At 40.4% G+C, this 144,179-nt stretch overlaps 4 protein-coding genes and 1 long non-coding RNA gene across 11 annotated transcripts in view; 3 read left to right on the plus strand and 2 right to left on the minus strand.

Annotated features, from left to right (window-relative positions):
• Positions 1 to 7,103: 7,103 nt before the first annotated feature.
• LOC131239308 (ABC transporter I family member 1-like) lies at positions 7,104 to 88,615 on the plus strand. 2 transcript variants are annotated; one of them, XM_058236955.1, is made up of 4 exons: positions 79,762 to 79,861; positions 84,057 to 84,139; positions 84,222 to 84,324; positions 87,522 to 88,615. In XM_058236955.1, exon 4 carries the CDS (start codon positions 87,609 to 87,611, stop codon positions 88,281 to 88,283), a length of 675 nt encoding a protein of 224 aa, XP_058092938.1. In that variant the 5' UTR covers positions 79,762 to 79,861; positions 84,057 to 84,139; positions 84,222 to 84,324; positions 87,522 to 87,608; the 3' UTR covers positions 88,284 to 88,615. The 2 variants fall into 2 exon arrangements, with proteins under 2 accessions (XP_058092947.1, XP_058092938.1); XM_058236964.1 differs by lacking the exons at positions 79,762 to 79,861; positions 84,057 to 84,139; positions 84,222 to 84,324 and adding an exon at positions 7,104 to 7,245.
• LOC131239302 (ABC transporter I family member 1-like) lies at positions 7,118 to 9,058 on the plus strand. Its single transcript, XM_058236943.1, has 2 exons — positions 7,118 to 7,245; positions 8,105 to 9,058. Exon 2 carries the CDS (start codon positions 8,192 to 8,194, stop codon positions 8,864 to 8,866), a length of 675 nt encoding a protein of 224 aa, XP_058092926.1. The 5' UTR covers positions 7,118 to 7,245; positions 8,105 to 8,191; the 3' UTR covers positions 8,867 to 9,058.
• On the minus strand, positions 12,552 to 13,890 carry LOC131239323 (uncharacterized). Its single transcript, XR_009168123.1, has 2 exons — positions 13,821 to 13,890; positions 12,552 to 12,765 (listed from the first exon to the last, which is right to left on the minus strand). It is a non-coding gene; the product is annotated as an uncharacterized LOC131239323 (long non-coding RNA).
• Positions 24,802 to 50,672, minus strand: LOC131239298 (disease resistance protein At4g27190-like). Its single transcript, XM_058236930.1, has 3 exons — positions 50,613 to 50,672; positions 25,623 to 28,542; positions 24,802 to 24,947 (listed from the first exon to the last, which is right to left on the minus strand). The coding sequence occupies exons 2-3, from the start codon at positions 28,523 to 28,525 to the stop codon at positions 24,878 to 24,880; spliced, it is 2,973 nt and encodes a 990-aa protein (XP_058092913.1). The 5' UTR covers positions 28,526 to 28,542; positions 50,613 to 50,672; the 3' UTR covers positions 24,802 to 24,877.
• Positions 88,616 to 142,935: 54,320 nt separating the features above from the next.
• LOC131239325 (homeobox-leucine zipper protein ROC2-like) overlaps positions 142,936 to 144,179 on the plus strand; it is a 12,311-nt gene continuing 11,067 nt past the window's right edge. For 3 of the 6 annotated variants that reach the window (XM_058237011.1, XM_058237002.1, XM_058237019.1), the window contains exon 1: positions 143,374 to 143,625. Coding sequence is in view for 3 of the 6 variants with exons in the window: in XM_058236978.1 (XP_058092961.1) it covers positions 143,530 to 143,625 (96 nt within the window). In the remaining 3 variants the exon portion in view is untranslated. Of the gene's footprint in view, positions 143,208 to 143,373; positions 143,626 to 144,179 lie in introns of those variants that run through there. The other 3 variants (XM_058236978.1, XM_058236992.1, XM_058236984.1) reach the window with 2 other exon arrangements.

Here is a 144,179-nt window from a genome sequence, read left to right on the forward strand (position 1 = left end):
GCATTCTGCACATACAATTTCAGATGCAATAAATTTCAGATATGACTTCGGTGTTACTGAACCAATTTCGGTGCCACCGAAATCGCGTAGAGCCGACGCGAATTGCATAAGTTGAGGTGGTTTGCGAAAATTTCAAGTTAGTGCATAAGAGGGGGATGCACAACTATAAATAGGAGTCCTTAGAACGTTCCTAGCCATCTTATAGGGTTTAAGAAGTGAAGCAAAAGGGTGAAACCACCGTCCGGGAGTTTTTTTTCTTCCTTAGTTGATGTTTTGTTTAAGAGTCTTTAGTTCAATCATATCTATGGTTGGCTAAACCTCTTAGCTAGGGCTAAGAGGTGAAGCTTGTAGCATGATTGAGATGTTTGCTTTGTTTTGATTCATATTTTTTTGAACTCTCTTGGATTCTAGTTTGATTATAAGGAATATTTTTAATTTTTAATGGTTTGTTGTGACAAATTACAATAGATCTGCGATAGCTTTGAATATCTTCTTTTCTTGATTTGAAATTGTGAAATTAATAAGTCCTATTGTTCACCATCATCCCTTGGGCATGGTAGGATGATGGAATCCTTCCTGAGCTTCACAATTCTCTTATAATTGATTGTGGGATTGGTAAATCATGTTGTTTGCCTTGTCTTTTGGGCATGGTTAGGTGATGAAATCACTTCCAAATCCTCACAATTCTCATCCATTGATGATTAGATCCATAAGAAGTTCAGAGATATGACAAACCTCTTCTTACCAATTAGATAAGATAGGACTCTGATTCCAGTTGTGTCCTTGAATCAAGCAAAGTAGCATCCTGAGAACCTACAAGTGGATACTTGGCACCCTAGTTATACCACCTTTAAATTTATAAGTTTCAATTACCTTATTCAAAATCACTTTTTCAAATGTTTCAGATTTAGGTTTACATCTTCTTTTAGTTCTAGTTACTTTCAGAATACGCACGAGATTAGTCCCTGTGGATTCGACCTCGGTCTCACCGAGTTATTACTACATCGCGACCCTACACTTGGAGTTGTGAACAACTCCCATAATACCATGGACTGTCACAATCAACAATTGAGACCTAAAGCCCTAACATGCACAAACCCTAACATTAGGGTTTTTGAAAAATAGAGAAATATTAATGTTTTTCTAACCATACTCCCCAAGGCATTGTTAGAATTAGAGGAAGAATACACATGTGTTAAGGGAAGACTACATATTTTGTAAGCTGACAGATTTTACGGCCCAAGAGGGCACAAAAAAGCGAGCACATAGTGGAATTGGTGAAGAATGGCTTGGTGTTACGAACCACACCTGAATCCGAGCTCTCCCACAAGCTCACTCCATCTTTTACAATTCTCTCACTCAAGTCATCTCTACCCTCTTTAAAACCTAGGGCAAATTTGTATGAAGGAGATGGGCTACCCAAATCTAGATATTTATAGTGCTGGATCATGTTTATTTAGCCCTAAAGACTAGGAAATTGGTATTATACCATAGGTTAATTCTAGTTTTTGAGGTCCACTATAGGGTGTATAATTTGATCTAAGTTATAGGATGGTTTCCTTGAGTGGTGATTTATGTAAGACTTTAATCACCCCACAAATCGGAGACACACCGGTGAATGTTTATGATGAAAAGTCAGTTCGATGGTTACTGATCATTGATCGAGGTCGCGACTATACAAATATGTGTAGAAAAATAACCTAGGTTAGCACCCTTAATTTGATCATGATCTAATGGTCCGAAGGCCACAACTTCAGCAAAGTTCGAATGGAGACAATTAACTTAAGTTTCATGCAGTTTCCACGGGCATTCATACACTTCATGTACTCACCTCTCGAGGCACGATCTTGGTTGTTCATCCCACGATGGACATCAAGCTCACAAAGACAAACATAATTTTATAGTTTTGAGCTTAGTGGCCACCAACCGGTTGTCTAAAGATTGTTTAGTTAATTCGGTTATTTTTTGAAATAAACTGGGTTGTGAAATTTCTTGTGCGTGACAACTAGGGTTTGGATTAGCTAAGTTCATAGCATGATATTTTTGTGATTAGCGAAAGTAGCGATTCAGATCTAATCACCCTAATCAAGAGTCGTAATTCGAATAAATGATAAATTATCTAGAATACTAGTAAAATATACTTAAAAAAATAGAAAACATTAATTTAATCACACATGATAATTCTTGTAATAATTAAAAGAAATTCTTAAGAAGATACCGAATACTAAAACTCTAAGATAAGAAAAATACGTTTGGTCCATCGGCGATATGTAGTTGCATAAATTTTTAGTTTTGATATGTCCAATACTTGTAATATTTTTTTATATATTTTTAATTACTGAATCATTTTTATAATTTTTTTGATAATTTATCATCAACTCTTCTTTTTTCTTTTTCTTTTTTCAACCAAATTTCATTTTATTTTGAGTTTCGTAAAAATTATAAAAATTCCAGAAGTATCAGTTGTCCAACATTAATGATTTTTTGCACAGGTTATCCGATGGGGGAGTCTTCTGTGGCATCATGCATCTACTATCAGATGACGATCTGAATTATTGCAAGGCAGGCCCCTCTTAACTAGCTCAGACAAATCATATATTTCATCCAAGAAATGAAGTACGGTTCTTATTAGATTTCAAAGCTTTATGTCCCAAAAGCTTCATATGCTAATATATCGTGGCTCAAATTAATCAAGACCATCTAAATTGTGGTCTATATTATGAACTTATAATGTTTCAATAAATAAAAAAGAGAGATCACACTTGTATTTGAAGGCAAAGAGAGATTTTTCATGGAAATTAATATATGGTTGACAATCCAGATTTGCAGTAAAAAAGTTAAGAGGGATTATGCATTTTGTAAAATTTATTATATTTTCTAATATTTTAATTAAAAATATTAAATATCATGTAACTTATGCTATAAGCTATTTAGCTTATGCTACACGCCATAGTAAGCCAAACGCTGCACTATATATATGTTAGGCACTATTTAAAATACTGAGAACAATGGAGTCGAAACACAGGAAAAACTCCAGAATTCAAGCCACTCCACAAAAACAATAGGTATTGAATGCCAACAATTTGAGCCCAAACATAAGAGAATCTCCAGAATTCAAGTCGGCCACTCCACAAGAACAGTAGGAATTGAACGCCCACGTACAATTTGAAACCTCACTGGAGACCACATATACAAAAGTTTTGGATATGGCTGATACTCGTGTTTTCCATTCATCTATCCAGATTGGAATCACATTGTGAATGCCCCAACATATAAACATCACGGAGGGCCCTAAGAAGGTTTGAATAGTGGACGTAGTTTGGCCCAATTGAGATTTACATATCGCGTGTTTGGGCTCATGTCCTAAAATGAGCTGGTAAGACGGATGGACGGATTGGATATAACAAATAATAATAATAATAATTTAAAAAAAAATCCTAGTGGCCCCAAGTCGTGCCATCGGTTCAAGGGGCAGAGTATTTCTTTCAATGTATATGGCACTCTGCAATCTTATCATCAAACAGAACAATAAATGTTCCGTGCACACCGGACCATAGTTAGGTGATCCAAACCGTTGATCCTAGTGGAACCACTGAGGGTGAAGGACTTCATGAAAATCTTCAAGAGTAGAAAGTCCAAATCCTTCTCTGGTTGGCCCAAAAAAAGACGGTTAAGGAGAAAATACATAAAATGGCGTGCATTCTGGCCATCCCTTATCAGTTGTCACTCCTATCAGTAGAGGTGTACACAAGTTGAACCGAGTCGAGTTGGGCATAGCTCAACTCGGCTCAGCCACTTGTTGACTGTAGCTTGAACTCGGCTCAGCTCGGTTCGATCAACAGCTCGAGCCAAGTTCGCTTGTGCATCATTTTCACAAACATATGGACTGCACCTTCAAAATCTCATTGTATGTAAAACAACAGCAATGGTTTTATAGGTATTTCATCAAATACCTTCTAAGCAACATAAAAATCTAAGAAAAAAAAGGTATTTGTTTCATATACATACCTTCCTTGCCATCGGCCACACTTCGTTGAATCATTTCATCAAACACTTGGTGAGCAACATCATTATCAAAGTAAACGAGTCATCGAATTGGTTCGATCCGAGTCGACTTGAGCTTGGGCATGCTCGAACTCGGTTCGAAATTTTTTCGAGCTCAAAAAATCAGCTCGACTCAGCTCGAACTGAGTTTCTAACCGAGTCGAATTGAGCTTTTTTGAGTCGATTCAAGCGAGCTCACCTAGCTAACTTGGTTCGTGTACAGCCCTACCTATCAGTGGTTTGGACAAGCTCAATCAAGACAGCCCAAAGCCATGACCATTAGACGGACATGACCCTAGGTCTAGCCCACACAGGCATCTGGCCTAAACTAGATTTGCCCCGGTCCCAACCCAAAGCAGGATAGATGCGGGTAATCGATAGGCAGAAAAGGGACACTATCTTGACGGCTTTGGGCTGTCGTGATTTGGCATGTTTGTCCCTCTTTGAGTTTTCGGGCTTAGGCTGACATATAGGCCTGAGGCTTTAACTGGGCCTAAAGTTTATGGCCGTTTATTGAACTTGTGGGTGAGATTTTGACGGTGTCGTTTTGAGTAGGATATTTAATACTAATTTCCCAAAAATCATATTAAATGGAAGATGTTTTCCGGCTTACTTACTAGTCGTAGTTCGACTATGGACCCTGTTATTTTGAACCGTCCATTTGATGGTGACTAATATGATGATTGGGATCTTGTTTGATGAGTTTGATTTTATGGTCATTCTTCATCCACAATGGGCAACACAATTTGGATGATCATTGATGGTAAGCTCCTCACAACCTTTATTAGTGGTGTGGTGATGTGGCAAGATTTGATTGGTGGGTATGTTGTCTGAGATGAGCTCCGGTCCTTTTTTAAGTTTTTCAGCCGAGTAGTCCTTGGGCCTATCTACATCCTTCATCTGATTAGACTATTATCACCTGTCTAATGCGCATGGGCCATGTAAGAAAATGACCAACACTCCATATTCAGCAGCACGTGTCCGCTTGTTATATGTTTATCAACCTTTTAATGAGGACATTTTGGTCATTACAATTTCAAATGCACAGTATTAGGGCTATTAGTGGGCCCGATGGCCCGCAGGCTTTTGGATCTGGTCCACCTCGGCCTGACTTGGACTAGAGTATAATGCTCAGGGGCTGGGCTCGAGCTTAAAATTCACGGTTGCTTTTCAATTGAGTTAGATTTAAACTATGTACAAGATTATCTTATCCTTGTGGTGTTTGTTTTTTCAATATGTAATGCGAAGTAAATAAGCCACAATTTCATATGTAATGTGAAGTTTGCCAACACAAGAATTACAACGTAACAATTGAAAGTCTATGCATCCCTATTTTATAGTGATGCTTGAATAAAACAAACCTCTTAAATATTATCATTGCAAAATTTTTATTTAATTTCATTAGAAAAATAAAGTGAAAAATAATCATTACTAATTTTGGTCATTTATTGGTGTAATTGGAAAAAAAAACAAACAGGCTCTTCGGCTTTATAAGGCCAAGTCAATTAAAAAAAAAGTTAATTTATGTTTATACCCTTTTAAGATTTATTTTTATTTTTTTTCCAGAAAAAGAGAGGGAGAGAGAGAGAGAGAGTGGCAGCCAGCTCAAGTGGGCCCATCATAATGCTTATGCAAAATTCATAGCAACCATCGGGTGTATCATCCCATGTTAGACTCGGAGCTAAAAAATTAGCTCCCCGTCTTTATTCAGGTTGACCAAACCATTGGAAATACTGTATAGGCAATGCTCACCCTTTAAAATATTTTTCTTGATGTAGCCCATATAAATCATATATGCAATTGATAAATCATATATGCAATTGATTTTGGGCCATGCGTGAAACTTGGTGTGGCATCTAATATATAATCAATATGGTGGGCCTTACAAGAATCAAGGGTGAATAACTTTCCCTACTTTTTTTATTTGGTGTGACCCATATAAATCAAAGGTTAGCCTAATTTTTTTGGATGTGAGCGGACATAGGATTAAACATTTGATGGTTGAAGTGGGTTTAAAATACACATCATGGTGAGCCCCATAAAAAATCAATGGTGGTGTCTCCTTATCACCGTTTAAGAAACAAAAATTTCCACCCACGTGTCCCATCATGATGTATATGTAAAAAATAAACTCTAACTATTAGATATTTAACTTCACTGTATCAAAGAAAACATTGGGGAGAGAAACATCCACCCTTCATTCTAAAAAAGCCCACTATAATTACTATATGAAATCCACTCTAACCATTAAATGGCACACTAAAATTTAGACATGCTATTCAAAAATTAGGCACATGTGTGATTCATGTTGCCCACATAATAAAGAGTTTGGAGGGTTGGCGTTGCCCTGCATTTTATTTTCAATGATGTGGTTTACACCAATCACAGATGGGGTTGATATCTGGGCCTTGGGATTAAAACAGGACTATGCATCTGATGGTCGGAGCAAATTTCATGAGAACATTACAATGGGCCCACCTGAGCTGCTCGTTGTTCCTCTCTCTTTCTATCTTCAATATCTCTCTCTGTATTCCAAACTCCGCTATTTTCCAAACTTCCTCCAATCGATCCGCTAGAATCTGATGTCTTTCTCACCTTATAAATCCCGACGAAGCGAACCCACGCACGCGGCCTCTTGACACCAACCCAACACACGGTCTTGTGGCCATCGGATACAGCCGAGCAAGGTCAAATTGGGCTGGACCCAAGCTGGACTATTTGGCCGTCACGGGCGGGCCGGACCCGGCTTATGTTAGCTAATGGGGGCCCGCCCATGGATAGTGCTTTTCCGGGCCCTATCCGGCCCGTTGACACTCCTGGTCTTCTTGCTCTCGCTGCACGGTTAAAGCTCTAGCTGCTTCCCTTTCCAAAAGGAATAAATAAAATAAATTCCAGCAGGCATTTTCCAAGGCTTCTCTCAGCAATTTCAACAAAGATCGCAGCAGATATTTCCATTTTTGGGGTTTCAAAGATTCGCCAAAAATCGAACTTGCCATTGAATTTTGTTCCTCTCTCATCTTGAATGTTGAATCGGTAAACTTCTTTTATAAAAGAAAAAACTCATCCCAGGAGTCATTTTCGAAGGCTTTTGTCAGCAATTTCAACAAAAATCGCAGCAGACATTTTCATTTTCAGGGGTTTTGAAGATCCACATAAAATCGAGCTTGCCATTGAATTTTGTTCCTCTCTCATCTTGAATGGGTAAATTCCGTTTCCTCTTCCATGTGGTTTGCTTTTCGATACTCCATCTCTTATAATTTTGAATTCGAGAAAAATTGAATTCCTTTGTTGATTTGGAGGATTGTGCCGGATGAAGAGCTTAGGACATAATTATGGTTATGTTTTGTGTCTGAACCTAATTTGGATAATCTCCCACAATTTGGTCATAAGTACAACCCTTAAAGAAGTTACCCATGACTTGTTCGACGAAATGCCGCAACAAAACAAGCTTTTGTTTCTTTCTTTATCTAATATTTTATAATTCAATACAAACTTTTCCTTCAGCAAAATATATTAAAGTGAACTAAGGTTTTAGGTGACTAACCCTCCATCTTATTTCAACACATTTGGCATCTATAGACTTATCCAATGCAAGTGGGAATAGGCCGGGTCGAGGCCATCATGGCCATTTAAATTGTCATTTGGGCTGCGCCTGGGTAATGCTTGAGGATTTTGTTTGGACATATATTGTTGATATCCCAATGAGTTCGACACATCTTTGAATGTTATGTGGCTTTATTTTTGTATTTACGGCCTGTTTGGATTGGTGGAATCTTCTTTTCTACTATGGAAAGCAAACCAGTGTGGTGTTTTCTGCTGTTTGTGAACACAAAAGCAGAGAACTCTCACTGTGGAAATAATGAGTGCTAAAACAAACAGGTTATTTAGGATTGCTTTATGCAGATTTCTATTTTCTCAAATTTCCTCCAATGTGACATTTTTCTTTCAAAATCTACTTTTTTAGATTCCACCAATCCAAACAGGTCTTTAGATAACTAACAGTTTATTTGAAATCTTAATTCGATTCCATGTACTTACCATCCTGATTTTCAATTGACAGTTACGTTGCATATCTTCTATATGATTGTAGCACATTTTGGATTATAATCCAAAACCCAAATCCAAAATTTCCTCCAAAACCTCATCTATGCCCCTCCACAAACCCCCTCTCCCACGCATTCTTCTCAACAATGTCTCTTGCATGCATAATGCCCAGACTGTGCTCCGCAACATCAATGTAGCTGTCCGCGACTGTAGTGCACTGGTGCTGACGGGCGCCAACAGGTCTGGCAAGACCACATTCCTCCGCATGCTTGCCGGATTCTCCCGCCCATCTGCAGGCGAGATCCTATGGACTGGCCATGACATCACGTCGCCTGGTGTGTTCGACCAATACAAGCTCCAGCTCAACTGGCTATCATTGAAGGACGCCATAAAGGAGAAGCTCTCAGTTTTAGACAACATCCAATGGTTTGAAGTGCTTGAAGGGAAATGTGGGAAGGCGAGGGGGGCACTCGAGTTGATGGGCCTTGGGCGGCTTACAAATGAGAAGGCTAGGATGCTTTCGATGGGCCAGAGGAAAAGATTGCAGTTGGCAAGGCTGTTGGCGATCGATCGGCCGGTTTGGCTACTTGATGAGCCATCAGTGGCATTGGATGCAGAAGGGGTGAGGCTGTTGGAATATATAATCGCTGATCATTGGAAGAAGGGTGGGATTGTTTTTGTTGCGACCCACTTACCGATTGAGATCGAGGATGCAATGAGCTTGAGGCTGCCACCAAGATTTCCAAGGAGGAAGACATTGGTGGATTTGCTGGACTGAAGCAGGAGAATGTTTATTTATCAGGCCATTTAAGAAGTGTAAGAGTTCAACTAGTAATCCACATGAAGTTCAATGAATAATGCATGGGATAAAAGATTGGAGTCAAAATCATGTGATACATACACTTGAAACATTTCTTCAGTTTATAAAGAGATTGTTTCCCCTGTCAGTGGATAGAAAACCATTCTCCTTGCCGTGTTTCCATCATACATAGGGTCACCTTTATCGTGCTCGTAGACTGTACATTGGGTGGACCATGTCACTGTTTTGCCATGGTCCAAAATTGCACTAGTCTGTTGTTTGAAAGCGCGAAACTGGTCTGGGACTGTTGTTGGTTTGGACTGGAGCCGCAGCGTTCTGTCATCCTCTCCCTGAGGATATGCATGGTACGCTCTGTTTATCAGCTTCCACTGGTGGGGCCCCTGGTTCTTTGTTCTAGGCCATTGGTCTGTTGGGTCTCACTGTCTCCCCATGGATTGACCAAGCCCTGAAAATCTCCTAGGTGTGATCCTAATCTTTGACATTGTCGCTTGCAGATTCACCTGTAAGAAGAGATACAACCACGACCAATATTCAACACAGAGGCCCCGCATTGGTGCGTAATATTTTACAATTCGGAAAGTTGTTGGGCATGCTCCATCCATGGTGGGCTCCGCCTCATAAACGATATTTTGATATGTGCTAGATTCAGTCATTTGCACCACAACAGTCACCTTGTGTGGCCCCCCTGTTCTATATCCAAGGCTCTTAGGAGGTAGCTTTAACCACTTTTGTCATCATCATCATACTCATCATAGACCTGGCAAAGCTATTTTCTGTTATGCTTTACAAATCTAGTTTTGCCAATCAAAACAGGAGGTCCAGATGGCGGTCCCTACTCTGGAGACCGGCCTGGTTTTATACTCAGCGACTCAACTCGAAACTCGGCCCAACCAACTTGACCCACATTTCAACACCTTTATATTGACATTGAGGATATCTGGTTTATGGGACTTTTTCCGGTTCTCTAGATGTTCTGTTCAAATGCAGTGGATGTTCTCTACATGTTGCTGACCTGATGTGTGGATTGGCTTGATTGGATGTTGGGCCCACCTAATGAAAAGCTTGGATCTTCTACATGCATGCCCTGTTGACATGTGTGCATGTAAGTCTCCAGCTTCTGACAGCACTAATTTTAGCCTTTTCTTGATTGGTTGTGAACCCTTGTGTTCTCTTTCTTAGCTGTCGATTTCTTGGCCACTCATTTGACGGGTTAGGACTTCGAATTTTGGGAGCTTTTTAGGTGCTTGGACCATCCAAGGTGGATCCATCATATCAACGGTTTGAGTTACTGAACCATGGGCAAGGTGGATCCATCATATAAATGGTTTGAGCGACTGAACCACGGGCAACATCCCTTGCCCTGATTACCAACTTCTTTTCCCAGACAATGGACAACATGATGCTTCTGGCGACAAGACACTACTCCCAAATCCACTGTATCATGAGTTGAAATGCACAGATGGCCTCTTGTTGAGTTGGATTAACTCAGCCTTGTCTGAAGATGTATATGCCCAAACTGCAGGGCTGTCTTTCTCTGAAGAAGTTTGGGTGACTTTGGAGTCTATCTTTGCTCATCAATCTAAATAGCATGAACTTAACTGCAGCAGCAATTTCAACTGTGCAAGATAGCCCACGGTATGCTATCTATGACGGAATTATTATTATTATTTTTTTTGAAAAAAAAAAAAGAAAAAAAAGATGATTTGAGACTCATTGCCTGCAATAGCTACTCCAGTCAGTGATGAAAATAAGTTATTTATTTTTTATTTTTTTATGTGCCTTGAATGGATTAGGCACATTTATCACTTCTGATTGGGCAATTTGCCCAAATGACTGTCAATCTTCTCTGGTTTGTAGCTGAAGCTGAATATCAATGTTTGTAGAGTGCTAAGAAGCAACCAACTGTTGCCTGATCAAGCACTGAAGTTGAATATCAATGCATGACTTCTAGTGATGAATTAACTTGGTTCAGTTTCTTACTCTGTGATTTGTCGTGTGCCCCTAGAGAAGCCATTCACACTATGCTGTGATAATCTAAGTGCTATTTATATGGCTCTCAATGATGTCTTTCGTGCATGTATAAAACACAAAACTAGATTATCATTTCATACTTGAGAAAGTTGTAGCTGGTGATATCCACGCCCTACATGTCCCGTCTATTTACCAAGGCAATCCCACGTGAACACGTGCATTATCTCAGGTCCAAGTTGGTGTTCAGTTACCCTCCCAGCTCAACTTGTAGGAGGTTATAAGGAAAGTATTCATTTTGAACATTCAAATGTGGAAGAGCACACATAAGATGGACGTGGAAAACCCATTTCGTTACATCTTTCTTCTGATTTTCTTCAACACCACGGTGTGCATGTAGATTCATGTGATACCGTTATGATATTGTTTTTGCCTTTTATTTTCCATATGTATATCTGTGTTAACTAATTTTATGCAATGGAAACCATGTTTATGCATATTTTATGAAAATGACCCACCATTAAAACCTTCCTGGGGCTTGCTGTAATGTTTATATGCCCATTTGCAATCGATTCCAATTAAGATGAAGGAAAACGGAAGATGTCATCATGATAATTTATATATATATATATAGTGGGCACCAAGAAGGTTTCAATGGTGGGCGTTCAACCCACTGTTTGTTTTTGTGTGTGTGTGTGTGTGTGTGTGTGTGGTGTGGCCCACTTGAATTTTGAATTACCTGTTTTTTTAGCTCACCGTACCAACATGAGATGTCACAACCGATGGATGTAGTGGATATAACATACATTCATGGTAGGTTCTGGAGAGGTTTTGCTTACATGGGCTCCCTATAAGAGAGGTGGTAGGAAATTAGAGTGAAGTGGCTTGTATCTTACACCGTTGTGCCATGCCAGTTTGTACCACAGCTTGTTGTTTTGCTTTAGGTGTATTGGCCTAACAAGCGTCAATTTATAAACTATTGATCTCAAAATTTCCTCCGAGAGGAGCCAAAATACAAGAGAAACTTCAGTCACACATCTTCGAGGAGACTGAAGAGGGATTATATGATATATGTAGCCCGAATATTTTAACAATGCACATCGGTTTTTTTTTTTCCAAAAAGGTGGGACCCATAGTCCCATAATCTAGACAACTATCATGTTGTATCCCACTATTACCAGACTTCGGCTCAAAAATATCCCTTGAAAGACAATATTAACCCTTTGATATATGGCCGCCAAAATAGACAATTTAGAAAAACAAAAATAATAATAATAATAATAATAATAATAATAATAATAATCTTCATATTGATTTATAGAGTATTCCAATCTTAAAAGATTTTTGGGCATTCTCCATCCATGGTGTGACTCAATGGACAATTGGTTCGAGTCAACAAACCATGGCGACTGGTATGTTACAACATATATGCAAAGCAGTTATCCTTTCTAGTCATTTCCTCACTAAAAGGACTTTTGGGCGGGCCAAACAACACCATAAATTATAATGGAATAGAATTTGGGTTTCCTTATCATAGATTCTATTGATAATATTCCAATTACATACACGAATTTAATTGGTATTGGATGCAAATACTGTCTCAAAGGAATGTGACTATGTAACCCGCTTCGTAGTTGGTATACCTAGTCAATTTACCACATTACATCAACAAACAAAAGTAACACTCCTGCATTCATACATCATCTTCAATTTATTACCATCTGCTTGGTACAAAAGAAGGTAATTAAGCTTTTTATTCAAATGTCCATGATTTCAAACCCTAAGAAATGAGGCGTCGCAACCGGCTATTCATTTCTTGTCGTCGGACCATAGAGCATCTGATCATAAAGATCCTTCATCCTTCCATCGAAGTCAAATCCTTCATGATACTGTAAACATAGTTTTAGGTTTCATAATCATTTAGATACATGAGGTTGTGTATAGGTACACAAGTGAATAGAATATTGAAACAAAAACTAACGAAAACATGAAGTATTTATGGAGAAGGTCTCAAGTCTAACTGGTTAGAGTACTGTAATTTATGATCCACCCAGCTAATAACTTCCAACATATCGTGTGTGAGAGACATCCAACCCTTCCAGTTGGTTGGCCCGAGCATGAATATCACCATGTGAAAAGGTCAGCCTCATCCACTAATCAGATGGGCCACACTATAAAAAACAATGCCCAGTGCATGAGAAATAACAAAATACAAGTGTGGTCCAGTTGATGAATAAATCTGGCTGATTTTTGTTATAGGCAATCCTCATTATGCAGAAAATCTATTAGAAAAGTTGGACGTGGCTTGAACATTATAAAAGGTTGGAAGTTACCTATTGGGTGGATGGTAAGTTCTGGTCCAACCGTTCAGACTTAAGAGATTCACATATCTATAATAATCAAAAGTAGCATTCAAGTTGCAATTATGTTCCTCTCAAGCCCAGTTCAAATGTAATGTAGAAAGGCTGAGGGACTTTTTAGTTGCCACTTAAAAGAATGAGCTCATCTTAATTTAGTTAAGAGTCATTATGTATCAAAGATTTTGATAATTACTAAAAATAATTTAGATAGCCTATAATTTATATAAAGTATGATCTCTAATGCATAATTACTGTTAACTAAATTAGGATATAGCAGCCTGGGGCATGAACTAAGCACATGATTTGGCGGCCCCCATGCGGGGAAGCCCAACTCTTATATCTTCCTCGCTAGATTATCCAAACCAAATAAGAGATTCTTAGTTATACTTGGCATCTGCTGTGGTGCCCACCAAATGAACAACTTGGATCACCGAATGTGCCATATGTACAATTATTGAGCTGGCTGGCTACAATTTTGGTGTGCACAAGATGCCAGAATCCATTGCAACAGCTGTGTGTGTTGAGAGAGAGAGAGAGAGAGAGAGAGAGAGAGAGAGAGAGAGAGAGAGAGAGAGCTTGCTGACATATAAGTCGTCCTCTCAAAGACTTTCAGAGCCTCCATTTTCATCCTAGGATTTTCAAACCTGAAAGAAAACAAAAACTAACCATGTTACTGACCATTCAACCAGGGTCTCATTTCTAGTCCCATGTAACAGAAACAAAGCCTATTCAAACCCCTTATTTCACCCTTATTCAAATAGTGGTATCAAAACGTTGTTTGGGCCCAATGGGTACCCAAACTCTGTCCAACATGGGCCGTGAGTTTGCATGGTTAAACGGTTGTTACAGTGGGTTTAGGTATTTGGTGAGGCTGATTAATAATTGGGCTGGATATATGCATGTATAACCAGATGGACACCTTAGCCAGAGATGTCCATGTGTACATCTATTGAGTTCTCATCAAATAGTCCCAGCCATCCAATCTCCATGCAGATTCCATGCATTAAAATCACGGATGGTTTAAAATCAGGATTGGACATAGACTTTTGGTCCACTTGACTACAGTCATGGCCTGATCTTTGCACACCATGATCTTTGTGATGGGTTTACCTTACATGTTTCTTAAGAAGGATCTGTAGGTTTTTATTTTTACTTTTCATATAAAATTAAATATTTTTGGTTAATTTGTATGTATTTAAAAAATAAATAATAAGGAGTTTGCGCCGAAGGCCAAGGAAAAATAAATCTCCCTAGTCGATGTTCGAGCAGTTGTTTGGTATGCTCAGAGTACATGTGGCAGCTCCTCGGCCCATGCCCCTTTGGACTTTTCGAGCTTGGTCTTGAGATAATTTTTTATAATCTGGTTGACTACCTCTACTTGTCCATTGGCTTGGGGATGCTGAGGTGATAAGTAGGTGTTGCAAATGCCAAGACTTTCACACAGACCTCAGAATCATGTATTGTCGAACTGTTTGCCATTGTCCGAGACAATAGTGTGTGGGATTTCATATCTGCAGATGATGATCTTTCAGACGAAGTTAGTAATCTTTTGCTTGGTGATTTTCGCTAACGGCTTGGTGTCGACCCACTTAATGAATTAGTCGACTGCTATGACAACAAACTTGGTCTGACCCTTGCCTATTGCTAGTAGTCCTATGATGTCAATTTCCTATTGGGCATATGGGTAAGGGCCAATCATAAGGGTTAGCTGTTTGGATGGTTATCGAAGTACCACAGTAAATCGTTGGCATTTGTCGCACTTCCTTACATATTGCTTGGCATCATTGTGGATGGTTGGCGAGTAGTATCCTTGTCGGATTACTTTGTGGGCGAGTGCTCTTCCACCTGAATGGTTGTCACAGACCCCTTTATGGATATCCCTCGGAACATATTCGACTTCGTCAGGTCATAGGCATCTTAGGTAGGGTAAGGAGAATCTTTTTTTTTTTTTTTTTGTAGAAGACATCCCCTATCATGGTATACTGAGCTAATCTGCTCTGAATTCTCCGTACTTCGAGCTTGTCGTCGGGTAGCTTGTTCTTCCGAAGATAGTCCGTGATCGGGTGCATCCAACTCAGAGTCGAGATGACGGGAAGTGCTTCCTTTGGCTCAAGTTGGTCGATGTTGGGTTCGGGCAAGAACTCAATCATAATTGATTTGGCGATATCATCGTCGGCCATGACAGCCAATTTTTCCAGAGTATCTGCTCAAGAGTTTTCTGTTCAGGGGACTAAAGTGACTTCACATTTATTGAACCTGCTGATGAGTTCTTTTGCTTTCTGGAGGTAGGCGATCATCTTCTCTCCCTTCGCCTAGTATTCGTCGACGACTTGGTTGACGATGAGCTGGGAGTCGTTGTGGATCTTCAGGGCCCAGGCTCCCATAGCTTTCGCTAGCCTAAGCTCGGTGAGGAGTGCCTCGTATTCTGCCTCATTGTTGGATATCGGGAATCCAAATCTCAAGGCATATTGTATGCAGGTTTGGTTGGGTGACAAAAGGATTACCCCTGCCACACTACCTTTTCAATTGAAAGACCCGTCGACATGAAGGGTCCATGCTTGCAGGTCGATTTCCTCGGTTTCTTCCGGGAGCCTGGCATTGGTGCATGAACTCAACAATGAAATCGGCCGCTGCCTGACCCTTGATAGCAGTTCAAGATCGGTACTCGACATCGAATTTGTCGAGATCAATCACTCACTTCATTGGTCTCCTTGATACTTCGAGTTTTTGAAGTACTTGATGAAGGGGCTAATTGGTCGAGACCACAATAGTGTGGGCCTGGAAGTAGGGGTAGAGGCGACGTGATGACACAATCGGGGCTAGCACGAGCTTCTCAATATTGGGGTATCTAGTCTCGGCTTGGATCAATGCCTTGCTGATGTAGTAGACAGGAAGCTGCATGCCTTTGACATCTCGTACAGGGCCGAGCTGACCGCTGCGGCTAAGACCGCCAAGTAGAGTAGAAGTGGCTCTCCCTGCTCGAGCTTGAAAAGTAGTGGAGGCAACCCCATGTACTGCTTGAGCTTCTAAAAAGCTTGCTCATGGTCATCGGTCCATGTCGGCTTCGCTTTGCCCTTCAGCTATTGCAAAAACAGGAGACACTTGTTGGTAGCTCTAGAGACGAACCTATTAAGGGTCGCGACTCTGCCCATGAGACACTAAATTTCCTTTGTTTCTGTGTGAGCTCATGTTCAGCAATGCCTGGATCTTTCAGGATTTGCTTCAATACCCTTCTAGTTGACCAAGAAACTGAGAAACTTTCTCGAGTTTACTTCGAAGGTGCATCTGCTCGGGTTTAGCTACATCTAGTACTTCCTTAAAATGGTGAACATTTCTTCTAAGTCAGCCACATGGTCCACTGCCTTGATGCTCTTGACCAGCATGTTGTCGACATTTACCTCCATGAAGTATCCAATCTGCTTCGCAAACATCTTGTTGACGAGTCGTTGGTACGTTGCTCTAGTATTCTTCAACCTAAAAGGCATGACTTTATGGCAGTAAAGCCCTTTGCTGGTGACAAAGGTCATCTTTTGCTTAATGTGCTCATACATGGCAATCTGGTTATAACCTAAATAGGCGTCCATGAAGCTGAGGAGCTCATGCCTTGCCATGCTATCGACTAGCTGGTCGATCCTTGGAAGAGAAAAACTGTCTTTAGGGCACCCCTTATTCATATTTGTGTAGTCGAAGCATATCCATTATTTTTCATTCGATTTCTTCACCAGCACGACATTGGTAATCCAGTAAGGGTAGTAGATTTTTTCAATGAATCCAACTTCTAGGAGCTTGCTGACCTCCTCTCCAATGACGACGTATTATTCTGGTTCGAATGCTCGTCGTTTCTGCTTCACTGGTCAGTGGTCGGGACTGACATTCAGCCTATGAACCATTACCTCTGGTTTGATGCTCGACATGTCCTGGTGGGACTATGCAAAGACGCCGGCGTGTCGCTTTAGCAGCCGGCGATCTCCTTATGCTGACCTCGGACTAGCAACGAAGTTTGCTTGACACACTTTTACGATCTTAATAATGACATGATTAAGTAAATAGTGAATGCCTTGCAAGACTCTACCCCAATACCTGACACTGATTGAGAAAAAAATCTGTTTTAAAGTTCTTTATTCCCCCAATCTTGAATGCTATCATGAAAGTACAATGATGAACCTTTGGTTGTGTTAATTTTAGATTTCACAATGCACCTATAAAACACAATGTTTAAAAATTTTCTGACTATAGGATTAATTAATGCTTTGAACTTAATTACAATATTTATCGAGTGCTAGATTTATGCGAAAGTTATGCTCTCCATTAATATATTTTATATTTTTATAATCCAGATTGTTTTTAGAATTGCTTGAGTTTATGAAAAATTATTCATTTGATTTTGAAATATCTTTTTGCATGTTTTGCTTGGGACTAACAAAATTCTAGTTGGGGGTGTGATAATGTCTATTGCATATTTTTCATCTCAATTCTATTAGATTTCTTAGTATTTAAATGTTTAATTAAATAAGTAATATATGTTTTCTATATGCGAGGTAATTTAGAAACCTAATATGAATACATGCTTAAATGGAGGAATTAAATGTTAAACGAAGATACCAAAAATTAAAGATTTCAAGGTAATAAAGAAGAAATTGAAGTGCTAAGGAAATAAATGCATGTGTACGAATCATCCTATCATGTCAGAATATTGAATTTTCTCACTAATAAAAACTGATAAGTTGCTGACCTTCTAGCAATGGCTTGCATTTCGAACGCTTCATGGGTTTTCACCGACCGAATATGCACATCCATTATACTGAAAAAGACACAAAAACCAATCGATGTTACCCAATTGACACCTTAGCCATTAATGTCTGTGTGCGCATACTGCGAGTTCTCATGAAATAGTCACATCATTCAATCTCCGTGCTGATTCCATGTATTAAAATCATGGACGATCTAAATCAGGTTTTGACATAGATGTGGTCCACATGATGAGAGGAATGGCCTGATCTTGGCACTCTGTGATCTTTGTGGTGGGGTTTACTAAATGTTTCTTAAGAAACAATTGTAAGTTTTTACTTTTATTTTTGCTATAAAATTAAATAGTTTTAGCAATTTTTATGTATTTAAAAACAAATAACCAAATACCTTAATGGGCATTGGTATGGATGTCCATTTCAATATTGAACATAGATATATGTAAAGGTATAGGTTATAACGGAGGACTCCTCAAATCAAGGAAAAGATCACTCTTAACTGATTATTAGGCTGAACATCTGCTTGTAACAGCTACCTGATTATTAGGCTGAACATGGCAAATCACGAGTCAAAGTTTTTGTAACAGTTACGCTTATTTTTAGCTTTCCTTCCTTGTATATATTCTTAAAAGATAACAATAAGAAACGTAGGGTCAATATTTTCAAACTTCATCATGGTATCAAATGAGCCTTCCTCCCACGAGCACTCGATCCCAAACACTGAAAATGCCCATACGCCGATCACAACCCCACCATCTCCAACCGATATCTCTCTTATTGCTCTCAATATTATTGCCCAGATAAACGAAAAACTCACACCCTCAACCTTCCCTCAATGGCGTGCACAGTTCAAAGCCCTCCTCATTGGGTATAATCTACTTGATTATGTTACTGGTGATAAACCTTGTCCCAACCCCAATGATCCCTCTATTTCCATCTTTCAAAGAACCCACTGGATAAGACAAGATAAGCTTATCCTCAGTGCTATTTTGGCTTCAACGACCACCACCATAACACCATTCATTTCCATTGCCAAAACCTCCCAAGAAGCATAGCAAAAATTACACACCATGTATGCGAGCAAATCACACACTCATGCAATGCAGCTTAAAGAGGAACTCACCTTGATAAAGAAGGGCAATCAGACAGTTTAAGAATACCAACAAACTTCAGCCCAAAGCCATTCCCTGTCTGTTTGTGGGCTATTCTTCGGCCCAAAATGCATACAAATGCATTAATCCAAAAACCAAAAGAATATATCATTCTCGACATGTCCTCTTCAATGAAAACCAGAATGGTCCTCATGGCAACTCAGAGTCTTCATCGTCCTTGGCAGTTGTTCCACTCATCAACGCCTCGTCTCCACCACAACCTCCACCAGTGACTCTGGTAGGGAATATTACTTCTGCATCACCTCCAGGTAAATGCCTTTGTTTCCTCTTCTTCTACTTTCCGAAATCTAGTCTCCGTTCCCTGCGACTTATCTGCACCACAAATTACCCGCCCTCGCTCCATGACCACTCGGTTGATGAACAACATCTATAAACCCAAACATTTGCATTCTACAACCAAACATCCCATTCTAAATACCATTGAACCAAGTTGTGTGGGCCAAGTACTCCGTGAAACACACTGGAGAACAACAATGTCAGAAGAACTCACTGCGCTCATGCGCCATGGTACATGGGAACTAGTTCCCCCACCAAATAACTGTAAACCAGTGGGTTGCAAATGGGTATTCCCTGTAAAACGCAAAGCTGATGGGTCTGTTGATCGTTTTAAAGCAAGGCTTGTCGCTAAAGGTTATCATCAGCGTCTTGGATTGGACTACAAGGAAACCTTTAGCCCTGTTGTGAAGCCCGCTATTATTCGCACTGTTTTGACAGTTTCTGTTATGCAAGGATGGCCCTTGAGACAACTTGATGTCAACAATGTATTTCTGCATGGTGAGTTGACTGAAACCGTATACATGGTCCAACCCCCGGGATTCAAAGATGCCTTCAAACCTAACCATGTTTGTAGGTTAAATAAGGCCATCTATGGCCTCAAACAGGCTCCTCGAGCCTGGTACTCGGCACTAAGATTGGCAATTATGAATTTTGGTTTTCAAAATTCCAAAGCCGACTCCTCCTTGTTCATCTATCACTACAATTCTGTCTTGTGCTATTTATTGGTATATGTGGATGATCTAGTTATCACTGGCAATGACATGTGCTTTGTGTCTCATATCATTGACCAACTTGGAGTTCAATTCTCTTTAAAGGACATGGGCCAACTTCATTTTTTCTTGGGTATGGAAGTCATTTCTACTTCATCAGGTCTCTTCTTCTCACAACACAAATATATTCGGGACCTCCTATCTAAAACCAACATGACAGGTGCTAAAGAAGTTTCTACTCCGCTGCCCACAAGCACAACTCTAAAGTTGGTCAGGTGGGTCCACACGTGTGGCCCACCAGCCTTGGATAAAGCTGATATTTGTGTTTTCTCTCACCCATCCAGGAGCGCTAGACGTCCTACGAACGGACGACCTGTAGCCCCACAGTAACTCATTGGGCAGCTGCAAAGAGACTCCTCCGCTACTTGAAGCAAACTATCTTTCATGGCATCCACATCACCAAAAATTTCAGTTTTGCTCTCACAACATACTCTGATGCTGATTGGGTGGGCAATTTTGATGATCGTACATCCACATCCACATACATCTACTTTCTTAGATCAAACCCCATATCTTGGAGTTCAAAAAAACAAAGAGCTGTAGCAAGATCGTCGACCGAAGCTGAATATAGATCCCTTGCAAATGCAGCTTCAGAAACTGTGTGGCTGCTATCACTACTCACAGAACTTGGGTTACTAATGAAAGATTCACCGAAACTGTTGTGTGATAATTTGGGTACAACTCACCTCAGTTTTAATCCAGTGCAGCATTCTCGGATGAAACATATTCAGATTGATCTACATTTTGTTCGTGATATGGTTCAACGTGGCATTCTCAATGTTCATCACGTCAACACTCAAGATCAGCTCGCGGATTTACTGACAAAACCATTGTCACGACACCGCACAGATTCTCTCAAACACAAGATTGGCTTAGCCGATGGTAGCTCCATCTTGCGGGGGTGTATAACGGAGGACTCCTTAAATCAAGGAAAAGATCACTCTTAGCTGATTATTAGGTTGAACATCTACTTGTAACAGCTACTTGATTATTAGGCTGAACATGGCAAATCACGAGTCAAAGTTTTTGTAACAGTTACGCTTATTTTTAGCTTTATATTCTTAAAAGATAACAATAAGAAACGTAGGGTCAATATTTTCAAACTTCATCATAGGTTTGGTACGCATTATTGATGGGATTTTCAAAACACAAAAATGCAACTTTAAATTTTTTAGTCTTATGAATTTCCAGTTTAGATATTCTTGATTTTCTTGAAAAGAAAAAAAAAATGATTCCTATGATTAAGATTGACCAGGTTAGCACCTCTTAGAAGCTATGGATCAAGGTGTATGGTTGTAGCTTTTTATTAATGAACACTTGTTTTGTCGAATCCAGAACATGGATCATTGCATGTTGATCATGTGTCCACTAACCGGCTTGTGGCCCATCTAAAATATAGGTGTTTTGGGCATCTGAGTCACATGTACGCTACTTGTAAAGTATATAAATGCATGTGTATGAATCATTGTATCTCCCAGAGTATTGAAATTTTCTCACTAACAAAGACAGAAAAATTGCTGACCTAGCATGCTCGGCAGGAGGCAGCACATGTCGACCGGCTTCCAGACGCTCTTTGCTATCATCAGCTGCCCTGAAAAAAAGAGACAAAACTAATCATGTTATTGACCATTCCAGGGTCTCATTTCGAGGCCCAGGAACTGGGCCCGCCCAATCTTGTCCTAACTAATTGAAACCAAGCCCATTCAAAAACCTTATTTCGCCCTCCCAATAGGGGTGTCAACAGGCCCGTTGGGTCCAATGGGTACCCAAGCTCGGTCTATCATAGGCAGATCATTGATGTAGCTAACCAGTTGTTGCAATGGGTTTAAGCATTGGTTGAGCCTGATTAATAATTGGGCTGGGCCCAGTTGACACTTAAAACCATTTATTTCCACCCGTGCCTATATGGAGCTCTCATCCAATAGTCCAAGCCATCCGATCTCCATGCAGATTTCATGCATTAAAACAATGGACAGTCTAAATCAAGGTTTGACATAGACATGTGGTCTACTTTATGACAAGAATGGCCACAGTGATCATTGTGATGGGCTTTACCTTGCATGTTTATTGAGGAAGAACATTATGTTTTAGTATTATTTTTTTAATTTTTGCAATAAAATTAAATACTTTTAGTTAATTTGTGTGTATTTCAAAGAGTAAATAATAAATGTAGTAAGGGCCGGTTTGGAATCTGATGTAGAGCGGGTCGCAGACAGTTACATGGCCAAGATGGATCAGAAAAGGCCCGGTCGACGACAGAAGTTATCCAAACCATTGAACCTTAAATCGGGCATATCTTGCAATCTGTAATGAGTTATCTGACATAAAATATATGATTTTGGGGGCAGAACGAGCTAATTTAGCCAACCAACTTAGCTATGCAGGGTTGCGTAGCCCGGAATTGCGAAAAACCCCTGGATCGACGATCGTTTTCCTATTTTAATTTCGTTTTTACTATAAATAGTAAGTTTTAGTTTGATTATAACTCTTCATCCGTTAGGCTTTAGGAGTTGCGCCCAACGTGAAAAGAGCTTAGAATAATTAGGAAAGCTGTTTGGTGAAGCTAAATTGGACACTTATTATTTTTAGCCGAAAACCTTGCGCACTAGTAGACATCACGACCGTCTATAAATCGTAAGTTTACTATTTATAGTAAGTCGCGAATTCTAGGAGTTTTAGTTGTAGTTTGATTCTGATTTCTTTTCCATTGCTTGGTACCCCTATTTAAAGGGTTGTGAACTCATTTTTATGGATTTATTAATCAATTTTGAATTTATTAGAATTTATTTCTATTTTCTGCTTTTTTCCCTCGTGGATTTGAGAAGTCTCTGTGAGGAATCGAAAGAAGCTCTGTGGATTCAGAGTAGTTATCCTCATCACGTTCATCCCTGCGTTAGAATCTAAATCACAATTATATTGGAATCAAGTTGATTCCAAATCCTTTGTGTTTGGTTGAAATGCACTAGAATCCAAATCTTTCATTTGGTGGTTTATATTTGGAGGGCATTTGAATTCTTCAGTTTAGTCAAAAGATTTAGATTTGATTAACTAAATCAACTTTCATATTCCAAATTAGTGTGTGCTTGTCAAGTCACCTGATCTCTGGTTGTTTCAAATCAATGGGCTGGACTTGAGATGTCCTCATTAAACATAATCTTGATAGCCTATAATTTATACAAACTATGATGCCTAAAAATATAATTACTGTAAAGTAAATTAGGAGCTAGCAGTGTACACGAACCGAGTTAGCTCGGTCGACTTGGCTCGAAAAAGCTCGATTCGAAGCTGAGTTCGAGCCGAGTCAAGCTGATTTTTTAAGATAAAAAGTTCGAGCAGGCGCCCAGCTCAACTCGACTCGGATCGAATCCAGCTCGGAGACCTTCATTAGAGAGTGATAGGCGGTCAAATGCACCCAGTGCACCCAAACGCACACAGCAGGAAGAGTTGCAACATTGGCAGAAAAACAGGCGAATGTTGGTAAGTTTGCTCTCTGTTCTGTCCTTTCTTTGTGGTTTGCTACTTCTAACCCTTGGTCGTAGCAACTCGATGAGATGAAAGTTTTTTCAATTGTGTAAAGCCATGAATGTGCAGTATAGTTGGTAACTTCTAGAGATTGTAGGGTTTTTATGTTACTTAGAAGTGTTTGATAAAATACCTGTAAAACCATTCCCTCTGTTTATAAAACAGTGGGTTGTTCAAGTTGCAGTTCAGGTGTTTGTGGAAATGCCTCAATGGCGAAATCGGCTCGAACTCGGCCCGAGCTGGCCAGTCAGGCTCGAGTGGAGCCGAGTTCGAGCTGAGGCCAGCTCAACTCGGTACGACTCGATGTACACCCCTGCTAGCAGCACAGGGCCCACCTTTCTATAAACTAAGTACATTATCTGGTGGGCCCCATATGGGGAAGCCCAACCCTAATATCTTCCTCACTAGGTCACGCAAGCCAAATAGGAGGTTCTTGGGGATGCTTGGCAGCCGCTGTGGGGCCTGCCCAAATGAACAATCCATTGCAACACCTGGTTTACAAGATGCATAAAACATCCAAGCTTTGCCATGGCTCACTATGCTTTATGTATAACATCCACTCCATCCATCAAGTTCTATCATCTATTAAGTGCCCTGGAGCAAAAACTCAGCCAAATCACAATCCGGAAAGCTCACGCCATAGGGAATTAACGGTGATGGAATGCCAACTTAGAGATTGGTGTGTGGGCCAGCATGGTGTGTATCTTTCATCAAACCCATTAATCTAACTCACTAGGATTGAAGTGAAGATACAAAAATCAGGCTGGTTCGGAAGTCATCAAAGCCACACCAGGTTAAGGGTTCTAGGTTAAATTTACATTGTCCCTTTTGTGTGCCCCATATAATGTTTTATCAACCTGATTAATGGAGTAGATTTAGATAAACAATATGGAGGGCCCTGGCAAATGTCGATACTCCATTTGTAAACTGTACATGGATGGCCATAGCTTCTTGTTAATGGATGCTTATTAGTCGATTCCGGATCATAGAAGGGTGATTTCTTTCTAGTCAATCATGTGTCCATTAATTGGCTTGTGGTCCATCTAAAATGTAATCCTTTTGGACATCAAGGTTAACGCGTGCATATTCATGTGTATGAATTATTGTATCCTGCCAGATTATCAAAAATTTTCTCACTAATAAAAACAGAAGCTGCTTACCTTTTACAGTCGTCACGGATTCCAATGATGCACATAAACTGCATATTCAAACGCTGATTATCTGGCCTGAAACACAGACAAAACCAATCATGTCACCAGACATTCACCTAGGGTCTCATTTCTAGGCCCCAACTGGGCCTATTTCTATTCCTCTGTAATTGAAATTAAGCCCATTCAAAACCCCATTTCTTCTTGCTAAACAGGGGTTTCAACCAACCAGTTGAGCCCAATGGGTATCATAGACAGAAATGGGCCTGTTGTAATGTTTATTTGCCTAATCTGGATCCTTTGCTTGTCACAAACAGGTTTTTTATGTTTTCCTGCATTGTGATTGGTCCACATCATTACTTATGTTGCCAACGCTGCTGCATTAAATGCAGTCTGTGATGATTTGATCCAATCACATTACAATAAACAAGTTTTTTCTGTTTGTGGCAAGCATAGAATCGGTCTTCTTATTTGCCATACTACTGGTTTGATTAAGTCACGCAGACTTAGGTGAACCGAAAGCACAAATATCAGCTTAATCCAAAACTTCTATGGCCCGAAAAGTTTTTAATGTGGGTGTTCAATCATCACTGTTTCCTGTGGTGTGGTCCACCTGAGATTTGGATCTACCTTATTTTTAGGCTATGAAACCGTGGATGAAATACATGCATCATGTCGGGGCCCACTTTGTCGATATCGGTAGCAGAGGGGTCACTACTGAATTATGTCGAGAAGAGTGGTGAAATGCCGTACCTGTAAAAGAGGTCATGGAAGCGTGATTTTGCAATTTCATCTGCCCATTCCAGAGCCTCAAACCATTCAGATTCTCCTGTCATGTCGGCAATCGACAATCCGCTGTTCGCCCCCAAAGGAAGCTTCTTCAGACCAAAACACCGGGTTACCGAGATATGAAACAACGATGGCAACTCAAGCAAAGCTTCACCCTCACAAAAGCTCCTCAGCTTTGGCAATTCCGATAGATATAGGTCCTGTAGGCAAGGAAGTACTGTAGTATCCACCGCTCCCTCATTCGCTATGATCACCTCCATTTCATTGCAGCCATCAACCATCAGCCCTTTCAGTTGTTTGAGTGCTGGTGCTAGCCTCCATGATAAGAGATTCTTGAAGCCAATGCAATGCCGCACCACCAGAAACTGTAGATTTTCAAATATGAAAGGCTGTAGAGCTTTCACTGGGTGGAGCGAATCTCCATCTTTATCTGGGACTATCTTCTTCATTTTCTGGCAACCTTCAATCTCAAGCTCCTCTATTTTCTGACAATGTAGCAGGCAGGCCAGAAGAAACGATTCTCCCCAGTCGTTGTAAACCTTTAGTAATTTTAAATCCTTCAGCGCTGGTGGCAATCCATCATCGAACATTTCCTCCCATCTCTCCACTTCACAAAATTCAGAACGTACCAGCTCTAGCTGCTCGGATCTTTCCATCAGAACCTTGACCCAATGCGAAACGGGCTTCGATATATCAAGCCGCATGGTTCTTGTGGAAATGAACATGGATTCCTTGTTGGCAACGCTTATGCACAATCTTGAAATGTCTGTCCAAGAAATTGAGATTTCCTGTGACAAGCATTCTGTATTTCTTACATGGATGTACAGTGTCGTCAAGCGATTCAAGGACTCCAACTCTGCTAAGCGAGCATTACTTCCATCTCCCTTTCCTTCAATTTCCCACTCGCTGAAGCTGTTTTCCATATACAATTCTTCCAAACATCGCAATTTCGATATCACCTTTGGTGGTATTCTTTTCAGAGATGCTGTATCCGTTAGATCCAAGAGCTTTAGATGTGACAATCTGCCCATTTCTTCAGGTAATTCCTTGATATTTGTTTTGCTTAGGCAAAGTATTTCCAGCTTTTCCATTTCTCCTAGTTGAGATAGATCAGTTAAAAACAAGCATTTAGAGAGGAAAAGCGCCCGCAATGTAGTCACGCATGGGAACGATGAAATGCATGTGCAGCTTAGATCTAGAACTACAAGGCTTTTCATCCCTTGGAAGAAACTATCCGAGATTTTCTTCAGTAAATAGTCATTTTGGAGCAATAGGGTCAAGAGATTTGGGCAATCTGGCTCCACATCCAGCATGGTAATCTCATTTTTCATCAATGAAATCCTCTTGCATTCGTTTAGTTTCTCTTTCCTTGGCCAATCCTGAATTTTCACACCTGCTTTTATTAGAAATCCATTCCCAGGTTTTGATGCAATTGACTTAGCCACATCTCTGACACAATCATGCATTTTTACATACCCTTCTTGACTGCCATTCAACAACAAGCAACAAGCCTTAAGTTTGTCGATTGTGCTATACACTCTCTCCCTCCCTTCCTTTAAAGTCTCCGCATCATCAAACAACAACTCCTCACTGAATCCATATCTCAACAATGTTTCTATCTCAATGTCAGAGCCTTCAGGAAATAGACAACAGAACAAGAAACAGGACTTGATCTCATCGTTCTCCAAATGCTCGTAACTCAATTCCAGACACGAGAAAACCTTTTTATGTTCAGTTTCTATTAAAGTCCCTTTTCTAAGTTTCGTCAATGCATCTGACCACACTATCTTCTCCTTGTGCCGCAATGCAGTTCCAACTGCTGCAATTAATAGAGGGAGATTCCCACATTCATTAACAATGTCTTTCCCATAACCATCCAAAATAGAAGAATCAACAGCACCTCTTATCACCTTTCGGAAGAGATTCCACGACTCCGCTTCTGATAGGAACCCGACCTCGATCTCTACTTCGCTCACATTCCTATTGCAGACATCTAAGTTTCGCGTTGTCAGCATGATTTTGCAACTCTTGCGGTTATCTCCAAATGGGACCCCAATCTCAACTAAGTCCAATTCTTGCCACACATTGTCTAGTATTACCAGTGTCTTAGTGTCCTGCAACCTCTCTAACAAGGCACCTTTGTTCACCACATCGCTGTATGTTTTGAGCTCCATTCCTAGTTGGCCTGCAATCTCCTTTCGGATCCTTGTTAAGTCTGGATTATGAGTAACTTCTACCATTACAACGTCATTGTATAGCCCCGTGTTTTTCACTTGTTTGCCGATCTCTTTCATCAGGGTCGTCTTGCCAATTCCACCCATACCGAAGACCCCAATGGTCCTGATTGCCTCATCTTCCAGTGCCTTCATGATCTTTTCAATAGTCGCTTCTCTAGATGTGAAAGCTAAGTAATCCCCACTGGCAAGCATGGAGTTTATGCTTGGAGGAGGAACATCATACTGAAGATTCTGACAAAAAATTCTCCCTCTTTCTTGAAGCTGCTTGACGCTATTCATCGTTTCTTTTGCTTCTTTACCCAACTTGTAGTGAGAGCAACAATTAGGATGCCACCCATTGAAACATCCCACACTCCCTCGAACTCCATTTTCCAATCTTGTCGCATTAGCTTCGACTTGTTGTACACTTGTTAGCCATGCTTCCAAATCGCCATCGATCCTATCTCTTCTCCGACGAGCTCCATCCACCCGCACTTGCACATCATTCCTAATAATCGTCAAACTCTCAACTTCAGCTTTAAAGTTCACGACATTCCTCTCATAGTGAAAAAGATAATCAACGGGGTCCTTCACAAGTTTCAATACATCCTTTCCTATTTGCCAAACAATTCCAACGATCTCCACAGCCATGGCGTTTTGGAGGGGAGCTGAAAAGGTGTATAGCCATAAAAGATTAATACGACAGTTCCAAGGGTCCGTTTGCCAGGGCATTCCACGTAATTGGGATTTAAGTCCAATCTGATTTTGGCGGGCCCATGCTTTCCATGCAGGATTGATTGCGCCAAAATGCCACTTTCCTCGGCATAAATGTAATTAGCCATGTTTCAGGTTTTTTTTTTTCCCCTGAAACTTCATTAATTGCACCTGTGCGGAGGAAATCTCCACTTGAAGGTGGCAAATCAAATCTGACATGGAGGGCACAAGCATCTTAATTCAATTTTCTACCATCCCATGACCAATCTGACACTAGAAATCAAATCTGACATGGAGGGCACAAGCCTCTTAATCCAATTTTCTACTATCCCATGACCAATCTGACACTAAGTGCCTGTTTGGTAACGCTGAAAATTTTGACTTAATGCGGAATTGGAAAACAATCCCCGTTTAGTTTTGTTTGTTAACATGGAACGCGGAAAGTGCTCCGTATATTTTCATTGAATTTTTTCATCAATGAAGGTTTAGCTTAACGGTGAACGAAGAATGTGATCCGTGTTTTTTTGTTTTAAAAAAAAAATTTTAATTCAAAAATTGCGTGACACTTCTTATCCACACTACTCATCAACTTTTCTATGTAGTCTTAGATCATGATCTCAAAAAATGAGGCACATCCAAACCTCAAGTCAACCACACCATAGAAAGCAGTGGGAATGGAATGACTACCATTGAAACCTTCTTAGGGTCCACTGTGAAGTTTATATACCATCTAACCTCTTCATAAGGTCATACAAAACTAGATGAAGGAAAACACAAAAATCAGCTTGATAAGATGCTTATGTGGCCTCAATAAATTTTTTATAGTAGGCACCCAATCCCACTGTTTCTTGTAGTGTGGCCCACTCAAGCCTTAGATCTGGCTTGTTTTTGGTCCTTTTCACTAAAATGATATGGAAAAATGAATGTATGGTGTGGATAAAACTTATACATCACAGTAGGCCTCATATAGCCCTTTGATAAGATCGTCCATCTCTAGCTAGTCCGAGTGGGGATAGTACGCAATCCCACCCGGATTTGGGGAGCGGATATGGGCCCACTGTGATGTATTTGACTACATTCACACTGTCCATCCATATTGAAAGCTCATTTTAGGGCATGATCCAAAAAAATGAAGCAGCTCCAAATCCCATATGAACCATGGTACAGGAAACAGTGGTGATTGACCATTAAAAACTTCTTCTGGGCTACAAAAGTCTTGGATCAAGATGATATTTGTGTGGTCTCTTCATCTAGGTGTTTGTGTACTTATCAACAAGTTGGATGGCAAATAAACATTTTGGTGGAATCCATGAAGCTTTTAATGTTGAGGATTAAATCACAAATGTTTCTTATGGTGTGGTCCGCATAAATTTTGTGTCAGCTTCATTTTTGGGATAATGCCCTAAAATGAACTTTTAAAATGGCTGGATGGTGTGGATTTAAGTTAGCACATCATTGTGAGCCCCGCAATCAGGGATCCCACCCATGGTGGTGGATCAGAGATCTCACTTAATCCACTCCCGGATTATGAGGGTTTAGCGGATTGCGTAGTGTGCCACATGCCACCGGCCTTGGCCCTAACCGTGGGGCCAACCTTGATGTATGTATCCTATATCCGCTTTCTCCATCCGTTTTTTCAAATAACTATGGGGCATTATATAAAAAATGAAGCAAATTCAATTATCAAGTAGGCCATATCGTAGGAAATAGTGGTGAGTGACCATTAATGGGACAAGAAAGTTCTAGGCAACATGAGATTTCGATCATCCTCATTTTTGGTACCAATCCCTGAAATGATTTGGAAAAATGGATGGATGGCGTGGATGAAGCACATACACGATGATGGGGGCCACATAATATTGTCCAATAGCTAAGGGCTACTGACGTCGTTAGTATGCAATCTGGATCCACCGAGGTGGGTGGGACCCTAACTGTGAGGCCCATTGTGATGTATGTGACTACATTTATGCTATTCATCTATATTGAAAGCTCATTTTTTGGCATGATCCAAAAAATGAAGCAAATCCAAATCTCAAATGGACCATAGTACAAGAAAAAGTGGTAAATGAACATTAAAAATTTATCATGAGCTACGGAAGATTTGGATTGAGATGATATTTGTGTAGTCTCTTCATCTAGGCATTTTTTACCTTATTAACAGGTTGGTAAATAAACATTTTGATTGAATCCATGAAGATTTTAATGGTAGGGATTCAATCATGATTGTTCCATAAGGGTAAATGTGTCAAATTAACATATTCCAAACATTTTAGACGTTAGTTAACAAACAAGTTGTTCTAAATTTAACATTAGCTAGGTTTTCGACTTTAGATTCAGACTTCAGATTTAGATTTCAGATTCAGACTTTGAACTTCAGATTTAACAAACAGGCTGAAAATTCTGACTTAATGCGGAATTGGAAAGCAATCGGCGTTTAGTTTTGTTTGTTAACAGGGAACGTGGAAAGCGCTTCATGTATTTTTGCTGGAATTTTTCAGCAATCAAGGTCTATCTTAATGGTGAATGGAGAATGCGCTTTGTGTTTTTTTTTTTTTAAAAAAAAAAAAATTCCAAAATTGCCCTACACTTTCTCCTTTGCATAAAACATAACCCAACTTTTAACGTGTGACACTTCTCTGGGCCAACTACAATTTATGTGTTAGATCCACACCATGATCAATTTATGTGTTAGATTCACATCACCCATGAACTTTTCTATATTGTCCTAGATCATGATCCCAAATATTGAGGCACATCCAACCCTCAAGTCGACCACACCATAGAAAGCAGTGGGAATGGAATGACTACCGTTAAAACCTTCTTAGGGTTCATTGTGAAGTTTATTTGCCATCTAACCTTTTCATAAGGTCACACAAACTCAGATGAAGGGAAAACACAAAAAATGGCTTGATCAGAGGCTTATGTGGTCCCAAGAAATTTTTTATGGTAGGCACCCAATCCCACTGTTTCTTGTAGTGTGGCCCACACAAGCCTTAGATCTGGCTTGTTTTTGGTCCTTTTCACTAAAATGATATGGAAAATGAATGTATGGTGTGGATAAACCGTATACATCACGGTACGCCCCATATAGCCCTTTGATAAGATCGTCCATCTCTAGCTAGTCCGAGGGGGGATAGTACGCAATCCCACCCGGATTTGGGGAGTGGAGCATGTGAGACCCCAATCCACCGAGGTGATGGGACCCCTGAATATGGGCCCACTGTGATGTATTTGACTACATCCACACTATCCATCCATATTGAAAGCTCATTTTAGGGCATGATCCAAAAAAATGAAGCAGCTCCAAGTCCCATATGAACCATGGTACAGGAAACAGTGGTGATTGACCATTAAAAACTTCTTGTGGGCTACAAAAGTCTTGGATCAAGATGATATTTGTGTGGTCTCTTCATCTAGGTGTTTGTGTACTTATCGACAAGTTGGATGGCAAATAAACATTTTGGTGGAATCCGTGAAGCTTTTAATGTTGAGGATTAAATCACGAATGTTTCTTATGATGTGGTCCACATAAAATTTCTGTTAGCTTCATTTTTGGGATAATGCCCTAAAATGAACTTTTAAAATGGCTGGATGGTGTGGATTTAAGTTAAACACATCATTGTGAGCCCTGCAGTCAGGGATCCCACCCATGGTGGTGGATCGAATATCTCACTTAATCCACTCCCGGATTATGAGGGTTTAGCGGATTGCGTGGTGTGCCACATGCCACCGACCTTGGCCCTAACTGTGGGGCCAACCTTGATTTATGTATCCTATATCCACTTTCTCCATCTGTTTTTTCAAATAATTATGGGGCATTATATATAAAAAAAAAATGAAGCAAATTCAATTATCAAGTGGGCCATACCATAGGAAGTAGTGGTGAGTGACCATTAATGGGACAAGAAAGTTCTAAGCAACATGAGATTTGGATCATCCTCATTTTTGGTATCAATCCCTAAAATGATTTGGAAAAATGGATGGATGGCGTGGATAAAACACATACGTGATGATGGGGGCCACATAATATTGTCCAATAGCTAGGGGCTACTGACGTCGTTAGTATACAATCTGGATCCACCGAGGTGGGTGGGACCCTAACTATGAGGCCCATTGTGATGTATGTGACTACATTTATGCTATTCATCTATATTGAAAGCTCATTTTTGGGCATGATCCAAAAAATGAAGCAAATCCAAATCTCAAATGGACCATAATACAAGAAAAAGTGGTAAATGAACATTAAAAATTTATCATGAGCTACAGAAGATTTGGATTGAGATGATATTTGTGTGGTCTCTTCATCTAGGCATTTTTTTACCTTAATAACAGGTTGGTAAATAAACATTTTGATTGAATCCATGAAGATTTTAATGGTAGGGATTCAATCATGATTGTTTCATAAGGGTAAATGTGTCAAATTAACATATTCCAAACATTTTAGACGTTAGTTAACAAACTAGTTTTTCTAAATTCAACATTAGGTTTTCGACTTCAGATTCAGACTTTAGATTTAGATTTCAGATTCAGACTTTGAACTTCAGATTTAACAATCAGGCTGAAAACTTTGACTTAATGCGGAATTGGAAAGAAATCGACATTTAGTTTTGTTTGTTAATAGGGAACGTGGAAAGCGCTCTGTGTATTTTTGCTGAAATTTTTCAGCAATCAAGGTCTATCTTAATGGTGAATGGAGAATGCGCTCTGTGTTTTTTTATTATTTATTATTCCAAAATTGCCCTACACTTTCTCCTTGTAAAACATAACCCAACTTTTAACGTGTAACACTTCTCTGGGCCAACTATGATTTATGTGTTAGATCCACACCATGGTCAATTTATGTGTTAGATCCACATCGCCCATGAACTTTTCTATATTGTCCTAGATCATGATCCCAAATATCGAGGCACATCCAACCCTCAAGTCGACCACACCATAGAAAGCAGTGGGAATGGAATGACTACCTTTAAAACCTTCTTAGGGTTCATTGTGAAGATTATTTTCCATCTAACCTTTTCATAAGGTCACACAAACTCAGATGAAGGGAAAACACAAAAACCAGCTTGATCAGAGGCTTATGTGGTCCCAAGAATTTTTTTTATGGTAGGCACCCAACTCCCACTATTTCTTGTAGTCTGGCCTGCTTAAGCCTTAGATTTGGCTTTTTTTGTTTTTTTTTTGGTCAGCTTGTTAGTACACCCGACTGTCATTTGACACTTCACTGTTAGCCACCCCACTAGGGTTTGATACCAAGGCCTCAGTGTTGAAACGAGATATCTTTCACTCAGTCTACCACTTGAGCTATAGATCAGGATGTTGCCTTAGATTTGGCTTGTTTTTGTTACTTGTCACTAAAATGATATGGAAAATTGAATGGACAGTGTGGATAAAACATATACATCACAGTATTCCCCATAGAGCCATTTGATAGGACCATCTATCTCTAACTATACCGTTTGAGTGGGGTAGTACGCAATCCCACCCAGATTTGGAGGGAACAGATCATGTTGAGTAGCAAACTCGCTACTGAAGTGATGTCACCAAGTTCAGTGAGCCCACCATGATGTATGTGTTATATCCACACCGTCTATCCATTTGGAGAGATCATTTTAGGGTATTATCCAAAGAATGAGGCAGATACAAAGCTGGAGTGGACCTCACCATAGAAAAAAGTGGGGAGAGTGATGCCCACTATTGAAACCTACCTAAGGTATACCATGATATTTATTTGAGATCCAACCTAGTCATGTGTTAACGCAGACATGAAAGGAGGGAAAAAAAATATCAACTTGATAGAAAACTTTTATGACCCTTAGACCCTTAGAAGTTTTTAATGGGCATGATCCAAAAAATGAAGTAGATTCAAATCTCAGTTGGGTCATAGTACAAGGAAAAGTGGTAAATGACCATTAAAAATTTCTTGCGAGCTACAAAAGCTTTGGATTAAGATGATATTTGTGTGGTCTCTTCATCTAGGTGTTTTTTACCTTATAAACATGTTGGTAAAGTATTTTGAATGAATCCATGAAGATTTTAATGGTAGGGATTCAATCATGATTATTTCATAAGGGCAAATGTGTCAAATTAACATATTCCAAACATTTTAGACGTTAGTTAACAAACGAGTTGTTCTAAATCCAATACTAGGTTTTCGACTTCAGATTCAGACTTCAGATTCAGATTTCAGATTCAGACTTCCAACTTCAGATTTAACAAACGGGCCCTAATTCTACCTTATCAGCTATTCTCCTTAGCCTGTAAAACAAAGACAATATATGATAAGACGCATGAGAAAAAATGTATCTAGTCTCTTCCTAATAAAATATTATAATTTGACAAAGTGTCAACTACAAAAAAAGAAAAAGAAAAAGAAGCCAACACTTTCTTAGTCCCTACCATCAACTTGATAAGCAAGACACCATACATCTACGTTACTACTTCAACAAAAATTTTGACCGTGACTTTGGTCAGAATTAGGCTGGGAGAATATTCATAGTCATGCCATTATCTACAAGGATCCTGGTGACTGAATGTCCCTCCAAGTGAATAGAAATGCATATCGGCTTTAAATGTTGACTCATAGTATGAGCAAGTTTTTCTATGAGTACTTTTTCAGAAGGTATGCCTGACTCAACAATGATAGTCAATATATTGTTGACTTCCTCTTTAGAGTGGAAGGAACCATGCTGTATAACTATAGGAGGACTAAATTGCTTCACGTCTCCTTCCATCTTGTTGGGCTGAGATGGTTTAGCCTGAAAACTTAATGGTAAGGTGAGTACCATATTACAATCCATTACAATTGGTGGAAACGACCCAAACTATATTAAATGATTTAGACATTTCCCCCCACGCGTTTCTAAATTCAGACATTATTTAGTGTTTTCAATCGCTTGTATCATTCGTTGTCATAACAGGCCCCTTTTTATCAAAATTGGGTGAAGTTTCCTCTAACAATTTTGCTTTTACAACATGTTCCTTGATCAACAGATCGTCACCCGAAAAATATTCATCGCTAAGATATTTGATCGATCCTTCAACGTCAGCACCTTCTTTGTCAAGTTCTTAGTTATTTGCAGCTAACTTGTGCGAAACAAGCTCTACAATCAATTCCACCATGTTCATAGTTATATGTATCTCTAGTTGAGGCATCATTGGCATCGACCATGGTTGCATAGTAATGTAGAGTAGGTCGTGGACAGTTTCATGGCCAAGATGGATCAGAAAAGGGCCAGTCGACGACAGAAGTGATTCAAACCGTCAGACCTTAGATCGAATGTATCTTGCAATCCGGAACGAGTTATCGGGCGTAAAATATATGATTTTGGTGTAGAACGAGCTACTTTAGCCACCCAACCCACTATGCCAGGTTGCGCAAGCCAAATTTGCGAAATACCCCCGGATCAACAGTCGTTTCCCTATTTTAATTCCGTTTTTACTATAAATAGTAAGTTTTAGTTTGATTATAACTCTTCATCCACTGGGCTATGGAAGTTGCGCCCAACGCGAAAAGAGCTTATAATACTTAGGAGAACAACTTGGTGAAGCCAAATAGGACACTTACTATTTTTGGCCGAAAACCTTGCGCACTAGTAAACATCACGACTGTCTATAAATAACAAGTATACTAGTTATAGTAAGTTGCGAACTATAGGAGTTTTAGTTGTAGTTTTCTTCTGATTTCTCTCACATTGCTTAGTATCCCTATTTAAAGGGTTGTGAACTCGTTTATTTCATTCATCTATCAAATTACTAATTTATTAGAATTAATTTCTATTCTTCTTGCTTTTTTTCCTCGTGGATTTGAGAAGTCTTTGTGAGGAGTCTAGAGAAGCTTCGTGGATTCGGAGTAGTTATCCTTGAGGAAGACAGTGATCAACCTCATCACGTTCATCCTTGCGTCAATTGGTATTAGAGTGAGGATTCTCTTCGGGCCGATGGCAAACAACGAAGGTATGCGCTAAAATCCTATGGACGGTGATCCAGGGATTCGTTCTCTTGCGAGAAGAATGAAAGCTTTTTACTGGGAGAGTCAGTTGACCATGCAAGGGCTGTAGGCAACCCTCGACCGTCTGGCGGATGCGTTACTTCTGCCCTGGGCCCCTAAGCGATGCTCCACCGCCCATGGTTGCTGTACGGCATAACCTTGATTTTCGTAGAGCATTACCAATGACAAGCAATAGGGCTACACTAAATGATTAAAGTTCTAGCGACGAGGACCTTAATGAAGGCTTTGCCCGACAACCAATCCATGGATCCGATCATCCAGATTGTACTGAAAGAGACTATTGAGGTAAGCCTAAACTTCCTAGTTTTAATGATTTATTACGTATATAAGATTTTCTTAATTGCTAGCTAAAGTAGAGAAATATTTTGATTACATGGACGTGTCGGATCATAAAAAGGTAAAATTAGTAGCGTTTAAATTAAAATCTGGTGCTTCTGCATAGTGGGAGCAATTACAACTCTCATAAGCCCACCAGAACAAGGTGCCCATCTCATCATGGCCATGAATGAGACGTCTTCTTCGATCACGATTTCTCCCCGGTGATTATGATCAGATATTATTCCAGTAATACCAGAATTGCCACAAGGAAATTGAATCGTTATAGATTACACTGAAGAATTTCGGCAATTGGTAATATGAAACGATTTGTTAGAATCTGAGTCACAGAAGGTGGCACGATTTATAAGAGAATTACGATCGACAATTCAAGATCGAGTTCAGATGCACCTAGTCGGGACCATATATGAAATAATTTAGTTGGCAGGTAAGGCAAAAATGCAGCTTACAAGAGTTTCGAATCGACCTTATCCTTCAACTCAACCCCCCATAACGGGTCCCGCGCAAGATCCAATGTTGGCACGAGGAAAAGAGCTAGAAGGAGAACGTCCTCAACCTCCTGCAACCGCAAACCATAATACAAGGAACAACTGATCTAAGCCTCAATGTGTAGCACCCACAACAGTGGGCTTGAGTAGAATTTCAAATCCTTACATTCGGCCAAGGTCGAAGAATTGTTACCGTTGTGGTTAACCGGGCCACTTATCAAACACCTGTCCTCAACATCCCGCAGCACACTTGACCATAAACGAATGGGGCACTGAATGTGAGGCCGCAGAAAAGACCCTGACTTTGATGAACATGAACAAGCCAATGAGGAAATAATAAATGGGGATGCATTCACGGGTGAGGATCGTGGCGAATCTCTAGTTGTGAGGCGATTACTGTATACTCCACGGAAGGAATTATATCCACAGTGACACAATATATTCCGTACACGGGGCACTGTCAACGGAAAGGTCTGTAATGTGATCATAGACAATGGTAATAGTGAGAACATCATCTCAAGAGTGATGGTGGACAAGTTGCAGCTACCAACATTCCTCATACTCAATTGGCTAAATAAAAAAGATAAACGAAACCAAGATAACTGAACAATGCACTATCTCGTTTTCAGTTGGCAAAAATTACAAGGATAAAATACTTTGTGACGTAATCGACATGGAAGCATGTTATATGTTACTCGAATAATCTTGATAATTTGACCATGATGCGACCCATCGAGGACGAGATAATGTCTACATATTCGTCAAGGATAGTTGAAAAATAATCCTTACCCCTATATCACCAGAGAACTACCCTAAAGCCTCTAAAGTGGAGGAGAGTTCCCTCTTGACCATTCGAAATTTCATGGAGGAATCCAAGAAAATCGATGAAGTATATGCCATAGTGATAAAGGGCGAGGAATCAGAACCCTTAAACATTCCTCCAATTTAAGACTATTGCTAAACGAATTCAAAGAAATTTGGCCTGAATATTTACCTGATGGATTACCCCCCATGAGGGAAATCCAACATCATATAGACCTCGTCCCTAGGGCTAACTTGTCCAATCGCCCTCATTATCGGATGAGTCCGAATGAGTGTGAGATACTTTAGGGGCAAGTGGAAGAATTGAACCATAAGGGTCTCTTGAGAGAGAGAGAGAGCATGAGCCCATGTGTTGTACCGACATTATTAATGCCAAAAAAATGGAAGCCGGTGCATGTGTGTCGACAGCCAGACAATCAATAAAGTTACCATCAAATATCGGTTTCCAATACCACGGTTGAACGACATGCTCGATATGTTAGAAAGGACCAAGGTGTTCTTTAAACTAGACATACGGAGTGGGTACCATCAGATTCATATCTGACCCGGTGATAAGTGGAAAATGACATTCAAGACTAAGGAAGGGTTATATAAGTGGTTGGTTATGCCCTTTGGCCTATCGAACACACCAAGTACTTTTATGCATTTAATGAATCAAGTTATAAAACTATTCACTGACTAATTTGTAGTAGTGTATTTTGATGGCATACTGATATACAGCTAGGATGAAACATAACACATGAAACATCTTAAGCAGGTGCTGCAGGTCCTATAAATTAACAACTTGTACCTCAACTTGAAGAAGTATAGTTTTTTAACGGACATCTAATTGTTATTAGGATTTGTTGTAACGTCCACGAGTATCCGTGTGGACGATGAGAATGTGTGAGCCATTAGAGAATGACCGATCCCAAGAAACATTCATGAGGTAAGGAGTTTTCAAAGGCTGGCGACCTTCTATCATAAATTCATATAAAATTTTAGGACAATAGTCGCGCCTATTATAGATTACAAGAAAAATGAACCATTTTAGTCGACCAATGAAGCTGACAAGAGCTTTCATGAGATCAAGCATCGTTTGTCCACAACACCAGTCTTGGTGCTTCTTAATTTTGACATGCTGTTTGAAGTTAAGTGTGACGCTTCATATGTCGGAATTAGAGTATTATCACAGGAAGGCAGGCCGGTAGCCTTTTACAGCGAGAAGCTTAGTGAAACCCGAAAGAAGTGATCGACGTATGAGCTTGAGTTGTACGCAGTTGTTTACGCATTGTGACATTGGTGACAATATCTGATTCGAAGAGAGTTTGTGTAACATCCTGGATTTTCACTGTTTTGGATTTCCAAAATTCCTTTAATTTTTTTTCTTTAAATTTAATTAACTTATAATATTACTTATTAACCATTAGCACTCAATGTTAGTGTATAAGGGGTGGTACCAGTAAAGAACCGCACCAGTCCGATTAATCAACCGTAGGAAGCCAATGAATCCTCCCGATCACTTGAACATCAGGTATAGTGTAACGTCCCGCCCAACCAGAACAGTGTCCTGGGGCATCCACGTAGGATTTGCCATAAGACCTCTCATTTAAGCTACTCGTAGTGAGGTATCGCAAATAAATTAGACCAAGATTTATCCAATTGATTAGGCCAGACGGGTCCTGATAAAACCTGGTGTGGGCCTCTAAGCCAGATGGCCGTTTACACCTAGCGACAGCCCGTGCGGGCTGTACCGCGACGCGGGAAGGTCAGAAAAATCTAAAAATTTAGGAAACCATAGAGCTCACTGGGCTTGTGGACCATTGAGGACCACGGACCCAGTGGACACCCAGAAGTGGGATCTGGCACTGACTAAATGCACCCCACTTATGCCAGGACTAGAATCTGGCGCTCGTAAATGAAGCTGAGATACAAGGCTATCCAGCCGTCGGATCTCTTCTACATTTTCAGGGGAGGTCTAATGAATTTTTCTACACCCGTCCACGAACTCTGTGACCCGATCGTGGAACGGTGACTGTTGATCGCAAATCAGGCCCGTGCGACTAAACTCCAGATCCGATCGTCTTCAAATTTTGTGTGGCCCTTCATCGGGCCATGGAGCAACTATCCTATGAATTTCATAACTAGAGGGCCACCAGAACCACTCCAATCACCAAAATGGACCCCACAGGGCCATTTGAAGATCAGAACCGTTTACTCTAACCCCATTACCGTTCATCCATTTGATCCCAAATTTTATATGGCCCCTCATTGGGCCATAAGGCACCTATACACCAAATTTGGTAGCCAAGGAGGTGTTGGATCCGCCCTAAAGCTAATGAGGAATCCTAGAGGGCCATTGTGGGAATTCATTGAAACTTAAGGCCAGAGGGCCCAAATCTAACCGACCCTTCGCTAACTAATCAAGGTAAGCATGACTAAATTAAAGATCTAGCTGGGGCAGAGTCATATAAGGCCCGGATCTTGAATAATAGACTAAATCAACCACATTACTCTTTTAGTCTAAAACCGATGGTTTAGAGTAATCATGACCAAATATCCACTTCCACTAGTTATAAATAGGCCACCCTATAAATATAGTTAATCCAAACCCTGATCATTGCCCACGAGAAATCTCAATACTTAATTCATTCCAAAAACGCCTCGATTTTCCGAACAAGCTCTAGACCGCCCGTTGGTGAGCCATTAATTCCAAAATTATAGAGTAATGTTCGTCTTACTGGGCTCGACGTTCATCGCGGGAGTTAGACCTGGGTAGTGTCCAGAACTGCTCAACTTGAGCCGAAGGACGAGTGCATGAGAAGCGCAAATACCCTAAAGAAAGGAATTGAAACTTAAGTGAATTGAGTCATCCACTCTTATGCAAAGTTGAGGATTTCAGACCGTCGGTTTGCGACCAAACTTCACACGTGGAGTAAGGATATTTCCCTGCTCATATCCATATAGTCGTGGCCCCGATCGACCATCGGTGACCGTTGAACAGATTTCTAATCATATCTGTTGATCGGCGCATCCAAATGGTGGGCCGATCATGTTCATACGTAGATCATCATTAGGGCTAACTATCCTACAGTGTATATCAATATGTATACCCTATAGTAGGCCCTAGATCTTGAAAAGACCCTCCCATAGGTCTAGTATAGTAAAAACCCAACACTTGGGGCCATTTCCACCAAATCTGGCATTATAAAAGGGCCTCATTTGAGCTCTCTCTCCCCATACGATTTTGCCCTAGAGAAGGAAAGAGAGAAGAGAGAAAAAGGAGAAGAGAAAGAGGAGAAATGAGGAGAAAGAGAGAGGAAGAAAAGAGTGAAGGAGGGTGTTGTTGATGGTGGGGCCTAAGGAAGCTCAACCTTGCAACTCTCTACCCCTTCTCTAAGGAAATCCCTACACCACAACAACAAGAATCGTCCATTGGTCGTCTAGGTAAAACTCCTCACCCCTTTTTCTTGAAATCCATGTATTGAGAAGAGATTGGCATGGATTCTAACATACAAATGCTTGCTTTAGGGATTCCGGCCATTCAACCCCAAAAATTCATCTTCCTAGGTCGTCTTCCAAGCCTTCAACAATCTGGAGGTGCGGACTATTGTTCTTAGGTGGCCTAGCACCAATTTTAATATGAGATTAATGATTTTGATTGCTTGGATGTTATATTTGAAAGCCTAGGAAAATCCTAGGAATTGTATGTTGGTTGGAATGGTATGGATTTATATATTTGGCTCTCTCTCATGATGTCGTTTATGCTTCTCACATGATTTGATGTATGGATGATCATATGCTCATGCCGTGTTGATTTTTATACGTTGTTTGCTTCATATTATGTATGATTTCATTACTCTTGTGTACATGATTTCTCAACATGGAGGAAGTGTTAACTTCCTCACCAACCCACACCACACACATATACTTTATTCATAATGTTAATAGTTTGCTTGTTAGAGAAATTTGAATTGTATGTTGAGCAACATGAGAACATGGTGTTGAATATGCTTGATGTTACTTTGGTAGTTGGCATGCTATGAGTCCCTATTCCTATCCTTGGGTTGGTCAGGAAATTGAGAAGTGACGGTAGTCCCATCGGTTGGACTATACTATGGCTAGACCCATGCGTTTGGGCGGGTGTATGCGGGTGGCTGTAGTTCGACTACATGGGTCCTTTGTGCCGGATGTCACTCGCCTCATGCTCGCCCGACTCAGGTGGTCTAGCCTACTGTCTGACAAACCTTGATTGTTAACCCTGCTTGTTCACACTTGTATGGAACCTGGAACACCCTACAACCGTTGTAGCTCATTAATAACCCACTTGAAATTGGTCCACAGCCTCGTGAGTCGGGCATGGTGGAATGGGACACTATATCCGAGCTGTCGGCCTATGCTGGGGTATCGCGCCTCCCCGTAGTGACCGCGAGCCATCCCTTTCTCATGGCACTCCTCATGTGCTTGAAGTCGGGGATGAGGAACCCGACGGGATCACGGACCGCGGGGTCTCGGCCTCACGCTTGGGAGGTCTTGGCCTCGCAACCCGTTTAAGGCATTGATACATGGGGTGTACCAGATTCCCAAATCTGCTGGATGAATGGACCTAACTAATCACACGGCTAACACGATCATTGCATCGCACTAGTTAGGGTGGCGACTCGGCAGTCGAGGTCGCACTGAGGGAGTGTTAGCATTGGCGATCGTTAGATGGTGTCGCACGAGGGAGCGTTGTGGTGAGGGCATGCATCATGTCATGCTGCATACATGCGCATTAATAAGATTACTTAGACGTATGTGATTGTCTGCTTTTCATTAAGATCATATTATAATTGATGCCTATGATAACTTAAGACTAATAGCACCCACTGAGTTGATCACTCACTCCCACTCTGGGACGGTGTTTTAAAACACCAACCAGACCCATTCATAGATGCAGGTGACTCAGGACTGGAGGAGCCTGATGGGGCGAGCTTCGACGAGGAGGATGAGTTATCTTATTTCCAGTTGATGGACGGCTCTCCATCGGCTTGATGGGCAGGATCGGGATTGCTGAGTAGTAGGCTCAGCCTTATTATTTTTGGGATATAGAATTCTTTTGTTGTTTTGGTTGGGCTACGCTTTGTGTGACCCATTTATATTTTGGACCTGTATATTTGATAGATCTCTTTCATTTCAGTAGACTTGTGTGGATGTACTTCATGTTCCAGGAGATTCCAGGCTGCGTATTTAGATTGGATCGCATATTAATGAAAATTGGCTATAAGTGACCTCGGGAACTCGGGAGTCGAGTATATGCACGACCCCCGATTTTCAGGGCGTTACACCATGTCCAAGCTCTTACCCTCCCAAACAACAAGTGTGGCTCACTTTCCCTACCCTCTCATCTCTGTATGCTAGATGGGTTGCGTTTTTAAAAGAATTCATGTTCGTTCTGAAGCACAAGTCAGGGTACAGAACAAGGTGACTGATGCACTTAGCCATCGTGCATCACTACTAGTTACGATGAGCAATGAGGTAGTCGGCTTCGACTGTCTTAAGGAGCTATACGCCGAGAATGAGGAGTTCAAAGATTCTTGGATGAAGTGCTAAGAAGGTCCTCCCAATGACCTTCATATACAGGACGATTTCCTCTTCAAATGGAATCGATTGTGCATCCCCCAAAGTTCTTGAGGAAGAAGATTATTCAAGAGGTACATGGGGGTGGCCTCGGTAGACACCTTGGGCAAGACAAGACACGAGCTCTTGTGGAAGAGGGGATTACTAGCCGCAATTTGTACGTAATGTAGGAAAAGTCGTACAGTATTGTCATGTTTGTTAGACCTCTAAAGGGTAATCTCAGAATACGGGCCTCTACACCCCGTTACCTGGGGTAGAACGAGTAACTTTAGCCACCCAACCTAGCTATGATGGGTTGCGTAAGCTGGATTTGCGAAATACTCCCGGATTGACGGTCATTTCCCTATTTTAATTTCATTTTTCCTATAAATAGTAAGTTTTAGTTTGATTATAACTCTTCATCCGTTGGGTTTTAGGAGTTACGCCCACCGTGAAAAGAGCTTAGAATAATTAGAAGAACAGCTTAGTGAAGCTAAATAGGTCACCTGCTATTTTTGGCCAAAAACCTTGGGCACCAGTAGACGTGACGACCGTCTATAAATAGTAAGTTGCGAATTCTAGGAGTTTTAGTTGTAGTTTGCTTCTTATTTCTCTCCCATTGCTTGGTATCCCTATTTAAAGGGTTGTGAACTCGTTTATTTCATTCATCTATCAAATTATGAATTTATTAGAATTAATTTCTATTCTTCTTGTTTTCTTTCCTCGTGGATTCGAGAAGTCTCTATGAGGAGTCCAGAGAAGCTTCGTGGATTCAGAGTAGTTATCCTTGAGGAAGACAGTGATCAACCTCATCACATTTATCCCTGTGTCACATAGCCATTTTCTAAGGTTTGTTCTCTAAAGCAACCAATTCTCTACGCTTACTAGCCCATTATCTTTGCCAATATTGTTTCTAAGTATGGATCATCCCTTCAGGTACAATTGAGAACTTAGGGTGACTAACTGTCCTCTAGACTTTGTCCTCGGTAGGATGAAGTTTGACTATCCCACATCTTAGTATTGGATCTAGTCGAGAACGGTTAATAATCTGCTAAGTTCTCTGCTTATGATAAGAGGTGTCTCCTTCCATCCTCAAGAACCATAGTTTGGTTTAGCTATTTGAATGAGGAAATTGCCTAGTCGGCCAAATTAGCCTTACACATTGCTCACACAAATGTGACTTGTTGCGGTTGGTAGACGATGTTGCTCGGCCATGTTTCCGCATATATAGTTACTTGCAAGGGCATCCTAAATCCTTTGTTGGGTTGTCGTGTCTCAACCCAGTCATCACAAGGCCCAAGATCAACTTTTAATCACGATCGAACCAACTTGTGGGGATTGACCATGGTCATGTTAATCTCCGTGTTTAATAGAAATGGATCGGTATTGACATGCATTGTTTCTTGTTCCTTCTCAAGGAATTTAAGCAATCCCCGGTCAATATTCAGTCTTTTTCAACTCTTAGACCGTGAGTATTTTATGGTTGATAGGAATTTTAATAAAAATTTCGGCCAACATTATATTAAAGATCTCATCAACACAAATAATATCATATGTATATATCCTTTAAGTTTTCAGTGTGGTCGACGTGGTTACTTCTACTTTAATTAACCCCGAATAGACAAATGGTTGTTTAGCTACTACTTCGGCCGCTGCCATCTTGTAGCTAAGATCATAATAGTATGTCTCGACTGACGAATTCTTTTTTCCTTATTCCCTCTTAAATGAGAGCTTCATAGCTAGATACTTTTCTAGTTATCATAAAGATTTGTAAACTCCATTCCAATAAAAAAAATTTTATGGAGTTTGTACTCCAAGCCATCTTAAGGAAGTTGCATAAATTCAGCCTCGGTCGTGAATACTTTGCATTGGCTGTTCGCTCTTTTAAACCGAGTGATATAGTTGTCACACGATTCACCTGGTAACTACCGAAAACGAAACGTGCAAGGTCAGTTATAAATATTTCCCTATCCTTATAAAAGAGCTGGGCATAGAATTTCTCATCAATTTCTTACCATGTTTGGATGGAGTTTGGCAACAGATTAGAGTACCAAGTGAAAGCCACTATAGTTAAAGAATCGTCAAACAATTGCAATTTACAATAATCATTATTGGCCAGTTCTCCACATCGCAAATTGGTAAATTGGCCTATGTGCTCTATGGTCAATTGACCAGTGTCACATGTGAATGGTGTAAAATCAGGTTAATAATTTATCCGCAATGAATATTGTTGATCAATCCATTTATAATAATGTTCGTGATAGATGAAAGTAGTAATACGACCAAAAACTTGGCCTGCCACTTCTTGGACTAATTGTAAAACATGATCACAGTCCAAATGACAAGATTTAGCCATCGGAGGTGGCTTAGGACCTATCAGGCATTGTTTCTCGTTGTGAGGAATATTGTTATGGAAAGGCCACCCTCCAGGTATTCTTAGCCTCAAGCCTAGCCTTAGGAATGAAATTCCTATTCTCCCGTTCAAATTATCTAAACTCAATAGGTGGAGGAACATTTCGCACTTCCTATATTGAAGAAGGATGCCTGTTTTGTTGTGAAAGAGGTACTAACATTACTAGTATTGGGGACATATTTCTTATAAAATGAGTCTCAATAGTTTGTTGAGGTATGACAGGTGTTCTCTCAGCAAAAATAGCTATTGTCCTATTCAAGCTGTTTGTCTGGCTGGTCATCCTCTTGTTCAAAAGTTAATTTAGCTCGAATTCGTGAGTACTCAGCCTGAGCTTGTGATCGTCCTGCAATATGTTGAATCCCCATTTGCATATCATGTAACCCAGCCAATATTATCTTAAGAGGATCGGTCTGAGATGAAGATGCCCTATCCTAGTTTAGAAGATTAGGCACTGTGTTTGGTTGTAGATTTAATAGCTCAGGCACTATCTGCACTTGCATTTTCTCCTCTGGTGCTAGAGTTTTATTAGCCCCATAAGCATTACGAGTAATTCTTTGGCTCATATTTCCACAAAACTATTGCATTAATATGTATAACCAAAATCTGAAGTCCCACCGGGTGTGCCAAAAATTGATTACACGATCAGTGCACAATGAATATTTATGGCAAACAAGTAGTTTTTAATCCCACCAGGTGTGCTAAAAATTGTTAGCTCTCGGTTTGTTTTGGTCACATGTGACCTGTGCGAGCGTGCCAGAGCCGATTGTGCAACTCGATTCAAATCAAACAACTTGACCCTAAGTGCCAAGATAAGTAGATATGTCAAGTGCGATCGTATATGACCAAGACATGAGAAAATCGGCTGCCTATTCAGCCACTCACAAGATAGTTATAAGATAATCAGGCAATTATCGGAGGGTGAGGTTCTTCCTCCAAAGATGGGTTGCACATTGCCTTTCATAAGAAATAACTTTTTTAATCAGACACAAAGGAAATACTTATAGGCGATCATAGAGAGCAACTGTAAGAAGCTTTTTTGAAAGATGAATTGCTTGTATTGGAACTGGGAATCGTCCAATGTAAAAGCGTAGACTTGTATTACGATTAAAGATTACTTTTACTGGATTACAACTAAGAATTATTACTAGTGGATTATCGTTATTATTAGGATATAGTTAATTTATGATAAGGAAAGATAATCTGATTGGTTTGATTGGATTGGTGTGAGACGACTTGCTTTGTTGCGTTTCTTGTTATTTATAGATCTTTCTCGCGGCTTTCGTTTAAACGTTTCTTTCTTTATTTGATGATTATGGTAGCTGATTCGTCGCCATGTTTGTCTTTCAGATTCTTCCTTTTTCTTCTTGACACGTATTCTTCTAACCGCTTTTTCCGCTCGATCACGTTCCGCCTCTGGACTTCTCGGCCATGCCCCATCATCAGATGACATGTATCATCTAGATTAGCACCAGCTATGATTCTGTAGAAATCTCTCCAAATATCCCCAAAGATCTTTCACATGCTATACGTTTTCCATGCAATGATAAGTGTCCTCTTCTAATTGGTTATCTTAGGATATATTAGAAATAGGGTACAATAATATTGACACTGATATTTCTGTGTCGTATCGGTTTCAATTGATATGGCTATAAAAAGTATTCAATCGGTCTTTTTTTGTTGTTTCTCTTTTCTTTCTTATTTTGATTTTTTTTTTTTTAATGAAAGAGTATTTAAGAGTCATTTATGATTAGATCTAAGTCAAATTTAAAGAACGAATTTTATTTTATTTTTTTGGCATTAAATTGAAGGATCGAAGCTTCTAGACCTGGTTCTACAAAATTTTTTTAAAAAGTTAACAAATAAAAAATAAAAAAATTTATTGTTTTGAACTGGAATCCCATCGAATCAATTGTATAGATCTTTCTTATCAAATTGTGGTTGAATTGATCTTGATTTGAGGATTTTATTTTTTATTTTTTTAATTTATGCAAGTATTTTTTAAAAATTTCAGGAAAAAATTAGATTATATTTTTTCGTTGTTGCTAAGTCTTTTCACGATACTTCGATACTTCAGGAGCATTAAAAGACTTTGAATCTACTGATTTGGTCTTGATTTTAGGGTTTTCTTCTTGTTTTATTTTATTTTATTTTATTTTATTTTATTTTATTTTTGTAAATTATTTACATAGATTCTTTGTAGATTTTAAAAAAGTAATTTTTTTTCTACATAATGTTATTATGTTGCTTAAGGAGTCTTCAAATAATGTTTTGAATATAAATCTACCATTTACAACTAGATTTAAATTATTTGCTTATATTCAAGTCATTTTTATTCATCTTTTAGATATTTTGTTGAATTTTTTCTTCCAATATTTCTTTGGGGAATGATAGATCGATGTTATTTAAACATAAATTTAAGTGCTTTTTAACAAATATCTACATTTTAGAGGTTGCATACTCTTGCTCCGATGGTAGACTCTCAGGAGTTTCAACACCCAGTCAGGCGTTCGTGTATCCATAGGTGGTGAAATCCCACTACGGCATGAGTGTGTGGTGGTGTGTGTAAAAAAATAAAAATAAAAATAAATTATTTTTAATGTATTTTCACCTTTTCTAGCAATGTTTTTTTTTTTAAAAAAAAATAGATTAAATGTTACTTTCTTTTTATCAAATTTGTCACCTCCTATATATATATAAAATCATATGTATAATTGCACTCTTTTCTTGATCTTATAATCTTAATGTGTCATTGTTTTAAATAACTCTTTTAACATACAATTAATATTAACGGATAATTATATTAGTAATATATATATATAGATAATTTTTTATAAATTTTTTTCTTTTAAAAAGATTCTGATCGATACACACCGACACAAATATAACACGGATACCAGTACATAACGTTATACTGTATAAATTTTTTTCTAGGCCGATACACTGTATGCCAACACTCAGAACGATGCTACGGATAGAACAGCTTTTCACTAGCTACCATGCAAACATAACATGTGATCTAACAAACAAAACAATCTCATCAATGGTCCAACCGAAAATTTGATCCATTTATTCTAAAAAATCCCTCTTGACAAGCAATCCTAACCATTCCATCCATGGCTTCGAAAAAGGACCGCTAAAAAAACTAAAGGCCTGTTTGGGCGGTGGGATTAGAAGGGATTAGGTGGGATCGGATGCAAAAAACATAACTATTACCCATGGCAGTAACTATTACCCATGGCAGGGATATGATTAATGCCATGCTTTGTTGGTAATACGGTGGTACATTGAATGGATATACTCATCATCATTTGAAATTACTGAGAATAACACACATGTGTTATATCTAAACCGTTCATTTGATTTGTAACCTCATTTTATGACATGGGCCTAAAAATGAGGTAGATCCAAAACTTATGTGGCCCCAAAGAAGTTTTCAATGGTAAGTATTCAATCCCCATTACTTTCTATGGTGGGGTCCACTTGAGCTTTAGATTTATCTGATTTTTTGGCCCATGCTCTAAAATAATGCAACCAAGCTTATTATTTGGTGTGGTCCACTTCAGCGTTGGATACGCCTCATTTTGTGCTTAAAATAATATGAGAAATGGGATAGACGGTTTGGATGTACAATACATCAAGGTGGGCCCGCCCACAGAACTGCCCGTTCGGAACTAGGGACGGGCGGGGGTAGTACGCAATCCGCGTCCTGGATGGGATATGAGATTTTCGTGTGCAAGTGTTCGGGACCGAAGCGGATTGCGTGGCGTGCCGCACACCACTAACCTCAGTGGTGTGTTGACGTCACCAATTTCTGTGAGTAAGTGAGTCCCACCATGATGTATGTGCTGTATTTACACCGTTCATCCATTTGAAGAGATCATTTGAAGACAAGATTTCCAAACTGATTCAGATCCAAAGATCAGGTAGACCACACCAAAGAAAACAATGGGGCTGATTCTTACCTATGAAACCTTCTTAGGGCCAACCATGATGTTTATTTGCAATCCAACCCGTTCATAATGTCACACAGACCTGAATGAAAAGAAAAGAACTAATAACAGCTTGATCCAAAACTTCCGTGGCCCCCCAAGAAGTTTTCAACGGCAAGAATCATTGTCCCCACTGATTTCTGTGGTGTGGTCCAGCTAAGCTTTGAATCTTCCTAACTTTTTGGATAATTTCTCAGAATGATCTCATCAAATGGATGAACGGTGTGGATATAACAATACATCATGGTGGGATTTACGGAACTCGGTGACGGCAACACATCCCTGATGTCGGTGGTGAGTGGCACACTACGCAATCCGCTTAAATGCAGCGCGATTGCACTGTCCGAGTGACCTAAAATGAAACAAGGGAAGAAAGAGTATGTCTACGTACCTATGAAAGAAAATCTTCAGAAATAGTCTCTTACAATAACCCCGAGCGCATTAACGGCAGACCCCTATAATTGAAACCCATCTCTCTCTCTTGAAAAAACAATCTACAATGCAAACAAATCCCCCTTTCTCATGTGATGTGAGCTGAGGAGACTTCAGGGGGAAGTTCGTTGAAAACGATACACTCGTTTGTACCAGAATCTTGTACAACACACAAGTCTTGGGGGAGCACCATGTAAAATCCGCTCCGTCAATCAGGTTCTGTCGTCAATGTTAGGGCCATTTGGATGACTGACTTAAATGGATAATGATTAGATGGCGGACTTCCAAGGTAATGTAGCATAAGTGGGTAATGATTATTGTTGATGTCAAAATCTTGGCGGCTCTTCACTCCGTCTTCCGAACTTCAAACCCCTTCTACGTTCCGAGCCTGCACACCAAGATCAAGCAAAGGAGACCCTAGCTAAGCTGGAGACCCTCCGATGCCTAAGTCAGGTCAAGGAAATCTGGGTCTAAGTTGGAGAGTAGTGAAAGAGCACAAGATGTTGCGTACCTGTAGCAATGGGGTCTCATTGTATTTATACCTGATTATTAAATGATCTAGGTCCTTTAATCTCGACACGATTTACTCAATTAATGGGATCTTCAGATCATGGAGATATCGCGTGTGATCCAGAGATCGTGCAGCATATCCATGGGCGAGGTTAGCGGGCATGTCCGTTTAAGGCAGTTTCTTAGTTTAACATCTGAGATGTCCGAATTTCGCCCCGGTCTCAGCTCAGGGTCCCTTTCCTCGGACGAAGATAAAGATGAGGACAAGGACGAGCCCCCAGCTCAGATGTCCTTCTTCACACTTCTTATCCCAGCTTCAGATCATTTTGAGCCGATCTGATCACTAGCCTCGGAGCAGGAGCACCTTTGTGACTCATCAGTGAATCTTTTAGTTGCGCGCATCACATCGAATGTTCACATGTCCGATTGGATCAATATGACATCTGCCCTCGGAATTATAAAGGGCCCGGATCTTCCCATAACAGAAGCCCCCTACTCTTCGAGGTCGGCTACGGACTCGGAGAGTAATCACTTGGAAGATCAACCGCCTCATCTGCTGAACCTTCCTCGCATGCCGATGTCATCATGATTCCAGCATTTGAAGCGTTGCCTCCTCAGGATTTCTCGCCTGCAGGCTGTTCTTAGTGGACACGTGGCAACGGTTATGATTCCAAATAATTGCTGAGCCTATGACAGTTTGCCACGTACATCCGGGGAGGCGTCTAAGCAACGCTTCCCCTGCTTGGGCACCGTTTCGTATACTGGAGCGCACTTTTGACGTCAGAACCGTACCATTTGGCAGGGACCAGGCCAGTAGCGAACGGCCACGTGTGTTCTGGAGTCGGCTCGCGACGATTCGGCTGCGGCTATTATTCCTCGCCATTAATACAAAGATTCTATTTAGTCTATATAAGGTCCTTCCGGAAACGCTCTCTTCACTTGCATTCTTTATTTGAGCGCGTATCAGAGGAGGTGATTTTTGGCGAAGGCGATTTCGATCGACCAAGGTTTTCCAGTGAGGCGATTCTGACCGGTTAGAGATTTCACGATGAAGGCGATTTTCGGTGATCGTTCGGTGAGTCTCTTTTAACATTCCTTCTCCTTCTTTTCAAAATGTCGTCTGATCTGGAGACTGTTTGTGATTTTAATGATGACTCCGAGTCGGGGAGCTATGATGGCGGGAGAGGGGCATTTGAAGGTCCCTTTGAAGCTGTGCCTCTGTACCCCTCGCCCCGAAGGCAAAGGAAGCGGGGGCTCGAACCCACAGGGCAGGCAAGAAGAGAGCCACCCGAGCCCCCTGAGTCCCAATTACCGAGGCCGCTAAGATGCCCGCAAGCGGGTGGGCCTCGGAGTCTTTCCCTGGAGACTCCGTGCTAACGGAATCTCAGATGGGGTGGATCCGTTCGGAGTTCGAGATTCCAGACTCCGTGCAGATAAGGGCGCCAAAGCCTCTTGATACCCCTGGCGTACTTGCTGAAGGAGAAATCGTCATTTTTCTCTGTGCACTGCAATGTGGGCTCCGACTTCCTCTGCATCCTTTCATTCGAGCTCTAACAACCTACCTGGGACTGGCTCCCGGGTAATTCACCCCCAATGTTTGGAGGGTGCTAATTTCTTCCTTCGCCATCTGGCACCAAGTTGGGAATCCGAAGTAGACCCTAAAGGAGTTGATAAGCCTTTACCTGATCAAGCACGACAGCCAAGAACCATGGTACTACTTCACGACCCGAGGCAACAAGGGGTCAGGGCTAGTAATGAATCTTCCGTCCTCCAACAAGGATTGGAAGAATAAGTGGTTCTGGGCTATGGGCGAATGGAATGCGCCGGCTGCTGAGTTTGGAACTCTGACGACTCGGTTCCCCACTCGATTCTCAAAATCAGGTCGGACTCTAGGCATTCCCTCTCTTTTTTTTTTGTGTGCCTTTACTGAAGCTTTCTTTATCCTTGTAGATTTTTCAAGGGGCCTGCCTCTCCTCGACTCGGACCAGATGAACCACATTGCCAAGGATAGGGCGTGATCAGGAGAGCTTCGCTCCTGATTAAACCTGATCATAGCCGCCAACCTTCACTGGTCCGGGCTTTGCAAGTCCCAACCTCTCCCAACATCTTTCAGTAAGTTTCTCTTCCATTCCCTTTGGAGGGGTTAAACTTATTCACTTAGCTGCTGATTTGTTATTCTCTGCGCAGGCATGACCGAGGCATCTGGTTCTTGGAGGAGGAAAGTTGCCCCAACGGTAGAGGAGATGTTGAGGGCTGAACCGCTCCTCACGGGGAGGGCCCCTTAGGTCCAGTTTCTGTTGCTGCAGCTCTGGTTGTGGCGCCCGTTGAGGCCTGAGTCTTAGCAATCATTGTTCCAACTCCAACAATCATTGTTCCGACTCCTTCCCACCCGCCTACCGTCGTTCTCCCTGCTGTGGAGGCTCCTCCTATAACCCATGAGCCTTGCATCATTGTGCCCTCTTCTTTTGAACGGGAGGAGGCCGTTCGGATGGCTGACGACATGCTTTCTCCTCTGACGCTGAGATTGATCTCAGGGCCGAAGCTCAAGTTTCGACAGGCAGCTGGACCGGGGCTTGGGAAGCAGTGGGCTCGACCTAGGTAAGGATAAGCGGCGGGAGGTTCAAGCCAGGCTACCATATGTCTTGCTTGGTTCCTTGGGCCACCAAGCATGCTCCAGAGGAGGAGATAACCAGCCTCCTCTCTAAGTCGGTCGACTCTTTTCTGAATAACATGGCTTCTGTATTCTACAGGGTATCTTCTTCTACTGTTTCTCACCTTTCATTTCCATTTTCCCATTCGTGTGCTCATACTTTCATTTTTTATTCAGTCCGTCCTAAGGATTCTTTTGACTAGAAAGAGGGTGCAGGAGCTGGAAAAGAGAGATTTAGAGGTGGTGGTCCTCAAGACCAAAGCAGGGATCTTACGGGATGAGGCCACTTTTCTCCTATTTGAGCAGGGTGAGCTGCACCGGCAACTTGAAGATGGGAAGGCTAGAGAGCTCCATCTGCAGGGGGTCATAAGTGATCTCAAGGCCTGATGCGGTGCAGGGGTGACTGAGCTGACACGAGCCAGGGCCCATGCGGATTCATTAGCCAAGGAAATCGTTTGATTGGGTGAAGTCCTGGAGTAGACTAGGGCTGAGACGATAGAAGAAAGGAGTCGAGCAGTCTCCCAAGCAATGGAAGCTCAACGGGCAGAAGATGAAGCCTCCATGGCTGTGGCTGTGGCAGCTGCAATGGATGCCTTCAAGGCTTCAAAGGAGAGGGAAGCCGAAACCACCAAGTTTTACAACTGTGGCTTCGATGCTTATATTGAGGCGGTCCAGGATTTGTATCCGGACCTCGACCTCGAACCTTTGTTGTCTGAAGACGCCAGAGAGAAGCCTGTCGAAGATGTCCACCTGAACCAAGCCCCCGACTCCCAAGCTCCTCCGACCGCATAGTTTTTAATACTTGACAGAAACTTAGTTTTTTGTGATGGATTTTATTTTTTGACCCTCTGGAGGGCGCATGGATGATGATTTTTGTGTTAATTGGCAATTGATCTTTGGATATTGTTTGTCAATTACTTTGACTTGCTGACAAATAGGTTTGCTTTAGGGCATTGCTGAGCCGATTCCTTGACGGATCGGCCCATTTCAATGTCGTTTGTAGAATTTTAAACCTTTATGGTCTTGTCATTGTTAAGTCCAGATCCCTAGGGGATCGGCTTGTCCCACGATTGGAGAGAAACATCCGCTTCATCCGTTAGTCGGGTGATGAGTCGACTCCTCTGTTGGTGAGTCGTGTCGTCTTTTGGCTTCTTCCCCTGACTAAGAAGAGATGCCTTGTCGAGTTTTCGTGGGATAATGCTCTGACCCCTTCTTAAAGGGATCAGTTCATTTAGTTTGCCCCCACGTATGGGAGACAACTTTCACTTAGTAGATAATTCGTGTGTAGAAAAGGAAAGGTAGATTTTATTGAGAGCCTTAAAGGCTGGTCACTAGGAGGTGTACGCTTATTGGGGGCCTTAAAGGCCAGTACATCATGAATAGTAGATTTTCAGGTGTTTGGTGTTCTAGGGGTGGGGGAGCTGATGGCCCTCAAGGTCTTCTAAGTAGAAAGAACCCAGTTTGGTTGATCGGACCACATGGTAGGGTCCTTCCCAGTTAGGTCCGAGTGCTCCAGCCCCCAGCTCAGCGGTATTTTGGAATACATACCGAAGAACCAGGTCTCCGGGGCGGAACCTCTTGATTTTAACCTTGAAATTATAGAATTGCGCTACCTGTTGATGTCGAGCCGCGACCCGGAGCCTCGAGATATCTCTGACTTCATCAAGTAGGTCTAGGTTAGCGACAATCTGCCCGGAGTTTCAGTTTTCTTGATAATTTCGTACTCGAGCAGTAGGGAGGCCAATTTCAACTGACACCATTGCCTCCGAGCCGTAGGAAATGAAAAATGGAGTTTCCTCGGTAGAGAACTGAGTTGTGGTCCTGTAGTCCCAAAGGACGAATGGGAGCTCCTCAGCCCACTTACCTTTTACTTTTTTCAAGTTTGTTTTGAGATGATGCTTGATGATCTTGTTAACGACTTCTACTTGCCCATTGGACTATGGTTGCCGAGGGGATGAGTACGCATTCGTGATACTGAGCCCCTGACACATGCCTCGGAACTTGTCATTATCAAACTGCTTGCCGTTATCGGACATAATGGTGCATGGAATTCCGAACCGGCAGTGATTTTTTTCAGATAAAGTCAACCACCTTATGTTCTGTGATTTTCGCTACCGGCTCGGCCTCAACTCACTTGGTGAAGTAGTCAATTGCGACGATTGCGAACTTGACTTGTCCCTTTCCTATGGACAGGGGACCAATGATGTCAATTCCCCATTGAGCGAACGGCCACGGACCGCTTATGGGAGTAATTTCCTTCGCGGGTTGCCTCAGCACAGCCGCATAGCATTGGCATTTGTCACATTTTTTTACGTAATTCTTTTAATCTTCCTTGATGGTTGGCCAAAATATCATTGTCGGAGTATCTTCAGGGCTAGGGCATGACTGCTAGAGTGGTTTCCGCAGATTTCTTCATGAATCTCTCGAATCACTAATTGACATCATCAAGTCGGAGGCACCTAAGGTAGGGCTGAGAAAACCCTATCTTATATAGAATGCCGTCTAGGATGATGTACCGCACCGCTCTAACCCTCAGTCGCCTAGCTTCCAACCGATCCGGGGGGACCTCGCCAGACGTGAGGTAGTCATAGATCAAGTCCATCCAGCTTGAAGTGGCATCTACTGGATTGACCGCTTCCTTCTCCACCTGATCGATGCTTGGATGTTCTATGAACTCAACGGGGATGATTCGCGGGATCTTCCCTTCTGTGGCCGAGGTGAATCTTGCTAGGGCGTCCGCCCATAAATTTTTCGCTCTAGGGATCTGATGGATCACGCAACTCCAAAACCTTTCAATTAACTTCCTTGCCTCGTCCAAATAAGCGATCATCCTTGTCTCCTTAGATTCATACTCGGTGGAGATGTGGTTTACTACCAGCTCAGAATCGCATCAGACTTGGAGGGACTGGACACCCAAACTCACCGCCAATATGAGTCCAGCTAGTAAAGCCTTGTACTCCGCCTCGTTGTTGGAGGCTTTAAAGTCAAGTCTGATCGCGTACTGGATGGACGTGGACTCTGGTGCGATCCAGACAATTTTGGCTCCAACTCGTTTGGCGTTAGACGACCTGTCTACGTAGAGTACCCATCCTGGCTCTGGCGTCGCCTTTTGATCACTTAGGGGAATAGTCAGAGTCATCTCGACTTCAGTGTCGATCTCTTCTGTGTTCGGAGTGGTGAATTTGGCAATGAAGTCGGCCACAGCTTGCCCCTTAATTGTTGTCCTTAGACGAAACTGGATGTCAAACTCACCAAGTTCGATGGCCCACTTGGTTAGCTGACCTGAAACTTCGGGCTTCTGGAGAACTTATTTGAGAAGAGAGTTGGTCAATATAATGACAGAATGAGCTTGGAAGTACGGACGTAGCCTCCGAGTTGAGATGATAAGACTAAGTGCCAGTTTCTCTAGAGCTAGATATCTCGTCTCGGCGGGCATTATAGCCTTACTCACATAATACACGGGATGCTGCTTCCCTCCTACTTCTCTGACCAGTGCTGAGTTGACAGCTGAGGTTGAGACTACAAGGTACAGGAATAGAGGCTCACCTTCTTCGGGTTTGGACGGCAGGGGTGGTGAGCCTAAATACTGTTTCAGTTGTTGGAACGCTTGCTCACATTCTGACGTCCTTCTGCCTTCTTATGACCCTTCAACTGCTGAAAGAAGGGGAGGCATTTGTCCATAGCTCTGGAGATAAATCATCCGAGTGCTGCTATGCGTCCAGTGAGGCATTGTATCTCTTTGACAGTTCGAGGTGAATTCATGTCGAGAAGTGCCTTGATCTTGTCGGGGTTTGCTTCGATACCCCTATGGCTGACTTGAAACCCGAGGAATTTCCTTGAGCCAACTCCGAAGGCGCACTTCGCAAGGTTCAGCTTCATGTGGTATTCTCGGAGGTGGTGAAAGTTTCTCTAAGATCCATCAGGTGATCAAACGCCTTGACACGCTTTACTAACATGTCGTTGATGTACACTTCCATGGTATGTCCGATCTGCTTGGCAAACATTTGATTCACCAGCCTTTAGTACGTGACCCCAACGTTTTTCAGGCCGAACGGCATGACCCGGTAACAGTAGAGCCCCTTGTTCGTGACAAAGGTAATCTTCTACCTGTCTGGGGGATGCATCGTGATCTAATTGTACCCAGAGTAAGCGTCCAGGAAGGAAAGTAACTCGTGTCCTGCCTTGCTATCCACTAGCTAATCAATCCGAGGCAACGGGAAGCTATCTTCGGACACGCCTTGTTTAGGTCCGAGTAGTCTACACAGACATGCCATTTTCTATTTGCCTTCTTGACGAGGACCACGTTTGCGATCCCCTCGGGATAATGTACCTCCTTTATGAAACCGGTATCGAGTAGAATGGAGACTTCATCGACTATGGCTTTATATCATTCGGTGTCGAATGGCCTTCTCTTTTGCTTCACGGGTTTATGATCTAGGTCCACATTCAACTTGTGGACCATGATGTCTAGGGAGATTTCAGGCATATCTTCATATGACCATGCGAAGACGTATTTATGCTGACGTAAGAAAGCTAGCATCTCAGACCACTGCTTAGGGTTTAGTGATGTTCCGAGCTGAACAATTCTGCTCGGGTTTGCCTTGTCGAGTGGTACTTTCTCCAGGTCTTCTATAGATGACTCTTTCGTAGGTCCCCTGGGGTTTAGTGTGTTGATGGTAAATGCTCGCTTAACAGACCCCTTCTTGATTGCTATAACATAGCATCTCTGAGCTTCGCGTTGATCACCTCGGAGGTATCCTGTTCCGCTCTCGGCGGGAAACTTCATCATCAAATGATAGGTAGAAACGACCGCTCTCATTGCATTGAGAGATGGCCTGCCCAGGATGACGTTATGTATGAATGGTACGTTGACAACAAGGAAGTCCACCATAAGTGTGACTTGATGCTGTCCTTCCCCTGCAGTCACAAGGAGGGAGATGGCTCCTTCGGAGATTACTCTTTCCTCGGCAAAGCCATGCAGAGGGGTCTTCACAGGTCTGAGATGAGACCTCGGAATCCCTATTCTTTCAAAGGCTTCAGAATAAATTACGTCAGCTGAGCTTCCAGTGTCGACCAAGATGCGGTACACTTTGTGGTTCGCTATGGTCATAGTAACTACCAAGGCGTCGTCGTGCGGGTGCTGGATCTTGTCGCATCTTCTTTCGTGAAAGTCAGACTGCATGGGTTGACTCGGAGTTCCTTGGTAGGCCACTCGGTCAAGTGGATGTAATGCTCCGGGTCAGACTTCCATGAGTGGGCTTTTCGGGCCCGATTTGAATGTCCTCCATCAAATGAGCCTCCAAAGATTGTGCGAATCTCAGCTGGCTCTTCCTTGACGTTATTTGGTTGTGCTCGTTCTTACTTTTTTTTTCGAGCAATTCTTTCTCCCTCAGTATAACGGCATAGATGACCCTTACGGATGAGGGTCTCGATTTCATCCTTGAGGTCCATGTAGTTGGCAGTGTTGTGACCGTGATCCCGATGAAAGCGGCAATATTGGTCGGCCTTCATGCACACAGGCCAATTCAAAAGCTTTTCTCCTCGGATGTCCAGTAGAATCTGCTCGGCAGACGTATTAACAGGGGTGTAGGAATAGAATTTTCCCTCCGGGCTTCTGCTCGGGCACCGATCGTGAGGGGTGAGCTCATCGGGTCCCTTCCCGGGTGGCTGGGACTCCTCGTTCCTACGCCTCTTCCTTTTACTGGTCTGGTCAGTTACTTGGACATTCTTGCAGGTGTTGGTGAACTCTTTGGCATTGGTGTATTTCTAAGCTCTGGCAATGAGGTCGGCCAACGTCTTTGGCTAATTCTTTCCAATAGAGAAGGTGAATCTTCCTTCTTTCAAGCCGCCGAACACTGCAAGAAGTGACATCTTATCATCATAGTCTTCCACCTGTAATGCTTCCTCATTGAAGCATGTGATATAATCTTTTAGTGATTCCTTGGGCTCTTGTTTGATGGTGAAGAGGTGAGTATTTTGCTTCCGACTCTTCTTACCACTGATGAACTGGGTAAGGAATAATCAGCTAAGTTCTGCGAAGGATCCGATAGAGTTCGGCTTGAGTTGACGATACCAGTTCCGAGCGGATCCTGTGAGTGTAATTGAGAACCCCCTGCACATCATTGCGTTCGTTGCTGTTTGGATTTGTATCCACGAACGATAAACTTCCACGTGCTCGGACGGGTCACCTAACTCGGAGTATTGAATGACGGGAGGTATCCGGAACCTCTGTGGCATCACCTCATCCATGATTGTTGAGGTGAAGGGAGGCTAGGTCTCTTTCATCATTGCCTGGACGATGAAGGGAACTGACGAAGGCTGCTGCTTCTTTTCCAGCGTCAAGAATTTGTCATTGAGCTCCGCGAACCATTTTTCCCAAGGGTCTTTGTTCTCTGCTACAATCTCTTGGGTGTTTTCTATTTCTGGAGTCCTCCTTCCCCTCCTCCGTTCCAGCTGATGACGGAGATCCGTAGGTGCCAGGGCTGAGGTGACAGAGGCATTGGTTGGAGCTTGAGTAGCTGTGTTTCGAGCCGAGACTCGAATTTGGGTCGGGGGAGGATTCTAACCTGAAACCGGCACCTGAGGGCGTTGAGGCGCCTCGGGCCTCATACTCAGGGTGGAGTGAGCTTCTATGACCAGACCGACCGGCTTGGGAACAGGATTTTCCTAAGTCGGGCGTGGTTGTGGCTCCTGTTGCTGATTCATCCTGTTCACCTCATCGCGCAGGGCCTGTATCTCATTCTGCATGGCTCGATACTTACTTGCACGATTGCGAGAACGCTAAGAAGGCCCCGGGGTTGATTCGACATGAAGCAGTGAGGAAGAGCGAATCTGCTCATTTGGCTCTGATTCCCCAACTGCTACTTTCCTCTTTCCTCTAGCCATTATGCCTAAGAATAGGAATCTGACCTTTTATATCAAGTTCCCACAGGGCGCAAAAAAATGTTAATGTCAAAATCTGGGCGGCTCTTCACTTTGTCTTTTGAACTTCAAACCCCTTCTCCGTTTCAAGCCTGCACACCGAGAACAAGCAAAGGAAACCCTTGCTAAGTTGGGGGACCCTCCGATGCCTAAGTGAGGTCAAGGGAATCTGGGTCTAAGTTGGAGAGTAGTGAGAGAGCACAAGATATTGCGTACCTATAGCAATGGGGTCTCATTGTATTTATACATGATTGTTGAACGATCTAGGTCTATTAATCTTGGCACGATTTACTCAATTAATGGGATCTTCAAATCGTGGAGATATCGTGTGTAATCCAGGGATCGTGCAACGTATCCATGGGCGAGGTTAGCGGGCACGTCCGTTTAAGGCAGCTTCTTAGTTTAGCGTCTGAGATGTCCGAATTCTGCACCGATCTCGGCTCGGGGTCCCTTTCCTCGGACGAAGATAAAGATGAGGATGAGGACGAGCCCTCGGCTCGGATGTCCTTCTTCATACCTCCTAGCCTCAGAGCAGGAGCACCTTTGTGACTCATCGGTGAATCCTTTAGTTGCGCGCATCACATCGGATGTTTGCATGTCCGATTGAATCAATATAACGTCTGCCCTCGGAATTATAAGGGGCTCGGATCTTCCCATAACAATTATCACTACCACAGCAGTTAAAAGTAATTTGGTGCTAATACCAAAAAAGGCTCGTTTGGGAGCGTGGATTTGGAATACCCTGGATCTAAAACCCGCTGGATTTGAAATCCGAAATCCTCCTATTATGTTTGGCACCCTGAATTAGGAATCAACTTTAATTCAAAAATAGTTGTGCATGGTAAGGGTTTGAATTTAATTACTAAATCAACTTTAATATCTCTAATTAGTAAAGTTATATAGTGTTTGATACAATGGTTGTTATAAGCCAGCTGAAATATATACTTTGCCCAAAAATGATGAATTCCAAGTCTTGGATGTGCCACAAGCACAAATCATGTCCGAGTGACTAACCAATGATTCTTAACCATTGATTTACATGGACAATGTTTGGACAACGCTGATCATCATATTAAAGTAATTATAGTGATGCAATTGATAATCTAGTTGTTTTGGAATATCATTAGTGGGTCATGTGCCCAATAGTTTAAGTCTAGCGACACAGTTATTACATGCAACTCTTGAAAGGATTTTAGAAGTAATCCAAGCTCTTACGGTGGATTTCAAACCCCTTTTTTAGGGGATTTGAAACTCTTAAATTTGAAACCCTGATCTACTTTATGCTGCCAAACAATCACGGGGTTTGAAATCCCCCCAAATCTATACGGTGCCAAACAATCCTTAACAATCTCACAGCTCTAAAAATTTTATATGCATGTGATCATATTTGTCTGCATAGATATATGTAGATATAACTTTGCGGAATATGTGTTATATCCATAATTGCTATTTTTTTAGTAATATTATTTCAGGACATGATTCTAAATACCTGCTTCATCCAACACTTACATGAGCCATAGTAAGCTTTTAATGAGAGGCGTTAAATCTCAATTACTTTTATAACGTGGTTAATTTCTATTTTTGGATGTGCCTCATGTTCTTTTTCCATTTATAAAATGAACTCTCAGGGTGTATCGACAATATGAATATAACACATACATTGTTGGCTCGCACAATTATAACACGTCGACACAACTCAGCTCATCCGAGTTGCTAATGATTCCCACATATTATTGTGATTTGATTCAATTGGCTACAAGGAATGACGTGAGTTTCACACTCTACCACCATGGAAGTCAGCTATCGAAACATGCCCAGAAACATGCCCATAATCAGTCAGATTCACATATGAATGCCAACTACAGATTTGTCCATGGTCTCACTGTGATGGAACTCACCGAATGATGTGAAGATATTATCATCAAGCTTATTCAAAACTTAAGGGACCCACCCCTGAACTTTTAAGGGGCCTTTTGCGCAGAGTATTAGATTGGATTAGGTGCACGCGGTATAGAATTACATTTAAGCATTTGGAGAGGATGGGAAAGGTTGGGATAAGGTGGAATGGAATTGCATTTAGTCCCATGGAATTGCATTTGATCCCATACATGAATGTCATGGATTTTGAAATCCACTATACATGTGAGCCCGACATTGATGCATGTGTTTATCCATTTTGTCCATCCATATACACCGTTTACACGCGACATTCTGGTTACATATGTGTTCAAGTGAACGACATCCATTGTAAATTTGGTCAATTGATTACAATTCCGTGGTCCACCAAACATGATTTTGCTTAATCTGTTGTTTTCCGTAGCAAAAATTTTATCCCAAACATGGGATTGGATGGGATTAGATGACTACAATACCGTGGTATTTTCAGACATGCAATCATTATGTAATAACGATGTTAATCTCATCTAATACAATTCAATACTGTTTAATTCCATTGACCCATCCTCGTGGATAACCGGCTACCCTGTTGCAACCTGCATAGGGAAAAAGTCATTTTGATATATGTGTTTTTATTGGCGCCATCCATCTGTTTTAATATGTCATTTTAGGAAACTGGACTAGACCATATGAAGAAATGGGATCATACTCTTACTGCCCAAAACTTCCTAGGGTCACCATTATGTTTATTTGCCATCCAACCTTATGAATAGACTTGTCTGAAGGAAAAATATAAATATGTATAGCTTCATCCAAAACTTTTGTAGCCCCCAAAGAGTTTTGAATGATGGGCATTAAATCCCCATGGGTTCACGTAGCGTGGTCCAATTGAGACTTTCATTTCTTATTTTTTATATTATGCCCTAAAATGATGTATCCAAATAGATAGACGCGGGATAAAACATACAGGTCACAGCCGATCAGACAAGTCACTCACATAACTCAGACAGGAGCTTGATGCACGCGCACTCGTGACTGATGCACATTGCATGCATTAACTCGAATTAAACCATCTAAATTGCGAGTTTCACTGCCGCTGGGTCCCACTCATGGCTCCGTGGTAGCCCGTGTGAAACAAAGGTCACCGTCCCAAAATCAACGTTGGAACATCTGATTCACGCTTTAAATATGGCCATTAAATATTATTCATTTAATGAAATCCAATAAAAATCCAACAGTGGGGAATCAAGTAAGCTTTGCTCCAGTAAACGAATAATCTAACCTGGAACCCATATTTTGACGGTTCGAATTTGCCATTTTCCACAACAAATATGTAATTTCAAAGCAATTTCTAAGCGCCTTTGTATCAGCCATCACACTCCGCTAGCGTATTGGAAGCGTATTGAGTCCGAACCCTGGCAGTCCGACCAGAGCTCTGTTGGTCCCAACTTGATGTTTCTGTTTATCCACGCCGTCCATCCATTTTCTCATATCATTTTAAATTATGAGCCAAAAATTGAAGCATATAAAAATCTCAATTGGGCCACACCAAATAGTTATCTTGGTTGCATTAAATGCACAAAGCATTAATGCAAGATTCATCTCTGGTGTGATCCACTTGAAAGTTGAATCTTCTTAATTTTTGTCATCATATTGTTAAATGATCTTAGAAAATGGATGGACGGCGTAGATCAACAGATACATTAAGGTAGGCCCCACTGGTGCTCTGGTCGGATGGCTTATTGTCCGACGGGGGTTCGGACGCAGTCCGCTTCTAAGAGGAATCAAGCTTTTTCTTCCTGGTGGTGTCAGTCGAGATTATACGGATTGCCTGGGGACCCGGTCTCTGTGGGCCCCACCGTGATGTATTTGTTTTATCCCACCAGTCATCCCTTTTTCCAGCTTATAAAATGAGGCAAATTGAAAGCTAGAGTGCGCCACAGCACAGGAAATAATGGGAGTTGAATGAGTACCGTTGAAAACTTCTTTAGCCGCACCTAAAATTAACAATGGTCTAATTTTAGATGTAGACTTCTCATTTGCCAGGGCCCACCATGGATAGGCCATATCACGTGGGCCACCACCAGCTAGATGTTTTTAATTACAGGCTGAAAGAATTTATTTATTTTATTAGAGAATAGTATCAGCGACGATTAACGTCCTGTGGTAGAAATTGTCTAATTGCTAGCTAGAATGGTTAAAAAAAATTTGTTACTTTTGGTAGGCTTTCGCACGGATGATACGACCAATAGATGAGCAGTCCTGAAGCCGTGCATGCGTGCAACATTGTAGTCCTTTCTCCAAAACATGTAAAAGAAATGAGAACCTTCATACACATTGAAGTATGTGACACTTTCTTTCTGTCAACATGTGATGTTGGATTTTATACAGATTAATGTATTTCTGTATAATGTGGAAACCGAAAAGTGTAAAATAATCAGAAATTAGGACAGGCTGAAGCACGTCTGAAACGCTATCCTTAAAGTGTTATTTGCCCCTACTCAAGTGAATTGAGTATGCTGGTAGGTTACAGGCAAATAGCTTCTAGGATACGACGAGCCTGGTGTGGGTCTACGTTCAGCAAACACGAAGGCCCACCAAATGGAACTCAATTACACACTTTCTGACAATATTACAGTATAAAGGAAAAAATTTCAAAAGAAGAAGAAAAGAAGAGAAATTTTTTTTGCGTGGGTCAGTTCAAATCTTCAGCTACTGGTTCAGTTGAACCGTTCTAAACTACACCGCTGGTCTGTTCTTCAAGCTAAGGTTTAAGCCTTGCTATGTTGCTGGAAACACTAGAATATATGAGTAGAGAGGGGCTAGTTGTCTCAGTTCGTATGGTTTGCTGGAGTGAGTTGAGATGGTTTGGAAACCCATCCAGGTCTTCCTTTTATAGGCTATGGTGGTTAGGGGGTTATGGTCTAGAGACTTAAATTCCATTAAGCTATTTTTGGCTGTTGGAAAACTAGCCGTTTTATGGCTATTTTCTGACTGTTGTGCATGGATCATCAAGCTGCTGCATGCTGACTGTTGTGAGACAACAGCTAGCCGTTTTCTAGTTGTTGGGCTAGTCATGCAGCAGTTACAGCTGAACCCTGCACTAATGGCTCAGCTATTACAGTTTTTGCTGCAACAACTTTTTTCAGTCCCTCTATTTATACTGAGAGATCTCTCTCTCAGTCCTTTAGTCTCTCTACTAACCAGCCACCCGCCATAGCCACTTAGTCGCACCGCGACTCACACACGTCTCGCTCCGGTTCGCTCAAGGTCGCGAAGGAGCGACCCTCTGCGACACGATGTGGACGTGCGAAGTGCAAAGTGGGCCACTAGCGCCTCTACAGCCACACATGCCCACGCCCTCGCACCGAGCCCAAGCCCGTGACCGAGACCGAGTCCGAGCCCGAGCCCATGCCCGTGCCCGTGCCCGAGCGCACTGGAACACGTAAGGTCCATAGTCCATGGACTAGGTAGGTAAATATTATAATACTCCACATCCTTCATATAAACCATAGGTTTTTCTCTTCTCTTTTCCATGTAGGACTATTCCCAAAAAAACCATAGAAAAGTGTTTTTCAAAATAACTTTTTATATTATATTATATTTTATTATTAAAATATTTTTTATTAAAATCAATATTTTTGCAACAATCCCCCACTTGATTTTTATAAAAATATTTTCTCGGTTAAACAATACTGCCAGAATAATTTGCTTATTTGCATAAAGAAAGATATCTTTCGATTTTAATATTTTCTTAGTGTAAGTATTTCAAAACTCTGTCGAAATGACTGGTAGCTGCAGCTTAAATCAGTTATTCCTAGATAACAAAATTAAAAATACCACACACATATTTGCTATGTGTTTGTTAGAGTTCCCATAATCTTGCTCAGCACAATTAATGGCCATGTGCTTATCCTAATTCATGAACGATCTCGAGAGAAAAACTCTTAACTCTCATGAGAGACGGTACCATCTCTACGTTCATATAGGTAAAATCCTTCCAGTATCTCCGTTACTATAAGATACTTGTCCTTATAGATTGGATTTCAGTAAGAGTTCTAAGACTCAACCCTCTATCGTAACGCTCAGCACTTATCTATTATGGATGAGGTTTTATAATTTTAGTGCTGAAAAACTTTTCACATATCAGTGACTTATTCTTACCCATTAAACCCAAAATTAGAGATTTTCTGACTTTAGGTTGGGTTACCATCACTGGTGGAATTTTGGTTGAAGAGTTTCAACCCCATCCCTCTAGATGTAGCCTTTACTACCTCTCCCGGTAGAGGTTTAGTGAGAGGATCTGCCAGGTTATTGCTTGATTTCACATAAGAAATAGCAATGATTCCATCTCGAATCAATTGTCTGACATAATCATGTCGAAGATTAATATGTTTAGACTTACCATTATAAGTCCCGCTATAAGCTTTAGCCAATGTGGCTTCACTATCACAATGTAGTGACACAGCCGATATAGGCTTTACACAGAAAGGAATTTCTAATAGAAGATCCCTTAGCCACTCAGCCTCTTTGCTTGTTGCAGTCAGGGCTATAAATTCAGATTTTATAATCGAATGTGTTATGCAAGTCTGTTTCTTGGATCCCCAAGATACAGCTGCACCTCCTCGGGTGAATACCCACCTTGTAGTAGACTTATTGTCCCCTACACTCAATATCCAGCTCGCATCGGTATATCCTTCCAATACGGCAGGAAACTCTAAATAAAATAGTCATAAGTCTTTGGTTGCTTTTAAGTAACCAATGACTCTATTTATTGCATTCCAGTGTTCAATACTGGGATTACTAGTAAACCTACTAAGTTTACTTACAGCATATGCAATATCAGGTCTAGTGCATTGCATAGCATACATAAGACTCCCTATAGCATTCGCATATTCTAATTGTGCAACTATTCTTCCAATATTTTCTTTTAGCTTGATACTTGGATCAAATGAGGTCTTTGCTTCTTTTATATTTAAATGGTTAAACTTGTTTAGTATCTTCTCAATATAATGAGATTGCCAGAAAGCATAACCCCCACAATATTTTTTAACTTTGATACCAAGAATGGTATCAACTTGTCCAAAATCCTTCATTTTAAATACGAAAGATAGAAATCTTTTTGTTTCAGTTAATAGAAATCTTTTTGTTTTAGTTACACCTTCCATTTTATTACTTATTATTAACATGTCATCAACATACAGACAAATAATAACGATGTAACTACTATCTACTTTAGAATATATGCATTTGTCAGCTACATTATGTATGAAACTATGAGAAAGTATTTAGGAATCAAACTTCTCATGCCACTGTTTTGGTGCTTGTTTTAATCCATACAATGATCTGACTAATCTATATACTTTGTTTTCATTTTCTGGTAGAACGAATCCTTCAAGTTGTTCCATGTATACCTCCTTGTTGAGGTCACCATTCAGGAATGCAGTCTTTACATCTATTTGATGGATGTGAAAATGATGTATGGAAGCTAGCGCAAATAATATCCTAATGGATGTTATCTAAGTTACAGGAGAGTATGTGTCAAAGTAATCTATCCATTCTTTTTGTCTAAAACCCTTAGCTACTAGTCGAGCTTTAAAGGTTTGGATAGTCCTATCAGTGTGATATTTCTTCCTAAATACCCACTTACAACCTATGGGTCTAGAACCTGGAGGTAAGTTAACTAGTTTTCATGTTTGATTTGATAGTATAGATTCCATTTCATCGTTTATAGCTTCTTTTCGAAAAGCTGAGTCTCTAGAGGATATGACCTCTTTATATGTTTTAGGATCATCTTCTATAGTCATTACTATATGTATTTTTCTTATAACATTTTCTCTATCTTCTTCTACAAGATGAAAAATGACACGTTGTGAGTCTATATAGTCATCTCCTAGACTTTTTTCTATTCTTGTTCTTTAATTTCTACGAGGCTCAATTGGAGCTTCCACCATCTGTGGAGCTGTGCTATCTGATTTTCTATTAGGAGTTTGGATTTCATTATCCTTTGACTCCAAGGATAGTGAGTTTTCAAAAAACTCTACATCTCTTGATTCTATTATTACATTAGACTCTATGTCTAGAAGTCTATAAGCTTTACTATTTTGTGCATACCTTACGAAGGCGCACTTAATAGCTCTTGGTCCTAACTTAGTTCTTCTTGGATCAAGGTTCTACAATATGTAAGATACCCCCCACACTTTTAAATATCCTAGGTTAGGTTTTCTACCTCTCCATGTTTCATATGGAGATATTTTATATTTTTTAGATAGAATTCTGTTTATTATATGGCATGCTGCAAGCAGTGCCTCTCCCCATAGCCTTAGTGGCAATTTTGCTCTTATCAGCATTGAGTTGACCATTTCTACTAATGTTCTATTCTTCCTTTCAGCTATACTATTTTTGTTGAGGTGTGTATGGCGCTGTACATTGATGTATTAGTCTATGTTCTTCACAGAAGTTATCGAATTCATTGGAGAAGTATTCTCCTCCTCTATCCCTACGGAGAATTTTTATTTTCTTATTCAGTTGATTCTCTACTTCTGCTTTATATATTTTAAATATATTTAATGCTTCATCTTTACTTTTTAATAGGTACACATACACATACCTAGAGCAATCATCTATAAAGGTTATGAAGTACCGTTTACCTCCACGAGTAAGAATGTCATTTAACTCACAGATATCACTGTGCAAAAGATCCAATACTTTAGACGATCTTTCAACACTTGGAAAAAGTTTCTTTGTCATCTTGGATCTTATGCACACTTCACATTTTTCGGTTTCATTATCTGTGTATGAGATTAAACCATTCCTAGCCATGAACTTCAAGGTACTATACCCTATATGGGCTAATCTATCATACCACAGTCCAGCGGATTCAACCATATACGCAGAAGTATTACTTTCGTTTAGAGAAAACTTAACCGTTCCATTACAAGCATATCCCTTTTCGACAAAATTCTCATTTTTGGACAGAATCAGTTTACCTGACTCGTACATCACCCGTATGCCTGGTTTTCCCAAAAGATCCCTAGAAACTAAGTTTTGCCTCATGTCTGGGACGTGCAGTATATTAGTTAGAATCGCTTTCTTTCCAGAGGTGAATATCAGTTCGACAGTTCCTTTGCCGACGACCTTCGATCGGACTTCATTACTCATTTGGACTTATTGACCATCGGTCAATTCCTCATAGGTTTTTAAGGCTGATTTGTTGTAGCACACATATACAATAGCGGCAGTATCATACCACCAACCTAGAACTTTGCCTTGGATGGTATTCACCTCAGTGATCATAGCCACGATATCGCCTTCTTCTACTGCACTTGCCTCTTTTTTAGATTTGCGATAGCGGTATACTCGAGCATAGTGCCCGATTTTTCCACAGACATGGCATGGGCCCTTGAACTTTCCGTTTTTCTTTTGGGTGTTCTTCTTGAATTTCTCTTTATTAGGTTTCAGGGAATCGTCCTTCTCGGAATGTTTGTTATTAGTGTTTTCTACAGCATGTACCTTAGACGAGGTATTCCCATTATCATTTTTTCTATCGCGGTTACGAGATTCTTCCTCAATCCTGAGGTGTTTCTAAATTTGTTCCAGTGTGTAGTCCTCGATTTTATGCAGCAACTTCTTTCTATAGTCTTTCCACATCAGTGGCAATTTGGCAATTATAGCCCCAACTTGGAATGATTCAGGAAGATCGATTTTTATCGCTTTGATTTTGTTTACTATTAGCTGCAATTCTTAGATTTGGGGCAGCAGCGGTTTATTATCTACCATGCTGAAGTCAAAATACTTGGCGATGAGAAACTTGTTGGTACCTTCTTCTTTAGCCTTGTATTTGAATTCTAGAGTGGCCCAGATCTCCTTTGCTGATGACGTCTGTTGGTACAGATCGTACAGGCGGTCGGAGAGAGCGTTCAGAATGTGTCCTCGACACAAGAGTTCGTCTTCGACTCTTTTGGTGCGGGCAGCTACTTGTTTAGTGTCGAGGGTCAAATACTGCATATCAGACCCCAATTATTACTCGAATTTACAAGTATGATACTGTTTAATAGCTCGTTTAATCGTAATTATGATGCAGGTTGTATTTACAAGCTTGGATCGAAATAAGGTGCTAAAAGTATGGAGTTAACACGCAGAATTCACCAAGGCAAGGTACGGACTCCATGGGACCAAGATCGACGGATTTACACACCAGAGATCCAAGAAAATTGAGAAGCTGAAGCTCAAGTGGCCTAGAAGTCAGCCAGAATGCAAGATCACAAGGTTTTCACCATCCGTTTAGCTCGAAAATCCATATGTGGCCTAAGGATCATAAATGAACCGTACAAGTAAAATTTGAATCATCGGATCCCTCTGGAAGTGTCCCAACGGACAAATTAGCCTATAAATCAGTGAATTAGGGCCCACCTGCTGTATGAATGCGCTTCATCTTTAGTCCCCACGGTTAAAATGAGATGAGTGAATGGATGGACGGATCAGATTTTACACATACATCACCTTGGAACCCGAACACGTGACGCGTGTATACGGGGTGGTATAGGGCTGGACGCGCGCCGTAACTCAAAAAATCGGTCAGCGTGCGCTGACCGATATTTCTTTAAAGAAATCTCAAAACTCCAACGCCTTCACCGCCAATTGCTGTTTTTAGCTTGTGGGACCCACCCATCATGAATTCTGATGATCAGAACCTTCCATTGTGTCCAAGGGGTGCCTATAAGCCTCACTTAGGTGTCCTTTTGGGCCCATGAATTTAATAACAGGAAGATTACTGTCCAAATGGAAGATGGACGGCGGAGTAGAAGAACTTGTGGACCACATAGAAATCAGCTCGGTCTGGGTCTGTCTGCATGATTTTTTGTCCTAAATACAATGGACGGTATGGATTTAATATTAAACAGCTTCCTGGGGCCCGCTGATCATCACAGCGCTAAAACGCGCAGGCTCTGTTTCGCAACAGAGCCTGCGGGCGAATCTCGTGGGCCACCATCACTCCTCAAAGGACCAATCCGGACCGTCCATCAGGAGCCCACGGTCCCTATCATCTAAGCCTAGGTGGCAAAATATCAAGAAACAACGAAAGATTGGTTCTCAACCGTCTAAACAAAGGACGAATGGTGCAAAGAAAAGTTATGTGGGCCACATCGAAACCAATTGAAAATCGTCACTTCCTAAATGGTTTTGCGAGGTAAAACTACTGAATGGATTGGATCCTGCGAGAAACACCAGGATTGGGCCCCACTAGCGCAACAGCGAAAGGGATTCGCATTCCTGTTGCACATCCGGACGCCGCCGACTATTGCGGGCTGTGGTGTGGTCTCGGTGATGATCAGACAGCTGATCTGATCCGTCCACCGTGTAGGCCACTCAAAAACGTCCTAAGAGACGTTGATCTTCTGGAGGAACTACCAGGAAAAGTGGAATTACGAGGCCAAGATTTTTACTGTATATACGCACCGACTTTGTTATGTAAAGACTGTTTCCGCAACCTATTTCTTTTGGGACTCCACAGTAGCCAGGAGGAAGCCTTTCATCTTTAAAAAGGGGGAGCCGTGGCTGAAAAGGGGGAGTTTTGGACGTGAACGTGGGTGGCTACATGTGAGCTTGAAGGCAGCCGTTAACAAGAAAATAGAGTATTGTTTTTGTTAAGGTTTTTATTTATTCTTTCTTTATTATTATGAGATCTAGTCCAATCATGTTGGGCTAAACCTCTTAGCTAGGGCTAAGAGGTGAAGCTTGTAGTTATGATGGGAGAGACCTTGCTCGTGCCTATTGTTTAGACCGACTGATGTTGATTTTTGTTTAACTTAAAAGGAATACTTTCAGCTATTTTTTGGTTTGTTGTGACTGAAATTACAATAGATCTGCGATGGTTTTAAGTATTTCTTCCTCCTTTTAATGTTTATGACGTCAGGAAGCCCTGTTGTTCACCATCGTCTCATGGGCATGGTCGGATGACGGTATCCTTCATAACTTTTATATATTGTTGATTGGTTGGTAATTAGTTTAATTCTATTGTTTGCTTTGTCTCCTGGGCATGGTTGATGATGGAATCCATTCTAATTCACATACCTTTCACCTCGTGAAGACCAAATCAAGTAAGTTCAGTTTGATTTCCATGATTCTTGATGCAGGCATAAGATCTCCCTGATCTCTACAAGTGGATCCTCTGAATCCCTAGTTTCCTTCCTCTGAATTCCTTAAGTTTTAGATAATTATTCCACAATTATTCCTTAAATTTTATTTGGTTTAGATAACATCTTAATTTAGTTCTAGTTCTACTCGATTTCAGATAACGTACAAGTATTAGTCCCTTGGGATTCGACCTCGGTCTTACCGAGTTTATTACTACATCACAACCCTATACTTGGGGAGTGAACATTTAGGTGTGTCGTTGTCAGATGCTTCAGGTAGTGCTTGCAAATTTAGATCTAATATGTAATAGATCTTCAGCACCGTCAGAAAAAATTTCAGCTTGTCTTGCCATCTTATAAAATTGGTTCCATCGAACCGATTAAGGTGTATCAAGTCTTGATTCATCAACTTGATGGATGAAACACTATTGGCTTCCATCAGTAAAATAACGCTTTAAGATTGTTAGATTTTATACAGATTAATATATTTCTGTATAATGTGGAAACCGAAAAGTGTAAAATAATCAGAAATCAGGACAGGTTGAAGCACGTCTGAAACGCTGTCCTTAAAGTGTTATTTGCCCCTACTCAAGTGAATTGAGTATGCTGGTAGGTTACAGGCAAATAGCTTCTAGGATACGACGAGCCTGGTGTGGGTCTGCGTTCAGCAAACACGAAGGCCCACCAAATGGAACTCAATTATACACTTTCTGGCAGTATTACAGTATAAAGGAAAAAATTCCATCACAAGTATGAAAGAAGAGAAAAACTTCGTGACTTCGTCGACTTTCACGGCCGCCTCCACTGGTTTCATGCCACACCGGGTCTGCTTCTTCAAGCTAAGGTTTAAGCCTTGCTATGTTCCTGAAATACTAGAATATATGAGTGGAGAGGGGTTGGCTGTCTCGTATGGGTTTGTTGGAGTGAGTTGAGATGGTTTGGAAACCCATCCAGTCCTCCTTTTGTATAAGCTATGGTGGCTAGGGGTTATGGTTCGAGACTTAAATTTCATTAAGCCATTTCTGGTTGGAAAACTAGCCGCTTTATGGCCGTTTTCTGACGTTGTGCATGGATCATCAAGCTGCTGCATGCTGACTCTTGTGAGACAACAACTAGCTATTTTCTAGTCATTGGGCTAGCCATGCAAGAGCATACTGACCTCGCACTAATGGCTCACCATCATTACGCACGCACAGCTTCTTTTCATCCTCTATTTATACTGAGAGATCTCTCTCTCAGACCTTTAGTCTCTCTACTAACCAGCCACCCGTCATAGCCACTTAGTCGCCTCTACAGCCACACTGCCTCACGTGCCTCACATGCCCTCGCACCGAGACCGAGACTGTGCCCGAGCCCGAGCACGCGCGCGGGACTGGAACATGCAAGGTCCATAGTCCACGGACTAGGCAGGTAAATATTATAATACTCCACATCCTTCATATAAACTAAATGTTTTTCTCTTCTCTTTTCCATGTGGGACTATTCCTAAAAAACTCATAAAAAAGTGTTTTTCAAAACAACTTTTTATATTATATTATATTTTATTATTAAAATATTTTTTATTAAAATCAATATTTTTGCAACACATGAGACATTCAAAATTGTGAAAAAGGTGGGGCTGAGCACTTGGTGTGAAAAAAGTGGATGACCCAATTCAATAGGTGCGCCTAGCCCATTAATTTATTCCTTTTTTTTTTCCTGAATCTTATAAGAAAAATATGTACTACCGTACTATATAATAAATAATTTTATAAATGGTGGATATCACCAAAGCCTTCTTTCTGTGGTCCGGCTTTTTGTTTTTCTTTTGTGTTTGTGTTCTACAGTTATTTATATGATCTGTGTGGCCTAAGGTTTTTGTAAAGCCTGTTTGAATGAAGTGCACATCTTCTTCTTTTTTTTTTTTTCATATTAATAAAGTTACAAGTTGTCTACTCTCACTTTTGCTCTAAACAAAAATAAATAAATAAATAAAGGTCAGCTACATGAGTTCTTTTCTACCATTCCACTCCATGAGTTAATGTTTCTAGGAATTAGAGGTCCAACTCATCAGCATATATAACATGTGAAACATAGATAATACAATACATGTTTCCACAGTCAAACAGTTTATGTGATGGGACTTGAGGACACTCAGATAATCTCAGAACCCAAATCGATTTTCTTTGAAGATCTGCCGTCCGTTATATTTGTGGGCCATCTAATCATAAAAATTATAGGTAGGAAGTGATGCATACCTGTCTTACGAAATGATATGCAAACAATTGTGAAAGACACAGCAGCTTTGCATGCGCGTCTGGGGTTTCTACCTCATATATACCATGTTGGGGTGCATAGGACCGGGCATCCTCATTCATAATCAAGAGAAAGGTATCGCATCGCTTTAAGCAGAGCTCACGTTTAAATTGTTCCTTGCTTGAATAGACACTCAACAACCACATGGCCCACCATAGTACTCCATGGGCTGTTATACTGCTAGGGGTCATTTGGTAGCATGAATTGGAATGTGTTAAAAGTCATTTAGCAAACTAAGTAGGTATTTGGAATCAAAATTATTTGAAATGAGGAGTTTTGTTGTGTTTTGAATTTTTTTTCTTTTTGTTGTGATTCAAAATCACAATCAAGTCTTGGTTCCATTTTAAAGGCAGGAGAGTCGCACATGTCCTAAGGGTATTGATAAGTTAATATCCATTGTACACTTAGCACTCTAATGATAACTCCAAACAATTAAATTATCGACTACATCACTAAGATTACATTAATAAACTTATTAAAATTACATTAATAGACTTATTTAAACAATCCAAAGGAGTGTACAGGGACGACAGAGGTCACCTTATATTTGCATTTCATAATAGAGGTTCGACAGCCTGAAGGTTAATGTGGATGGCTCCTCAAAAGGAAACTCAAGTTCAGGCAGGGTGGAGGAGTGTGCAAGGACCATAAAAGTTACCTTATCTTTGCATTTCACAACTTCTATGGGCGAGCCTCCAACATTGTAGCCGAAGCAAAGGCCATGCTCGATGGTATTCTTATCTGTTACAAATTGGGACTACACAACATTATAGTAGAAACTGATGCACATATCATTGTAGGCATGGCATCCTTCGATTCTGATAACTGCCCCTGGAACATCTGGTAGTATATAGGTCTTATTATCGACAAGCGAGAGCCTCTCCGACTCTCTTTTTCTCATACTTTACAGGAGAGTAATTAAGTGGTTGATGCTTTAGCTAAGAGGGCTAGTGATAGATACCCGAATAAGATTTATTCCAATTATTTAGATCTTCCTAGGGAAATCAGGAGCTTTCTCACTTTGAATAGTGTAGGCATCGGGTCTCTTTGCTTATCTAGAAATTATAAAAAGGGGATTGGATAAATCGGTTTCTCAGTTGTCTTTCCCGGCCTGCATTTTGATAGTTGTTGCCTCTTGTCTGTGGAGTTTCATTGTGCAACTTCTTTTGGTTGTTTCATGGTATGGATTTCCCTGCTCTAGTGATTGGTGGAGGTTAATTTTGTTTCCATGTTTCCTTAGGCTGTTTATGTTTCTATGTCTCCTATTTTTCTGTTTCTTTGATATGATAAGTGAGGCCCATTTTTTGTGTGAAGCCCACCCGAAAGTCTGCTCTGTACATTGTTTTCTCATCTCATCAAGGATGTAGGGGCATGACCCTTTTTATTTAAATATTGAAAAAAAAAAGGTCCAAACATTGGCCATATAAATCAACAGTTAAAATCATTAGTGAGTAGTTCATTTATAATTGTATGCATGTGGTCCATTTGAGGCTTGGAATTTTATCATATATATATATATATATATATCAATGGGTTTATTACAACGATTCCATCAAATATCACATATGTACATTAATTAGGGATATTAAAGTTGATTTAGTAATTAACTTTAAACTCCTATAAATATACTACAAAATTATAATGTATTTCAAATTTTAGATTCCAGTGCATTACAGATATAAGCTGCCAAACACATTTAAAGAATGAGAATCACCTTGATTTGTGACTTGGAATCTTATACTTTTCAAATACAAGCTTTCAAATGGGCCTTTATATATTTCAAGATTCACCACTCAATTGTTATGGTCTACCTGGGTTTTTGGAATTGAATGATTTATAGGAATGCTTTAATTCTAACAAGATAGATGAATGGATTGGGAGAAACATGCATAGACACAACTGTGGGCCTACACAAAACTCACAGTAGTTCCATACAGTTTCATATGGCAGGCCTACCTGATTTTTGTATTGTCATTATTTTCGGGCTCTGGGGTGAAAGGGAAGCACAGTATCTTATGAACAGGTTGGATCTCCTCAAAGTTCCACCTGACAGTAGGTACACTTCTACGCAGGTCACGCTAGCTTCATCAACGTCATTACTGACTATCCTTCTCAATCTAGTTTCCATGCTGAAAGCCTTGTAAAAGAAGAAAGAAAGAAAGAAAAAAAAAAAAACCCAATACATCCGTGGTGACAAATCTCGTTTTTGACAATTTCTTTGCCAAAAAAAGTTCTTGAGATATTTTCCAAATTTTAACATTTTACTTGCGATATTAGTAGAAATTTTTGTCTAAAAGTAAAATACATAAAAGTGTTTTAAATTATATATATATAAAAAACACAAATTCGATAAGGTTTCTACTATATACCACAAGAAAATAGGCTTTTAGCCTCAGTTAAAATATTGGAGGCTAAATGTACTTTTTAGCTTTGATTGTAAAGGAATCGAGATTAAAAGTTCCTTTTTTTGCTTCGGTAAAGGAACTGAGGCTAAATGTCCGCTATTTCATTTCAATTGGTGAAAAACTGAGGTTAAAAATTCATTTTTTCACCTTGGTGAGAAACCGATGCTAAAAGTTTACCATTTTCGCTTTAATTGGTGAGAATGTGAGGCTAAAAGTATATTGTTTTGTCTTAGTTGGTGAAAAAGTGAGGCTAAAAGTCTATCATTTCACCTTGTCTGATAAAAAATCAATGTTAAAAGTTCATTATTTTTACTTCAGTGGATGTGATATCGAGGCTAAAAGTATACCATTTAGTCTTATTTGGTGAGAAACTGAAGCTAAAAGTCTACCATTTTGCTTTGGTTGTTAAGCAACTGAGGCCAAAAGTCCACCATTTCACCTTTCATAGCAAAGGCTAGAGATCCATTTTTTACCTTAGTTGTAAGAGAACCGAAGTTAGAAGTTCAGCTTTTCACCTCATTTATTAAAGAATTGAGGCTGAAAGTCCAAATTTGTCTCGGTTATTAGGCAATTGAGACAAAAAATTTGCTATTTCGCTTCAATATGTGAGAAACCAAGGCTAAAATTCTATCATTTTGCCTTAGTTATTAGGAAATTGAGTATGAAAGTCCACTTTAAAAAACCAAGATACACTTAAACATTTGAACTAGACGCCGTCCATCCAATTATTTTGATTATATATCTCATCGAAACGGGAACTCACCTAACATTTGTAATATGTGATCTTCATGGTAGGGTCCACCAATTGCATAACATAGATGTTTTATAAAAGTGAAGGTTGTGATCAGCTTAGCATTTTTTCCTTCAGTTGCTGAGGGAGAGTGACAAAAGATTCACCTCACATTTAGCCTCACTTATTTAATAACCGTAGCAAAAAGGCATTCCTATTCACTTAGCTTGTGCCACACCTTTCATCGCATCCCGTACGTCTCTAGCTTCGAACGGCCAGTTATGTGGGTGGGCCCACCGTAATGTATATGTACATTTTAAGCCATGAACAAAAAAAAAAAAGGGCGGATCCAACGCTCAAATGTACCGCATTACAGATGACTTTTAAATTTAATGACCAGTGCATTTAATGTAACCGAGCTTATTATTTTCTGTGGTCCACTTGAGCGTTGGATCTGCCTCATTTTTGTTTCCATGCCTTAAAATGATCCAAAAAAGGGATCGACGGCTTGGATGTACAGATACATCACGGTGGGCCCGCCCACAGAACTGTCCGTTCGGGCTAGAGACGGGCAGGGGTTGGGACGCAATCGGCGTCCGTGTTTGGAGGAGAAGCGGATTGGCTGGTGTACCACATACCACTGAGGTGGCTGGTGTATCACACATCATCGCATATGAGTTATATCCAAACCGTCCGTCCACTTGGTGAGCTTGTCTTAAGGCTTGAGCCGAAAAATTAAACAGATCCAAAATCCAAATTGTGCAAACTGCTTTTGCAGTGGAGGATTGAACGCGCACCATTGAAACCCTTTTGGGGTCACGGAAATTTTGGATCAATATGATATTTGGTTTTTCTTTTCATCCAGGTCTTTGTGACATCATGAACGGATTAAATGGAAAGTAAACGTAAGGGTGGGCCCTACGAATGTTTTAAAGGTGAGAATCATTGTCACCACTGCTATTTGTGGTGTGGTCCAATGAGCATTAGAAATTATTCATTTTTGGTAAAAAGATGTAAAATGATATCTCCAAATGGATGGACCGTGTAGATATGATAATACATCATTGTGGGCCCATGTAACTTTAAACTCCTTTCAACAGTTTGCACAACTCGTAGAGTGAGAAATCCACCCCGCCCATCTGTTTTTTGAGCTAATTTTAGTTAACGGAATAAAAAATTGAGCCCGATCCACTACTCAATCGTAGGGCCACAGATTTTTGGATGAGGGTAATATTTGTTTTTTCAGTTATCCCCGTAGGACTGACGTTATGAACGGTATGGATGGCATTTAAACATCAATGCCAACGCAGGAAGATTTCAACGGTAGGAATTTTCCTTCCCACCTTTTCCTAGTGAGACCCACTTGAGTCTTTGATCGTGCTCAATTTTGGTCGAAAGACCTAAAATGATTTCACCAAACTGATTAACGGGGTAGATTTCTCACAAACATCACTGTGGCCCACCTAGGTTTCCAAAAAAAAAAAGAAAAAATAAAAAATTATATAAAGTTGAGTTTCAATCTCCTCGATTCTTTATCTGCTGGTCACCTCGTATCGGCGTCTCTATGTCTGCTCACTTTTCTCTTACAGATCTCGATTCATCCCCACTAAATCGTCTCTCTTCCTACGATCTTCCCCAGCCCTTTGGAATATCCTCTCGATCGAGGTACGTATTATTAAAATCGGTGATCCGACAGTGCGGATCGAGTGGCTTCCCCTTACTTAGGGTTTCCTCTTCCTATTCTTAGGCTTTCTTGGTTTTCTGCCACTTTTCATTTTGATTTTGGTGGAGAAATGGAAATTTAGGGTTTTATTATCTGAATTCCTGAAATGTCTAGACATTTGGATTTTTTCCCTTTCAATTGTGTGACTGTTTGAAACTGATTTTTGGTGTAGTTGATTGAAAATTCAAAAGATTTGTGTTTTTGGGTTTTATTTTTATTTTTATTTTTATTTTTATTTTTCTTATAGTTTGAGTACTGTTGCTGTGATGGGTGGATCCATTTTCAAGCCTTCTTTGATTAGCAGCCAATTAATTGGTTTTTTCCCCTTCAATTGTGGGACTTTTTAAAACTGGTTTTTGGTGTAGCTGATTGGAAATTCAAAAGATCAGGTTTTGGAGATTTTTTATTTTTATTTCTTAGTTTGAGTACTGTTGCTGTGATGGGTTTGGCTGAATTCGTATGTTGTCGGATTTTCAGTAACAAGGTCTTGATTCTCTTTTTTCCAATCCGGTTTTGAAAATTTGAATGTTAGAGAAGTGCTACTGTGATTTGTCTGGATGTATTTAAGTGACTATTTTGTGTGTTCTCTACACCATAATGATGTCTTTTAGTTTACCGTTGCTAACCTACCGCTCTGCTTTTCTGGGTGCGGCAGACTCCTAAGATAGCTCACTACCATTTTGAAAATGGTGGTGCCTCTACATCCTCATATGTGGCACTCTTGCCTTTCGCTCTACTTGCATAAATACATATCGATATAGGTTTCGGAAATGATATTTCTAAAAGAAAATGCATTTTTTTTCTCCTCGTTTCTGCTCGCTACATCAGTCAGATTCGTGCAGGTTGTTGAATTATCACAGCTTATTGCATTTTGTATTTTGTCAAGCATAGGAATGCTAATATCACACTCAAGTAGCAGGCCCACCCCAGGGGATGCACGGCGCGTGCTTTTTGGCACCTGGACCGCTTTCACGCAGACCGCATCAAGGGTGGGCTGTATAGTTCAAGAACCATGGCCATCAGATGATCCTAGGGTTCTAACTGTTTGATTGTGGAGTTTTGAGGGGAAAAAAGGTGGTTGAAATGTCAACCATGGACAGAAACTTTCTGTCAGAACAATTAGGATCATCGCATGGTTGTTTTGGTCTCTGCCAATCCATGGTGAAACTTGTCTTGGAGCAAATTGGATGTTGCAAGCAGATGCCATTTCTCTTTGTGGAGTTTATGTAATGTTTGGGCAATGTTAGCATTCCTCTCATCAAAAGCAATTTACCTCCTTTGTATAAAGATGGAAATTCCCCTAATAGATTGAATAGGCTGGGCAACAGGTTGGCTCGAGCCTGGTTCAGGCCCAGATTTTCAACTGGTAAGGCTAGGCCTGCTCAAAATATTGATTTTGCCTTGCCCAGGCCCACCCCATTGCCAGCCCTAAGATTGAATTCATTGGTAGTATTTTCCAAACTGAGCTTGGTCCGGAAGAGAAAGAAGTTAGCCATACCATGTCTAGGAAATAGCTAAGCATCATGATACTTCTTTTCTTTTTCTTTTTTGGAGAAGATGGCCAACTCATTAAAAAGTAAGAAAAATAAAACAAAAGCGTTCATTGCAAGCAGAAATTCACCCTCTCAGAATCAAGCAACACAATAGTATCAAGGACTTTCTTTGGAATTTAGGCCTAAAGGACTAGGAATGACCTATCCACTTCCTCATGCAGCTTTTGGTTGACTCTGCTATCTAAGCAGTCTAGAGACCTTTTTCTTTCTTTTCTTTTCATTTTTTTAAATTCTTGGACTGGGGTTACAATGCCCGAAATTGTGAAGATCTTTCCCCCTATGAGAAATTCACTCATGGAGTTATATGAGAAACTAATTGAAAATAGGCCAGGAATTGAGCGAAAATTTCTTATCTTCAACACCACATCAATTATCCCAAGGATGCAATTGAGATGGCTAGTAACCAGAGGCTGATGCTCATGAGCCATAATGATTTGAGAATCTTCTCTATAGGGAAAACTGTAATGAAGGGCATCTTTTCTGCCAGAGAAGGGTTAACATTCCTTTTTTTCTCATTATATTTGGAAGTCTTGTCACTTGTCAGCTATCTATATCCTATGTAATCATTAGCTCTCTTCATCTGCTTAGGTATTTTTAAGCCCGAAGATGATTCTTATAGAATCATCCTTTTGCCAATGCTATGTTGGTTATGCATGGACATGGATGTCGACTTTGGCAATGTATCTCTTATGTCTTCAAATTCTGTTGAGAAATTTATATATAATGCCTTATAGAGACATGCATAGAGAAGGCTAATGCCTTATAGAAAGGCCTTTTTAGCCTCAGTTGCTAAAACCCAGGCTAAAGCCTTTAGCCATGGGGGTTCCAAGCTCAATTTGGATAACTGAGGCAAAACTGAGGCTAAAGGCTTTAGCCTCTGTTTTTAACCTTTTTAGCCACAGTTTTGAACTGAGGCTAAGCCCTTTTTTCTTGTAGTGTATTTTCCCATTAATATTGCAATAAAAACTATGATATTTTAAATTCTGCCATTATTTTGACAATCTCACGACAATATCTTTTGTATATTGTAGGTTACTATTGCAATATTTTAAAAATCCTGTTGATTTTTGTCCCACTGCTTGCATGTATAAAGCATACCATTGAGATGGATTATGTCTGACAGTTTGGTAGACAGGTGCAATATCCAAGCCATCCATTAAGTGGGTCTACCATTTCAGTGTTGTCACCCAGAATTTATGGGGATCACTCAGTGTAAGAGCGACAGTAGAAAACTTGGCCAGTGCACTGTGGCCCCACCATAATGCATGTGTTTTATACACGCCATCGTTCCATTTTTCTAAATCATTTTAGGCCCAAAAATGAATCAGATACAAAATCTTAAGTGGACCAAACCAGAATAAATAGTGGTGGTTGAATGCCCACCATTGAAAACTTCATATGGTCCGCTTATTTTCCATCCAACCTATTGATTATTTCACACAGACCTAGATGAAGGGAAAACAAAAATGTTAGCTTGGTCCAAAACTTTTGTAGCTCCTAATAAGTTTTTAATAGCGGGCATTCAATCACCATTATTACCTGTCTGGTCCACCTAAGACATGAGATTTGGATCTGCCTCCTTTTTGGTCTCATGCCCTGGAATGAGCTGGAAAATTAGATGGACCGAATGGATAAAACACACCCCTCATGGTGGGTTACACAAAGCACCAACAAGCACCAACTATGGTTCACTACCGAATCCTAGTCCGTTCATGGGCTGGCAGGGAAGCTGTCCAGTGGTATCTTCATGATGGATTTATAAGCTAGGGCATCGAAAAAATATACCCTCCAGATGGATGAATCGGTTGTTTATTTGCCACACTGACAAATGTGTTTCGTCCACATGAGCTACCTTATGCATGTTTGGGCACAGGGATTTCCTGTGCCCTGAAATCTCATTTGGGCATATGTCTGTGCTGATGTTAGCACAACAATTGGAAAAATTAGTTTCGTCCACATGAGCTACCTTATGCATGTTTGGGCACAGGGATTTCCTGTGCCCTGAAATCTCATTTGGGCATATGTCTGTGCTGATGTTAGCACAACAATTGGAAAAATTAAAATTAACATGGAATTACATTCATTTTTGAAAAGCTATCTCACCGTCTCTTTTTTTTTTTTTTTAATTATTATTTAAAAAAGAAACCTGTACCATGCTATCTTCATTCCAAAGTGGGTTTGTTTTATACCAATACGATGACTTGATAGACATAACCAACCAAATTTTGAAGTAAAGGTAAACCTCTACAATACCCGGACTACACGATAACCATCAAAGACATAATTGCATATCTTGCATATGAATGACCGAAAGAAACATGTCGTCTCTGATAATTCTACCGTATTTATTATTGTTTTTTTACACACACTCACATGAACACTCATACCCATGACTCCGTGTTCAATATCATTCTATCTACCTCTAACACATGAGTTGAGACCCTTATTATTCTACCTGTCCTGGACTTTACATGCTAGTGGAGAATGAATCCAAATTTCTTATGTGGAGAATGCTTACCTAATCGATCAAGGGATATATACTTGCTCCTAATCCAGATTGGGAACTTTGCATGTCCTTTGTCAGGAATTACATGATCCCACGGCGAGATCTGATTAAAGGAATTCTTGGCAGTAAATGTTGAATACAATTCCATGGAAATGTTCAAGGTAAAGTGACCTCAGTGTTCCCATTTGGCTGCTTCCAAAACCGGTTTACTTTGAGTACCTAAACGAATGGAACAGGTGCTAGGTTTTCAGAGAGGGAGGGGAATGCGCACAACAGCCCAAGCATTACTGCTGCGAATGTGAGTATGGTGCTCAAATGATGCTCAAGCGAATGCATATTTCTCACGGTACCTTATTACTGTCCATCATAGTGCGAGCAAATGGGTCAGGGCCCAGTCCATTATTTAGGTGGGCCACACAATTGGAAACAATGCATGGGGCAACGCTAACCTTCCAAATTGTTTCCATTAGTGTAACCTAAGTGATTCATGTATGCGTATGATTTTTAGGACATATGCTTAATTTTTTGTGTCCAACCTAATAGTAGAGTGAATTTCATACTAGTATCATAGTGAGCCTCATAAAAATCAAGGGTGGATGCCTCTTTCCCAATTGTTTCCTTTGATGTGGTCCACTGAGACTACAGGTCAACCTTGTTTTCTCTCTACATACCTAATATAATATAGTACTTAATGTTTAATAGTCTGAGGATCTTACATAAACGTCACTATTTCATATAATCATCACGATGGGCTCTATAAAATTCAACATCTCTCTCAATTATTTCTTTTGTTGTGGCCCACATGATTATAGGTTAGCTTGATTTTTTTACCTGGGGCTAACGTGGGATTACATATCTAATGGTTGGAATGGAGTTTAAATATTAGCATAGTGGGACCCAAAAAATTCAATGGTGGCTATTTCAAAAACTGATATTTTTGCTGTTATATTGAAAAACAGAATTTTATAAGACACCCATCTTTGATTTTTAATGGCCCACCAAGATGTATATCTAAAATCTACTCTAACCATTAAATGTGTAATCACACATTAGGCTCACAACTAAACAATGAAGCTGACATGAATCACCCACAACTAAATAGTCAAGTTAACCTGTGATTCATGTGAACTACCCCACACATAGTTAGGATAGAGATGTCCACAGTTGATTTTTACAAGGTCCACCATAATGATTATATAAAATCCACTCCATCCATTAGCTGCCACGCCAGAATGTATGCATGAATTCCAAAAATAAGGCACATAAATGACTCAGATGGGCCATGCCAAGGGAAATAATTTGGCCGGTAAGTGTTGCTATGTACATTTTCCAATCATATGGTCAACGTGAAACACGAAGGAGGATGATATTTACACCCTGGGCATAAGATAGAGTGACACACCTGGTGGTCCGGGTGATTTAACATAAAATATCATGGTGGGTCCCACCTAAGCAGCCTACTCCCTTTTTCCTCTCTCTCGCTCTCTCTTTCCCAAGCTCCAACTCATGCCCCCATTTCTCTCCTTTTCCAAGCTCCGGAATCTCTCTCTCTCATCTTCTAAGCTCTTATCTCTTCCAAAATTCCTGCAATCATTGCCTAGTCCAAATTGCCATTTTTTGTCGAGATTCCCTCTGAATCTTATTCCCCCCCCCCCCCCCCCATTTGAGAAACATTGGAGCTCAATCTCAGGCTGGGCTTGGGCTAGAGCCCAGTATATTCATTTCGGCCTGGGCCCTGGCTAGACTATTTTCGCCCGTTGTGGGCCTGGTCCGGCTCGGTCCTATGGCCCAGTATATTCATTTCGGCCTGGGCCCTGGCTAGACTATTTTCGCCCGTTGTGGGCCTGGTCCGGCTCGGTCCTATGTTAAACAATGTGCGCCGAGCTTGGACAGAGCTCGGCCGGTTGACAGCCCTAGTTGCCTTGCTCTCTCCGTACGTTTAAAATCCCAGCTGCTTCCCTCTCTTAAATAAAAAAATTAAAAAAAAAAAAAAATCATCCCAAAAGGCATTTTCGAAGCCTTCTCTCAGCAATTTCAATAAAAATCACAGCAGACATTTTCATTTTCAGGAGTTTTGAAGATCCACATAAAATTGAGCTTGCCATTGGAATTTTTTCCTCTCTCATCTTGAATCGGTAAATTCCGTTACTTTTCCATGTGGTTTGCTTTTCACTACTCCATATCTCTTATAATTTTGAATTCGAGAAAAACCGGTTTCCTTTGTTGATTTGGAGGATTGCGTCGGATGAAGAGCTTAGGGCATAATTATGGTTATATTTTGTGTCTGGAACCTAATTTGGATAATCTCCCACAATTTGGTAACAAGTACAACTCTAAGAGCGGTTACCCATGACGTGTTCAACGAAATGTAGCAACAAAACAAGCTTTTGTTTCTTTCTTTATCTAATATTTATAATTCAATCCAAACTCTTCCTTTAGCAAAATATGTAAAATTCAACTAAGGTTTTAGGTGGCTAACTCTCCATCTCATTTCAACACATTTGGCATATATAGACTGATCCAATGCAAGTTGGAATAGGCCGGGTTGATGCCATCATGGCCATTTAAATTGTCATTTGAGCTGTGCCTGGGTAATGCTTGTGGAATTTGTTCGGACATAGCTGCACTTTGGCTAGCCTAAAAGATTTTGGGCTGGACTTGGGCAGATGAACCCCAGCTTAATCCAGCCCATTGACAGTCCTATATGCAACATGGATATGCCATGAATACAACTTAGGTATGGATTGTACGAATAAATTTGAAGTTGCTGGTGTGTGATGCAATATAGACAAATTATTCATTTGAAGAATTTGTGTCGTCGTCATCATCATCTAAATCTTATCTCAACCGACTGCAGTTGGCTACAGAAATCCTATCACCATTCCACTCTATCAAGGACCATATCATCACTTAAACCATAGGTTGCTAAGGTTATTTGTCCTAAGTTACCTATTAACTCAGGAGGTATCTTAACAATGTTCAGCCCAGATTCATGTGAAATTTTCCATTGAACGAAATTTTCTTCAATGAAATAATCCTAGCCATGTTTATCAGTGGATTATATTCTCTTTTCCATACGGACCGCTGGGTATATTTTCTCAATGATTAGTTGCAGGCCAACCAAGTTGAATGTTATGTAGCTTTATTTTTGTATTTAGGGCCTGTTTGGATTGATGGAATCTTCTTTTCTTCTATGGAAAACAAACCATTTTTCTCAGTGTGGTGTTTTCTGCTGTTTGTCAACACAAAAGAAGCTGTGGGAGGGAGAGAGGGATATGTTCATTTTAAAAAAAAGAGAACTCTCACTTTTTTACTATTAATCTATTCACATTTCCATGGAAATAATTAATGCTAAAACAAAAAGGTTATTTAGCATTGCTTCTGCAGATTTCTATTTTCACTAATTTCCTCCAATGTGACATTTTTCTTTCAAAATCTACCTTTTGGATTCCACCAATCCAAGCAGGTCTTTAGGTAACTAACGGTTGATTTGAACTCTTAATTTGATTCCATGTACTTACCATCCTGATTTTCAATTGACAGCTACGTTGCATATCTTCTATAGGATTGTAGCACATTTTGGATTATAATCCAAAACCCAAATCCAAAATTTCCTCCAAAACATCATCTATGCCCCTCCACAAACCCCCCCTCCCACGCATTCTTCTCAACAATGTCTCTTGCATGCGCAATGCCCAGACTGTGCTCCGCAACATCAATGTATCCGTCCATGATGGTAGTGCACTGGTGCTGACGGGCGCCAATGGATCTGGCAAGACCACATTCCTCCGCATGCTTGCCGGATTCTCCCGCCCATCTGCAGGCGAGATCCTATGGAATGGCCATGACATCACGTCGCCTGGCGTGTTCGACCAATACAAGCTCCAGCTAAACTGGCTATCATTGAAGGATGCCATAAAGGAAAAGCTCTCGGTTTTAGACAACATCCAATGGTTTGAAGTGCTTGAAGGGAAGTGTGGGAAGGCAAGGGGGGCACTCGAGCTGATGGGCCTTGGGCGGCTTGCAAATGAGAAGGCTAGGATGCTTTCGATGGGCCAGAGGAAAAGATTGCAGTTGGCAAGGCTGTTGGCGATTGATCGGCCGGTTTGGCTACTTGATGAGCCATCAGTGGCATTGGATGCAGAAGGGGTGCGGCTGTTAGAATATATAATTGCCGAGCATCGGAAGAAGGGTGGGATTGTTTTTGTTGCGACCCACTTGCCAATTGAGATCAAGGATGAGATGAGCTTGAGGTTGCCGCCAAGGTTTCCAAGGAGAAAGACATTGGTGGATATGCTGGACTGAAATAGAAGAACGTTTATTTATCAGGCCATTTAAGAAGCATAAGAGTTCAACCAGTAATCCACATGAAGTTTAATTCACCTTGGGAGAAAAGATACGAGTCATCAATGGCCAGTCTTCTGATAGATGATCAGGATCGTTTGATGTGGTTTTAGGAATGCTTCATCCATAACAAGGCCAATCAGATGGATAATCCAGATACTGTACATTTGTGCTGCATTTATCAAGAAAGTGCTGAATGTCTAAGAAGGAAAAAGAAAAAGTGCTTACCAGCAGGTACTCTCTTCTGAACTGAAAATGCACAAAACACTCATAGCGGAAATTCCTTATTTTGGAATCTTTTTATTTATTTATTTACACACACACACACACCCCCCCACACTCACACTCCGTAGTGGAATTTCACCACCTATGGATACTCGAACCCTAGACCGGGTGTTGAAACTCCTGAAAGTCTACCACTGGAGCAAGAGTAAGGATCCAAACTACTCAATACCTTATGTTGGAATCTTGATTTTAAGGAAAATTTTGATTTTTCCCTTGCTTTGGGAATTCTCAGCTTTCACGTATAGTCACCATTATAGTATAAATACTGTTCTGAAACATCTCTTCAGTTAAAAAAAGAGATTGTATTCTCTGTCAGTTGATAGAAAACAATTCTTCTTGCCGCGTTCCCATCATACATGCAGTTACCGTTTTTTGTGCTCGTAGACAATACATTGGGTGGGCTGCATTACTGATTTTGCCACGGCACAAAATTGCACCGGTCAGATGATCATGACAGTTGTTTGAAAGCTCAGAAACTAGTCTGGGACTGTTGTTGGGTTAGACTATGGAGTACACAGTCTTCTACCTTCCTCCTTCCTCTCCCCGAGGTTATGCATGGTATGCTCCGTCTCTGTTTATCAGCTTCCACAGGTGGGGCCCTTGGTTCGGTGGTATAGGCCGTTGGTCTGTTGGTTCTTACTGTCTGCCATGGATGAACCAAGCCCTGAAAATCTTCGAGTCGTGATTAATCTTTAACATTGTGGCATGCATATTCACCAGTAAGAACAGGTACAACCACGGTCCATATTCAACACAAGCCACACATTGGTTGGTAATACTTTCCAATTCGAGCTCGCTCCATCCATGGTGGGCTACATCTCTTAAATGATATTTTGATGTATCAAATGTTCTTAGATTTCAGCCCTTTCTGCCACGGCAATCACCTTGTGTGGCCCACCTGTTCTACCCACGGATCTTATGAGGTGGCCCCAACCGTTTTATCATCATCACCAGAGTCATGATAGACTTTGCAAAGCTATTTACCATCACGCTTTACAAATCTGGTTTTGCCAATCAAAACAGAAAGTCCTGATGGTGGACCCTACTCTGGAGATCGGCCGAGTTTTATACTCGGCGACTCAACTAGAAACACAGCCAACTCAACTTGACCCGCATTTCAACACTTTTCGGGTCTCCTAGATTAGTTGTTCCAATGCAGTAATACTCTCTACATGTGACTGACTTGGCTTGATCGGATGATAGGCCCACCAAATGAAAGTCCTGGATCTCATACATGCCTGCCATGTTGGCATGTGTGCATGTACTCCATGTCTCCAACTTCTAATAGCGCTACCTTTAGCCTGCACGAATCGTTGTTTTCTTTCTTAGCTGTCAATTTCTTGGCCACTCATTTATAGGGTTAGGACTAATCGATTTTTGGGAGGTTTTTTGGTTCATGGGCCATCGAAATCAACGGTTCCAGCAACTGAACCATGGCTTCACTTGAGACGTCAGACGTTAATTAATGTTCGAAGATTCGGCCTCAGGCTGCACAGAACCTACTCATCATGTGTCTCAGTAGGGACGAGACTTTGTTGGTGGGCCATGCTCGGAGGCTGATTCCTTATGTTATGAGATGGGCTGGACTTGGACTTGAGTTTCTGTGGCCCACTTGGAACCATATGTCTGTTTTTATTTGGGCTGGGTGTCATCAGGAATAATGCATCCAACAATACAATATGTTGGGGCTTTTAGCCTTTCAATCTGGGTCATCTTCCAATGATCCCAACCGTTTATAGTGTGAGTCTCATTTTGTATGGTGAATGAATAACAAACAAAGCTAAAAGGTCAATCTTTTGTTAATTTGACTCTTTTGCTTTAACATGGACGGTCACAATGACCTTTGCATAATCAAAATTGAAATATGCAATCTGAGAGAATTTTAGGGCATGCCCCATCCACTTATAGCCCTATCACATAAACGGTTTGGATCATGAAAACATCACAAATCTGATTGCCAGAGTCCTGATGTATCTTATCGCAATGCATCGGGATGTATTCTAGCAAACCTGAGTAGGGAGAGATTTTGATACTCTGGCGGAGTGATGGTTCACATGCATATGCATGCGCTCCTAGCTGTCCGTTTAGCAAAATACCGCGCTCGCGTAACTCGCATAGGTAGAGGGGATTTGAGTTGCCTGAGTGTCATCTCGGAGGCACATGAGATCTGCTCCGTTCATCAGGTGTGCCACCTCGTCATTATTATGGACCCGAAAATCAAGCCATCTAAGCTAGGGTGGACCACACCGTAGGTAACAGTATAAATTAAAACCTATAAATTCACGTGGTGTTGCCCAACCGAGTTTTGTAATGGCCAAATATTTTTGGACTCCCTTCAAATCAGCGGGGTACATCAGATGAACGGATTGGACGACATACGTCCCAGGGTAGGGTAGGTCTCAGACACAATGTAGAAGGTTTTAATGGTGGGCCTGGATGAATTTGAAGGACTCTGGAGCTTTTGCTGTGAGTTTTCGAACGTACTGGATTTCGTTATGAATGGAGAACACGAGATGATCTAACTGATGGAGGGAGTGGATGTTAAAAAAACACCAAGGTGGGCCACACGGAGCTCGCACGTGCTTTTTACACCAAGATTTGAAGAGGATACCGGTTCTTTTCAAGGGTCTTGTTAGGGTCGGGTGCCTCCCACCAAATTAACGTACTTCAGCCAGTTTCCACCAACTATCTGGATATTAAATAATGATCTGAACCATTCATCTTCTCGATTATGCAATACCCAGGCCTTAAAAAGGAACGTTTGTTGAACGGTTGGTTGTGGATAAGATGAATATTTAATGGCTCATTTTCTATTTTGAGATTCAAATCTCAATTTCATCAATGAATCATGCTTACAAGAAGATTGTTTCTATACGAAAGCACGAGAATAATAACAGTTCAGATCAATCTAAAGATGCAATCTGATGGTGGAAACTGCCACCAGCCGTTAATGTATTGTGGTGCACCCTAACCTAACAGAACCCTCTTTTGCAAAGAGAAATTTACCACTGTACGGCCCATTTACCCGCTTAAGCTCACCCCTTTTTACCTGACCAGAATAAGCCCCAGCTTTACGGACGACTTGCCACAGGTCAAAAATACCCCTGCTTTTTCCTATGGCTACGGATTATAACCGCAGGTATAGCCGCAGCCATTGAGAAATTTAATTCAAGTGGTAGTACTGCCAATCCGGCGATAATGCCACCGACCCCTGGACGTTTGTGCGGTAGTACCGCCCGGTTTTTTTTTTTTTTAAATTAGGTGGGTCCCATCATTGGCCCCACATAATTTTGAATGGCCCCACACTCAATGTTAATGATTTTGGTGGGTCCCACATCCGCCTATGCAATTTTTTTTATTTATTTTTACATAGATAACTTTATTCTACGTACATTTTTCTCTAATACTTATTTATATAAATATGTATATATAAGCATATAAAATTTTTTTCTCTCTTTTTTTCATTTCTTTCTTTATTCATTTAACAAGAATATCTTTTAAACCAAAATTAGTTACTTGATGTACCCTATATGATTTTGGGGTAGGAGAAGCTACTTTAGCCAACCAACCTGTTTACTTTCCAAGATTCCATTAGGTTGATGGTCGAAAGTCTATTTCATTTACTTCGCAGTCAATTTCATTTATTTCATTTACTTCACGATCAATTCCATGCATTTCATGGTCAATCCCGGTGAATCCGCTTCACTTCACAGTCAATTCCATGTATTTCATGGTCAATTCCCTTCACTTTACGGTCATTTTCATGCATTTCACGGTCAATTCCCTTCACTTTATGGTCATTTTCATGTATTTCACGGTCAATTCGCTTCACTTCACGGTCATTTTCATGCATTTCACGATTATTTTCGGCAATTCCATTTCATTTTGCGGTCATTTCAATGCATTTCACAGTTAATTCCCTTCATTTCATAGTCATTTCCATGCATTTCATAGTCAATTCGCTGCACTCACGGTCATTTCCATGCATTTCACGGTCATTTCCGGCAATTCCGTTTCATTTCACGGTCATTTCTATGCATTTCACGGTCAATTTGATTCATTTCACGGTCATTTCCATGCATTTCACGGTCAATTTGCTTCACTTCACGGTCATTTCCATGCATTTCATGGTCATTTTTGGCGATTACGTTTCATTTCACGGTCATTTCTATGCATTTCACGGTCAATTCGCTTCACTTTACGGTCATTTGCATGTATTTAATGGTCATTTCTGGCGATTCCGTTTGATTTCACGGTCATTTTTATGCATTTCACGATTAATTCGCTTCACTTTACGGTCATTTCCATGCATTTCACGGTCATTTCTAGCAATTTCATTTCATTTCACGATCAATTCCATTCACTTCACGGTCATTTCCATACATTTCACACTCAATTTACTTCACTTCACGGTCATTTCCATGCATTTCAAGGTCATTTCCGGCAATTCCGTTTTATTTCATGGTCATTTCCATGCACTTCATGGTCATTTTCGGCAATTACGTTTCATCGCGGTCATTTCCATGCATTTCACGGTCAATTTGCTTCACTTCACGGTCATTTCCATGAATTTCATGGTCATTTTCGGCGATTCTGTTTTATTTCACAGTCAATTCCATGCATTTCAAGGTCAATTCCCTTCACTTCAGGTCATTTTCATGCATTTTACAGTCATTTTTGGCAATTCTGTTTCATTTCACGGTCATTTCCATGCATTTCAAGGTCAATTCCCTTCACTTCACGGTCATTTCCATGCATTTCATGGTCAATTTGCTTCACTTTATGGTCATTTCCATGCATTTCACGGTCATTTTCGGCGATTCTGTTTCATTTCACGGTCATTTCCATGCATTTTACGGTCAATTCCCTTCATTTCATGGTCATTTCCATGCATTTCACGGTCAATTTGCTTCACTTCACGGTCATTTCCATGAATTTTATGGTCATTTTCGGCGATTCTATTTTATTTCACGGTCATTTTCATGCATTTCAAGGTCAATTCGCTTCACTTCACAGTCATTTCCAAGCATTTCATGGTCATTTTTGACAATTTCGTTTCATTTCACGGTCATTTCCATGCATTTCACGGTCAATTCCCTTCACTTCAAGGTCATTTCCATGCATTTTACGGTCAATTCGTTTCACTTCATGGTCATTTCCATGCACTTCATGGTCAATTTCGGCGATTCCGTTTCATTTCACGATCATTTTCATGCATTTCACGGTCAATTCCCTTCACTTCACGGTCATTTTCATGCATTTCACACTCATTTCCTACAATTCCGTTTCATTTCACGATCATTTTCATGCATTTCACGGTCAATTTGCTTCACTTTACGGTCATTTCCATGTATTTCATAGTCATTTTCGATGATTCCGTTTTATTTCACCGTCATTTCCATGCATTTTACAGTCATTTTTGGCAATTATGTTTCATTTAACTGTCATTTCCATGCATTTCAAGGTCAATTCTCTTCACTTCACGGTCATTTCCATGCATTTCACAGTCAATTCGTTTCACTTCATGGTCATTTTCATGCATTTCAAGGTCAATTCCGATGATTCTGTTTCATTTAACTGTCATTGTAATGCATTTCACGATCAATTCCCTTCACTTCACAGTCATTTTCATGTATTTCACGGTCAATTCGCTTCACTTCACGGTCATTTCTATGCATTTCACGGTGATTCCGGTGATTCCGTTTCACTTCATGTGAAATGCATGGAAATGACCATGAAGTGAATCAAATTGACCATCAAATGCATAAAAATGATTGTGAAATGAAATGGAATCACCGGAATTGACTGTGAAATGCATTGAAAACGACCGTGAAGTGAAGCGAATTGACCGTGAAATGCATGGAAATGATCGTGAAGTGAAGGGAATTGACCGTGAAATGCATGGAAATGATCGTGAAGTGAAGGGAATTGACCGTGAAATGCCTGAAAATGATCGTGAAATGAAACAAAACTGTCAAAAATGACCATGAAGTGAAGAGAATTGACATCGAAATGCATGGAATTAATCGTACAGTGAAGGGAATTCATCGAAATTCACCACGAAATGAATGAAATTGACCGCGAAGTAAATAAAGTGGATTTTCGACCATTAATTCAGTTGAATCTTGGAAAATAACTACGTTGGTTGGCTAAATTAGCTTCTCTTACCCCAAAATCATATGTGGTACGTTACGTGACTCATTCTAGCTTAGGAGACGTGCATTTTTTAATAAATAGACAAAGAAATGAATTAAAAGATAGAAAAATATTTTTATATACTTATATATACATATTTACATAATCATGTATTAGAGAAAAATGTAACGGGGAAAAAGTTCTCCTTGTAAAAAAATAAAAAAAATAAAATAAAAAATAAAAAAACTAACCAACAGTATTGCCGCGGCGGCTTGGTTTTTTTTTTTTGTTGCGGTGGAATCTTCATTGCTTTTGTGGGTCCCATCATGAGGTTTGTGTCATATCAAAACGGTCCATCTATTTGGCGAGCTCTTATTAAGGCTTGAGACAAAAAATATGATGGATCTAACTATCAAGTGGACCACACTGTAAAAGGCCGTGGGGAATTGAATATCTACTATTGAAACCCTTTTAGGGGTTACACAAGTTTTGGATCATTGTGAAATTTATTTTTCCTTTTCATTGAGATCTTTGTGACCTTATGAATAGATTGGATGGAAAATAAATGTTATGGCAGGCCCTACAAAATTTTAACGGTGAAAATCAATTTCCCCGCTGCTCTATGGTGTGGTCCAGTTGATCGTTGGATATGATTTTTTTTTCTTTTTGGATAATGCTCCGAAATGATCTCAAAATATGGATGAGCGTTGTGGATATAATAAATACATAACTGTGGGGCCCATGTAATGTTGATCTCTTTTGAACTGTTCGTACAACTCTGGAGTTCGAAAAACGTAGCGCTCGTCTTCGAGCACCAGCCAATCCGTTTGAAGGATAAAAGCAGGGGCATTTTTGACCTTTGACAAGTCGTCCGTACATCTGGGGCTTATTCTGGTTAGGTATAATGGGATGAGGCTAAGCGGGTATACGGGTCGTACGGTGGTAAAATTCTCTTTTGGGAACGATAGCTTTTTCCCCGAATCAGGAAAGACTGCAAACGCATTTTGACTGGGAGCGGATTGGATATTGAACGCTTCAGAAACCAAAACGCTACCGAAATGATTTGGCAAAACGCCATTGGCTAGATACCAACGGCATGTTCCCTTGGTATAAATGCTACTCCGTTAGATCCTTTAATGGATCTTTCTCCCTTTCCGCCGTGCACCACTCGGCCAAGAAATCGGATGGTCATTCTGAGAAAATTCAGTTGGGCCCCCTGTGAATTTATGTGATTTACCTACACTTTCTATCTGTTTTTTCATCTAATTTTAAGCGTTGAGCTCAAAATCGAAGCTTGTAAATATCTCAAGTGGACCATACCACAGGAAACAGTGGAAATAATGATTTCCACCGTTGAAACCTTTCCAGCCCCACAGTGATGTTTATTTTTCATTCAAACTGTTCAAAGGATTAAAAAATATGAGTGAAGGTAAAAAATAAATATAATCTTGATTTAAAACTTCTGTGGCCTGCAAAAATTTTTCAACGGTATAAATTCAATTCACACTGTTTTCTTTGGTGTGGTCGATTTTAGCTTTTTATATGCTTAGGTTTTAAGCTAAGGTCTTAAAATTATCTTATAAAATAGATGGACAGACTGGATAAAATATGTAAATCACAGAGAGTTTACTAACACAATCCGCTTCCCTTCACCACGTACCGTTAAACTCACCATTGCACTTTTTTCTGGACGCAGTCCAGGCCAACTGTGATGTTTGTCAGAAATCCCGTCCTTCCATCTGTGTTTTTTTGTTCATTTAAGAACATGTTGCCAAAAATGAACCGTATCCAAAGCTCAAGTGGGCCGTACCAAAGGAAAATATGGTTAGGGAAATTCGTACGGTTAAAATCTACCTGAATTTTACAGTGATGTTTACAATTCATCCATACCGTTAATAACTTCATTCCTACTGAGATGAACTGAAATAAAAAATATTAGCATGACTCAAAACTTCCTTGGCCCACGAATATTTCAACTGTGAATGCTTAATTATCACTTTTTTAGCCCACTTGAGCTCTAGAAACTGTTCATTTTTGGCTTTAAGTCTGACTTGAACTCAAAAACAGATGGACAGGTAAGATTTCTTACAAACATCATGGTGGGCCCCACCTGGTTCCCAGCGCAAGAACTACTTGGAATGTCTTTTGGCAGGAAATCCACGTCCGTGCGTGGCCGAGTGCGTTCACAGCCTAAACCGAAAAATATCAGCCAACGGATCTCCGTTGGAAGAGTATTTATTGAAAGAAAACAGCCGCTTGGCATCCAGCAATGGCGTTTTGCCACATCACTTTAGTAGCGTTTTGGCTACTGAAGCGTTCAGTATCCAATCCGCTCCCATTTTCTCTCTCCTTTCGTGGGAAAAGAAAGCATCTAAGACGTCCATAAATGCTGTATACCTCTCTCTGACTCAAATCCTACCCCACGTTGCCTCACATCTTTCCATACGCTGCTGGAGCATGATAATCCATATACATGCACATAACATTTGCACACATGAACTGCAGTCATGCGGATCCGATCCGTAAAAATACAACCCAAAATGATAACACGAAAATGATACTGCTAATTACCCGTTTTAGGTCGGGATGAGAAATAATCAACGGTCGAAATTCTATGACAGATGTCCCCAATTAGATGTTACAATAGCCCGATCAATATTGTTTTGGGTACGTCCAAGTGGACCCCACCTTTTGTACTGTTTCGATGTAGCTACATGTATGCCACGTTTACAGTATTTGTGTACATGTGTAATGATTTTGGCAGAGTTACTTAATAGATTGGCAGAATATGAAAGCAAGCAGTTGCATCAGTGGCCCTCATGTACTTCAAATTAAACCATTCAAATACTGGGCCCCACTGCAGATAGTAAGTCTAAATTATAATTAATGGAAAATCTTATCCTCTGATTGATAGATATTTGTTGGTCGAATTAGGATTATGACAGTTTATATTTTAACCGTCCAATAGATGTCCATTAATCATCCAGTTGCAATGATCGTTTCAACATTAATCTTTATTTTGATCATCTATAGCCACTCTTAACTATTTGGACGGTTTAGTTCAAGGTCATGTATACCACACAAAATTTCCAAATGCAAGAGTATGAATTATCGTACATACCAGAGTATTCTAAGTTTTTCTACGATAATTTTCCTTATTTGACTTTCCCATGTCAATGCGCCAACGGCCTCCTTGAAACTGGTGCACGAGACCATGCTCTCTCGTAGTCTCGAGGAGACCAAGAAACAAGTTCCTTCCTCTACCATAAATGCGTGTGGCCCACTCAGCAAATGAACCTTTCCTAAAACACCCAATCCATGATGGGCCCATCAAAACAACGGAGGAAGAACTCTTATGATTTAAGAGGAAGTTTTGGGCAATGAGCCTCAATAAATGGACTGATGCACGTGATCTTGTAAGTGGGGTCCATAGTTTGGTGATTTAGACCGTTGATCTGATGGACCTAGAAGTAGATGGGATGCCCAAATAACTTTCAGATTGGACGATATTAAAAGCTAGCTAAAGAAAAAGCAACGGCTCACAGTAAACAAAAACAGATCAATGATTAAAGGTTCAGGATCTTCAAATCTAGGTCCTCACTAGAGCTTTACACGAACCGAGTTAGCTCGGTTAACTTGCTTGACTCGACCCGGAAAAGTTTGATTTGACTCGGTTTGAAACTGAGTTCAAGCTGATTCCAGCTAAATTTTGGAGCTCAAAAAAAATTTCGTGCCGAGTTCGAGGTTGTCCGATATCGATTCAAACCTCAACTCGAATCGAAATCGGATTGAATCAGTTTGGTGACTCGATTATTTTAATATTGATGTTGCTCATCAAGTGTTTGATGAAATGACTTAATGAAGTATCAATGGGTAGTGAGGAAGGTATGGATACGAAACAAATACCCTTGTATTTTGATTTTGATGTTGTCTATTGAGTCTTTGTTGAAATACCTGTTAAACCACTGTTGCTATTTTAAATATTGTGAGAAATTGCAGATGCACTCTATATATTTGAGAAAATGCCGCACATGCTCGATCTCAGCTCAAACTCGGCTCGAACTAGCATGAGCTACTAACAGAACCAAGCTGAGCTGAGTTTGGGCTGGGGTTAGCTAGTGGCCGAGTTGAGTTAAGGCGTGCCAAGCTCAACTCAATTCAACTCGTATATAACTCTAGTCTTCACTGGTGCCTCAGTAGTAAACTCACAAGAATTTCTACACCAGATCATTTGTTCAAGTACCCATCGCGGTGAAAATCCATTGTAGTGTGAGTGTGTGGGGGTGAAGTGCGTGTGTTAAAAAAAAATCTTGAAAATATCTTGACTTTCTGCAGGGCCCATCATATCAATTGTCGAAAATCAAGGAAGCGTGGGCCCACCTGCACGGGTTCCTAATTCTTCTTCTTCAGTGATGGTGCTTTGGTGATTTCTTTGGGTGACCTTTGGTTGGCCCGGTGGCGGTAATGCCTAGCCCATTGTTGTTATACCAAGGATCCCTTAGGCAGGCTTGGTCAAGCCCAGCCCATATGGCTTCATTTGCTGGGCCTTAAAATGGATGGGGTATGCCCCAAAAGTCACACTGGTCAGGTGACCTAACCAGCGGTTGGGCGACTTTTGTCCATTTGATGTTGACCGTTTGTTTGGAAACATCAATTTGTCCATTGAATCAGCAAAAGTCAAATCATCCAATGTTTGGGATCGTGCAACTAATGCGATCTTGGGTACTCTCTAACACATCAAGGCTACTGATGACCGTTGATGGATAAAAAAGTCATAAAACTCCAAAACAAGTCCCAATGTACACTTCATCCCTAGCCATGGGACAGTACTCTCCCATCAGCTGATCTCATTGAGTGAGATGGTTTATGAGAGAAGTTTCAACGGCTGCACGATATTCTAGGTCGGGATCCACCGGCCAATGATCACGAGAGGTGTACTGTTCATCAAGAAGTACTTTCATGGATTGAACTTTGCGTTGAACTCGATGGGAGTAAACGAGGATTGCCGGCGTCCACGGCATGGGCCACTTGACATCATGGATTTAGGGGGTTTGAGTGGATCTCAAATCCCCTAGTATATTTGGTATCATAGAGTAACTAGGGGTTTTAAATCCATCTAAAGAGGGGGTTTGAAATCCACTATAAAAGCTTGAATTACATCTCAAATCCTGCCCAAAATTGCATGTGTAACATGTGTGTTGGGCAAATGGCTCACCAATAATATTCCAAAACAATTAGATTATCAATTTCATCAATATAATTACTTTAATATTATGATTAGTATTAAATCAACGGTTAAAAATCATTGACTAGTCATTCGGATGTGATCTTGTGCTTGTAGCCCATATGAGACTTAAAATTTCATTATTTTCAGGCAAAGTATATATTTCAACGTGCCTATTACAACTGTTATGTTAAATATTTTATACGTACACTAATTAAAAATATTAAAGTTGATTTAGTAATTATATTCAAAATCCTATAAATATATTATGCATAGCTATTTTTAAATTACAGGGAATTCTGAATCCACTATACTAAACATTACATGAGGATTTGAAATGGGGGGTTTTCAAATCTAGCATATTCCAAATCAAGGGGGATCCAAATCCATGGTCCTAAACAGGCCCTTATTTTACAACTATTACATGCGGGTCCACATTTTTATCCATATGTCATCCAACCCATACATCAAGTGAGCCCTATCATGAGGGACACCAATCAAGTGGATAGTATTGTCCAATCGGTGTGATATTTGAAACAAGAGACATCGAGCCAAAACGATGGATCCTTGAGTGATTCATCTCCTTTCCATGAAAACATGATTCTATCATCTCTCTTTAAAATATCACTCCTCCGATCAATAGCTAGGATAGTGACGGTCTATATGTATTATATTATAAAGGGCCCACCATCAATTACTCATGCCTCATATATAAAAGAGCCTCTAGAACCCAGGTGGGCTCGTGATGAATCATATGAAAAAGGCCTCGAACAATGGTCATATTTTAAACAACTAATGTCCACAAATCAATGGTCGAGATTGTCAAAACCAATCTAAATTTTAAGCTGTAACTGGTTCCACAATTTATTCAAGTTGAATCTACATGAATGTATCTAAAATACTCAAATCCTCTCGTATACATTTTGATTCCACACCAATCCAATGGTTCAAATGGATAGGATCATGCATGTTGGTCACATGTACAAAAACAAACTAACATACACAAAAGCAATTGGCCCATCATGGACAGACAGTTGAATACTATTTTCTACCATCCATTTGCAGGTCACTGATCAGATGGTTAATATATATGGTCCGATCAATAACATCTCTCTACCATTGCTGATCCACACTAGGACCTACCAGATACACCGTTGGGACCATGGACCATTGTGACACGTGACAATTTTGTGGGAGAGCTCAGTGGACAGCCTCATTAAAGAAATGGGATTCCCAAATGGGAGGAGAGGGACACACTCACATTCCCATCACTGCTTTAACTCCAGCTTCATTTGTAATAAATCCACAGTTGCTTCTTTGGGTTTGATAGGGATTTCTCCAACTACGCAAAAACAATAATAACAAGAACAATATTTATAGTCATACAATGTCGATATCGATATTAATTCCAATTGTAATAAATTCTAATTCTATTTTGATGTCTCTATCTCTATGATAGTCCACCACCATTTTAGGCATGGTGGTCACTAATTAATCATCATCCATTGTACACATGGCAGGGTGTAGCTGACCTGATTGTGGATGGGGCATGACCAGAAAATGACAACCAGAAGATGATATTAAACATTTGATGTTGCCCACTGAACTTGGAACATTCACTGTTTTATTTTAACCATCCATTTGTTGGCCACACATTGGACGGTTGGATTGTTTGATCAGTGTGATTTCCGAGCTTTCCCCGCTACTTGGTATGGATAGTCACATGTGGTGTTAAGCTACTACTAGAGCCCTGGACAATTTATTTGGAAAACGATGGCTAGACAAGAACAGGACCGGTCGGGTCCGGCTGTACCATATCTGGACTCGTTTAGTTGTGGTATTTCATCTTAATGGGTTCGGACGAGTTTGAGTGGGTGCGTCTATGAATGACAAAAGACTAACCTAAGTTGACTCATTCGACTCGTTTAGATCCAACTCGAACCGAACTGAATGGGTAAGTCAATATAAACTGAGTAGGATTCACCCAATGTAAACTCAAACCGAGTCGAGTTTGAGTTATCCAATAACTCGACCTAAAACTCGATTCAATCAGGCTCGACTTGATCTGAAACTATCTCGATTCGATCCCAAACTTTCTCTCTCCCTCTTTCATTTTCTTCCAAGCCCGACAACCACCCACCACCATCACCACCTTCTTCTCTCTCCCCTCCACTCCCTCCCTCTCTCTTCTTCCAAATTCAGCAACCACCCACCACAATCACCACCTTCACTCTACCCCCTCCCTCTCTTCTCCACTTCCTCCCTCACTCATCTCTCGATTCAAATTGGTGCCAACTCGAACTGACTTAGTATTTTTGACCAGATTGGACTCAGTTTGGATTAGTCTAGGTTAGACCCAAACTCAGATCGGTTCCAGCATGCTTGACTCGGTACCAAGTCAAGTTGAGTTCCAATTCCAGTCAGGCCCATTTCAAAACTGGATCAAGTAGGGTCAGCCCTAACTCAGTCTGACTCGACTCGATGCCCAGCTCTAGCCAAGGGCCTCGTTAAATAAATGTGATAGATATCACATGTGTGCCAAGTCAGCACTCATGTTTCCCGGGAGTGGATTGCGTCCGACCACATATGCCTCGAAGTCATCTATGACGTGGTCTACTCTACATCTGCCTCATTTTTCGGTCATCCTTTAACATGATCTTATAAAAGGAATGGAAATGGACGGCCTGAGATACATCACAGTGGCCCACACAGATATGGTCGGACGTAATCCACTTCCATATTTTGCACGTGCATGGCTTTAAAAAGCATTCCTCGTACCTAAATCATTTCATCTGCGTGACCATCGTGACATACCATTCTTTTATGGAAGATAAAGATAAGAATGACTTAAAGCATTCTTTTGGCCCATCGGTATCGGTTGGATGATCCGAACCGTTGGATCGCAAGATGATAACAAAGCTTTTGGCCACATTTTGGGATCCATCAGATGAACGGTTTGAATCGCCACACATGTACATTCTTATGATGATCTGATGGCTTCATGCAATCCATCTGAGAGCAATGTTGAGGCGATTTTGAATGGGGATGCATCAAAGAGGTGATTTCCGGAACATGTGGCACACGTGTGAAAGGAAACGGATATGCTTCTCCTGAGTCACGGGTCACACTTTCCTTGGGGCATTAAATGCTCTTGCATTTCACTTAAAGGCCGTGATTCAGTGAGCGGCCCTTCATGTGAGGGGGCCGAAACGCGGTTCATAGTTCCGTGCATATGGCACATGTGTCGGTGATCCAGACCATTCATCACGTAGGTAAGTTGTTAGCATGACATGGAACAAAAACTAATATTAGTCCGCTAATCAGAGAGGTCAAACTTATATGAAAAAATATGTGCTGTTAGAAAAAAAGTGGTTCACTTGATGAGTGGACCACCTTTATTTTTGGTAAATGGCATGTCAACAGTGAGCCTTACCTGATGAACGGCATGGATCTATGACAGATGTGTCATAGGTACGGATCTATGACCCTGATTCTGCCCCTCACATGAGGTGCTGCTCACTGAATCACGACCCTTCATTTAAATCAGAGTCATTGCTCAACCAGCAAGTCTGCATCCGAGAGCCCTGCAAACCTGATTAACCAGATCATTGATCTGGTGCGTCCTATGTTTCAATGGGACACACTTCTATCATTCACGTACAAGGAGACGGTTGAAAGGACGTATGACGTCCACGTTCATAGAGGTAAAATATTGATTGACGTGGAGCTTCCATGAAGGTTTTGCTATTTGCGTCATGCAGTTCAGTGACGCACAGAAACACATCTACGTTGTACAAGTGACACTATTTTACCGTGATCTGGACCGTGGATTTTGTGGGTCACCCTATGGATAGCCAAATGCCAAATTTGGACAGTGGTGGCCACCTGATCAGTGGCAAAAAATGGATGGTTTGCTCAAAAGAGAATAATAACATGAATGTTGGCAAAATTCAATACTTGCGAGTACGATTAGTCCTTATTGGTGGTCGATTTCCCATTTTGATTACGTGATAAGTGCTGACGTGCCATAATTGAATTTGCAGTTCAATTCAAACGAACAACTATAACCCTAAGCCTCAGGATAGGCAGATACATGATATATGACTGAGATCAAGTCAAATCGATCGCTTACTCAGCCCCTCGCATAGTATGTAAATAGAATTAGGTGATATTTAAAAGGTAGGGCTAGTACTCTAATGATAGGTTACACCATAATTTGCTCTTCGTATGAAAGTACTTTTCAATATAGATAAAAGAAAAACATAAAAGGAAACTTTACCGTCGGTTGCAAAGAACAGTTGTAAAATACCTTCTGAATAGAGAACTAAATCTAGTGTATGAGTGTAGACCCAAATTATAACTAAAGTTATCAGCTACTTGATTAACGCTATGGATTACGCTATGGAATGTAAACTGGAGTAAAAAAGTAAAGGATGAAATGTAATTGAGTGGCAGAAATGTAAAGTGATTCCACTATGTAATGTAAATGACAGGTAATTGAAACGATAATTGAAAGATATATTGGGTTTGATTGGGTTGGTATGAGACAAATCTTTCTATTGAATTTCTTTATTGTTTATAGCCATAATTCGGACATCCGGATGTTTCCCATATTCTGACAGTTGTTGTAACCGTTTAACACGTCTTAATTCTTCTCACTTCTACTCATGCCATCTATCCGATAACCACTTTTGCACAATTACTCTTTAGTAGACTGCTTAGTGAATGACATGACATTGCTTGATGCGCTCTAACTGTATTATTGTGGAATTCTCTTCATATAGCCTAAAAGATCTCTAAATACACCATGCAAATCTATCTAAATCATATGTAACTCATTCTCATTGGCTTTTGTAAGAATTGACGACAATGGGGATGAACATTGCCCCCCCACGTGGTTTCGCTTTTAGAAAAAAGGTGAAAGCAACGTGTGACTCCTCATTAATGCAACAATCATTCGGTACATGTGGTAATGCCACAATAATCGTCTCTTACAGATATAGCCAAACACGCCAGCTCTAATCACCCTTGTTTGAAATAAGGGCTTACCCTGTTGCAACGCATGTACTTGTATCATATAAAACAAAAATTAATGATGCCCTAACAAGTGCTCCTTTTTTGTAGACGATATAAACATCATTTCAAGCATTTCTTTTACTCCACGCTTCCTTCTTCATCATTCATGATCATCTAAATTCTAATTCCTTCATTTTCTTTCCAACCTTAGCAATGGCTCCTCATCATCCTCTGCCCCCTGGTTCCACCAAGATGACTTGGTCACTGTAATGGATGCTCTTTTAAGAAGTTTTCTAATGAAATAGTCTTTAAATCGCTGATTGGAGACTATTATTGTATGGAACCGCCATTCTTTCCTGGTATTGGTACTGATGAATTCATTATGATTGACCCTTTGTTTTCCAACTGCCTGGGTGAAACTTTCCTGGTTCAATCTGAATCTATCTCAAAACCGTATCCTGGTTGAAATCACTAATAAAATGGGATGTTTGGTTCAATTCACTCATATTTCTTCTCAATATAAAGTGACATGGACTTTAGCATTTACGAGTATATCAAACCCTCCACATACGAGTATCTGTCAGGCCCTGCTCTTCTTACAACGACGTCGACATTTTATAGCCCATTCACCAAAAGCTTCTTCTTCAAGTGCAGCCCTATGATCCCAACAATTTTGGATATAGCAGCTCTAACCCAACTCATTCCCTTCGGTGAGACAGCCTTCTCAAGCTTTGCTCAGAAGGAAATAAGATGCTTTGTAAAGAAGGCTGACAAAAACCTATTCGCACTTCATGCAAGTGTACCACAAATGTGAAGGCCCGATCAATTACGAAAAATATACGACATTCTTGCTACTCTGAATCTGCTAACATTTACTCTGTGTGGATGCTCTTCAGGTTACAAATGAATATATTCAACTAGCCAAGTTGCTTACTTTAGGGGTCGAAAAATTGCTCTGACACCTTTCGTACTTGGTCACTTATACAAAGATATTTTTTAAATTACCACCAAATGTTGGATGAGGATCACTATGGCTTCTCCATATGTGGATTTATGAATATTTTCGTCCTTTCCTTGTACATGACTTAATTCATTTCGATGTTATTTATTCTTCCTATGGACAATGTGCCATTTATTCTCCTTAGGAGATCCATACATTTTCTGTTTTTATGGACTCCTTATTCTCTTCTTCTTCCTATAACCCACATGCTAAAAAAGAATGCTAGTCATGTAATGATTTGCTAATAATAATTGGGCTGCAAACTATTAAACCTTGTTTTAGCTCAAATCCAACCTGCTTACAACTTGAGTCTTGGAGTGTGAGATTTCTCTACACCTCTTGTGCATTTCCAAACGTCCCAACAGGCACTCTTGGAATTATTAGTGCATCTTGCACGGTCTGAATGTTTGGGAGTGAAAGATGGCTTGGATGGATGGGTTTCCATGATCAGACGATCGACATCGACAGAATTGAGACCTCCACGCAAAGCTAAATATAGACGGTAAACACTAAGAAATTCGCTTAACACCTCTTTATGATTGAGATAGCTTCGGAATAACGATCAGTAACTTAGATTCTCTATACACGGGCTAGATAGATTAATAAGTGTTATTTCTTCTTCTTCTTCTTCTTCTTCTTTTTTTCAATATTTTTCTCAAGCTTTTAGATACTCTATCAGATGAAATGCCTCCTTTTTATATAAATGAAAGATCAGAAGACACTTGGGAGGGATTATCCAATCCTTTTTATATAAATGAAAGATCAGAAGACACTTGGGAGGGATTATCCAATTTCATCTTAGAGGGGAGCTTGTGTGGAATTCACCTACCAGTGGTTAACCACTTACAAGTGGGCCTCATACCTAATGTCCAACAAGGACATTGTGCTATATAGGTGCACGTACCTGTCACTAGTGCAGATCATTCAACTGGTGGGCCCCTGATGGATCAAAGTCTCCTCCACCAAGTAATGTCAACATAAGATCACTGGACACTTCCCACTGCAGATGGACTTGGCTTTACTTGTTTTTCTACGATACATTTGCAGGTCTAGAATCGTAGGGACTCGATTTTTTATTGAGGAAGCCTTTTGACAAAATCAACCACGTTGGTATCACCGAACTAATGGTCTAGATCAATGTACAGGGCCCCCCACTTGTACGAAATGCTGGCACGAATGGAAATGACAGCAATTCGTAATTCAAACATTAATGCCCTGAAACGGGGGACAGTTAAATGTCCAGCAAATCACCAGCTATCTAGCCCGTGTATTGTACACCGGCAGCGTACATTAGATCTGCTCATGCACACTCAAACATAACATGACACATAAGAACATCAATCCAGGCCGTCTAAATTCTGTATGAAATTATGGGTGGACACATCTGGAAGATCATATTATCAGACGATCCTCCCCATCCAACCATTGCTAACCGAATAAACATTCAATATGCCAATTGAATGGATAGGATAATCCTTGATCATGGTATTTTATCTATCCCTCTTCCCTAACGTTTTCCCACTTTCTGAAGGTCTAGATCAGTGCATTTTGTTCTATGTATACAGTAAATATGTGCATGTGTATCGTAGACCGTGCTCTTCAGTGGTACTACATAATTACCCTTGTGACCCTCCGTGCACTTGTCTCCTTTCTCGTTAACTTCAATAAAGGATCAGCAGCCCGGGGGTTCCCTGGCAACGTGGGCCATCTCTTTATTATTATTATTATTACTACTTTTTTTTTTTTTTGTCAAATGAAGTTTTGTGGCTCAGTTGACGAGCGTACTATCTTGATATTTGGTAAATGGAATGCTCCCACCATACACTATTTAATAAATGGCTTAGATTGATCATACGTGTGCCATTGGTTGGTGAAAGGAAGCTTGTCAAGGTAGCTGAGATGAATACAACTAGCATAGGATAACTATTTTAGCAAAGAAGAAAATTCTTTATTTCATAAACATTGGTTGATTGATTTTAGTGGACTATAAAAATTTATTTACTTTCATCTATTAATTTTAGTTTTAGATTTTGAGTTTTTATAAATATTTTCTTTTATGGTTTTACATTATTGTATCAAATGTTAGCAAGCATAGATACACATCAATAATTTATTCTTATTATTATTTTAATTTTTAATTTTTAAATGGAGTTACATTTTTAGATCAACAAAATTTACAAGGCACAAACAATCCAGGCAGCCTCCAGCTAACAAAAAAGCAGATCTCCACCGCCGATCATATCCATGGACAAGGTTGCCTAATGCAATGACAACTTGTTCCCCACCAAAAACTCTCTAATAGACCCTAGCCTTACCTTATCTAATAGAAACATGCCCCTGACACTGGGAGGCAATTCGGATACCTTCTACCTTCCCGAAGACTCTATTTCCTTGTCTATCACTGCCTTCTCTAACCAACCCATCAGCCGGCCCATTTCCTTTTCTCGGAATAAGGGTGTGATTACTAAACATCCCCTCTTTTTAGGACCTTCTAATCTGGTTGACCAGTACCTCTATTTCCACACTAGGTGGGACCTTTCATTGAAAGCCTCCACCATAAATTTTGAGTCCGATTCAATCACCACCTTAGTTATCCCGTGGTTCATGCAGTGGGCCATACCATCGTGCATCGCTGGGAGTTCAGCCCTATTATTGGTTCCCTCCCCATAAACTATGGAAAATGTGAAGAGGAGGTTCCCGACATGATGCAGGACATGAAATTTAAATATGATGTGCGAGATTTCAGGCTTAAGATCATGTTAGTTCAGAAACAATTATACAAATTCCATATCTCACATGAAAGTCCAAACCATTCAATTAAGAGGAATCTATGTGGGTCTAAGCATACACATATTAGGGCTGGATCTGTTAAAATTATAAATCAAACGATGCTAAAAAATAAGCAGTAATCTTCCACACATGCATAACAATCAGTCCATAATCCAAGCTAGGGATTCACCAATCTCAATTTAAGGAACCCTACGGTGAAAAAAGGGATAAATAAATTAGGGCTAATCAAACTAGGTATATGGTTTAAGAAATAAGAATGAAAAGGGAAAAACCAGAGGAAAACCTAACCCAGAGAAAGCTCCTGCGTGCAGATGATGACCCGGGGTTGACGCATGTGCGTGGGTGGGTTGGCCACACGTGTGATAGAAGCCCATCTCCCCAAAGTGATACCTAGGCCTTGGTCGGCCAAGGGAGACCTACAATCCCTGCAAGTTTGACGACGATCCGACATAATATCAAGGTGTAATGCTCCGCCGAAGTTTCATCTCTCCCACAGGTCCAGATTCTGAAAACTGGCAGTAGGAGGATGAATAGCTGTAAAAGTTGAGAAATTTAAAACAATAATGATGATAGAAGATGAGATATATGGATGAGAGAGGATAGGGATGGATGAAGATAGATGTGGCTTCACACCACCTAATTAGCCCTTCAAAAAGGGAGAGCTTTGTACTCACTTTTGAATTCTTCCATAACTCATTAGAGAGTAAAAAAATAAAGCAGGAATTTTTATTAAGCTTCAATGAATCAAAAGAACTGTAAGGGTGCCTATTTATAGGAAAAACCCTATACCCCAAAAGCTCGCACAATGTGTGTAACCTATTACTTGGCAATAAAGTAAACTTAAATAAAAGTCAAACAAAGAAATCTAAAGCGTTTATGATATTATAAACAATAACAATAAGCAAAACTTAAAATACAAAATCAATTCGACGAGTGGGTCACGATCATGAGATCCCATGATGGACTTTTTTTAACTATTGGGCCCACTTTTTTGACCCAAACTTCGTTTTCTAACTAGGAGGCCCTCCCTGGTCGTCGCCATCGATCCAGATCGACGGGGTGGCCCTCCTTCTAGCGTACGTGTGCAGGGGGTGGCGTGCATGCACGTGTGCGCATGATATCCCAATTAATTCTCCCCGACTGCGAAGATTTCGCCATTGGCGAAATAAAACTCCTGAACTGCTCTAGGATGCCAGGATCAAGTCTCTGAAGCTCTTCCTCAGTGAGCCACGTGCTGTCTAAAGTTGGGCATGACTTCCATTTAACCAGGTACTTCTGAAACCCACCGTCCGACGTTGAAATTATCTGATGGTCCAGGATATCCTCTATTTCCTCTCTGGGTGTGCGAATGTTAGGTATGATAGGTAAAGACTGTGAAGAAAGGTCCGGAAGAGTAGATATGAGAGGTAGAGGTTGGGAAAATAGATCAGGAAAGATGGGTATGGGAGGTAGAGGCTAGGAAAATGGGTCAAGATGAGTAAGTATGGGACGTAGAGGCCTGAAAAATGGGTCGGGAAGGGTATGTATGAGAGGTAGAGACTGAGAAAATGGGTCGGGACGGGTAAGCATGGGATGTAGAGGCTGAGAAGATGGGTCGGGAGGGGGCTATGGATCAAGGAAAAAGTTTGACGAATCAGGATAGTTAGGCGAAAGGTTGGACAATGCATCAATGGCACCTTGAAATGCAATTAGAGCCTCCACATTGAATGTGGAACTAATTTCCATGGAGGGTGGAAGATTTACCACATACGTATCGAGACCGTTTCGTTTTATAATTTTGAAGGGTCCAGCGCTACGCACGTGTAACTTACGAACGGTCCCCGGAGAATACTGTTCGGGCCTGATACGAACCATCACAGAGTTCCTTAGATTGAATTCCTTTAAACATTTATATTTGTTTGAAGAAAATTTGTAACGTTCATTACTTGTAGTGATCTTCTACCTGATTTCTTGATGCCATGAATGAATGTGATGCGTAAAAGACTCTAAAGGCTCTGACGACCTATGGGACAGTAATATAGGGACAAGATCCTAAGAATAATAAGCTTCCTATTAAAAAACTGAACTTCTTCGAGTTAAGGTATAACTTGTTAACTTGCATGACCTTTAACACCTGACTGAGATGTTCTGGTGTGCTCCATATCCCTCCTACGGGGAGACTCATCCACTACCAGAATGACTTCAGTGGGTAACTTTACACTAGCCTCTAGTGCACTCTCTCCAGCTACAAGGCTGCACATATTGTACTCCTTAAAATAATGGTCTTGATGTCCCTCATGGGGTGGGTGCACGGGTGCACGCCCATAACTGATTACTTGACTAACTTCATTCATTGGTCTATCCTTCTGGCCACCTGCCTGAGATTGACTATCTTTCCTAATAGTGCGGTTTGTCCTGAGGGAGGCCTCTATTTGGTCAAGGCGTTGATCTATACTTTGTTCCAAGCGCTTACCCCAATACTTGATCTGCTGGGACAACTTGTTTAGTGACTCTAGCAGTTTTTCCATATTTAGTGTAGGGTGCAAATGAAAATTCAGCAATATAGTTGTCAGAATATAAGATTTTTTTATTTGTTATTTTTAAGAAAGAACCTAGTTTCTAAAAACGAAAAAGGAAAGTTTCTGAAAGCAAATTAAGAAAGTTTTTAAAATAGCAGCCTAGTTTCTAAAAATGAAAAAAAGAAAAGTTTCTAAAAAATAAATTAGGAAAGTTTTAAAAAAAAAATAAATTAGAAAAGTTTTTTAAAAAAGCAACCTAGTTTCTAAAAACGAAAAAGGAAAGTTTCTAAAAACAAATTAGGAAAGTTTCTAAAAAGCAACTTAGTTTCTAAAAAAAGAAAAAAGGAAAGTTTCTAAAAATAGAAAGTAAGCTAGTTTCTAAAAAAGAAAAAGGAAAGAAAATTAGTTTCTAAAAACAAATTAAGAAAGTTTCTAAAAAATTAGTTTCTAAAAACAGAAAAGGAAAGTTTCTAAACCTGGAAATAGAAAGCTAAGTTAATTTCTAAAATAATTCAAATAAGGAGATAATAGAAAATTTCAAGAGCTTATGTCAGGGTTTATGGACTTTTAAACAGCCATATATGATGAGAATTGATGTGTAATAGACATAAACAACTAAACCCTAAACATGTAATGCATTCCCCTATAAGAACCCTAAGCTCTGATACCAAATTTAATGCAGGACATGAAATTTAAATATGATGTGCGAGATTTCAGGCTTAAGATCACGTTAGTTTAGAAACAATTACACAAATTCCATATCCCACATGAAAGTCCAAACCATTCAATTAAGGAGAATCTATGCGGGTCTAGGCCTACACATATTAGGGCTGGATTTGTTAAAATTATAAATCAAACGATACTCAAAGATGAGCAATAATCATCCACACATGCACAATAATCAGTCCCTAATTTAAGGGATTAATCAATCTCACTTCAAGGAACCTTGGGGTGAAAAAGGGGGCAAATAAATTAGGACTAATACAAACTAAGGCTAGGGTTTAGGAAATAGGAATGAAAAGAGAAAAATCAAAGGAAAACCTGACCCAGAAAAAGCTCCTGCGTGCAGATGGTGATCCAGGGTTGACACACGTGCGCAGATGGGTTGGCCGCATGTGTGATGGAAGCCCGTCTCCCCAAAGTAACACCTAGGCCTTGGTCGGCCAAGAGAGACCTTCAATCTCTTCAAGTTTAACGACGATCCGACGTAAGGTCGAGGCGTAGTGTTCCGCCGAAGTTTCAGCCATCCTACAGGTATAGATTCTGGAAACCGGCTATAGGGGGATGAATAGCTGCAAAAGCTAAAAAATCAAAACAATAATGATGATAGAAGATGAAATATATGGATAGGAGAGGGTAGGGACAAATGGGGATAGATGTGGCTTTACACCACCTAGTTAGCCCTTCGAAAAGGACGGGCCTCGCACCCACTTTTGAATTCTTCCACGACTCACTATGAGAGCAGAAAAATAAACTAGGAATTTTTATTAAGCTTCAATAAATGAAAAAAATTACAAGGGATGCCTATTTATAGGGAAAACCCTATACTCCAAAAGCTCGCACTATGTGCGTAACTTATTACTTGACGATGAAGAAAACTCAAATAAAAACCAAACAAATTAATCTAAAGCGTTCACGATGTTCTAAATAATAATAATAAGCAAAACCTAAAATATAAAATCAATCTGACGAGTGGATCACGATCATGAAATCTCATAATGGACTTTTCTTAACTATCGGGCCCACTCTTTTGAACCAAACTTCGTCTGCTAATTAGGAGGCCCTCCTTGGACGTCGTCATTGATCCAGATCGATGGTGGGGCCCTCCTTCTTTTAACGTACGTGCGTAGAGGGCGGCGTGCGTGCGTGTGTGCGCGTGATGTCCCCATCACGACAACATCTCTACATATCCCACCACCCCCGGATAGCCCTGGGTTCCCCATTGTGGATCCTTCCAAGTTTATCTTTGCCCAGCCCACCCCTAGCCTTACACAATATCCAACTTCTTTAAAAGATCTGGGGGCAGGGATATCCCTAAATTACGATATGCCAGGGAATGGATCAGCTGTTGGGATCTTGGAATTGGTAACCCATGCCAGTCTTACCCAAAAGCCACTTTACACGATCCACCATAGTCGAGACAAAGGGCAACTGCCATCGAACCTTGCAGTGATCCTAAATCTCTAGATTTCCCATACTATGAGACAGGGGGTTAGGCGACACAGCACCGAGGTGTTGCATCTAGGTTAACTTGACCCTGAAACAACATTCTATGTTGGTATATGTTCCACTAATGTTTGTATATGTTCTGCTAATCCAATCAGGACCACATCGTCCTGGCCTTTCATTGAAAGGTGAAAGGTGGGGGTAGGCCATGTTCCTTCATTTTAGGTATTTATCTTCAGCCCGAGTGATGAGAATAAACCGAAGTCTTTACTTTTCAAATAGTTTTGTTCCTGTTCTATTAGCCTGCAATCAGAGACTAGATGTGGGAATGATAGCCATCTAATTCTGCCGAGGAGCCCTTCCCTTCCCTTCACTGATTATAGGCTAATAACTGGAGGGTGCACTACAGTGGTATTGCTACCACTCTAGGCTTATGGTGGTACAAGCAGATGTGAAGCCCACATGGTGTATGCAAAAAATTCAAACTGTCTATCAGTTGCCTAACTTGATGTTACAACTAGGTCCCAAAATTCAATCTATTAAAAACTTAGGTGGGCAAAAACATAGGAAACAAGCTGGGAGGGAACACCTCATCCATTTGATTTGCACTGGGGCCCACATGAATTGCAAACCAGCCTGATTGTTGGTTGGCTCTTCATCCATTCCAGATGAAAGGTCTGAATGGACTGGATTCCAGATATGCAATGAGTGTCCCCTTTATGTTAGTCTCCTCTCAAATTGTTCCCTATAGTGTGGCCCACCTGATTGATGAATTAGCCTGAATTTTGGTCCAACGAGGTAACGTGCATTGGCTCATCTGACGGACAGATTGGATGTCATGCATGTATATTACGTGGCCCCACATCTTCCCGGTAACATGGGTGCGCCCCCCTGGCAGCATATACTAATATATCTACATTTTTAATGTTTTAATGACAACAACATAGGTCGATTATCATATAACATCCATTATTTATTAAATATTGAAAATTTTTAAAAAAAATCATTTAAAATGTATAATTTATATTTGTAATAGTTAACAGTGTGTTTTGATGCACCAAATATCATAAAATATCATGAACTTGCCCTAATTTAGCATTTAGCAAAGGGACGGATCTTCTTCTTTGCCAACAAACACGTTTGAATGTAATTTTTCAAATCCTTGCCAAAATAAATAGCTTTGACTGGTGTGGCATTGCTTTATGCTTTAGATAATTGGTTTATTGTCTTCCACGTGGATGGACCATGCCCCAAACATACATTTAATCCAGATAATCGAATTCGTTGACATTTCCATGCAAAGGACACACCAAAAAGTTACCACGATCAGATAATCCTATGCATCCCAACAGTATCCATGTCTTTGTACAATAGAACTGCTATTGGATGATTTACCTGAATTTCATCTAGTATGGTGGGCATGTGCACATTTGCCTTTCACCGTGCTTTGAAAGTATAGGTTGTGGCTATGGGCCAGAAATGCCAGAAGAGGCTTGCTTGAGCTGCTCAACACTTCTGCCCTACCACATGATAATCCAACCCTTTATCTAGAAGGTCCCATCATACATGTAACAGATGAAGAAAGAAAAAAATAAAATAAAATAAAAAATCACTGTTCAAAGATCCTCACTGTCCTTGAAGAGGTGATTTCATTGCACACGTACAAGGATATCTGGTAGTGGATTTTTCGCTTCAGCTCATCCATTTTGATGTCTTCTAGGCGAAAGGATCATCACGTAGTGGGGGCAAGCCCCTCCACGTTGGACCCCAATAGTCTCCCACACCTGTTTTGTGCAGCGGGTAAAACACCCAAGTTGTGTGGGGCACACTATGTTGTACATGTGAAATACGTTTGGTCCATTAGATGAGAATGCTTATGTTCGCTGTTCATTCAAAAGATCATCCCCCAAAAAATGATCATATGGGCCACACTAACAGTAAAAATGCCAAAATTGTGGTGTGGCCCACCTGAGCTTTGGATTGGGCTGATTTTTATATATCTTCCTTTCATCATTGTAAGACACATCTGATGTACAGGTTTGATATACAAACCTATGGTTGGTGTTCCATCCCCCATCATTCCCTGTGGTGTGGCCCACCTGAGTTCTCTATTTTTCTAATTTTTTACCTGGGGCCAAGCATTGAGGAGCACATCTGATGGAAGGAGTGGATGAGATGCAAACAATATGAACCAACATAGCTTGGGTGTTTTAGCCGGACACTGGCCCCTCTAGATAGGTTTTTTGGGGAGTTATTACTCTAGCAGAGTATGCAAGTTGATACACATGCCATCAATTCATACATGTATCATGTATTAACTCAAATCAGAATTAAGCTGCTGAATCCATTGTCCGAATGTCATGGACCTAAATGAGATTAGGTGAACTATCCTAACCTCTGATTTGTAAATATTATTTGTTAAAAGGGCATTCTAAACAAAAGGGGGAGTCTCGTCATTTAAAGGAACTATCTCACTCGATCTAACTTAAGAGAAATGTAACAAAAAATATTTTAGTGAAATTAAAAAAGGTAGATTAAAACAAACCTCAGATATATACCAGGATATAAGTTCTATAATAATAAGGTAGTAATTTGTAAAAACCTGAATAATTATTTACTTTACCTTGCGTTTGGTTGCACCAAATTTCGTGATGGTATTTTACATCAATTAGACTGATTAATCAAGAAATATCATGATATTCCGTGCAGCCAAACAAATGCACCCGCGCTTAGTGAAAAATCTAACATATGGGTATGTTTCCTCTTCTACGTTTTCAAATATTTCTGTAAAAATGGTGGTAAACTGTCGATAGACGGCTCAGATTTTTCACTGTGGGCCAAAAGTTTGAGCCCTACGCCAGCTCAGTGATGCGTCTCAACTTTTTTTTTTTCACTACCAAAGGTGGAGCACGCTACTTATAATTTGAAAATGACTTAAAAAAGAGAGGAAAGAAAACCATAGTGGGCCTAACCCCTCATGAGGGTCCCTAGAATTTATATCACAATAAAGTGTTCATGAGGAAAACATAGTATCACATCCATGAAAATTATCCTAGTTGGTCAGCCAGAGATTAGAATAATGGTTTTTATGAAATAATTCCTCATTGTTTTGGAATTTACATCTTGGTGTCTTTACTTCTTTTTTTTTTTTTCATTAACATATCTTATTAATTTAAATGATTTTTGTTGATGCAAAAATATGGCGATTCCATCTGTGCCCCGATGCTTAGCTTCGAGCCCTAAAGGCTAGCTCCGAGCCCTATGAACCTACATAAGAGAAAGACAAAGGAGACCCTGGGTAGAGCAGGGGACCCTCCGATGCCTAAGTTAGGCTAGGAATCAGGATCTAAGTGTGTAGTGGGGGGTTTAGAGTGCCAAATGTTGCGTACCTGTTTCAATGAATTCCTCTTCTATTTATACTTGTGAATTGAAGGAGTCATGGCCGTAAATCTCGACACTATCTATTCCATCAAGCGGGCGCTACACGTGCGCAGATGTCGGCCATTATCCTTAGATCATGCACCGGAGAACTCTCTAACGCGCCTCACATTGGGACTGATCCCTGGGCGTGATCTTCATCCACATATGTATTCGAGCCGACCTTGACCCGCGGCCCTCCAAGCCCATGGTCGGAATCCACGAGTGGTACATTCTGATTTCTTCCAGGCTCCCGGTCAAAGTCAAGGTTCGGGGGCCCGATCCAGGGCCATAGTTCTTTGGATGAGAGTTCTAGACGTCCGATACAGGGCTGTAGTCCTTCGAATGAGAGTTCCAGACGTTGGTGTGGTCTGACCTGCCTCTCTTCCACAACCCTAGCTTTGGAACGGTAGTCCGAAAGTGTGGTCACCTCGGACATAATGCCACTCCCTCGAGGCTTTGCGCATCGATTTCTCTAGGTCAGCCCTTGTTGGATTGGGCTCAGATTTTCCCATAACAATTTTCATTCCGGTACCTTCCATTAGGTTTCTAATGATGAAAATGCCCTCTAAACAAGAATGCTCTCTCATGGGAAGAATGTTCACAAGTCAGAGTTTAGGATTGTTCAACTTATCTGAATTTGGCAATTTGACTTAGGAACAGTGAGTTCTACAACTTGAGGATACCTCGTTTCAACACTTTAGGTCTTGGTATCCATCCCTAGTGGGTGTGGCTAACAGTGCAGTGTGTACTGAGAATGGGTGTGTACTAACAAGCTAACAAGCTAACAAAAAAAAAAAAAAAACAACAACGGTGAGTTCTACAACTTAGCCGGTTGTGATTTGCCTTCTTGATTTTTTGGATGGTTAAAAATAAAAAAATATCCAATGACCCTAATTAAACAAACGAATGTTAACAGATCAGACATTAGATTGTTCAATCAATATCAATTTGGGACTGATTTTGGGACAATGGATTCCGTAGTTTGGTTGTTTTAACTAAAAATATTGTATGGTACCTGCACAATTATTTGTTAGTGCCTGCTCATGAAGCAGCATGTGTTGCGTGAGTATCATGTAACTCCCTTTCTATTTTGTGAGTGTGAAGGTTTGAAGATAAACTTGTGAAGGTGTGTGGTAGAATCTCGAGCAATGAAATCATGTCACGAGAAATTCTGATTCTTGAAACTGAAACTTCAATGGCGCTTCCGAATTCCAAGGAACCCGAAACAGTGCATGCATGTGTGCATATGCGTGCGCGATTTAGGCCATCCTTGGGATGGTTTTACCCTCGCCCAATACTGAATAAGGTTCGCTCGTCATATTTCCACACATGTATGTTGAATAAATATAGACAATCATCTGTTTTTTCCTTAGATCTTCGGGTTTAAGTGCAGTTCATCTTGATGCATGTATAATGGAACATTTTGATTGGAATAAGGTTTTGGTGGTCGGTGGTCAACTTCGGTCATAGAAGTTATACGATGATCCTAATAGTCCACTTTCATTTCAGATGATTAGATGCTCATATTCATGTGTTCCAAGATGCTAAATCCAAGTTTTGGGGCCACTGTATTCTGCGTGTAGTACGCTTTATGAAAGGTGTGTTGAAGTTTGGCCGCCCATATTTCAAATACTGTGTATCATGGGAGTGACATTTCGCGTCTGTATTCACTGGATTGGTTGAACAATCGCAATGTCTAATCTGTGAACACTTGCTTTTCATGAAAACGTAATTGAAAGGGCATTTTTTGTTGTATCCACGGGTTCCTTGATGTGTCTCTATTGGTAGTTTTTTTTTTTTTTTCTTTTGTTTTGTGTTGATGTTCGGTTATTTTGTGGTGCCCACCCTAATTTTGTTTAGCTAGATTATCATATCAACATAGGTACAAATGGTGTGCTCTTATCTTTTAGCAAAATAATAATAATAATAATAATAATAATAATAAATAAAAATTAAAATTTTCAAAAGTTTAATGAAAGGTTTTAAGAAAAGGTACCAATTATGAAAACCTCCCGTGGGCCATGCATGTTCACCTAACAATAATTGGCAACTTTGTGACATCATAGAAGGGAGCACAAAAAATATATAGAGAACTAGGGGAGGTACTCTCAAGTCTAATAAGTTATGTCCATCCACTTTGGTAAATAGTGATTAATTAATGTTATTTATTAATAAATAGTGATTAATTAATGTTATTACTGCTAATAAATGAAGTAATAAATGAAGGCAAGGAGAAAGGGTGGACAACTTAGGTAGGTCCCACAATGGTGTTTATGTGAAATATCTTGTCCACATGTCCACCCCATGTCACCCCATGTTAGACACAAAGCCTAACAATTAGCCACATTTGTGATTTAGGCAGACCACTTTTTTTTTTTTCAAAATGTGGAACTTCATTGATATGTAAAAAGTAATTACATTCGGGCATCACCCAGGAGAAAAGGACCCGGGAAACGCCTATCATAAGCTAACCCAAAAGAACCAACCAAGAAGAATATAAATCCCCTAGTAGTGTCTGAGCGCCCGCAGGCCCACCTTATCTAGGAGAAGGAGACCTCTAATCTAATGGGGGAGGTCCGTAACAATATCAAAAAACAGAGGACCTTGGTTCATGCTGCCCAAACGAGCCAAGGCATCCGCAGGAACATTATCTTCCCTTAAAATATGCGAGAAGATAATCTGACTGCTCGACTTCAACGATTCAATCCTCTTAATCCAGTTCTTCCATTTTTGGCTCGGATTAACCTGGCCAGTTAACATGCTAATCACCACCTGCGAGTCTGACTCTACCACCACATTAGAGAACCCTTTGGAGATGCATCTAGAAACCCTGTCCAAAACTATACGAAGTTCTGCATAGGTATTCGATCCCACCTTATAGCCAGCCACAAAGGCAAATAAGAAATTACCGTTATCACCTCTACAAACGCCTCCGCCTCCTGAGATACCCGGGTTTCCCCTAGAAGACCCATCAACGTTGACTTTAATCCACCCAGTTACAGGTTTGGCCCATTTTACCACCACCGAAGGCTTTGCCGCAGGCAACCCACCCGAATGGCGAGGGGAGCGAAGAAAAATAGTATCCGCGGAGAGAGAGAAAGTGGCTCCGAAAATGGCGGAGATCCACCACGATATATGAGCAGATATGGCTGTCAGGGATAGCGGCTTATCGTCAAAACGAGCAGAGCTTCTGGCCTTCCAGATCACCCACAACAGCACACACGGGGTTGTCCTATGCACTAGAGACGAGATGGAGGAGACTGGATAAGCTCCCCACCATTGTGCCAACCTGGCTTCAAGCGAGGAGGCCAACATCACATTGATGCCGAAGCAGGAACCAAGGAGATTCCAAGAGCACACCGCCAGCTCGCTCTCCAGCAGGAGATATGGAATAGTCTCAACTTCATACCTCTGCGCAGGGCTGGCTTTACAACATACACATTTCGACGCCAGCGGAATACCGCGAGATTGGACCACACTGTCCACCGGGATAGCATAGTTCAATGCTCTCTAAACAAAATTAGTGTGGACCACTTGATTGGAAAGAAACGACATGGCAACTCTCACCTTCCAAGTTGTAACCTTTAGTGTGGCCCACCTTAATCATAGATAGGCCTATATTTCAGTGTGAAATCTAGTGATTGGAGTGGATTTTATATAATCATCATAGTGGGCCCTATAAAAAATAAGGGTGGACGTTGTTGAACTAGAATTCGGCCGCGTGATACATGCGTGTAGTTTGCAAGCGTGCCAGACCAATTGTGGTATGATTCAAACTAAACTCCTCTAACTCCTTACGTCGAGATAAAGCGATGGAATTAAATTATGGTAGACTGATCGTTTATTCTGCAAACTATCAAGTTTGCTACCAGGCGAGAATGATGGGGCTTTTTCTCCAGTAGGTTATTTTTTCTCTTGGAAATTAAGGACTTTTGAAAGTGTAGCCACTGTTATTTTAACATAAATCAAGCTTGAGATCAAAGATATTAAGACTTATGACCATTAAGGATCACCTTCCTGACTGAGAGTAATAGATTGCTTAAACGAGTAGTTTGTTGATGAGCAGAGGATAAGAAATGCCATTTTTATAGACTACTATCAACCCATCATATACGCATAGGTGGACAATTCCCAAAACCCAGCATATGAGCAACACTTACTACTGTTTACTGGATGAAAAGCTCTGCGGCCCGACCATGATGTATGTGTTTCATCCACACCATCTATCCATTTTGTCAGCTCATTTTAGGTAATGGGCACAAAAAGAGAAAGATGCAAATCTTAAGTGGACCACACCATTGAAACATTGATGATTGAACTCTCACCATTAAAAACTTCTCTGGGACTACAAAAGTTTTGGATGAAGCTAATATTTGTGTTTTTCCTTCATCCAGGCCCATGTGACCTAATGAATATGTTGGATGACAAATAAACATTAATTACAATATAACCTAAAAAGTTTTAATGGTAGGGATACAATCACCATGGTCTCCTATAGTGTGGTCGACTTGAGATTTGGATTTGCCTTATTTTTGGGCTCATGCCTTAAAGCAAGTTGGAAAAATGTATGGACGGCGTGGATAAAATACATATATTATGGTGGGTTTCACATAACTTTTCTAGCAGCTTACGTTTGTAGACACTCCACCCAAACTAGCAACTTGATGAAGCATGGATGTTCCTTAAAAACTCATTACTTGAACTAATCCTAGCTATAGCCAATACCAAAGGCAAACTAAGACTTAGCTAATAACTAAGTTAAACGAAACCTTTACTTAAGCTAAACTAAGCCTTAAGTAGTGCTAAATTTTTGGCTAAATCTAAACTACATGCAAGCCAAATTCAATGACCCAAAAGGATACGAATAAAAATCTAGCACCCTTTAGAAGGTAATCTAAACCCTTGCTAGAGTTCTTGAAGAATCTAGAAGACAAGCTGTACTAGTTGACCAAAACCAGAGCAAAACCACATAGGATGAGGCACTTGAAGTGCCACCATCCTATGTGGCACTGTCAAGATAGCTGAAAGTTTCATCTTGGGATGAGAATGGCCCTATTATTCCCTCTATTTACACCTACCATTCTCCGAACTAACGAGACAATACCATGTGACACCTCTATCCTCTCCACCAATCACAAGCTTTCACATTTGCATTTGCCCTCCAAAGTCTTCTATATTTTAAAAATGTCATCCCAAAGTCCTATAAATACTCCCATCCTCTCCTCATTTCAAACAACAACAAACCTTCTCATCCACTGCGTGAGAGAGAGAGAGAGAGAGAGGGAGAGAGAGAGAGAGAGAGCTTCAAAGCTCATCCATTCCAACCCCATCTTAGCCTCCTCCAGTCATCTCATAGCCTCTTAGCCCAGTACTCTAGCCTTCCCCTTGAGCCTATGCTCACTCGGGCTACGGTTTTCGATAGTAGTGTGCTCTCACTCACCTACTACATTTGAGCCACTTCAAGTTACAAATCTAAAATCAAGCGACCATCATTTGCATTTACATCTTATAATTCACATCATTGCATCTACTCTCGTGCCCTTTTCTCCTCTAGGCTTCCTCTAAGCATATGCTCTATGACTTATCGGAATTTCAGATCCTGTTAAATTAGAAACTCATCATTGGTTAGTCCCTCATTTTCTTTTCTTTAGTTCTTCTTGAATAAGGTTTGTGGGGCAAGGCACCCCCATGCTCTTCCATAACTATCTCTAAGTTGAGCTCTAGCTATTACAAGTGCTTGTTTGTTATTAACCAGTACATACCCATTGCATTTATACATCATCATTCATATCATCTCATCTTCTCTCAACTCCAATGCTTCTCTAGACATTCTATGGGTGTATACTCTCTGACTTGTCAAAATTCTGAATCCTATCACATTAGAAACTTGAAGTTTTTCTAGTCTAGTTTTTCAATATTTTTACATTTTACCATAGAATCACCGAATCTTCTAAAATTGATTAATCACATGAAGTAAAGACCGCACTCTCATGTATATAGGTAGAGAGGGTGCCTAATACATTTCCTCTTTGTAACGAATGTTGACCCTTACTCAGAATCCCAAGTTGTAGATCATGAGTCATTTCAAAGTATAAGAGTTATGGGATCCTCTAATTTTCACAAATTATGCAGGATCTTGCCTATAGTTGGATTTTTATGGGATCCTCTAATTTTCACAAATTATGCAGGATCTTGCCTACAGTTGGATTTTTAGGCTAACTGCGCCCCCTACACATACAAAGCATGGGCATGGGAACCAACAATCACAATGTTAAGGAAGTTACTGCTATATTCTTATGCTACAAAATCAGAGTCTTAAAAAAAGGGAAACACCTAGCCTTAATTTGACGGGCCCATCATGGTGTGTATTTGAATCCACTCTAACCATTAAATAAGTAATCTTACCTTAGGCCAAATTAGGGACAAAAAAACAGGCTGGCCCATGGTTTGAGTGAGCCACATCAAGGGAAACAATTGAAAGAGAGATAGTCATGCACCCTTAATTTTTATAGGCTCATTATGATGATTATATGAAATCCACTACAAGATGCCACACGAAGATATAGGCTTGGAGCCCAAAAATCAAGCTCATCTATGATTCAGGTGGGCTACACTAGTTTGGAGAGTGAGAGTTGCCTTGTAAACTCTTTCCAATCATGTGGTCTACTTCAATCACAAATGGAGCTAATTTTGGGCCTACCATGGGTGACTCAACCAATGGATTGGGTGGATTTCACACAAACAACATGGTAGGGCCTACTTGAGCCGTAGTCGTCTTTCCTACCCTATTTTAATTTATTACTTTATTTATTACAGAATAACATTAATTAATCACCGCTGTTACCAAAGTGGTTGGACGTCCAACCAATTAGACTTGAGAGTACTTCAATGTCTAATCAGGGAACACGTGTATGATAAAAAAATGCAATCAAAAGGGCACTTAGGTTGTAGTTAGAGTTTTCTTGATGTGTCTTTGTTGACTTGTTTTTTTCAAACACACCCACACACCTCACGTGAGCACTCAAATTCATAACCCTAGTGTTGAAACTCATAGAGTCTACCACCGAGCCATGAGTAGGGACCCGAGTGTCTTTGTTGATTGTTTATTCATTTTCTTTTATTTTATATTATATGTAGGAGGTATCTAATGATAGATAAGGTTCAGTTATTTTGTGGTGCCCACCTGAATTGTTTTTTGTCAGATTATCATATCAGCGTATCTGCGAGTGGTGTGCTCCACCTTTAAAAAATAATAAATAAATAAATAAATATTCCGAAAGCTTAATGAAAAGACACCTGGTATCAAAAGCTCTACTTGGACTAACGCCACTAAACACGTGTGCTGACCTTACGCAAATGGCTACTTTGTGATATTAAAGAAGATAGCGCCCAAAATATAAACAGAATTAGGGTTACACCCGTCTTAGGTACGAAAAAGATAAAAAGGTAGTATTATATTCCTTACCCTTTTGAAAAGGGTAGATGGGAACAAGTATTTCCAGCGAGAAATAGCCAATTTCGTGTGGAAAGAGTCACAAAACGAGAAACATCAGCAATTTCTCACACAGTCTGCTGTCCACCACCATAGACGTGGTATACACGTGCATCAGTTGTACCGTCCAAATTGTAGGCCCATTAATGATTAAGGACGCGGCCTACTCGATAAATGTACATTAGAATGGATGGTTGAAATCAAATAATTAGGTGTCCCAATTCATCAGGAGAAAGCAGATGGTTGAGAATCTTCAGATGGTCCAGTTGGTGTGATTTAGGGCCATGTTACGTCCCACATGGATGTCACATGTACAGAAACGTTGGTGAACTATTTCCAAACAATATCGAATTTGCTTGCTGCCTGATTTTACGGTTGTTCATGTTTCTCCTCCATAGTCGGGGCCACCATGGATGATCATCAGTCCACCTAGTGGGACACCTCAGGCAACCATACGGTCCATTCAGTGATCCAAACTGTTTATTTTGATAGGGTCCCTCCAGATCAGCAATGCCCCGAAAAAACTGTTGGAATGAATATTATTTTGTCCTTTTGATTATAAATAAGCCATGCTTAGTGTCCATATTCAAAGCAAAAGAGCAAAATTATCAAAGGGTTTAAATATCCAATTGAGAGCTTTTATTTATTATCTACCCTTTAGCAAAAACATTGTTTAAATGGTTTGGATTATTGGAAAATGATATAGATTCAAAAGCTAAGGTTCCGAATTATCTTGTTGCAGGGACATTTGGGATGTGCAATGACTTACCTGTAATGGGCGCACTGTGATGTTCTTTTTGTATCCACTCTGTCCATTGTATTGCCATATCATTTTAGGCGATGAGCCAAAATATGGGATCTCTAACTTAAGTGGACTGGACTATGGGAATTACTCGAGGTAAAAATTCCCACCATTGAAACTTTCCCAAGGCCACCATGATATTTGTTTCCCATCCAACCCCTTCATAAGGCCGATTCCCGCTTGGATTAAAGGAAAACTCATTAGCCTAATCCAAAAATTCTTTGCACCCCAAGAGTTGCTCGGAAGCCAGGTCATTAGACTTATTCTGTGGAGCCCATCATTATATATGTGTTTTATCCACAAAGTCCATCCATTTTACCAGATCATTAAGGGCATGAGCCAAAAAATAGGCAGATCCATATCTCAAGTGGACCACACCATAGGATACTAAGGGGATTGAATGCCTACTGTTGAAAACATTTCAGGAACCACAAAAATTTTGGATCAGGCTCATGCTTTCTGTTTTCCCTTCATTTAGGTCCGTGTGACCTCATGAATAGGTTGGATGGCAAATAAACCTTATGGTGTGCCCTAGGAACAGTTCAAGCGTGAGCATCATTATCCCACCATTTCTTAATTTTCTTATGGTTTGGTCTACTTGAGCTTTGGATTATACTTCATTTTTGGGCTGGTGCCCTAAGATAAGCAGGAAAAATGGATATGGTCTGGATAAAGCACAGATCAGGGTTGGGCCCACAAAGTCAAGTCCCCAAGGGTGGTTTCCTTGCAATCCATGTCCCAACACAAAATGACAGTGGCCCCCACAGAACTTGGGATTAAGTGGGTTACTGCTTTATGGAAATCGTGATGATATCTGCGTTGCATCCACTCCACCCATCCACTTTTCTTTCACGTTTGGGGACACAATCCAAAACTTGAGGGACATAAAAAATAAATTCAAGTGGACTACAACCACAGGAAGCAATGGGACACAGATTACCTGTAACTCCCTATTGCAGGAAGTTAATTCTTGCGTTTGATGCTAGGTGGGACCCATCATAATATTTGTGAGAAATCTACCCTGGCAATCCATTTTGCCAACTCATGCTAGGACATGATCTAAAAAATGAGACAGATCTAAAACTAAATGGGGCCACATGATAGGAAAAAAGTGGGTAGGAAAATGCCTATAATTGAAAACACCCGAGTCTCATATGATGTTTATATGTCATCCAAACCAATCATAAAATCACTCATATTGGGATGATTTGAAAACACAAAAATATTAGACTAACTCAAAACTTTTGTGACCATATGAATGTCTTTTAACGGTGGATGTTCAATCTTCACTGTTTCTTATCATGTCTCCCACTTGAGTTTTGGATCTACTCCATTTTATGCTTTTAAATTTTTTTAATCAAAAGCTATTTCATTGATTGGAAAATGATGCACATACAGCAGAAATTTAGGACAGGCCCATAAACAAAAAGGGATATAGGCCCGCCTATCATAAGAGAGAAGGAGAAGAAAAGGAAGGGAGAAAACGTTTAGCATTCCCTTAAATTCCACAGGCGAACTTTATCAAGGAAGAGGAGACCAAAGATAGGAGAGGGAGGTCGGCTGCAGAGTTGAAGACTCTATTCACTTGGCCGGCACTACCCCTGCGGGCTACTGCATCAGCCACACTGTTTACCTCCCTAGGCGTATGGGAAAGGATGATCTCCATGGTTTGCATGAGCGATCTAATTTTAGTCAACCAATATCATAAGGTCTATGGAGGGGATGAAGCATGGAGCAGGGATAAATCAGTTTTTACTCCATTTTATGCTCATATCCTAACATAATTTATCAAACCATATGAACATAATTAATTTCACACAAACATTATGATATGAGCCCTACTCAGCTTCCTTGGAGAGGATGTTGTAGGCAATTGGCATTGGAAACAGTGAGGATTGAACCCAGTTGACAGGACGTGGATTGCCCACCTGCGCTGCCCTGTCACGTAAAAGGGGTTGTTTGGGGGAGCGGATTGGATACTGAACGCTTCATTAGCCACAACGCTACTGAAGTGATGTGGCAAAACGCCATTGCTGATGCCAAGCGGCTATTTCCTTTCAATAAATACTATTCCAACGGAGATCCGTTAGCGGATGTTTTTCCGTTTAGGCCGTGAACGCACTCGGCCACGCACGGACGTGGATTTCCTGCCAAAAGACATTCCAAGAAGTTCTTGCGCTGGGAACCAGGTGGGGCCCACCATGATGTTTGTGAGAAATCCTATCCGTCCATCTGTTTTTTGAGTTCAAGTCAGACATTGTAGCCAAAAATGAACAGTTTCTAGAGCTCAACTGGGCCAAAAAAGTGATAATTGAACGTTCACAGTTGAAATATTCATGGGCCACAGAAGTTTCGAGTCATGCTAATATTTTTTATTTCAGTTCATCCTAGTAGAAATGAAGTTATTAACGGTATGGATGGATTGTAAACATCACTATCGAACCCAGGTAGATTTTAACAGTAGGAATTTCCCTAACCACATTTTCCTTTAGTACGGCCCACTTGAGCTTTGAATACGGTTCATTTTTGGCATCATGTCCTTAAATAAACTAAAAAAACGGATGGAAGGGGACGATTTCTCACAAACATCATGGTGGGCCTGGGTTCCCAGCGAAGAAGAAATCCGCGTCCGGAAAAAAATGCAATGCGGAGTTTAGTGGAGTTTAACGGTACGTGGCCAAGGGAAGCGGATTGCGTAAGTAAACTCTGTGGGGTCCACCATGATTTATATATTTTATCCAGTCTGTCCATCCATTTTATAAGATAATTTTAGGGCATTAGCTCACAACCTAAGTATATAAAAAGCTAAAATTGACCACACCAAAGGAAACAGTGTGAATTGAATTTATACCGTTGAAAAATTCTTGGGGGCCATAGAAGTTTTGGATCAAGATTATATATTTTTTACCTTCATCCATGTTTTTTGATTCTTTTAACAGTTTGGATGAAAAATAAACATCACTGTGGGGCTGGAAAGGTTTCAACGGTGGAAATCATTATTTCCACTGTTTCCTGTGATATGGTCCACTTGAAATTTTTACAAGCTTCAATTTTGGGCTCAACGCCTAAAATTAGATGGAAAAACAGATGCAAGGTGTGAATAAATCACATAAATTCACAGTGGCCCAACTGAATTTTCTCAGAATGACCATCCGATTTCATGGCCGAGTGGTGCACGGCCGATTCGGAGTACCATTTATAACAAGGGAACATGCCGTTGGTATCTAACCAATGGCGTTTTGCCACATCACTTCAGTAGCGTTTTGGCTACTGAAGCGTTCAGTATCCAATCCGCTCCCGTTGTTTGGTGCTACATGGGCTCCATCAAGATATATATGTTTTATATATCTATGCCGTTTGTCTTCTCTTTTAAATCATTGTAGAGCATGAGCCCAGAAAAAATATAAATCCAAATGTCATGTGAACCCCACCACAGGGACCACAGGTGAGCCTTTAAAAACTGATTTTTAATGATGGTCCACATGAGATTATTTGCCTTGTTTTTTTTGCTCATGCCCTAGGATGATACGGAGAAAGATTATTTGCCTTATTTTTTGGCTCATGCCACAAGATGATAGGGAGAAATACATGGTGTGGATAAAACATATACCCACGTAGCACCGTCGTGGCAGCATCACTAGGCAATCCACGTCCACGTTGACCACTTCTGAGGCCCACCGTGATGCTTGCATTTCATTCTATCCGTTCATATGGTGATTCTCACATTGATGAAGGGACCGAAAATATCAGCCATATCGAACTTAATTTGTTCTCTAGAGAAGGTTTCAATGTTTGGCTTTCAATCCCCTCCGTCTCATATGGTATGGCCCACTTCAGTTTTGGATCTACTCACGTCCTTAAAATGAATTGGTGAAGCGGAGATGGATTGATTAGATATAACAAAAACATCACGGTTGACCCGGTAGAGAGCCTTGGACTGCAGGTAATTCCAGTGACCCGGGTAACAGGCAAGTCGCGCCAGATCATTTCCTTCCGTTACGATATTTTGCTGGAACCATTCGATATTCTAACTTATCGCGAGATAACGAAAGAGAGATAGGTTGCATCCGACGTCATAGTATGAAAAGGACCGTTGTCAACTTTGACGAGATATTACAGAAATACCCTTGCGTATTAGAGTTGCATTAGACGCGTGTATTAAGGCGAGGATTATGATAACGACGGCATTAAGACGTCCCAGAATAGTGCGAATCTTATTTCAAAAATGGCTATTGGTGGGACCCACAAAAGCGATACTGTCTATGTAGGTTTGCGAGAATCCGTCCAGATGTACTGCAATAAGATAGTGGGACCCACAAAAGCGATAGTAATCTAGGAATAATCAATATCGTTTATGTGATACGCCTCACCTTGGACGACGGACAGCCAAAAGAAAAAAAAAAATCACTTACGAAATATGATGACCTTTCATTCATTTGACCTTTTTCCTTTGAAAGTCTACGTTCTACCTAACGTTAGAATAATCGAAGGGATGACAAACATCAATATGGGTATCTGATATCCCTGTGAGGCCCGTCATATGAGCGTTTGAATCATAAAAATGATCCTGATCTGACGGCTCAAAGTCCCGACTCTCTTGTCGCGATACGTTGGGATGTATTCTTGCGAACCTCCTCCGCAGAGTGAGAGGCTTGAGCCATCCGAAATTTACGCCCCGTACGTGCCAAATTCAGCACGTATATGAGCTCAGGTCTGTCCATCATTTTTTCTTACATGGTATGTACTATGGCCTGAAAGCAAAGCTGGCCAACTGACAATGCTCTATGGCCCCCCTTGGTGCATGTGTGGTTTATCTAATATGTCCATCTGTTTTTAAATATTATTATAGAGCATGATCCAAAAAATGAGGGAGATGAAAATCTCTAGTGGACCACATGAAAACAGCGGTGATTGAATGCCTGCCATTAAAAACTTTCTAAGGTTCATTGTAATGTTTATTTGTCATACACCATGTTGATTAGGTCATACACACCTAGATGAAGAGAAAACAAAAATATAAGCTTAATTTAAAACTTTTGTGGCCCTTCATAAGTTTTTAACGGTAAGTGTTCAATCATTTCCTGTGATGTGCTCCATATGAGATTTAGATCTTCTTCTGTTTTAGGATCATGCAATAAATAGTCTTAAAAAATAAATAGATGGCGTGGATAGAATACATACATCATGTGGGCCCACTTAGCACTGTCACTAGCCACCTTGCTACTGACGCTGTCAGTACGCAATCCGCGTCCCTTAAAAGAACCCAAGGTGTGGTCCCGACGGTGTAAATGCCTCAGCTTAAAAGTCAGCTGAGTCTCCTAAAAAGGGAATAGCAAGTTGGGCGAAGTTGTACGAAAGGAAATGGACGGTTGAAGAACTGACCAATGCTCCAAATTCAATATAGATGCATGGCCCACCAGATGAGTAGACCGGCCCGGATTTCTACCCGGGAAATATTTATAGTAGGACCCACTGCTGAGCTGCTTGGATCACGTACAATTCTAAAAAGTTGCCACTTGTGTCCGCCAACTGCCAGAAGGGCGCGCACTCGCTGTAGTCATGCAGATGAGGTTTTTGGTAGGGGCTGTGATGTATGTGACTACATCCAGGCCGTCCATCCGTATTGAAAGCTCATTTTAGGGCATAATTCAAAAAAGCGAAGCAGTTCCAAATCCTAAATGGACCATAGGACAGGAAAGAGTGGTGATTAACCATTAAAAACTTCTTGTGGGCCACAAAAGCTTTGAATCAAGATGATATTTGTGTGGTCTCTTCATCTTTGTGCTTGTGACCTTATCAACAAATTGTATGGAAAATAAACATTCCGGTGGAATCCATGAAGTTTTCAATGGTGAGGATTCAATTACAACTATTTCATGTGGTGTGGTCCACCTAAGATTTGAGTCAGCTTCATTTTTGGGATCAATGCCCTGAAATGAGCTTCAAAATGGTTGGACGGTGTGGATTTAAGACACATACATCACTGTGAACCCCAAAGTCAGGGGTCCCACCCACCTCGGTGGATCTGGGGCCTCACCAAATCTGCTCCCGTCCATAACATTCTCATGGTGTACACTATCTGATAGATGGCTGGATCCTGCATGCCATCCAACGGTGAGATTTATACCAGCGGTTTATAAGGGGGTGCACTCCATAGCTACCGGTATCACCGTAAGCTTACCGTGGTACCGGGCAGATTTGGGCCCACGTGATGTATGCACCACATCTGAGTATTGATGCAAAATTCACGTGAGGGACAGAAAAGGGAGCAAGTTGGGAGGGAACGCCTACCCTTGATTTTCACTCGGCCAACTTAAGGTTTTGTCTGACCCTTCATCCATGCCAAAGGAAGGGTATGAATGGGCCAGACTCACACAAATCAGGGGTGGGCATTCTCTCTAAAATTGTTCCCTGTAGTGTGGCCTGCCTGATTTACTGATCAGCGTGAATTTTTGGTTAGAGGGGTAATATTCACTGACGCAGCTGATGGGCGGGTTGGATGTCATGCATGGATCATGGTGGGTTGGAAACATGTAACAGGTGATATTTGAAGTGGAAGATGAGAGAGAGAAGGAGAAAGAATCGGAAGAAAATGAGGGGACATGCAAGCGAGCATGAAGTTTGCAAAGAGAGAAGCCATGCAGCGCCTGGCGCGTCTGCAAATTTATTCAATGCAAGATTGCAGAGGGTGCGGTACGGGTCATTAGGATTCTCATATATGCCCCTGAGGGGGTGTTTGTACTGTGGCAATAGATGGGAGTAGGTGGGAGTGACTTTGTGAAACCAATGAATTTTAGCTTAGGCCTGTTTAGATCTGACATTAGAAGTAGGTTTATAGAGTCTTTTTGGAAGCAGCGCCAACCTACTTTGGGTTTCCTGTGGTTAGTAGTCGGTGCAAGGTGAACCCCACCATAATATATGTGTTTTATCTATCCCATCCATTCATTTTGAAATATAATTTTAGGGCTTAATTCAAAAAATGAGGTAGATACAAATCTCAGGAGGACCACACCATGGGAAAACGGAAGTAATTGAATTACACCATTAAAAACCTCCTAAGGCCAAATGTGCGGTCCACTTAAGATTTGGATCAAACTCATTTTTGGGCTCATACCATAAAATGACATGGAAGAATAGGTGGATGGCATGGATAAAACACATACATCATGGTGGGACCTACAGAGCACCGACTGGGAGTTGTTGAAACCCTTCCATTTCATGTCATCCAAACACCATGACACATGATCACATGAACTTATAAAACCCATGACATTGTAAGACAATTCCTTGACAAAGCCCATCATTATATTTTTTAAAACGCATCCCACCTAATGCCATTTATTCACACCGTCCAAACACCCCTTAAACTACACGCTGACAGTACACCCACACACATGCACACCCACAACCCTAATTCAAGGAAACGTATCTCTCTCTCTCTCTCTCTCTCTCTCTCATATTTGTTTCTTTATCTACCCATAGAGGATTCTTTCTTCTCCTCCTTTGACTTCTTTTATTGTTTTGGTGGGAATTGTTGTTGTTCCTAATTTTTAAAATTTTAATTTAATTTATTTTTATTATTATTATTATTATTATTATTTTACTTTCATTTGATATATACTAGTAAATTAGAAAGAGAAATGCACCAGTGCTCCTAGTTGCATTGGGACACTTAGTCCAATCCATCTATCTTGACTGTTCATTATGCCCGGCGGACATTTCCTTCTTACAAATAAAATCATTTGAGCAATAGCCTTTGATATGAGCGGTCAAGATCATTCACACAGATACAAAGTCCAGTAACTGATTTGATCCATTCTATTTCTAAGAACCCATCATGAAATGCTTATGATTCTAAAGAATCACTTCTATTGGGCAATTCTAACCATCCCATCCATGGTTTGGAAAAGATGGCTAAAAAATAAGGCCAAATAAAAGATAGATTGGATCATATGAACAGTGATTTTTGCATCATATCCCGTGAAATGTGCTCTGCACTTAATGGACAGATCAGGCCAATGGATTGGATTGTCCCAGTGAACTGATGCAACTAGGAGCACTATTACTTATAAGTGCTCTGAGAGCGGAGCATTTCTCAATTCAAAATTATTACTTTTGATTTTCCTTTTTTATGTAAATAATTTGAGTTTGTTATTCATTTATTTAAATCTTGTAGTTAGTAGTGGATAAATAATCATTTTAGCAATGAGAAGGTCTCAAGTCCGACTGACTGAATATTTTCCAAACCCATATCGCGTCTGTGCGACATCCAACCCTTTCAATAGGTTGGCCAAACCATGATTTGGGTTTTTTTTTTTTTCGAAAGCGGGTGTTTTTATTTGTACTGGATAAAAATAATATTTTAGTAATAAGTCATTTGCTTATCAATTTAGGAATGGTAGTGCCCACCAACATCTTTATTGTCCTCGTGGCACTTATGGACAATGATCAGGATCGTTGATCTGGTGGGTTAGAATGTCATTGACAATATGGTGTAGGTCCAAGTGATCGGACTGTGGGAAATGTCCAATCAGTGCCGGCAAATGGAAGCTTTACTAAAAAAATTAGAAGATGACCATATTCAAAGGGCAACAATCACAGCAATCAAACGGTTGTTACAGTTGTCCGGTCATTATGACTTGTGCCCTTTAGACGAATGGGATTGCATGGTGACCCAGCTACCAGATATTTCTGTGGTGGCCCATTGTGGTAGGATTTGATTGTGCCATGTCACTGTCAAAGATAGGGCCAATCACCACTGTAAATTGAGTTTGTACATGACTTAGCAACTTTCAAAAATGCCTTGTTTGGGCTCCATATCTTAGCGCTGCACGTGCTCCAATCAAATCTGGCCATGTCCCTCACCACAGAGGTCCGTTGTGTCATGGTCACCAAGTAATTCAGGTTCCCACCAGAACACTCACGCAGTGTCCTGCAAATCAGCAGTCACAATCACCATGAAGGTCTGTTATGCGGAGAACGGATGACATTTCATAGAACTTCTTGAAGTGCACTACAAAAAAACATTTTATCTTATATTTTTAGTAAGTTGTGGAGATTTTTTTCTTTTTAAGTGGGTGTTTTTCACTTGTTTTGTGATAACCGTGAAATAAATTTTGAATCTTGATACCATTTTATTTTATTTTTTTGGGTTTTTGCTTGCCACTTGTAATTTTATTAATATGAGAAAAAAATTTGTGATCTAAGGATATGTGAATCACTAGAAGAATTAAAAAGAAAAAAGAAAAAAAGAAAAAGAGCCATGCCAATTTCTCTTTTACGTGTTTGGAAAATATAATTGTAAAAAAAGAGGCGGATAAAACACCATTGCATTCCCATTGTGTGATGCTATTGGATACTTCCGAAAGCTCAAAATGGTATACTAAATTAAGTGCCATAGCTAGAAATGGTATTCTGACTATTTATTTTACAAATTTTAGTTGATGATTGCCATACATGTACTTTCAAGAAGGTGACAGGCAGTGAAAAATTGCGTTCACTCAAGAAATGCATTTTTTTTTACTACTAATTACTTTCACCTAGCTAATTCCGATTTTATTATATTAACTTTGAGAGAACTCTTGTCATTCAAATTTTACAATCTCTTTATTTAGCTGAGGCGCCCTTCTTACATTTAATATCAAGCATTCAATGTACTCTTTGTTCAAATTTTAGAATTTTCTTTTTTTCTTTTTTCTTTTCATTGTCTAATATGTAGTGCTTAACATAGCTTATTGGGATCCCCTTCTCCTAAATGTTTCAATTGAAAAAAATTGTTAACTATTAGAGTGTGATATGCTACAAACAAATGTGCAGTCTACGATGGTCTCCCCCTTTGTTTGAATTTGCGTTTCTCCAAAGTAGTAGTGGAATTCGACTCCAAGCTGGTGGTGGCCTTTTTGAAAGGTTCATCCCTCCCGGGTTGGAAATGGTGGTACTGGCTATTTAGGATTGAGAGGCTTAAGATTAAAGGTCAAGTGATATTTGAGCGCATTCGCTAGCTGATGGGATGGCACTCTTGGGCAGCGATCGTCAAGGCTCCTCCCTGGTCCGGCATTTCTTGGAGCTCCCTCTCACGTTAGAGGTGTCCTTTTCCTAGATAGAGTGGCTCTGGGGACCATCAGGCTTTCTCCCACAGAAGCCTTCCAATGAGCCCCATTGGAGCGATATGTATCTCTTCTGTTTTTCCTGTTGTATTGTTTTTCTTTTTGTGGTTTTATTATGATAAGCTTCTCCCAGGTCCTTATTCTTCTGGGCGAACCCAAAAGTCTCCTGCGCTGTAAAATCTACTCCATGAAATGAATTTTCAATTTCCTTAAAAAAATGTCATGTCAATATCAAGCCGCTCAGCATTTATTTGTTTATTTTTATTTATTTATTTATTTTTAAAGTGGACTCATGCCACATCAGTGTCATTGATCAGAGAAAATTTACAGAATTTCAGAAGGGTCCCAATGAAAAGACTGCGGACCTCTCCTATCGTGTTGCCCCTCAAAAGGCTAAAGAAAAAACTGAAAAAATAGGATCAAAATGGTCCTCTGTGCAGACAAATAAAAACCGAGATCTCCTGATTATGGTCTCCTTCTAGAACCTAGGCCTGAGTTGTCCAAGACAAGTGCTCCTTTGACACTTCTACGAAGGTCAGAAATTGTATACAAGAAGGCTTCATTTTTTCAAAGGGTTTCATCTTTTTGGGCCATGAGCCTTCTCAAAATTTTCATTCACAGGGATTTGGTCCCATATCTTCCTTCTAAAGAGCCCTGTTTTATTCTTTGAGAAGAAAATTAAAATATTTTATTTAAGAAAGTAAATATAAGCTATATATGGTAACTTCTTATCTCTTTTTGTTCGTGGGCCCGCCCGAATCTCAATTGTAATTATCTCTGATCAAGGGAAAATGTTATCCTTAAAATAATATATATATATATATATGGTAACTTCTTCAAATATTGTTCCATGTATCTTGGTGGTAATGAGAGGGCGATTTTTCCACAAGAGGCCTGGTTCAAATTACGTGCTCGTAGTGTGGTCTGGTTGTTATAGGAATGCTTGAGCATATTTTGCCACATTTACATGTGTGCGTCGTTACAATTAGTTCAGGCCCATTTGTGCGATGGTGGGGTTGGATATGAAATAAGACTTAGTCAGTGGTTTGACCTACGGGTGCATATGGGTGGGAGTCAGGGGTCCAACCATAATTTAGTTACGAGTTAGAATAATTGTTTTGCTTCAAAAGAGGCAGACATAATTGTCATGTGAAAAGTCATATATTCAGACATGGTATGATATCTGAGATTATGTGAGAGGCACGTCATTATGTCTTCAGAACATATAAAATATACGTACAGTATTTATATATCCTAGATATATATTATAGTCCAAGAAGGCTTACATAATCCCACTCAAACAATTTAGTCTATTACTTTTATGTTTGCCCCCTTTCACTTGTTCACTTAAGTGAGCCTTTTTAGTTAGGCATATTAATCACAATGCATGAAAATCGATTCAACATTGAGAGGTACAAATCATAGTCTTGAAATTCATAATCATGAGTTCATTGTACTTTGAAGACTCGTTCATAATTAATTTTCCTACGCTTGTTGGAGTATCCAGAGAAGTGTAGGAAATCCATCTTAATATATTGACTCTTTAGTCGAGATTTAAATACACAAATTTGACAATTTTCCACATCAAAATGTCTGTATTTCCACAATCGAATGTGAGGGGTTGTGCATTGTTGTTCAGTATTGCTAGCTCCTCAGTCTGTACAGTGCGAATTTGGTCTGCCGATAGGGCACTCTGTCATCTCAAATCCAGCTCGCAGATGCCTTGGTGGGGCAGGCCTGAGGTGTTGGGTGGTTCGTTCTCTGATGGTGAACTCTTGTGCCCTGGCTTTGGCATGTTCCGAGAGCTCTGCAATGGTCATTTTTGCCTCAGGGATCTTATGTCTGGTAGGTTTCTGGTACTAGCGTTATCGCTGTTTTTGGGGCTTTTTTTTTTTAAAAAAAAAAATTATTTTGTTTTTTTTTGTTATTTGTTTTTTTTTTTACACACACACTCACACCCCCACACACACCCACTTCACCACAATGAGTATACGAACCCATGACCTGAAACTTTCATGACCTTGTGCCTTGTGTTGAAACTCTTGTGAGTCTACCACTGAGGCATGAATTGTTCTGTTTGAGGTTTTCGTCTGCAGGCAGGTTTTTCTGCGGATTGTTCTCTGAGTGTTTTGGAGGTGGCCTTGTTAGCTAGGCATTGGCATGTTAGAGGGGTTTATATATATATATATTATCGGCTATGGTTAGTGCGGAGATTTGATTGCCCCATTTCGGAGAGTTGTGGTTAGTGTAGTGGTATATTGGTTACAACAGTTGGGCCTATTTGGTTCTTCAATTGTTTCTTTGCTTTTTGATATGGTGCCGGGTGGCCTTGCTATTTTCTATGATATAATTTTGTTTTTGGGTGCTTATGTGATATGTGAGGCATGTAGTTTTATGTGATGTCTGCTTGAAAGTTTTAAAGTAGTGTTTAGGATGATTCAACAAAGTTATGGGTAGTAAGCTCTCACGTTTTCTTCAAAAAAAAAAATAACAATAATAATAAAAAGTTACTCCAATTGAACAAAGCGGGTGTGCACTTGCATACTCAACCATGAAGCTTTATTTATTTATTTTTTTCTAGACAAGATTTTCATTCTTTTCATTATTGAATCATATCACTCAGCTCAAAAATTTAAATAATTCAAAGAATTATAAAGAAAGTTTACTGAAACTAAATTAAATAAATTATACATGTTGGATAAAGGAAATATAGTTGAAGTACCAACATTAGTAACAACAAAAATGACAATAATGATATTAGGAGCTACAACCATAATAAATAATAATAATAATAATAACAACAACAACAACAAAAACAATAATAGAAGGATTTTTTACCATAAAATTCTTCAAAATAAAGGATTTACCAAGTAATGCCTCTACCAACTGAAATGCCAACTGCAGGGAAATGCTTTCTGAGTGGTGAAATTAAGATAATGCCCATTATATAGATCTTTAGATAAGTGGTGAAGTAGAGAATTGTGGTGCTCACATCTATGATATACAACCTATCTAATAGAAGTAATCCACTCCGATGTTCAGAAGAAAAAAAAAAATTGAAAAATCTAAACATAAGGTGAGCCACACCCTAAAAAATAATATACATCACCTAAAAACATTAAAATGCACATACAGCCCATTTGGTGATTTGATTATAAAGATTTTTGGTTAGTGTAATTATCATGATGGGATGCATATGTTTGACAGGTTGTAAGTCACACATTGTAACATATGGGCCCAATTTTTTTTTGATTTTATTACTTTTTAATATGAAAAAAAATAATCTATGAGGGTACTTTGGTAACTTTCTTTCTTAAAAGTGGTATTTTGGCTCGTGGGGTATTTCTTCGTAGATTTTAAATTTATGTGGAATCTTCTTGTAAAAATCTCTACCGCTGCCGCTTCCACCGCCACCACCATCACCACCACCACTGCCGCAGCTATTTCCTCCACCACCACCACCACTACTACTACTACTACTATTACTACTACTACTACTAATAATAATAATAATAATAAGTGAATTTCTTGCAAAATTCCTTAGAACATAGGATATTATCAAAACATGTCACCAGGAACCAAAATATCAAGTGCTTTTTGAGCGGTGAAATATGCTATCGTGCCCACTGCACTTGCTTGCGTTAAAAAGTGGTGAAGTGGAGAATTGTGGTGCCTATGTGGTATTTTTATACTTCCAAGTCATCCAATATGTGTAATTGGCCACGATCCTCAAAATCTATAAAATTTAGCGAATCTAAACATAAGATAAGTCACACCATAAAAAATAATATACACGACATTTAAAAACATTAAATGTATGCGTAACTCAATTGAATAAAAAGGAGTTTTGATATGATTGAGTGCTATGTTTAACTGGCTCGATGTCATGCACATAATGCCTGGCCCTAAAAAATTTTGACTTTATTACTTTTTAAGGAAAAAAAACGTAAGAGGGTACTTGGGTAATTTTCCTTCTCAAAAAGTAGTATCCAGATTGATTCCTCAAGGAATCATTGTGTAATTCTGATATTTACAAGAAAATTTTCTATAAAATTCGTAATAATAATAATAATAATAATAATAATAATAAGAGGAGGGATTGTACAGTACTCTAACAAAGAAAAGTGGATCATACACATGCACACATTTAACATACATGTTTCATACATATGTTATAATCTGCTCGCTCCAAATTATAGCCCTATCATTTTTTTATTTTTTATTTTTATTTTTTCTAGAAAGGTGGGAGCACACCACCTGGATTTCGTTGATAAGAAAACCTGGCTGTACAAAATTAGGGTGGGCACCACAAAATGTCCGGGCCTCACTTATGGTATTGTTCCTTTTTACAATTCCAAATAAAAGAAAAGGAAATGCATCGACTATAAAACAAGCAATCCTCATCCTAATTGAAATAAATTATAGTCCTATCATTAAATGGGCCATGTATCGTTTCAATTGTTTGGATGATTCTAGCAATCGATTTTACTCGATAAAATAATCATTCACTTTTCACTTTCTTTCCAACCATCCATTTTATGAAAAATGGATTAGATGTGGAGAATCACACAATCATTGTAACTCTCTGGCCGTGATCTTGTATTGGGATTACAATTTGAATGATTTGGATCAATGAGCATGTAACCCATGTGGAGCTTATGATCCATTCTACGAAAGAGTATTGTGTGACAAGAATAATTCTATATTAAAAAAATTATTTATAACAATGATAATGATAGATTACAGTGATGTGAGTTGCGTTTGGATCCATTGAACTCTCAATTGTTTAACTGGAGGCATCCGTTAGGTTCATCACACACTTCATGGGCCACTGCAAAAATCATAACAGTTCATCAGATTGTTGGCCTACTCTAGGCAAGCACCACCTTCCATTTGTAGGCTATTGATTAGAATATTTTAGATTTTTTTTTTTTTTTGACATGCACCACCCATTTTATTAAAACAAATAGATCAGATGTACAGCCCTTCGGGCAGGCTCCAACAAAAAGGAAAGGAGCCCTACCTATCATATGCTAGCTCACCCACACTACTATGAACAACAAAACCTAGGGGCGAGCCAAGGAGGGCCAGGCAGCAAAAAGGCTCGGCCAAAACTCCCTAACGAAAGGGAAAAAAAAACATCACACTGAAGTCAGACTCTCAAATAACCCAGCTCGACTTTATCGAGGACCAGGAGGCCCCTAATACGACTTGGCAAATCCGAACGGGAAAGAAAGAGGGAGTTGGCGCATCCATCACTAGCCAGCCTGGTTAGCGTGTCTGCCATAGAATTACTCTCATGGAAGATATGCCTGAAGCAAAGATTGAGACGTCTACCGAATTAATGGATGGCACCCAACCTGTACCAGATGTTCCAAGGACAGTGGGCGAAGGGATCCGCGGCAGCTTCAACCACCAGTTTGGAATCGGATTCAACGACAATAGTGGAGAGACCCAAATTACTGCAGAGAGTAATTCCATTAAGCATAGCCTGGGCCTCTGCAATCGTATTGGAAGCATGACCATAGTTCATGTGAAAAGCGAAGATAACCTGACCTTAGGAATCCCTTGCAACTGCTCCACCGCCACTGTCACCTGGATTCCCATGAGAGGAGCCATCGACGTTCAACTTAATCCAGCCCAGGGGAGGTCTCGTCTATTTGACAATTGACGGAATGACATTAGATCTCACTCTTCTGTTAACGAGGTGAAGAGCCTGAAGGGTGGCCGCAGTCCTGAGGGATGGATGGTCATTGTCTGGCAAAGGGTTGCCTATTTCCTGCAGCCATATGGTGACCCATGCAATAACATTTAGCCTAGACATCCTGGTTCCCTCAAATCGCGAGGTGTTGCGGCTCAGCCATAACTCCCAGGAAATTAGCGCAGGGGCTAGGCCCAGAAGCCTCTTGATGCGAGAGGAATTTGAAGTCCTTAACGACCAAAAAATGATTTTCTACTGAATAGTCTAATTTGGGATGAAAGGGACATCGAAAATGTTGTGGAAGTGTGTCCAAACAATTGAAGCGGCATTCCCAAAACAGAGGAGATGGTCCAAAGTCTCCTCATCGTAGTCTGGGCGGGTGAGAAGACATAGGTGCTGGTCATCAGGGGCCTGCGTATGGAAGGAGTTTCTCGTTGTCCGCTGAATGGAAGAAAGATCAGCAGAGCTGGGATGAGAGGAGGGGGACCGAACAGAAGAGACATTGCTGGCCTCAGCAGGGTCCGAGATCTGGACAGGCTGACGGACTGCTTTGCATAAAAGGACCTGAGTTCGGTTTAACTGAACTGTGCTGGCCGCGGCTGAGGAGCTGGGCCACAGATGGTTCTACTGCAGGGAAGCATGGGGTTGAAAATTTTGAAGCCCCTGATCCACGTCATGATTTGGGGTACCATTTGCTAGCGTGGAGCCATACTCCCCACTACAACACTTACATCTAGAAGCGATACAGACACCTGACTTTTGAATAGTGTCATCAATTGGAATGACGTTATGCATGATTTTCCATAAAAAGATGCCAAATTTTGGTGGGAGGGCTTCGTTCCAGGCCCATCGAGCCCAAGGAGCCTTCTGCCGCTGATGTCGGATGCCATGTCAAGCCGACTTCAATGAGAACGTGCCGGATGCTGTCAGGTCCCATGCCAACAGATCATCCCTGCTGGACAGCGGAATGGGGCAGTCCTTCAAATGCTGAACAATGGACGAGGGAAGGATGTTTTGTAAGTCTTACCAGTGAAATCTACCAGTGGCGGCGAAAAAATCACTGACCGTGCCATCCCTTAGGTTAGCAGGAATAGGCCCTATCGCAAATGATGCAAGGAAACCCTCCCCAGACCAGTTCTGGGTCCAAAAATTAACTCTTCCTTAGCCTAGGAGCCAATGTGATTAGAATATTTTAGATTGTTAGAATTGTTCAATAGGTTAAGTTGTTCAATGTGGCTTATGAAGTTTGACTTGAATCTAATGAAAGATCTTGAACAATTTAGTGTACCCGTTGCCCATATGTTATGCCTGCTTAAGAACAATTGATAGAAATTAAAAAAATAATAATTAAAAAAAAAAAAAAGAAGAAGAAGAAGAAGAAGAAAAAAAAGAAAGAGCAATTGATCATTTTTCTACGATCCTGTGGCTCCTTGGCATTGATTCGCGGGGTGCTGAATATAATTTGTGTTTGAGTCCTAGGAAAGATTGAGGAATGAAGATATCCAATTCCCACAATTTGCCTGTTTTATAATTCCCATTTTTACAATCATGAATTATAAAAATTTTGGAAATAGATTCCAATCCAACGTTCATATTTTGAAAATGGTAACAGATTCCTAACGCTTCTGGCATCCATACATAAAAACTGGATCACTAAGAATAGCTTTTCCAGTACCCAAACACCATGTACAAAATCTCTTTCACTTAGAATTTGTTCTCCGGAAAAGATTCACAGCCTCTTTTAAGATTTCAGGGAGCCAGACAAACTCTAAAATTAATACTAATACAACAGTGAGAGAAAAGGGGAACAGTAAATGGGATGAATTTTCTTGTGTGGTGTTTGGTAGCCGTCATTCGTTTCATCATACCCATTGAAGGAAAATAAACGTCAGATGCTCTCCCTCTCACTTTCTCTCTCCTTTGCAATAACACCCTCCTCTCTCAATAAATGCTATTGCACCCTCTCTATACGCTCAGCAATTACTCCTCCCTGCACATCTTCTCCATCTGTTCCCCTTTCTCCTTACCCTCTTTCTCCTCCCCTTTCATGACTTCTTCTCAGCTCTTCTCTCGCTCTTTCACTCCATGAAAAGATCACAATCCGAACACGAACCTCTCTCTCTCTCTCTCTCTCTCTCTCTCTCTCTGATAGAAAGGCAATCGCTTTTCTAACAACCAATTAGCCCAAAAATCAGATCTGATCCGTCTCTTATTTGGGTTTTTATAATAGCTTCAAAAAGGTAGATATCAGTAAGTTATCTCTCTCAAACCATCTCTTGTTCAGTAAATTTAAAAGGTGGGTAGTTTTTCAAACCCACCACTTCTCAAAATCTTTATGTAACAAAAGCAGTTCTCTTTTGTGGTTTGTTTGTTTTTCCAGATAGTTACCAGAGAGAGAGAGAGAGAGAGAGAGAGAGAGAGAGAGAGAGAGAGAGAGAGAGAGAGAGAGAGAGAGAGAGATCCTTTCTAGATCTTCTTTGATTGGGTTGGTTTCTATCTCGTGTTTTGACACGTTGAGCTTGGGCCCCTTTTGGAAACAGGGCATACAGAAGGGTCAGCAGATAGAGAGAGTATGCCGGCGGGAGTCATGATTCCGGCAAGATACGTGCCGCCGTTAATGGTGAGGAGTGGAGCGGGATTTGGGACGTCTGGGCTTACTCTTGGTCAGGTCAGCGGGTCATAGCCCTTTGAATTTTCCTTTCCTTTGTCTTTATGTTCTTTTCAGTTTTTCCTTCTTTACTTTTTTTCTTTTCTTTTCCTTTTTGCCATTTGCATGTGCATGTGTGTTTGCATGTCTTCTTCTTTTCTCTCGGTAAGTGAGGTAGTCTTAGGCTCTTTGGAGGAAAATCCATCTCGAAGTCCGCGAAAACGCGTAAACCCTCTTCTTCGGGAGAGAGAGAGAGAGAGAGAGAGAGAGAGCAGCTTCTTCCTTTCCATAGTTTCTCAATTTCTATTGTGTGTGTGAGAGAGAACGCGCTCTTGCCCTTCAGTATTTGTCTATGCTTCTCTTCTCTGGTATGGTGGAGGAGAGATATTGTGCATTCAGTTCTATGGTCTGCTTCTCTTTCTTAGATTAGAGAAAAGGGGTTTTTCTTGAATCCCCTATTTCTCTGGTTACTCTTGCTTCCTTTTTCTTTTTTTTTTTTTGTTCTCTCAACTTGCTTTCTTCTTCCTTTTCTTATGGTTTTTGAGTTGTATTCTGTTGGTAAATTGAGAAAACCA

The sequence above is a fragment of the Magnolia sinica genome, chromosome 1 (assembly GCF_029962835.1).
Source record: "Magnolia sinica isolate HGM2019 chromosome 1, MsV1, whole genome shotgun sequence".
Classification (NCBI taxonomy): domain Eukaryota; kingdom Viridiplantae; phylum Streptophyta; class Magnoliopsida; order Magnoliales; family Magnoliaceae; genus Magnolia; species Magnolia sinica.

What these genes read in the sequence shown, in the direction of transcription:
- LOC131239302 (XM_058236943.1), top strand. Translation starts at nt 8,192, where the DNA reads ATGCCCCTCCACAAACCCCCTCTCCCACGCATTCTTCTCAACAATGTC.
- LOC131239298 (XM_058236930.1), bottom strand. Translation starts at nt 28,525, where the DNA reads ATGGCTGTGGAGATCGTTGGAATTGTTTGGCAAATAGGAAAGGATGTA. An exon ending in TTCCATGACCTCTTTTACAG is followed by an intron (nt 24,948 to 25,622) that starts GTACGGCATTTC and finishes TCTGTGTTTCAG; the next exon opens with GCCAGATAATCAGCGTTTGA.
- LOC131239308 (XM_058236964.1), top strand. Translation starts at nt 87,609, where the DNA reads ATGCCCCTCCACAAACCCCCCCTCCCACGCATTCTTCTCAACAATGTC.